Genomic DNA, 144,179 nt, shown 5'->3' with positions numbered 1-144,179 from the left:
TGGCCTGGGCTGAAAAGGACTACAGTGCTCATCTGATTCCAACCCCTGCTGTGTGCAGGTCACCAACCAGCAGCCCAGGCTGCCCAGAGCCACATCCAGCCTGGCCTCGAATGCCTGCAGGGATGGGGCATCCACAGCCTCCTTGGGCAACCTGTGCCAGTGCCTCACCACCCTCTGAGTTATGTCACTGCAAAGCGAGGTATTCCCATTACAAATCCCCTCTGCTCGAAGGTGGGACAACGATTACTCATTTCTAAACAAAGCCTCATCTCTTTGTTTGAAAATAACTCATTTCAGAATGGAAAAAAAAAAATCAGTGAATTTCTTCACAAAAAAAAAAAAAATCGAGTTTCGGTTTTACAGTGAGTGCGAAATACTCCGTTCTGACAGTTTTCACTTTTGTTATACATTGCATATATTTTCACAGTCCAAGACCCCATCAACCCGCATGGCTGCAGGGCCTCGAGGGGGATCTCTGCTGTCATTTCCTTTGGTGATCCCATTTGGTTTCAGCCAGCACTGCCCTGCAGGGCTGTGGGATGGGAGCTGGGGGTGGTGCAGTGGGTTTGGGTCACAGCCTGTGGATTCCTGGGCAGAGCTCTGCAAATTGCCCCCAATCTCACCATGGTTCTGAAAAGATCTCATTGCTAGAGGCAGCACATGAGCTGGCAGCGAACCTCCCAGAAAAGCAGCTTAAAAAACGTGATGGGAAAATATGGTAGCAATTTACAGATGGGTAAACTGAGATAGAATGGACGTTGCTGCAAGACTCAAGGGGATGGAGGGCTCTGTGCAGAGCTACCAGATCGCTGGCTAGACAAGAGGGCTCAGATGCACACACGGGTGGCACAGAGCAGGGGGTGGTCCTGTGCTGAGCCCTGCAGTGAGGCACTGAGCACACGATGGGCTGGGGTTGGGGATGGGATGGGTTGGGGTGCTGCAGCCCCAGCACTGCACTGCGGGGACTCACATGGTGCCGTCAGTGTGGGGCTCTGTGTGGAGGAACGTGGGGTGGAATTCCCCTTTCCCAGCTAATCAGCCCTATCACTCGTGTTGCAGCGGGCTCCAAAATTCCCTTTGTCACTGTGCAATAAATTTTGCCCCTGCATCGACTGAGTGCATCTCTATTTGGGAGAAAAGTGCTTTGCAGAATGGCCCACGTCTGCCTGCAGTAACGGGAGCGCTCCGTTATGGTAACCCTTGCTACTGAGATGACAATTATTTTTCCAGACATACAAAAACCAAAAATCATTTGAATGTTGCATCACATAAACAACCTGGTTCTCAGGCATGGACTCATTTATTCCATCCCGAAACAGATGTGCAGAGGATGATGACAAAGCAAAGGCAAGGGACCACCAAATAAATGCTTTCTGCAAGCAGAGGACCCATCCAAGCTCCATTACAATAATCTGCTTTATCCCAGCAGCGATTTCCACGCCTCCCCAACTTTCTGGCATGCACATGGAAAGATGTAGCTATAAAACATGAGCAAAAACGTCAGGCTAATTAAAGGGCTTTTATCTGGTTAAAACCATATCTCTTTTTAAAAACAGACATTTTCTTGCCCGTATGTCCTAAACAGCACCTGAGGTTACTGCAGCAGAAAGGAGTTGTACAAAGCAGATTTGCATGACACTGTTTATTGCTTCCTGTGCATTTTTTGCATGTCTCCCAGCACAGTCTGGCTGCTCCAACCTTTCTCCACCAGCACTTTCTAATCAATGGCGTTTGCAGACTTGCCTGGCAGCAGAGCTGGGCTGGTGGTTGGGGCACAGCCAGACGTCACTCCCTGCCACCCTGCAAAACACACAGTTGGGTGCACAGTTCCTGGAGCACATGCCCAATATCAGGGCACAGGGATGAGGTGCAGGCTTCCAGCTAGCAAATGTCACTGCCGCTCCTCAAGCAAAGCAACAAGACTGCGAGCTGTGTGCTGCAATACAGGCAGTGAGGAACCCACAGGTGGGGTGCATGGCTTTGAAGGAAGGAGATGTGAAAGGGTATAAGGGTGCTGCAGTCCCTGGGGTGCAATGTAAATTCCGGCTTTCCGGGCAAACTCCCAGCTCTGAAACTGGAGTTTTATTCAGGCATAAATGCTCTGCTTTAAATAGCTTGGCAGTGCTTATCTTTCCATCTCAGCTATTAAGGGGCTCTTTGTGCTTCAGCAGACTGCCACTGGCCTGAGCGCTGCTGCTGCTGTGGCACATGACTGCTGTGTTTGGTTTTAGCCAAAACAGAATTACTTGCAGCAGCTGGAGATACTCATTTTCCTCCAGCAAAACCCTTGCAGGTTGCAGCCATCTTGGCTGGGTCTGCGCAGAGATGTGTGGGAGCAAAAGAAGAAGGCAGGACTGGTTTTGCCCCATCCTGACATATCAGGTTATAGCCTTGAAGATAAGGCATGGAGAAGCTTTGCATCCTCCCAAAAGCACATCCCAATGTGCCTGGTCCAGCAGAGCTGTCGGTGATTTGCCACTTGTGCACCTCCCTTCCCCCCCAGCAAATCCCCTTTTGTTACCCCGAGTCTGAAAACCCAAGCCAAGGCTCTGCAGCTGCTTCTGAGCAGAGTCTGGAGAGCACCTGGTTCACACGAGCAGCCACTCTCTGCCTTCTGTGCTGTAAAACACTGCAGGTAGCCAAACGAGAGGATATTGGCATACTGAGAAGTTCTCCACTTCAAACAGATCCAATCCATCCCAGGCTAACAGAGCCAGGAAGATCGCCATCTGTCACCCAGGCTGGAGTCAGGCTGCACCCTAGCAATTTAAATCTGCAAGGATGCAAGAAAAAAATACGAAATATAGTATAGAAATGCGTGGTTTGGAATGGAACTCCTGAGCTTTGCACACACTGGTGGAGTTCAAAGCCTGGAGATGCACCCACTGGACATCCCAGGGGCCAGCAAGCACCCTGCTCCTAGGGGTGTGGTGTTACATTCTCCATCATTTTGCTCAAGCCATTAAAAACCCTCCATGAATCCAAAGGAATCTGTTAATCTCAACTGCTATGGATGCTGGAGCATACGCTCCTTGTGCACACATGCTCCATGTGCTCCTTGTGCACACGCTGATCTCCAGCAAGATGAACTCATTTATGTCCTATGCATTACGGCATGGCCAACTCTACTGTCTGTAACAGAATCCACGAAAAAGCAAAACAATAATTCTGTTGTCTCCCTGCTGTAGCAGTAATCTGCCATCCAATTGCTAGGAAGCTTTCACAGCCATGAAAACACATGCTACTGTGTGCAGGCTGAAAATAGCAATGCCTACAATTACCGGGTAAAGCTCAGTTTGCCCTAAAACACTGCTTGGCTGTAATTACTTATATTTACCTAATTGCAACTTATCACACCCCGAATAAGAGGGATTGGCGGCACTTTCATGAAGATGCCTCGGAACATTGCAGCATTGTGCCCACAGCCCTTTGGGAATCGAGCACCAGCAGTTAATCCCATGTAAGCACAGCTGGTTCCCAGGGCTGGGCTGCCTGCTGCCCTGCCGTCTCGTGTCACCCCATGTCATGTCACCCCATGTCATGTCACCCCATGTCATGTCACCCCATGTCATGTCACCCTGCAGCGAGGGACCCAGCCACAGCCACAGGGCTCACGTCACTGCACTGGGTCGGTCCCAGCCCCCCCAGATTGCAGTCCTTTGGTGCAGTTTCATGGGATAACATGAAGCATCCATGCATGTGAATGCTTTGTGCAGCAGGAGCAAATAGCTGAGAGCTTGGAATTGCTTTACTACTCATTTCTGCTACAAACTGCTGATTTGAGCTGCAGGTACTGAAGGACTTTGCAGCATATATTTGGTTTTAGCTGTGTACCCCAGGGGATGAGTCTGGATGCTTTTCTGAATCAGGCTTATAAATCACTACCTTCTATCTGTACTTAGTTTTTCCTTGAGGTTTCATAGACTATTGAGAGTTAGAAAGGAAATTAGAAAGGAAAGATTTCATACAATGAATGCAAATAATTCCTGCCTTCTTGCCACCTGTCTGCAGGCTGAGATGGGATGAAGGACTGAATCAGAGCACCATTACAGCTGGAAAGGACCACCAAGAACTTCTAGCCCTACCAGGAGTGGGAAAGATCTCAGATCTGTGGCTGAGCAGTGCAAGCACAGCGAGCAGCATCCCCAAGTTACTCCAACAGCACAACAGTACCCCATTCCAGGAGTCTTTGTAACATCGGGTTTTAATTGATGTGCTTGGCCCTGAAAGAGCTACTGGAAAAACTGCAGAGAATCAAATGTAATCACCTGGGCAGAAACCCTTCAGGAATAGAGGTATGGCAGTTGGGACACATGTCAGGGGGCACAGTGGGGGTGGGTTGGGGTTGCATTTGGGCATCTTTTCCAACTTTTATGTTTTGATGATTCTATGACAGAAAAAAAGAGCAGATGAAGCACAGTGCTGAGCTGGCCTGTGGGGTTCAGAGGGCAGCTCTGTCCCAGTGCTGCTCATTGCATGGGTCTGTAGCATCATTTCAGCAAGTACCACTCACAGCATTAGCACCAGTCGTAATATGATGCAGCTGTTTGTTGTTGTTATAGAAAAAATCAAGACAACAATAATATTTAACTTATGGACATTTTGCTGCAACAAGGCTTTGCCAGATGTTCTGCCCCTTGATTATGCATGCCGCAAAAGCATGTTTTATAATCACATAAAACAAAGCGAGATGAAAGCCATGGAAATGTCTGTGTGTTCTTTCCCCAATGCAGATGCTTTTGAGATGGTTTTTGCATCTGTCAGGCATAAATCAAATGGGAAAAATGATCTTCAGGACCAGTGCATCTCTTGATAGAGTCCGTGGTTGTGTCACTGGCATTAATTGATGTCAATGATTATTTTTGTTATATACTTCCTACACTTGTGGGGAGGTTAAGTTAAATGTTAGTAAAGCATTTCAGTGGAAATGAGGCGTGCTGAGAGTTTCAGATTGAACCATGTTTATTGATTAGCATTAAGAGATAAATTATGGGCTCTGCTGAGGAGGGACATACATTAATTATCATCCCTAATTTCCATTCCCAACAGGTCAAAATACACAAGTGTCTGTGGCCAAATTGAAGGTGTGAGGTGGCCAAATCGTGTGTGAGGTGCTGCTGGGGTCACGTCAGTCAATTAATAGCCGAGATGCTCAGATGAAACCCTCATTAGATAAGAATATTTTCATGTGACCTTGCTGCGACACAGGCACCAGGATATTCATACCAGTGACAAACACTGCAGCGATGAAAGGTGTTACTGCATAAGCACAAAACCCCGCAACGCCGAAAGAAAGAGCAGCCACTTTTTCTGACCTTTCCTAAGCAAGCTGCGGCTGTGTGCTACCTATATCCTGTATGAATGAATTCCTTTCTTGTGTGATTGCTCAAAGCCAGTGTGTCCGTTTCTATAGAAGCACCCACAGGATCACCGAAAACCACATATTCAGCTCTTGTTAATGTCACCAATGACGTACCAGGGCAAGTGCTTGTTTGTCCCGAAGAAATACAGGACTTCCACCGCTCAGCGCGAGCGCCGCTGCAGAGAAGAAGTTGTTGACATGAGAGGAAAAAACCAGGTTTCCTGTTTGAACTCTGACAGGTACTGGAAGATATGAGTAACATCAAATCTTGGTCTGCTCTAAAGGCAGTCTGTGGTCAGGGGGTTCTCACATTTGTTTGTGTGGAACAGCTTTGAATTGTTTGCAGATACTGCGCAGAAGAAACTCGGAGATGCTTATCGCCGCGCGGGGCCTGTTATGAGATATGTGCGTTTGAGAACGGCTTAGGGGAGATCAAAACGGCTCCAGATGATATGGCTCACATGCTGTAAATGTGGTAGATGCTCCCGAGATACCTCCGAAAATATCACACGTCGCAGCGTTGTCGAGTACAGGCGGCAGCCACCCCTGTTTCCATCTCACGGCGCGGGGCAGGCGAGAGGAGTTTGGGGGATTTTTTTCCAGATCATTCGTATTTGTGTGCGTGTGTCTGAACGCTCAGATGAAAACTTTCCCTCCTTGCGATTCTCACTAACAGAACGGCTGAAAGAGATCGATCTGAAAGCAGTGAGGTGAGGGAGGCGGCGGCTCTGAACGCCGGGCTTTGTCCTTGCTGCCCTGTGCTGGTGGCAGGAGCCCAGGAGCCACTTTCATCCCATTCTGCCTGTGGTGTCCCTGCTCACTGCAGGGGAGCTGGACTTCACTGGTCCCTTCATCCCTAAGGATACTATGATCCTATGATCCCACACCAGCAGGGCAGCACCAGTCCCTCCAGCCAAGGTCCCAGAAGGGAACAGAGAGCACTGCTCAAACGCCCCCTGCAAGCAGCAGATCCCAAACCTTTGCGTGCACAAAACTAACCCTCAGCTTTCTTTAATGCAAGCCATCTTTTCCAGAAATTCTGCTAAGACAAGACCTCCCGAAGCTCTGATAAATCAAAGTCATGTCTGGGGATATAGCTGGTTCGTAGAATCCCCGTACAACTTAGGGCTGTTGTGGCTCGTTAACAAAACTCTCCTCCAAAGCACAGACCCCTCAGCCATAGAGTCACAGAATGGTTTGGGTTGGAAGGGACCTTTAAGGTCATCCAGTTCCAACCCCACTGCAGGAGGCAGGGACACCTCTCTCTAGAGCAGGCTGCTCAGAGCCCCATGCAATCATCCCATGCCATCACAGCTCAAACTGAATCACCTGAAATGCTCTCCCTGAGACCAAAGGCAGCTCTGCTCAGGCATACGATGCCCAGATGTGGCTCTCCAGAAGGGCATCACCACTGTGCCCCTTCCCATGGAACCACCCCACCGAGGCACTGCCAGATCAGCTGGGCTGCGTCCTGCTCAGCACCCTACAAACTGGTTCCTGCTCATTTCTGCCTGCTCCCCAACATTTTCTCAAGATTTACTGCTCTTTTCTCCAATAGTGTGAGTGCTTACAGAAAGCAAATAGTCATTTTGAGCGCTGCCGTGGAAGCAATGGAAACAAAGCGAAAAGTAAAAGAATTCAATCAAGAAAAAGAGCAATTCCCACCAACAGGGCCAGCCACTGCCGCCCAGTAATTGGGCTTTCAGATCTGGGCTACTCACAAATGAACTCTGATCGCAAAAGACTATCTTGAGGCACTCCTCAGACACCTGATGCTCAGCCCTTCACAGAGCACCCAGCTGGAGGAAAAGAAAAACTGGACAAGGACCATCCCTTGCAGCACTGGGTGCTGGGTTTGTCCTCATTTCTGAAAGAGCTGGGACCCTTTTAGACAAATTCACCATTTTCTGCGTTCATTTCTATAAACTTAGAGAAGATTTTTGGTACCACACAAAGCTGATCAATTTGGCCAGCTGGATTGCAACAGTTCTGGCGCAGCTGGCACTGAAATGCAATATTAACTAAATGTTCCCAACACTCTGATCCTGAAACACCCCCAGAATCGCTGGGATTTGAGCAGGTGTTTACCTTCCTGCCTGTGCTTAACGGTGCACCTGAACGGGGCTGTGAGCACGAAAAGAAACAGGGCTGATCTTCCTTCCACTGAAGCCACTGCCCCATCATTTATTGGAGAACACCAGGATTCAGCCATTAATTCTTTTTGGTAGGAGTCCATACTAAAATCATCAGAAATTGATGTAAGTTAGAATTAACAAAATCAAGAGTAAGACAACCCTGCAGATTCATAACTAGGAATAGTACGGAATCTGTTCAGCACACGACACAGCAGAGAGAAAGGTGTTTGGAAGTAGGAACACTGCAGCACCATAAATCCACCGGTGTGGAGGGTTTTCCTTTGCCTGAATACTAATTTGTGGACAGTTTTGGAATAACTTTCAAAGTGAAACTGTTTAAAACAACACATTACGGGTCTTTGTTCCTTTTGAGATTTCAAGCACCGATGCAAACTATTCCATTCCAAGTGCTCCCCACTGATTCACTCTCATTTGAGCAAATAATAAGGCCAGGTGTGTTTACACTCCTTAGCCATTAATATTCAAATCCTACATTTGGGAAAAGAATCAAATTTAACCAAGAGATAAGAAAGCCAGATTAAGTCAATTATTAAATATGATTTGTGCTCATTATGTTCATTAGGTATGATTTCACCGAGGAATTTTCCCCTTTTATTTAACTCTTCATGTTTAAGTGCTGCTACCAAATGTTTTGATTCTGATTTGAATAAAAAATTACAAGGAATATCCCTCAGACTTATTCAAATTCTCCCTTTTCAACTTTCAGCTTGTTTTACACGTTGGATTTTGAGACAGTTAATAAGACGTAATGGGGCTCTGTGTGCTCTGAGCAAAGCCTTCATCTCGTACAGCCGGGCTGCAGGCAGCAAACACCCCACGCAGAGCCCAAAGTGCCACCAAACTGCTCCTGGATCCCCATGGGTGCCACACAGCACTCGTGACCCCAGCACTGCCCATTACCTGGCTTCATCTCATCAGAACAGGACAAGCAGAAGTCAACAATTGTGTTGGTTTATTAGGAAAAAATATAATTTTTTTTTTAAAAAAGCATTTTTTTTTTAAACCAAGCAACAGATTTTCAAAGTGTCTGAATTTTCTCTTTTCTCTATATTTTTTTTTATTCTATACTTTCAGAATACCTAACCACAAGCATTTGAGCAAACTAGAGAAAAGAAACTGTTGGTAATTTTCTGTAAGTTTCAAAAGCCAGCAGGATATACACGCCGTTTTATGTTTCTATGTATAGAGACCTACTGGCAAACGTACAGTGGAACAAAGATAGACATCTAGATAGATTCGTACCTGCCGTTCATGTGCCTGTATGGAGATAGATGCTTCATTAGATAAGTAAACAATGGAAACTTTTAAAATTTGTAGCATTGTACTGAAGTCCCAATGTGTCTCTTACTTCTTCAGCACACAGCTTTGAAAGCCCTCCGTGGTGCCAGCTGGCCGCACACCCGGCTCACATGGGATGCTTTGGCCACAACTGGAACACAACTAAATACCTAGATGTGAAATAAATATCTTTGATCACATATTTCAATCGGCACCTGAAACTTTTTAGCGGGAAAATGAGGTCTGAATTGTCAAGCAGAGTGGTTGTAACGTGGAAGAGCTGGAGCAGAGCTAAGGCAAGAAAGAAGGGAGATTCAGACTGGATGTACGACAGATGGTGCTTATGTTAAGGGCGGTGAGGCACTGACACGGGCTGCCTGGAGAGGTGCAGGCATCCAGCGTCAGGCTGGAGCAGCTGATGGAGCTGTGGGCATCTCTGCACATTGCGAGGGTGGGACCAGGTGGCCTGGAAGGCTCCTTCCAACCCAAACCATTCTACGATCCTGTGATTCCGTTTCGTTTTCATGCCATTCAAGGCCATGGCAACTCAAATTCAACTTCAGGCTGCAGGACCTGAGATCCCACAAGATCCCTGCCCAGTTTCCCAGCACTGCTGAAAGAGCCATTCAGCTGTCCATGGAAATTAATCACTCCCAGCAAACCGAAAAGCAATTTGCTTATTTTTATTAAGCTTTCTTTTCCCCTCTGCTGGCAAGGCTTAAAGGAAGCAAAGATATAAAACAGAAATATTTAAGAGAACATTCATTAATTAGTAATAACTACAACATTGTGTGTTTCAAATCCCCGTCTCTCTGGGAATCGTGTGTTAAATATTCATTCCAATAGTCACACAGTTCCGAAGAGGATCTATTTCTTTGCAACCAATCTTTAAAAATTAATGAAGGGAAATAAATCCAATAAAACCCAGATGATGACTCTGACTAACTCCGTTTTCGGATGGCTTAAAGAGCTTCCTCCTTCTCTCATAGTCTGTAGAGTTTGGTTTTAACTGTGATTGATGGCTTCTTGGTCTTTGTAACAGATGATGAAAAACACAACTTCGGGTCTTTGTAACAGATGATAAAAAGCACAACTTGGGTAAGTAGACAAGTAAACCTGTCTGTAAAATCAGAATGGGAAGCAGACATCAACAAACAGGCTGAAAGCTTTTCCCAGCCTCCTCAGAGCTTCTTGGGAACCAGACACACAAGTAACTGGATTAGGTCCTCAAACAGAATTGTTGTGCTTCACCTTCAGCTAAATGAACATTTAGCATTCGCCAGAAGTAAAAGTTGACACTCAGATGTGAGGCCAGCTTAAGGATCCCCTATTTATGCCTCTCTTCAAACTGCATGTGAGCTATGAAAGCTGCACAGACTTTGTGGCAATCCCTTGCTTTATTTTATTCCAGGCTGGTGGGATAATAGTAAGCAAAAAGGAGCAAAAGGGATTAATAAAATTCCTTGCTCTTTCTAAGCAAAAGGTTACTTCTCAGTTGTAGAAGGCACTTTTCAGTTGATTAATTTCTTATTCCTATCAAACTTCTTGGTGATTTTCACTTTCAAGATACCTACAGGCCTCTAAGTGTGCGTGCTCTAGGTGCTTTTTGTTGGGACGATCCCAGCTGTTTTAAAATCCACATCACCATCACACATCGGGTGGTACAACTCCACCTTCCCTCAGCTTTCTAGCTGTGATTCAGCTCCCAGCCACGCTTTTTCCATCTGCTCTCTGCACTTACCTTGACCTGCTGCTCCCAGTCCTGGCTCTCACCTGGCCTTGACCACTGGACCAAGAGTCCAAACCCAAATCATGCCTTACACAGAAGCTGCCATTTACAGTGCAGGATTTCCCAGACAATACTGTGCAAATGCATATATGTATTATTAAAAAAATAAATCAACAAACTGCACTGAATGCAATCTTTCCCAAACCCTTTGATGACGGCAATAGAAAGTGGGATTACAAGTGCTGATGTGATGCTGCTTACTTGCATTTCTCATTATTGTAACAAGCAGTCAGGCTACAGGCACTAGAAACAGAACAGCTGCTAGGGTCTGATTCTCCTCGGATTGCTATGCTGCTGCTGATAAAACGTTAAAGGGCAGATTCTGCCCCCAGACTTTCATATAAACACACACACATATGCAGCCCCTCAAAAGGGACTCAGCAGCATCGCTTCTAATAGCAATTAACAGGGTGAGACATGAGGCACAAGATTGTCTGCTTGGGGAAAACACAGGGAAGCCGCGTCAAACCACAGCACCTTTATTTCAACGGGTGCAAAATGCAGCTGTAAAGAGGAGAACAGGAAAGAATCTGCATGGCACTGAGTCCCAAAGGCACTCCCAGGCCAAGCCCAGCTCTCCCAGCACACAGACAGGAGAAGGTTAATCCTCAGCACACAACCATGAGCACGGCAAGGCTGGCATGCACCGCCTGGAGCATCAGAACGCCAGAAGTTCACTTGGTTTAATTTTTCTGCATTTGTTGTATTTTTGTTATTATTGCTGCTCTGTCCCACTTTCTCTCTCTCCCTTTTTTGGGTCCTATATTATCATTACTTAACTGGAAAGAGCTTTCTCTACACATTTCAAGTGGCCTTTGGAAGGATGTTTTCTCATAGCCCTTGAAGTTTCTACAGAGATACATTTCTCTCTCCTATCTCAACAGTCTGTTTGCTTCAACAAGTTTATCTTTTCTCTCCCCGCTCTGCATGGCCATGAGCTGCCACTCGCAGACTTTCCATCAGTCTGAATGAGCTTCAGCTCACGCTTCGGGTTCAAAAGTTTTCTGCCCCTTTCTCATCTTCAGATCCCTTTACCACAATGCTTCCTACCCACACAGGAGCTTGTTTTTATGAGCTGGAAATCTCATGAGACAGTGGCTCTCAGGTTGTTTCCAGTTCCCAAAGAAGGCAGTGCTCGTGCCCTCAGAGGATTTCAGTAACTCCCATTCTGAACTGGCAAGAACTATAATTTTTCAGGCACGAAAGCATCCCATTTCATCAGGTTCAGGTAGAACAGTTGGAGCTGTTTGGCCACTTTTAGCTCTGTACGTTCCATAAGGTTTGAGTAAATCTTCAGCACAGGAGCCAAAGCAGACACCCATTCCCAGTCACACCCAGAGGGTGAGCATCAGCAACTCACTGTCAAGTGCACACATCAAGTGAAGGTCTGCAGGAAACTATCTCAGTTTTGTTCAGTGCTTTCCCTAAACTCAGGGATGATCAGAAGAAAGGACATCTTTAGTTTTACAGATGATAGGACTGTGGAATTCCCTGCCAGTATGTTGAAGGGCAAGACCAAAGTTCAATATGATCATTACAACAGAAATAACAACAGAGGCGGTTCATCATGGGCAGGATAAGCATTACAAAAAAGAGTGAGCACCAATAGAGACCAGCAGATGCAGCTGGTGAAAAGATGGTAGTGAACACAACGCACAGTGGAGGAGGACAGACTTCAACCTTGGCAGGAAAGACTCAAGACAACAAACTTTAGGGAAACTCTCAAGGGATCCCTGCAACAGCCTGCATGGAGGAGATGTGAGTTCCCGTCATGAGAAGACTGCAAGAGCAGATTTCAAGGTTTCTCAATGGAACAACAGCGGACGTTTTTCCTGCAGTGGTTCAGGGGATGGGCCAGCAGACCTGAGAAATCCTTCCCTTGCTCATTAAATAGCTGGCCATGGTTAGGTTTTCTGGGAAGATCAAAGCTAACATTTAACCAAGTGCAGTGCAACTGCAGATCCACGGATGTTGTTATGATACAACTTTCTGGATATTTAAACCCGCAACAATAGTTAGTGGCCAACCTTGCCCGGAAGCTCCACTGAGATGATGCAATTCCACTCTGCTGACAGAAGCCTTTGGTGGGAATAGGGAAGAGTCCACTTTGATTGTTTTTCAGTCCCAGAGCTACAGATTCACCCAGGAATTGGCTTAGTGTGAGTGAGAAGGATGGAGCTCCAGTGACACTAAGGGATTTCCGTGGCACATTTGATCTCATGATTTCTTCATTTTCTTTTTTCTAAGAAAACAAACAAACCAAAAGGATCTAAGACATCTGCCAGTGCCACATCAGCCGACTTCCAATCCTGTCCCCGTCTGATCATCTTTTACCCCATTCTACCACCTCCAGAGCTGAGCTTTGTTGAGGAGAATGCTCAGGTTTTGTCAAAGAAGGGAGACAGAATCCCTCCCTCCCACATGACATCCATTCCATGGCATCAGAGGGAAGATCACAGCTGAGATAAGCTTTTATACAAACACTGAAGGAAATGAAGACATTAAGCAGCAAAACGATGAGTAACAAATGCCAAACAGGCACCGGACAGCACTTAGGTGAACCAAAGTCTCTGCCTTCCACATACATCCTTCCCTTATGCTGCTCAGAACAGGGCAAGGCAAAGGTACACAGTCAGCAGAAGTCCAGCCAGGAGTGAGCCATTGTAATCCCAAACCCTGGGCCACATCCTCACATGCTGGCATTCGTTCACTCAAAGCAGGGTCTGCCCACACACCTCAGTCCCCATCTGCCTCATTGTTCTCCAAGGGCCGCCGTGCGCACGAGGTTCATTCGAGTTTTGCTCCCTTAGCTCTCTTGATATTTACTTACACAATTATTTCATGCAGACTTATTGTTCAAGCCTTTCCTTTTGTTCTTGTAAAGATTAACTTCTTAGAAACAAGCTCTGTCGGCAAAGCGTTTCGAAACGTAATTCTCTGGTGGTGGTCTATTTTCAGCAGTGAATGCTTGGTGGTCATTGTGCTTTACTGCTAGCACTTAGTGGTTTTAAAAGTTGTTTTCTGTTCTATGTATTAACATATTTCGTTTACTATAAAAAGACTCCTAAACATACATTTCTCCAGCCTTCCTCGCCCATTACAGAAAGAAACCCAAATGTTATATCAGAGACTAAGCCAAAGTCAAGTCTCAAAAAGTTCTTACCCAAAAACTTCGCTTGCAGACTCTCTAACCATTTATTTTCCGGACGAGCTTAAAAGCCCTTAAAACAACAACTCAGGCACAGCCACCACACCCCATCAGACACGCACTGCATTTCCTTATTGTTAAGACAACAGCAAGAATCCCAGCACGTATGAGACATGCACAGTGAAAGCACTGACCGTGTTGTGCACCCAGCACACAATATCGATGGAAAATAAACAGTCATTTAAAAAGCAAGCTGCATGACTTTGAGCTGTGCCTCAGCAACTGCTCCCGCTGCAGAAGGGCTGTGCAAGCTTTCAGTCCTTCAGAAAAGGATTTTTAAGTGATTAGGAAAAAACTATCTGTCTTCAGCCATCAATGCTTTATTCTGGGCCAATATTTACCAGCAAGCAGTATTGACGTGCTGGGCTCCTGTTTGCAGGGCAGAGCTGAGACAATGGGCTCAGCAGGGTCTGTGCACAAAGCACAGCATTGTGAGCTGTGTCCATGGGCAGCAGGGCACTGCGTGCAGCTCAGACATCGTCAGAAAGTGGTATTGATAAACGGGAAAGGGTTCAGGGCAGAGCCAGCAAAGTGATGAAGAGCTGGGGGGGAAATGAATGGCAGAGGGGAGATTAGGGAATTGCATACACGTGTCCTTGACCAAGGGAAATCGTTTGGGATATCTGACAGGTATAAGCTCAGAGAAGAGGGAAGTGCTCAGGCTGGGACGGATAACTGGGAGAAATTAGAGGCAGCTGAATGAAACTTAGGCTCAATATAGGGAAAGAAAATTAGGAAAGAAAATTAGAATATGAAATAGTTCGGGGCAAAAGGATCACATGCAGAAATTCCTTCACCGGAGAACTCAAAGACAAGCAGGATAAAACCCTAACAAATATTTGGCAAAGGGCTCAACCTTTCTGGAGTGGGGATGCTGAGTGACCCACTAATGCTTTGCCAGCTCCAGGACCCAATGCTCTGTTTACACCCAAATACAGCGTGGGATGCAATGCAGTAAAGTTGAACACGCTCACTTTTAAGGCAGCCTTTCCTCGGGGTCTCTGCATGGCCAGCTTCAGGCAGCTCCATGAGCTCCAGGACATCTAACCAACACTGCCACAGCAGCAGCAGCCCAGCATGTGTAGCAGCATTACTCCACACTGCAGCCAGAGAGGCAGGGAGCTGCCATGTGCTCTCCTGTCCCCAGAAGAGCGAAGCTCTGGAGCAATGCATGCTGCTGGCTTGTTCTCCTTTTGCCAGAGTTTACATCTATGACACAAAAAAACACAGCACTCTCATAGTGACATTTACTTCAAGAAACACCAGGAGAGCTTCTAAAGCAACCACTGGGCAATGAGAAAATGTAAGCAGCTTCCACAACAGCAGTCTTCTTTCTGATCCCAGAGGCTTCCAGCTTGGAATCCTCTATTCAAGCAGAGAACTGCAAGACATCGTGGGGTTAAAACCAAGCCTTGCATCAAGATTAAATACATCTGTTATGAAAACTTGCTGTGTTTTGCATACATGATTCAATAAAGAGTCTCAGTGGGATAATTGCTTTGCCCAGGTTATTAACCAGAATTTTCTTTACTTTTTTTTTTTTTTTTTCCCTCATTACTCCTTAGAATAATGTTTAAGGTAAACAACTCATAATTGTGTAAGAAGTGCATTAAGTGGAATGCTCCACTCTAAACGGCCATTCCCGGATATTGTGTACTATTACCAGAAGTCAGCATAGGAAATGAATATTTCAAGAAGCTAAAGCACACAGTGCATGCAAAACATAAAAGACCCACTGAAAATCGGGTACTGAATATCAGGAAGGAATATCAAGGGACGAATGCGATTCGTACAGGGCCGGAAGGCGCTGAAGCCGTGGGCAGAGCGAAGCGGCTGGGATGAGCGGGGGTTGCGCCCGAAGCGCTGCGGCGCGGGGAGAAGCAGCCTCCACCTCCGGCCGCCAGAGGGCGCTGCAGCGCAGCCCCGCCGGAATCGTATTTGGATCCGTGAGCCAGCAATTGAATTTTGGAAAGGAAACGCAGGTTGCAAGAGAGGAGAGCAGAAAGAGTGGTGCAGGACACTGCTTCAGACGAACTTCAGAGCTCTCGTGCCCAGGTGAAACATAGGATTTTTAAAATATGTATTTGAGAAGCTAAGAAACTGTGATCAAAGAAGGAACATACCACAAAAAGATGGGCTGATGTAGACTTTAAGCCCATCACCCAAACTAATAAAGCTCTGCGTTGCCACCCATTTACAAGTGACTGCATTCAGTGCATACCAAAGCCCCTCTTTGGAGCTCTGGTTTGGACCAGAGCATAGCAGAATCCAGCTCTGTGCGGAGCCACGTGGCACCAGTAGTTATTGTTTTGCCTGGGCTTGGCTCAGCAGAATTGTTGGAGCACACTTGCCAGATCAAGTGCTGCCTGTGTCCCCCTCACCTCTAAGTTCTGCTATAAAAGGGGACCGGGGCAAACCATGCTGAACCAGGATCTGATGCCCTTTGCTGTGCTGGGAGAAAGGTGCCATTCTGCCAAAAGCTCAATCCATCACCACATGACTGCAGAGCCCTGCCAGTCTCAACCCTTCTGTGCATCCAGGCAGAGCTTTGCCTACTCAGCATGCCCTGCCAGGGCAGCTGTGTGAAATAACCACCTCAAGTCCCAGTGTTGCAACAGTCCGCATTCTTGAGCAACTGTCACCTGACCCTAGGGACTCCTGGAGCTGTGTGATGCCCTTCCCATCACATTAATGGCACAGGAGGTGTCCAGCAGTGCTTTCGAGAAGGCCACTTCCCAGCAGGGCTTTGTTAAGGGTAATGAGCTGAGCACCCACAAAGGATGAGGCAGATAACTGGGAATGCCACAGCTGAAGCTGAGAGTGACCACTACTCAGCATTGCAGGCTTCCGACAGAAAACACATTGTTTTCTGCTATGTGGACAAACAGGTTGGACTCATTACCACATATAATCATTATTATTTATGCTCTACAGACATCAGAGTTTTGTCTTTAAATGAATTTATGGATGGGGGGGGGGAGGGGAGGGGGGAAGGGAATAAATCACAAAGCTGAATAATCCCTTTAATTATATGCTTAAAAATTCTGAATGGAAGAAATTAGGAGACACAAAGGAATCAACGTAAACTAATTGTTCCTTGTTTCGCAGCTAACGTATTTCTATGGTAACCACTATGGTCTTCGAAGAAATTAAATGATCTTTTAAATCAGTTCATCAGGAAAGCCACCCAGCAAAGCCACAAAACAAAGATCTTTCAAACAAGTCTAGAGATGATGAAGGAGAAAAGCATGCGTTTTCCCAGCTGTTGATCATTAGAGCTACGAAACTGCATTTTCATTCAAACCACCGAGGAGATTCTCTCTTGTTGCTCTGCGGGAGGTTGGTGGCTGTGTGCATGGGTGCACACACAGAAGAAAGGAGAGATGACTTCTGTACAGTGTGCCAGCAAAGCAAGGTGAACAGAAGGCAAGCAGGTGCGGTTTTGTTGTGTTTTTGAAAAGAGTTGCACTTTCTGCTCACATATTTGTTGAGGTTGAAAATTTCCAACCTAGATCTTAACGCAACTTCAGTTTCCCTGTGCAATTTTAGCTGGAGCTTCAGAGTTCCAGCTCTGTCTCTCCTGTATGCGGAGCCGTGTGTCCAGCAGACAAGAGAGCTCTCTCTACCACTTCAGTAGATCAACTACACATGCAAAGCGCTGCCGTACTCAGTAAAGACCAAGTTTACACATTTTTCTCTTGAATTGTAGGAAATTAATCAAAACCATGCACTTAAAACCTAAACCAGGCTGTCATCGGCTTTGCATTATTAAAGTTTAGCTCAAGGGGTGCATTGCCAGAGGAATAATTCAACCAGAATGGACCACGAAGCAAGCAGATTTGGGCTCAGTGGGAGGTTTGCCTCTCCAGGCTGTGCAGAGCTTGTTAGCCAAGCAGACAGCTCATGCAAACACGCCTCACTCCTCTTTTGTCTGCACCACCAAAACCAATGTCTTCCCCTATCACATCTGTGGCCATGCTGGCAGTTAGAGATAAAGAGATGAACCAAATAGCCTCATATGGAGGGATCCCCAGTGTTCAGTTAGGAGGAAAGTCCCTGCAGCTGAAGGGTTCAGACCCTTTCATAGAATTTTTCTCCTCCCCTTGGGCTCTGCATGGCACTTTTGCTGCCATTCTCCTGTGCCCACCCTCCTCTGGTGCTGTGAGCAAAACAGGAACTTCACTGCAGAGCACTGAATTGAACGCTGCGCACGCTGCTTTGTCCCTGGGCAGGCATGAGTTGTCACAAGGAGCAGAAACACCCAACCAGCCAAGTGCCAGCAGGGACACAAAGGCACTGCTACCTGATACAGAGCTTCACTCCTTTACTTGGATGTGTTCTGCCACAGCTTTGTAAGGACAAAGACATGTCACAAATCCCAGGCGCAGTCCAACAACAGATTCATTCCTGCCTTCGGTTAACATACGATTATTAATATTCTTAATAATAGCAATAGCCACTCCTATTAAGACAATCTGTTGGCTTTGGAGAACAGGTTCCTATTTTCCTCAGGATCTGAATTTAGAAGTTTCTGGGGTCTTTGTAAACTCTTGAGCTAGAAACAAACATTAAACCAACTCAGATTGTTTAAAGCAGGGTATTTGTGTCTCATCACCCACCCCACGAAGTGAGTCCTGCAGACTGCAGAACAAAGTACAGCACAAGAGCCCCCTGGGCCTGGCTGGGCTGCTACTAAGAGGAAAAGCTTTCCCAGCAACTTGACAAGAAGACAGCAAACTTGTGGGAATGCCCAACATGGGGCATCAAACCCTGTCAAGAAATGGGAAAGGCAACGGGGGTAAGCATACAGCCACGTGGGGAGCTCAGCTGATGGGGAAGCTCACTCCCGTTTGACACAAGGCACAGCTCTAGTTGCTTTTCTAGTCTGTTTTCTACAAAAGATAAAGCAGCTTTTTGCACACTGAAACACATTCCTAACACCCAGTCCATTCACATCGTATTTTTCTCTCTCATTATACCAGAAAAAAAAATATCAAAAGCCACCCAGCATTTGCATCACACTTCTAACAGACAAAGGAGCAGAAACATCAAGATTTTTTAGCTCTTGATTCTACAGAGCACTCCAGCAGCTTAATTTACTGCACATGAGTAGTATGCTGCTCCAGCGGGACCGCATAGATGATTAAAAGAATAAATGCAATTGTCTCCATAGATCAATGCCATAATTTATTCCTCCCTGAGTATCAGATGGATCCTTATAGCCTCTTTGATAAATTCATGCAATGCGAAACATTGTGATCTAAGCTATAAAGTCACACACTCCACAGAATCCCTCAGATGCGTATATAAACATTGTGAATCAATTATTTTGTTCCTGCTGCACTTCTTGTTTCTCTTCGCTTGTTCCAGAAGTCTGTACATAACAGAGCTCCTAAAAGCAGCCCCTCACCTTTTCCAAGGATTTCCTGACTAATTCCATGTTAGAAAACACATTGATCAGGGTCAGATGCTTTCAGCTGGGATACATTTTCAAGACTCTGGAAATACAATTTAAGGTCCTTAAATTATACAAGAATTTTGCAGAGCGGCAACGTGGCACCAAGTCAGATACAGGAGCTGTTTTTGCTGAAAGATGGTGCCTGAAATACAGGTTTTTCTGAACTCTGTGGACCCTCAGAATCTAAAGATCAGCTTCCTTCAGAGGTAGCTTTAGTGGCCTCACAGCAGTGACCCTACAGGAAAAATAAATGAGTATGTGTTGTTCGCTGAAGGCGAAGGCATGTTTTGCACACATGATGTCACTCTTGCAACTCAGGAGGAACTAATTGCTTGGCTTGTTGTAGTCTCATACTCGTTGGGCTCACTTGCAAATTATAGTCGTCTGGAGAGCTACAGCATGTCATCAGCACACAGCTATGTTGTCTGAAGCGTAATTAATATCTGCCTTTCTTTTCAAGTTCCTTATTTACCCTCTTTCCCCCATGACAAATATGTTAATGACCTCTCCAAAACCCACAGGTTGTCATTTTCAAAGAGCCCCTGTCTTTCTGCCTTGAGCTGAACACTTGAGACTAAATCACAGTGAGCCTGTTCCTGCCCCCATTAAAGCTGCTGAGGGTTTTTCAGTGACTTCAGTGTAAGCAAACTCTCACAGGCTCAAATGGGAGCAGGACCACAGACCTATTTTACTTTGCACCTTCAGCCAGAGGTTAAAAAAAAAAAAAAATCCAACCGAAAACCAGCACACCAAACATACAATAAGGATTGTCCTACAAGTCTGCAGGATTTGGGGTTGAACCAAGTGCCCAGGGCAATGCCAGGATCTCAGATCATTCAGTCCCATGGGTCGTCAAGCTTTGTTGGGTTTGGTCTGAAGTGCTATCCCTTTTGCCTTTGACCAGTTTTGAGGATGGGTTTTAAAACATCCTTTCAATTTTTCAGCACAAATTGCCTACTTAGTACTTTCCTGCACAGGGTAAAACATTTCCCAGATTTGAGTATAGCTGCATGTGAAAATAAGCATAGACAGCACGTCTACAGCAATAACTGTACTGGTAGCCCAATTCATTACCGTGGAACATCTTGATACCAGTTTATAAAGGACTGCTTGCACTCATACAAGAACTTGAATAATCCTCACTGCATGACTCTTACATAGATGTATATATAGATCAGTATCTTTACAAATGAGTCAGATTTTAAAATAATAAATGTATTTACACTAAAAACAGAAATAGGATCTCCTATATTTAACTACCCGCATCTGCATTCTACTTTTCCTTTTTTATTAAAATAAAAATCCCCTGCTTAACTCATCTGCCAAACATCAGAGATCTCCATACAATTGAGAAATACTATTTCCACTATTACAGAACTGTTAGTTTCATATCTGAATAAGGCATTTCCCTTCCCAAGATTTAAACACATGGCAAGTCCCCGTGCCGTATTTATTAAGTTGTCACACGTCTCTACCCCACTGGTTAGCAAGGCGGATCTTCAGGAATTCTTACCACACTTCTGATGCGAATGTACTTGCAGGTAAGAATGTATGAGGTGTTATACCTTTCTTCTTTCGTACATGGTGCTGTAAAATAGAAGTTCAGACATTTTTCTAAATTGCTCTCTTCTTCCACCTCCATGCAATCTCCTTCTCCCTTAGCTTCTAAGCTTGCTTCCTACCTGGCTATATCCTGATCCCAGAGGTAGCTGATATATGGCACACCTCTTGTCGATCTAGAATGACTTGTGATGATAGTCCCACGAGGGTCTGCTCATACAAGCCACTGCTCGTATCTGTTACTGTTGGTCTCAGAAGCATTGCAGACACACCAAGTGCAATGCATTTGAGGGTGAGAATTATATTTGAGGGACAGTGTTAGGATCTGTGTACCGCTGCAGTCTCAGCTAAGCAAAGATAAACCTTGCCTTGACTGAGCACCTTTCTTCAATCAGAAGCATCAGACTGTCCTGTAAGTTTTCCAAAGTGCAGGCAGGGCCAAGAGAGTCAGAGCAGGGGAAGGACCATAAAACATAATGACTCTGCTACCTCAGCCAGGGTCAGACTTCAGTAATTTAGGAAGCTTGCAGCCTGACAGAGGTGCAGAGAATTATCCATCCCAGCTCAATGTCTGTTTTTAATGACATGATTCCTGCTTCATGATGGTTTAGATACATTTCTTCAGCGTTATTTTAAAAGGATCCTGCATTCGTCATTTATTAAAGAAACTCTCTGCATTTAAAAGCATTTATAATTTTATGAAGTTTGCCAGACTCTGTAGTAAGACCAATGGATTTTAGTGCTCCTTTCTCTACCAGCAACAGCAAAGCAAGGGTTATGATTTGATTCCTGGGTTCTTGTCTTCTTTTTTTTGGTATCATCACTGACAAGCTACATTTGACACCTCTGTGCCTCAGCTTGCCTGGTTCATAAATGGGCCCAGCAACACCTCTGTCACGTGGTGTTAAAAGGCTGAGTTAATTGTTGCTCATAAATCACACTGCAAAGAGAAATATATATATATGCAAAGTAGTTTTGATGACGTAATAGAATTGCATTGCTTTTAGATGCAATTAAATTGTTGGGAGAATCATATTTCTTGTACCACTTTGCAACCCATTAGCATCAAATATTACTTCCAGAATATCCAAAACCTAGGTACAATATCTGCCATTTGAGAAGATGCTAACCAAGTCACTCACCAGGGAAGATATTGGAACAGGAACATTTTTCTCTCTCCTTCTCCCATTGAAGTGGAGCAATTTTTGCATTCATTTTAAATGTTGTAGGACCTGAATATATTCCCCATTCCTAGTCTGCTTTGAAAAGCAACACTGCCACTTTGTAAGACAAATCCTACACTTAATAGCTCAGTTATAAACAAATGCTTCTCCTCCCTCCGCTTAACTAGCACACTGGGCTGCTGAAGGGTTTGAAATGAGGCACCTTCACTTTGTGAAGTGTTTTGAGATCTGCCAAGTACAAAGTAACACTAAGATTACCATTTTCACTTTGATTTTTTTCTCTATGAACCACTTGCTATCATCTACAGCTGCTTTGTGTACTAGGTGCAGATAAGGGGTTTAGGCATGAATGCCATACATTTCAGGATATCAGACACACAAACGTAGCTTGCAGTGCAGAAATAGGATCAAGCTATGAAGTTTGGATTAAACAAGAAACTTCCTATTAGAGACTGCAGTGATTTTCAAAGCCTTACTTTTTTTTTTCTGCCCACTGGAAAGTGGAAGGAACACTACGAAGTTTTGGTACAAGTCCAGAATTCAACAGTACACAGTGAAACTCTTGTTTTTTATCTAAATTTCAGCTCTCAGTTGTAACTGAAGTGGGCATTTTCTGCGCTTCTATGGTGCACCAAGGTGGCACGAGAGAGGGGAGAAAGTAAAAAGGACTCACCAATGGAGGTACCTATGGTGGTGCATCTTTGTTTCCTACACGTTTCTCCTGCTGCTCCGCTGAGCTGAACACCCCCTTTGCTCCAAGCAGACAGCATGCACAGCCACCAGCAGACATCAGAATCCCTGCCGAGCAGTTCAGTCTGGATGTAACTTCCAACCACACAACAGTGACAAAATCCCTGAGAATTACTTGTTTGTGGAATCATCCCACTCCTCTCCATTCCCAGGACAGCTTACCCGTCCTACCACTAAAACAGGCAGGTGAAGATGTTAGCACTGGTTCTTTCAAGGGCTGGGTGTGCTTGGCAAGGGAAACCTGAGGTTTGCTATGAGGAGGCCTTTTTCTTAAATCTTACATGTGGGAAAATAATAATTTTTGAAGTGACTAATGAGGTAGAAATACTTCACCTCCTTCACAAAACGAACCTGCTGCCTCGGGGATTGCGCTTTGGTGCTAAACTTCATCTCAGCAGAAAAAGCCAAGTGAGGGTTTCTTCACATTTTAGCTGCCTCCCAGCACCCTACAAACAAATAAAATGACAAAATTAGATCATGTTCATCTCAAACTTGGAATCAAGACAAGATGCGGGTACCGCAGATGGCCCAAATTCTGATCTGGATTTGAAGTCTCAGTTTTTCCAAGGGACTGGACTCTGGGTATAGCCACCTCTGTGCTAAAGAATGCCAACAGGGAGGCAGGTAACATAAATCATACATGACTACAGGATCTGGCCCTCATTTGGGGGGCAGAGCACTGAAACTGTAATTGCTCTTGCAATGAATAGCTGATGAATGAAAACAATTAGTCACTTCATTTAACCTGTTGTTAGCTCTGTCAGTGCGAGTTTACAGAAGTCACTGGACCGCAGGCAGACAATAAAATCAAGGTATTTGATTAGAAAAGAAAAAAAAAAAAAAATCACAAAACTTAAGAAAAAAAAAAAGCTCTGAAACAAACAAGTGAAGACATCCCCTGCTCCTCAAGCAGGACGGAGGCCATGGCCACCCCACAGGCACAGATGGCACCCAGCAGGCAGCATGGTGCAGGTGGCAGCCCCACGCCCGGCCAGGCAGCAGCCGGTCCGCAGCACGCAGCATCACACACCGCCAGGAACACCTCATCTGTCTGCATTTCGGGAAGCCTGGAGAAAACTGGGCCGCCATCAGCACAGGGCTGGTTTTGTCTTAGCTTCCTCCCGCCTGCCCAACTGGCTGTCAGCCATCTTGTCTCTGGGTCCAGCGCCATGGGCACCGTGCTGGAGGGGAAGGGCGGCCATTTTGCTGCCGTCAGCCCCACACGCAGCACTGCAAGGCAGTGGCCGCACAGCTCTGGGAGATGGGAGAGGACTGTGGCTGTAGAATCATTCACACTGGAAAGACCGATAAGATCCCCTTGTCCAACCATCAGCCCATGCCTGTGACCGCTCTAGACCATGTACAGTTCAGCCCCGAGCGGCATGACAGGAGGAAAAGTGTTTCACAATGGATATCCCCATTTTAATAAACAAGATGATCCTAACGCCGTTTCAAGATGGTCAGATCTGTGTAATCATCACCTACATTGCCCTGGGTTCTCCGATGTTCTTTCCTTTCATCTCTATGTTTAGACTGAAAGCCACTGTGGTCACATTTCCCTGGACTGACTGAGTAGTCTAGCAGATTACAAATGAGACTGATTAAAAACAGATTAATGCCAATAATCTGAAAACAAAACAGCCAGCCGAGGAGGTGAATTGAGTCTAAATTTAGCCTTGCTTCAGTTCACAAGTCAGAATTTCATTGCGCTTCAGATGCTATCCCATGTGAACAGATCTATTGCACAGAACCCCTATACATTTACACTGAGCACAGAAGATTATTATTAAAAAAAATCCAGTTTTGCTATGCTTTTTTTTTTTTTTTTTTTTTTTTTCCCAGTATCAATAGTATAACAAAAGCTTAGAAACAGACTTGCACCAGGCTGTGAGCAACGCTTTGCAAGTAACCTCTGTCTAAGCTTTTCTTCCCCAGCCCATGAAGTGGAGGTTCTCATGTACTTTCACAGCAAAGTATCTGAAGAGCAGCAGATATAAAGCGCTGGGCTAGACTTTCACATCTTGGTGGTTGGGGCTTTTTTTCTTTGTTTGTTCATTTAAGAGATTGTTGTTTGTTTGTTTTTTAAAAGAGTGGCAAGTTCAAGATGTTCAGTGGTCATACAGAGAAGTCTTTGTTAGGTCCTAAACAAGATTAGTTAGCAGCTAAATGCAACCAGTGACTCTTTGCTTCGATTGGACCATCTCAGATACCACCAATATTTTCTTTAAGGATGGTTCAGGTTATTTCATCCTCTTTCTAAACAAGATGCAGTGCTCAAGGAAGTCACAGCCAAGAGTATAAACTGCAGAGTCCTTGCACATGCAATATGCTCAGTAGCAGAAAGGAGCCTTTCTAAGTTGCTTCAGTTTGCGAGAATCCCTCTGAACCTCCGGTCTACTTGGTTCCCCAGGAAGTTATGCTGAATCTCCTCAGCAGTGTTTTAATTGGCACTGTGAGAACATACTGTCATCACTCCCCTTCATTTTTCAGCTTATCTCTCCAAAATCACAACACTTAGTTCTCTAATTATTTTATTTGGCAACCTAGAAATAAAGGCAATTGCAGTGCTTGCCATTAACTTGTGAAGGACAGAGGACCAGATCATTTGGAAGGCAGAGAAATCAGACTACTATGTCCTAGTAACACTCAATTGTAATCTCCAGAGGAAACATGTGGCTGTCCATGAAATATTACTGGAATCTTTGAAAGCCATTTTCTTTCAGACCCATCCTCCAGTACTACGAAAGGGGCATGGTAATGCTGGATCTGCTATGTTCCCTAACGAGATGTTAAACAAATGTCTTTGCCACATGTGGTCATTAAAGATTTGATGTCAAGATGAAAGGTGTTAACCTTGGAAACCTGGCCAGGCTCCAACAGGAACGATTACATTCTGCCTCCCTTAGCAGTTCTCTGTAGAGTTTCAGCTGGACATTTCAGATCTGAAACCGTTAGGCAGCCTTGCTGTGAGTGACCTAAGTATTTTGTGTAGTTACAGCAACAACTCTGATAGTCTCCATCAAGTACCCATACTATAGAGCTGCAAACTTCAGGGCATCAACAAATCACATCATGGAAAAACTATTTCAGTCCTTGTACATTGCTGCAGCCCTTTTACATGCAAGTAACCCTAGGAATGCAGAGAAACCTACTATGCAGATAACTGTTACGGGATGATCCTCTTCAAAAGGGGGAAAATTAAAAAGAAAAAAAGGTGGTATTTTCACTCACACTGACAGCCTTGGAAGAAGCTCACTGACACAGGCTGGAGTTGGTGTTTTAGTGTGGTTAAATGTTAAGTTTGCATTCTCTGACCATTCCTCATAGAAGCAGTCCTGCCTTTATCTGTTATGGGAAAATTTTGCAATTTTTAACACCATTACCAAGCATAAGCATTATATTCATAGCCTGGCCATTGGATGCTACCTGCACATTGAGTGCTGTCACACTGAGACCTGCTCTGCAAGAAGAGCACTCACAGCACCAGACACTCTGCTACAGAAGGGTTCCCTGGAGGCAGTATCTGCACTGCTGGGCAGATGCTCCCTGCAGTACACCCAGCAATCTTCATCCTTAGGTATACACCCTTGCCCCACATTGCCTCTGTTAGATGAGATCTGCATGCAAACCCTTCCCCCATGTGCTCTGGTTTCCTTTGTATGGAAGCCAGGGCACGCATGGGGATAGTAGCCAAACAGCATGCCAAGATGTGGCACAGCACTGTGGGCAGCAATGACCCACAGCTGCAGTACTGCCACCTGCATCCACAGGTCAAGCAGAAAGCAGCACTGAGAGCATTACACACATTCCCCAACTACTGACAAGACCATTGTTATTACCATCGTCACCTTCACCAACTTCTTTTCCTTCCAAGAGGAAATCATATTTTAGCTAATGCAGAAATGAATCCTGCAAGTCCCAGACTGGACAACATTGGTTCCATGCAAAATCCTGATGCAGAGATTCATTGAAGTCTGTCACAAGATTGGTGACGTTCCACTGGCTTCAAGAACTGCAAACTCAGACAGCATAGGAAGACACTGTAAAGTCCATTCACCTTCATCTGAATATGAGATGAGAAGTCCTTATTTATGTTTAAAAACAAAAAGTCATGAGCCCACCAGATCTCATATTGTTTGCTATGATATCCTGAATGCATGCATTTCAGGAGGCTTTAAAATACTACACAGTAACCAGAACCAGAGTCAAGCTCTTTTTAATACTAAGCTTCTGAAACTGCAAAGAACACCACAGATCCTTTTCAAAATTTTCCCAGTGTTCAACATGCAATTTATCAAATTCCCTTCAAGCATTCATCACACCCATGCAAATGATTTATGCTTCCCTACAGAAAAACTCGTGTTTGATCACAATGACAACTTACTGCTGCTACTCCATATCAAGCACATTATGGAGTTTCAGACCTCAGAGCAACGCTTAAATCACATTGAGGAAACCTACTGAGATGAATATCCACTCCTGCAGTCCCTATGCCTCATGAACTCAGCAAGATTTACTAGTCAGCAAGGTCTGCAGGACCAAGAACCATGCTTTTGAGAAATGAGTTGTTAATCCCAGAAAGGATTATCACATTAGAATATAGGCAAATGCTTATCTTAAGATTATTGTTACAAGAAAGGCACTTTGATTATAAACTGCAGTCTTAACATTTAGAAGTCACCTGTCCTGCAAATACACATGCACTAATTTGTCTACAAAATCCCTGGGAAACCACAAACAGGTTTTAGGATCTGCTGATCAGTGTAAGTAGTCTGACAGAATGGTTTCAGCAAATAAAAGAAATGCAAAATACTGAAACATACCTAGAGGACACAGTCTTCTGTCTGAGTGAGATTGCAGGCTGAGACCCAGGGAGCTGCTTATTTGGGGTAGAACTGCTTGTCCCAGTCAATCCATGAAGAAAACTAACATCACACAAGTCATGCATTTAGTCAGGCAGCACTTGACAGAAAAGAACAAGCTGCAGCACAAAGATCTCTATGCATTTTAAGTCTTCACCCCAAACTTACTTTTCATACAACTCATCTGCAAGCTGTGATTTACTAAATCCATCTGTTGTTTCTACAGCTTGCTTTCTGGAAACACTGCATTTCAAGGGTCTGCTTGTTAGAGAAGGTCAAAGAGGAAAACAGGCCCTCTCATTTTAAGGGACTTGAAAGAAAAGGAAAGGAAATTTATATTTAGAAAAAGGAGTGATTAACTAGGGGAAATATATTACAGTATTAAAAAAGTGACATAGAATAGTTCCTACTTCCAACGAGGCTGACTTCACTTCAAGAAAAATATTTATATACAAATATAATAAGCTGAGGAATGCTAACCTATACTGAGATGAAAGTATCTCATAACATAACTCCCATTTAGACTATAAAACGGATAATCATATTTTTACGTGTTTTTTTTTTTTTTTCCTTGTCCTTCTAAAATCTCTGCTTCTTCTCCAGTCCCCAAAACTTCCATCCACTTCTGTTTGGTACCACAGGACCTCATGCAGCTGCACTCCTCCCACCGCTGCAAAGTCTTCACAAACGAATCATCTGCCGCCCCTGCGTTGTCCCAGGGTCCACACACAGCACAAGCAGACAATGAACAAGTTCACAAGTCATCCCAGAAACCCAGGATGCGTTGCAGCCCCACTCAACTTGTTCTAGCCAGGGGAGCTCACATGCCACAAGCGACGCAGTCACCACAGGCAGGAACAGTAAGCACTGAGCCTCCTGCCTAAATACTCTGCAGCTGATGCCATCATTGCACAGGTGTTAGCATCCATATTACAGAAGAGTCACAACCTGCTGCAGTCATTCTTCAGGACTGTGGGGTGGACCACAGCCGTAGCCTTACATTTACTCCATCCAAAAAAGTTACAGTGGGATGACACAATCAGTACAACTGCATTTTGACCAAGATGTGGGGATCTGCATGAGCACAAAATTTTCCCAGGACCTCTACTGTCAGTCTAAAAACCTGTAGAGCTTGGGTATGCTAACGCTGCACCAGAACCCCAGCTCAGTCCTGACTAAGTAGATCCCATGTCCTCCTGAGTCACCCTTGCATCATGGGTTTCCTTGGAATCCCCTTTGTAAGCCCTGCTGAAGCCTGGCCCTGTTTTGCCTGTCAGATTTACCATCACGAGAGTCAGAAGTGGCATGATGTAATCAGCTGCATGGGGAGTTTGTTTTCTTAGGGGCTCTCCCTCCAATTGCAGCCCTACCAAAAGGCCTTTGTCTGAAAGCAGAGCAAGGAGCACAAAAGTGTTTGCATTTACTTATGGAAGAGCTACTCCAGCAACTCCTCTCAACTCCCTGAAGTCAGCCTCGGTACAGTTATTTGGCCTGAGTTCATCTGAACTAAATGGGCTGACTTGGTTCAAATACATTGCACAACCAAATGATAAAACGGGGGGTTGGGGGGAATGACTAGTGATGACACATGTACTTAACACTGCATGTCTCCTCTTTCCAGATCAGGAGGAGCTGGCAAGCTTCAGTCTGTACACATGCCAGCAGCGGATGTCGGCACATATACAACACTTTTCAGAACAACATACTGTTGAAACATGTAGTTCAACTCAAAGGCACCCCTTCTGTTCTGCGAGCCCAAAACAACTCTGAGGATTGTCTTGCTTAATATGGTAGGATTTGTAGCATGGCTTTTAATGCTGCTTTAATCTGGTTGCTTTACAGCCCCTTCAGAAGCGCAGAGATGGAGGCAGCAGCAGCCATGCTGTCCTTCCACAAAACCCACATGTACATTTGAACAAGGAGAAGCGATGGAGCAGTTGGCAAGAGAGAAATGGCAAAGATAAGGGGATGGCTTACATGGTGCGGGAATACAAGTCTGCCCTTAGCATCTACCTTCACTCTTCTTTCACTTTTCAGTTTGAAGTACAGAGAAGTACGGAGTTGGCAGGCTTGCCCTGGCTTGCTGAATGTGTCTAAAATGTCATTAGTGATGATTTGAAATAAATGACATTCATAAAATAAATGTCCTCCAACTTGTAAATGAAATGATCAGCTTTCATTAGTAGCACAATTCAGAGCTGTAAATGTGCTCAGTTCTTTCCTCCTCTCAATGATTTAGGTGGGAACATTCATAAATTCAGAATATCCTATTTAGTTCCACATTCTTTTCCCTGCTTCATTTTTGCCGTGGGCCTGGAATGGTGCTGGAGAACTGCATCATAAGTTGTCTGTGTGTCTCAAACGATACGGGTGGCTCTTAGACCACTGGAATCATTTTCCATTGGCTTTTGATCTGGCCAGCCTATCTCATCACCCTCATCCTGACAATTTCCTTTTAGTCTCACATCCCACCAGCTGTTTCCATTTCTTTCACCCTTTCTGCATAACTCAGGCTTTGGAAAGGAGGTGATCAATCTGCACAGAACATTGGGCAGGTTTCCTGCCATGTGACTCAAATGGACGTTTGCGTGAGGCAGGAGACTGCCAAGGCCTCCAGCTCTGTTCTGCAGGAGTTTGATGTGCTAATGTGGGGATCACAGAAAGAGCTGCAGCCAAGATTGTCTTAATCATCCCAAACCCTTTCCCCTTTTCCCAGCAGCATCAGTCCCTGCTGGTGCCTCTTTCTCAGTGAAGCAGACCAGACTTTGGGTCTTGCTCCTCTCACTGCTCTCTTGAGCATCCAGAGACAGCGCTTCTCTATTCAGATAGAGAACAACTCAAGCCAAACTAGCAGGTCACTCTCTGCCACTCAGTTCAGCAGTTCATTGCTGCAGCCCAGCCTGTTGTCAGTGACGATCCATGGTTAGCTCCATCTAGTCCATTCTTTGGAAATGATTCTGGTTAGTGCCCTCGGAATGACAGGGCTATCTTCTATAAATGGGCCCACTGAGATAGAAGTGGGCTGAGGAATGTCTATGCATGAAATTACTCTGCCTTGTCTTCAGTGGAAGATGTACAAGAAGGGAAGAAGTAGGTGATTGGAGGCTGCCTGTGGATGAGAGCCTCCTAACGAAGATCAGCTGCAGCTGGGATGGCATCCCCAACCAGGGCCGAAGCCCAAAGGACAATATTTGGATTTCTCCTGTACTTTGTTCCATGTACAAACAGGAATCCCGGGACAAAGTGTACCTTGTGCGGATTGTCACAAGCCAGCAATGTACAGCAAGGGCGACTTCCATGGGTTTGGAATATAAAAGACATTGTTGAAGGGAAGAAAAGGAAAGTGGCACTTTCTACTGGTGAAAATAAAGCTTTATAGTCCCAAAAATCAACATGCTTTTCCCTAAGGTTTACAGAAAAGCGGTTATGGAAGCAGTGAGCATGATTCTGCAAATCCATCTTCATAGATCCTTTTAATTTAGAGAGATGACTCAGTGGAGCTGGGGCTGCTTGGATGGTTGCATGACCACAGGATGCAGCCCTGGAAAAGTGTTTTTGTAAACAAATAAACACGCTCCTTCCTGTGTGAAACTCAAATCTTTCAGCATTGGGCAAGTGCCTGAGAACCGAGCAGTGAAAGTAATAAGGAATATTAAGCACGAGGCCAGCTGGTTGATCCAGGTCTAAAAGCACCAGAGGAAGAGAACAGAGCGAAAAACGGGTGAGCCTTCAAAGTCCTTTAAGAATCTGAACTGTCGCTTGCATCAGGAGCAAAGAAAAGACTTTTTAAGTGAAAACTGCCCAAAGACACCATTTCACATCCTGACAATATTGAAACAGGATTTTCTAACGTGGAAAACCAGAAACTATGCTAGTGAGATTTGACAGTGTCCTGTGCCACATTGTGCAGTGCATGCAGGGAGGTATCCGAAGATCACAGCCTCCAAGCTGGATTTCAGAGGTTGGCATTTTACATCCAATAAAGCCTTTCTAGAAAGCTTACCCGCTCTCACTCGGATTTCCTGGAGATGCAGGATGCTGCAGGGCCTCCATTGTTTGCCTCCCAAGGGTGAAAAGGGGATCTGCAGTCCCAACAGCCGGAAATGCTTCCAGAAAAGCAAGTACACATTGGAAAAATACCTAAATATCATGACTTCAAGGAGTCAATGTTTTGTTGGTATTTTTAAAACAATCTTTCGGCAGCTGCCAGTGAGGGGTGCTCAGATCAAGGCATGAAGTCAAACAATTACTTAGGATCGTGCAGGATTAAGATGGACAGAGCGAAACAAGCAGGAAAATGTATGAGTGATTGCCTTTCCCCTTTTTTCTATCACAGACCTACAAGCGGAGGGGCTCCAGATCGGAGCCCTGCTGCACCCAGCACCAGGGGGTGGCAAAGTGGAAGGAAGGCAGCGCGGCTTTGTGCTGTCTTCGCTGGGTTGAATTGTTTCAGTTGCAAACGATAAATCTATTTTACCCATTAGAGCTTGTCTAGACTAAGGAAATATTCCTGCTATGACTATGCCAAAGTAATTATACCAGTGTAAACCCCTTTGGGCAAAACAGAGCTTTTAGTGGCCTGATTTACGCTGGTCACTTGCCAGGATTAGTTCAGCTGGTAGCAGCCCGTCCTCCAGGAGCTCCCTGCCGGAACACAAGCGGGAGCTTTTCCGTCTCATCAGAAAAATCCACGCTGCCAATCTATCAATCAGGCCGTCCTTACGGGGCACCGGTGCATGTGTTTCTCAGAGAGAATGGTAAATATTTAGGAGGTTCCTCTGTTAGTGAAGAACTGATTAATTGGCTATGGAAAACACGCTGAGAAAGCTGTTCTTGAATCAAAGCATTGTTTGAAGCATGTAGACGTGTATCGGGGAAATGTATCGGCTCCGGATGCAATGAGATAGGAAGGCAGATGGGGATGATCAGCCTGCCAGTGGTAGATGTGGTCCTTGCATTAAATAGGCATATAGGAGAGGATGGAGTGTGTCCAGAGAGAGTAATCCAAACTGCTCCTATTAAATGAACAGAACACTGAGAAAGCAGATAAACTAAATTAAATAAATCTGCGTGCTTGCATCTGAAGTCCCTTTTGAGGAGCAGAGGGTGAAACCCCACTCTAAGAGGAGCCAGCAGCACCATCTACATTTCCTTTGGAGGAGGCTTCATTCAATGGAATGCACACGGTGAAGCCACACAATGTCCTTCTGTGTGCTGATAAGTGCAAGACAGGGAACAGACAGACTGACAGACAGACGGACTGGGCTATAGGTGAGCGCAGACCACAGTTATCCATAGGTGTCACAATTACTATATTTCTAAAAGGTTGTTACACACCTTTACTTCTGCACGCTTACAGGAAAGACAGAAGCTCTACTAGTGAGAACAAATATACTCCCTTGTTTTAAATGTCTCCTTATTAAATAGCAAGGAGTGTGTGTCTGAGGCACAGAGATGACATCAGAAAAGTTCCTCAGTTCACAGATGGCTGCACCTTTCAGAAAAAAAAAATTAAAATAGGAACCCTAGATTGATTTAATCACCCATACAAGCGAAAAAACGTAATGAAGATACTTAGTGCCAAATTGGTTTCTTGGGACCTTTTCCATGTAAATAATACAACTCAAACCTTGAAGTTCACTGCAGATAGGATCTGACAAGCGAGCCAGGCTTTCTGTTTTCCTTTGATCCAGCTCCAGAAATATTTTATCCAAGGTAAAGTTGTTTTTAAGTGTTTTCCATTTCAATTTTGGATATTCACTGTATAGGAAACTTGCTTAGAACGCTTGAAACACCTTCTGGCTGAACTGACTCACCCAACCTGGAGGTTCCCTCGTGTTTGCTTGCAGCACAGAAGGAGCTCCCGATGTGATGTGGGACCACCCGTAGCTCACACTGCTGTGATAGTGGGACAGTGGTGTGGACACCAAAGCTGGGGATTCCCAATGCCACATCAGCCTGACTCAGGTGTATTTCGCCCCACTCCACTGCTGAACAATGCTGTTGAAAGCACTGTGGTGGGCAGGCCCTTGTTTCCAGAGCGATGCCCCCAGTTCCCCACTCTCCCCGCTCTCTAATGCCTGTGACTTCTCATAAAAAAAAGCCCCATGCATTGGGCATGTGCTGCTTTTTATTTTCATGTTAGTTACAACCCCAGGATGACGATTCCATGGTTCAGAAAAAAAAAAATAAAACTCATAAAAAGTTGTTCTAAAATTTCCATGGCCGTGTGTCTGAACAGGGATTTGGGCACCTTGCTGCAGGCGTCCCGCTTGTCAGAATGCAGCTCCTGTGAATAATGTCAAATCCTCCGCGTTCCCCTCCTTCCCCAAACTGGCATGCAGCACATTTAGGATGAACCGGGCCCCTTTTCTCTTTTCCCTCGAATTGTGGTGTAAGGTTAATGAAAATAAGACAAATCTTTTATTTTGGGTCTTAAATATAACATTATTAAACGTGCCCACCAGAAATGTAGGATAAAATATTTGCTCTGCTTGAAGATTGTGTGATATTTGTATTCTGAGCCTCACCACAGTGGGTTTCTTTAAATAGAAGCTATACTTTACTCCTAAATTGCTTAAGGCAAAGGAAGCAGAGATGATGTTTTTATGAATGTTTAAATGCAAATGGAACCGAGAGTGAATGCTATGCTAGCTAACATCAAAGGCTCACCAAAGTCTCTGCATTAATGAGGCTCTTTGTTTCCTGGATCACAGATTACAACAGGTTTCCAACTCATTGCCAAGGCTTTATCTCCGTTTGGGAGGGCTGTAAATCTCAGACGATTTTTTTCACATGCAAAACAAGAGGATCATCTGAAAAGGAAAAAAAAAAAAAAATTAAAAAATCTGAAAGCAGCAAATATTTCATTCAAATCATTCTCGCTCCGAGAGGCTGCGGCGTATTTTATTTTTTTTTTAGTGATGTTTAAAAGGATGGAAATCCACAGATGGAGTTTGCTATGGGGTGGGGAAGCAGAGATGCACGCTGTGCCTCCCCCCCCCCATCCCATCTCCTTCAGCCCCCGAAATAAGAGCACTGTGCAAGAGCAGCAATTAGCAGAAAGACGGATTTTGCTTCATTTAAATACATTCAGCACTTCTCAAAGTGGCTCTGACTAGTTCTTCTCCTCCCCCAAAAGTAATGAGATTATATCCATAGTAATAATACCCTAATTAACAAGAAAAATAGGGACCGAGATTTTTAGCTTCCTATTCAAGGGCTGAATGCGACAATATGTAGTATATTGGGTCATAAAAAACAATTTACATGGCGTCATTACAGTCTGTAGAAAAGTCTCCAGGTCCCAGGGCTATCTTATGCAATCTTAATTAAGGAAAATAAATATCGGTGTGTTTTTTCAAGCTACCGGAGACATGCACAGGACCTGTCGTACGCGATCAGAGGAGATGGGGAGTTTCCTTTTCCATGGGAACTGCCTCACAAAAAATCTGACGCCGACACAGAAGTGTCTGCTGCCTTCACATTGGCTACAAAGATGTTCATTTCGGGTTTCCCGACCTTCGGGGCCACTCAGGGCTGAGCATTTTCTGCAACATCGCAGCCGGGGCTGGGGGCTGCACAGCAGTGTGTGGCAGGGTGTGCGTGTGTGCACCCACACGTGCAGTGCCTGCGTGGAAGGGCCATTGCTGCGCGAGCACACGTGTGCGCCTTCAGATGTGTGCAAAGACTTCTGCCCTCTGATCCGTGCTGGAACATTTGTGAGCAGCTGTGAGTGTGCAGCGCTCGTGCAGCTGCGTGTGCTCGTGTGGGGCTGTGCATGCTGCTGCGGGCAGCTGTGTCTTGGTTGGTGCTGCTGTGTGCAGTGGTGCGTGTGGGTGTGCAAGTGCTGGTGTGTGTCAGGAGTGTGCAGTGAGTGCTGACGGTGAGCCAGGAGTTGGATGCAATGATCACTGTGGGTCTCTTCCATCTCAGGAAATTCCATGAGTCCTTGTGTGTGTATTGGTGCGTGTGGGCATACACACACCGATAGTGTGAGCAGCACAGCAGCAGTGTGCACCAGCAGTACAGGCCGTGTGCACAAAGAAGAGTGCACACAGAGCTATGTGTGCACACAGGTGTATTTGCAGCTGCATGTACAGAACCATGCATGCAGATGTGTGTGCAGCAGTGTGTGCACACTAGCACCTACATACACATACAGTTTGCAGTGCTGTACCACGCCATGCCGTGCCATACCACACTGTGCCTTATCATGCCGTGCCGTGCCGTGCCAGAGCTGGGTCTGAAAATGTGTGTGCACATGCATGTGTGTGTACTTGTGTGCACTGATGTGTAAGCAGAGCTAAACATAAGTGCACAGATGTGCACACGGGTGTGCATGCAAACAAACTTACATGGCTTCACTGTGCCCCTAGCCGTGCCAAGTAGTGCCATGCAATGCTGTGCTGTGCCGTGTCATGGCCACACTACCCCACACAATGCTGTGCTGTACAATGCCATGCCATGCCATGCTGTGTCATGCTATACAAGGCAATGCAATCTGTGTTGTGCTGTACCATGCAATGCCATGCTGTGCTGTACTATGTCACGCAATGCAACGCTGTTCTGTACCACACCATGCTATGCAATGCAATGCCATGCTGTATCATGCAATGCTTTGCCGTGCTTTGCCATGTACTGCCATGCCGTGCTGTACCGTGACACACAATGCAACACCATGCCGTACCATGCAATACCATGCTATGCTGTACCATGCTATACAATGCCATGCCATGCTGTGCCATGCAATGCCACGCTGTGCCATACCATGCAATGGAACACCATGCCGTACCATGCAATGCCACGCTGTGCCATACCATGCAATGCAACACCATGCCGTACCATGCAATGCCATGCTGTGCTGCACCATGCACTGCCACGCCATGCTGTACCATTCAGTACCACACCGTGCTGCACCATGCAATGCCATGCCGTGCCGTGCCATGCCATGCTATGCAGCGCCACATCACAGCCCCGCAGCCCAGCAGCACCGCACACCCCTCCCTCCCCCCGCTGCCCCTTTAAGGCAGACACCCCTCTCCGACCGCGCGCGCGGGCTGCACGCTCGGCTGTGCGCGCGCGGGTTCGTGTGCGCGCGGGTGTGTGCGTGTGCGCGCCCGCCCCCGGCCCCTCCCCGGCGCTGCCAATCACCCGGCGGCCGCTTTGATGTCGGCAGCCCTTGGCCGCCGCGCCGCCGCGTTCGCACACAGGCACCGGGCGCTCCGTGCCTCTGGCTGCCGCCGGCGCCCGCTGCTCCCGGAGAAACTTTGCGGGGCTCGGGCCGCGGGGCGGCACCGGGGGGGGGGGGGCAGCGTCGAGCGCGGCATCCCGCGACGCCTGCCCGGCTGCAGGCTGCAGAGCCCCCCGCCAGTTGCCGGGAGGGAAGGAGGGAGGGGGGGGGGGAGAAAAAGATTTAAGAAAGGAAATTTTTGTATTATTATTTTTTAGGGAGATTCGAAAGGGAGTTTAGGAGAAGGGGGTAACATTTATAAGGGGGGGGGGGGGAAAAAAAGTTTGTTAGAATTTAGAGAGGGGAGGGGAAAAAAAAGTTTAGAAAGAAAAATATAGAGGGAGCGAAGTCTTTTTTCCGAAAGCAAAATAATCGAGGGAGAGGAGGAGGAAAAAAAAAAAAAACAACCGACCTACGCGCAGACGGACGCGAGGAGGAATCGCGGTGAGAACAAAACTGCGGGGAAGTTTTGCGCGGCGGGAGCGACATGCCGCAACTGGGCAGCGGCGGAGGGGACGACCTGGGGGCCACCGACGAGATGCTGGCCTTCAAGGACGAGGGCGAGCAGGAGGAGAAGATCCCCGAGAACGCCTTCACCGAGCGCGATCTGGCCGATCTCAAGTCCTCGCTGGTGAACGAGTCCGAGGGTAGCGGCAGTCCCGCCGCCGCCGCGGACCCTGAGGTGAGCCGGCCGCCCCGCACGGCCCCCCGGCACGCGCTCCCCCCTCTCCTCCCGCCAACCCCGCTCTGCCCTTCTCTCTCTCTCTCCTCCCATCCAGGCCATCCGCCGCGTGCAGGATCCGCAGAGGGTTTATCAGGAGAAGCTCCCGGACCACATGGAGGATGGTTAGTGGCGGCGATCCTCGTGGCTCTTCCTCTCTCCTTCCCGGCCCCCTCCAGCCCCGCTCCCAGCCCGGCTCCCCCGGGACCCTCACACCCTTACAGTGCGCTCCTTTGGGATTACGGAGCCAAAAGGCTCCCAAATACACCATCACCTCTTCCGTCCCCCCCGACAGGCAGAGCAGCCACCTGTCGTAAGGCAGATCGTGATGGGGAACTCTGATTTTAGCAGGTATGAAGCACCAGGACCCAGGGATGTATAAAGGATCTGCGTACTCTGGCTACCCTTTCCTCATGCTCTCAGACCCCTATCTGCCAAACGGATCTATGTCACCTCTGGTGAGTGCATCCTCTCCTTACGGAGACCTTTGGTGGCCTCTCACTGCCCAGCTGTGCTGCAGGTACCATGCAGGCACCTACGTGTGCTTTTTTCTGACAAATTGTGTCTAAAATGCCCAGTGCTGTTCCATGGAAAGGGGAGTGATGCGAGCGCTGCTTCTCCCCGAATTACTGGGGGAGCTTCTTCACAGACCCTGTTTTCTAGGCTTGCCTTTGTGCTGCCGACAGTCAGATCCTAAGCTCTAATGTGGAAATGCTTCCTTTATCTGGGTCTGGAGGTGAGCAGCTGCTGGTGTTGGTGTCCAGAGCTGTGTCCCGTGGCTCAGCTTCAGTTTGACATATTTGCTCGTGAGATGGCCAGCCTGGGGCCTGCTGCCAGTTGGGGCTCTGCTGTGGGTGATGACCCGGAAGGAGGATCTTCAACTTAAATCTTAAACTCTGAAATGGCAATGGAGGTTTTTCAGTCTCGTGCAGCTGGACGGCTGTTCCAGTCTTCCCATAAAGTTTTTCCTTCTCGTATCAAATCACCTTTAGCATCTCTCTGTCATTTAATGCTTACAAAAAGTTTTGCTATATGAATAATTGAATTAAACACTTCTGTACGAGAGCTGTCTTTGCCCATTGCCATTTTCCACCAGGACTTTAGAATTTCCCGATGCTGCAGCACACAGAGGCTGTGCTCGTGTCATTTCAGGGGAGCCAGCATTGCCGCATTCATTTCAGGTGTTATTCCATATTTACAGTAGGCTGATGAGATCAGAACATCGTTCAGTGTATTTTAGTTTTTAAGCTGCGAAGAATCTAGAATGTCCTCCTCAGTGTAAGCACTTGGTTTGCTAGGAGGGGTAGGGATTTCAAATTGGTGTTATGAGAAATAGATGGATCGTGGCATGGGGAATGAAGTGTGATAAAATGCTGCTCGTGGCAATCAGTGCTGTGTCCTCCCACCCCAGCCTGCTCACCGGTCAGGCAGGAGGAGACTGGTCCTCTGGTAGCTGTACCCCTGCATTGCCCCGCTGACACAGGAGGTGCAGCTCCTGCTGAGATCAGGGGCAGCTTGGGGGGATTTCTACATCTTGGAGTTGCCTTCATCTTCCAGCATGAAAAGGTGTTGGCAAGACACAGCCTCGCTGCTCTCAGAACAAGCAGCTCTTCTGTTGTTTCCCATCTTGTGTCCGTTCTTCGGGGATCCAGGTGTTCCCTCCACCCCTCGGAAATACAAAGCTGCTCCACTGATGAATTGTAATTGATGATATGAAATTTGTCTCATTGAAACGCGTTTAATTTGCTCTCTGGTGTAGAATCTGTTCAAGTTCAAAGTTGCATTAATCTATTCATTGTAGCGGGATATTTCTTTTAATCTTACCCTTACTAGATGGGCAACAAAGTCCAATAGCCTATTTATTAGCAATTAAGCTGAAAAGTAGATTGTGGTTTGTGAATTGCCTTTCCCCTTGAGAGTGTAAAAAATCCAGGAGGTTATTGTTGGAGCAACAGATAGATGTGAATAGGCTGCGCGGAACTTATGGAGGAGAAAACTGAGCAGCAGAGAGGGAATGATTCCCTGAGAGCCACCAAAATCACCTACAGCCTTAGTGAGCGTTGGTTGGGTCTGCTGGGATCCTGCGGTGTTTCTTAACAATGTTGCTTAAAAAGCCAATTCAGTGTTTTGTGCTAAAAAATGTGTTACTGGAGACTGGGGGGAGAAATCTTCCCCTTTCTCAAGGCTGGCCATTCCTTTGGTTTTTGATGTTGGTACAATAATTCTTCCAGTCTATATTTCCGAGCCGTTTTTTCTTGTGTTTATGTTGACGGTGTACATCTTACCATCACCATGCAGTGTACTGCCCTCATCTGTATTGCTGCTGTGTGCATTGCGAGCTGGGATCTGGCGACCGCTTCAGTAATTGAGGAGGTCAGATCTGTGACCAGAGATCCCAGATATTAACCCTCCACAGAAGTGCATTTAATTAATGTTCCAGCGTGAGTTGGAGGGAAGGTTGTGTGAGTGGATGGGATTATGGATTGCAGTCATGCGTGCGTTTGATGGTTGGTATTTTTGGTTAATGGGGCTTCCTGGAAACAGTTGTTTGCTGTTAGGATTAATTTCAGAGTCCTGAAAAACAAAAAATGAAAAACGTGAACCCAGGTGTGTGCTTTTGCACGATACCGAGGTTTTGCACTTAGCTACTTGACGAACACCGTGCAGAAGGGCAGAGGGCACTCAGCCCTGAGGCTGCAGGCTGAGCCCCTGCCCAGCCCTGCACCAGCAAGCCCCATTATTGCTGCAGTGCTCGGGGTGCTGTGAGGGTGCTGGAGCCGTCCCAGAGCGCTGCTGCCATCGCCGTAGTGCTGCTGGCTGTTCTGCAGTTTTAGTTGCTTGGTAGCATCGGTTTGGTTTTGTTTTACTCAGGTTGGCCCTGCCCTGGTGATGCTCACCCGGCATCCTGCTGGGCTCCCTCCATCTCTGTAACCCAAACTGCATTTTCTGTCAAAACAAACCCACTGGTGTTATTTACACGTGCTGCTGTTGCTCCTGTGTGATGCGCTGAGCATGTCTGGGTACCTGACATCAGCAGCAGCGCGGAGCCAGCTGATGTGCTGGGCCCTCACCTAGTGCAGGATGTGGCCAGAGCCAGCCTGCAGCAGCATCCAGCTCAGCCGGCAGCAGGCTGCCAACACAGGCTGCTTTTTAGGGCAGCTCGGCCAGATGGGCACCATTCTGAGCATGCACAGGTATCCATCAGTGGCTGCAGAGATGGCGAAGCGAGAAGGGAGGGCAGCAGGGCGGCTGGGAACGCTGGAATTGGGGATAGAACAGCCGGAGCTCAGGTTTCCAGTGTTCTGGGAGCACAAATAGCCATTGGCTGCTCTGGGCACAACGGGTCAGGAGCATCTCAGCATAGACTGCGAACACACCTGAAATGTTGATGTTTTTCAAGGCACCAGGAGAACCGTTTCTCACTCGGCTCTCAGCAGCCACATACGTGTGACACGAGTCTGCTTTTGCTCTCCTGATGCTTGGAAAAAGTTCAGCGTTTCCCAGGGCAGAATATAAGGGATTTTCGGGTTAGAAATCTGCAAGAAACTTCCAAAGAACATTAATGCACTGAGGAACTGTTTTTCTAAATGAAATACAAAATCATAAAACTATATCCTTTTTTAAATAGTACAAATGACTTTAAATCAAATTAAGGTACATCCTTAGTAAGAACATCAGCCTTTTAGGTGGTTACAAACATTAGAGGTCAGACATGGTCAAACATGTTAACACTTTGATCAGATTAAAATATTTTTCTTGCTACAGTTGTATAATTGAGTTGAGACCCGAGGGGGTTTTCTGAGCATTGTTACATCTTGTACCATGTGGTAGTTAAATCTTAGAAGGAGCATTTATAAGTTCCTTCTGTGCATAGGTTTGTGAAGCAGGGGCTGCACGGCCCCGTCCCATGCCCAGCGGTTGGGCTCTGCTCCGTGCACTGCCTGGGTTGTGGGGGGTTCTGTCCTCCCACCTTCACTGCACCCCTCTTGTGTTCAGGCACCAGTGGGTTTTGGGCTGGCGGGATGTAAATGTTCTGTGTAGGAAGCTGAGGCACTGGGCTATGTCCTGTTCTTCTGGGGGAAACACAGGGCCTCCATTTCTTTGGAAAATCATTTTCTTAGCTATTAAGCTCTCTAACTGGAGCTCATGTAGGAGCAAAAGGGTGGCGGTACCTTCTAAATCTGCACACTGACAGCCCCCACGTGAGACAGCTGGCCTAGGAAATAATGCAGATGTTCCCGAGATCTGCCCAGCTCCTCAAGTTTGCTTTCCATTCAGTGGGCTTGAAATGTCCCCTTGGGCAGGGCAAGATCAAAGTGCAGCCACTGCACTTTGCCACAGGTCCCAAATGTGTATCATGAGGTCAAAAAGCACAGAGCTGGAAGTCTCCTTCAGTGGTTAGAAGGAGAGGATTGGTCCCAGGGGCAAAGCTTTAATGCTGCCCTATGCTGGACAGGCGCTGAAGGAGCATGAACTGGGACTGGCTGCTGCTGCTGCTACGGCCCCTTCCCCAGGTCTGCTCCATCCTTTGGAGGGAGGCTGTTGTCCTCTCAGCATTTCATGAAAGAAATCTGCAGCTCAGCTGCTTCTTTATACAGGTCTTTTTATGCTGGCTTTCTCTGTCGGAGCAGTGGTTTTAATGTTCTTTTTTCCTGTCTGATGTTCTGATTCTGTTGAAATGAGTGGGAAAAGTCCCCCATTTCCACTCAGCTGGGGTTTGTCCCTGTGAGGGGCTGATGCATCCCTCTCCAGGTGTGGTGCCCCATTTGGCAGAGGCTGGCAGCTGCAGCCCTGTGCGGATCCAGCAGTACAAGAGCAATACCAGCACCAGGCAGGCTTCCTGGTAGCAGGATCTGTGCTATGGGGCCTGCCCATGGCAGTGCCCTGTCCCCATGAGTGGTTATGTTCCTGGCAGAGGACGTTAGGAGTGCAGCGACTGATGATGGATAAGTCTTTTAGCAGACAGACACATGAATAAATAAAACAGCAAATCCACTTTTTCCAGCTCTTCTACCTAGCTTGAGACGGGATAATGGTGAAAATAATATTTTATGTTAAAGCGTGCTGTTGGATAGGTGGATGCACTGAGGTGCAGGGCTTCCGAGGTCGTTTATTGCATGTCTGATTCAGTCTTGGTTCCCCCCAAGGAAAATTCTTGCGTTAATTTCTGAGTTCATATCACACCCTCAATTTTGAAGCAGAACTTCCCTTTGAAATAAATTAGAGAGCTCTGCTTAAGAAGCAGCGACATGATACAGCGCTGCGTGTGTGTGGTCTAATATAACCTTATTTTTAAAGTTGTTTGGAACGAAAAAAAGAGAGAGAAAAATGTCACAGGGAAACAAAAGCGAGTTTTATGTAAATCCTTGCCTGTGAATAACTCCGCACGTGATTTAGATGGCCCAACAGTATCTGCTCTCCTCCTGGCATTCCTTCACAGGAGCTGAGCTGGCTGCTGATGAGGAGCTGCTCCGGCGCTGTGCAATGTGAGGGCACTGCTCCTGCGAGCTCCCAGCTGTTGCAGTTCACGAGATGTTCTTAGCTCAACTGGTTGAGAACTAGGAGAGAAAAGCAAAACACAGCATAAACTCGAGCTCCCAAAGCTCATCCATGTTAATGATTAATATTTTTGAAACTTTAACTGGGAAGAACAAAGTGGTTTGGGGGTTAGTGGCACACGGCGTGTCCGAGATGAAAGCAGAGCCGCTCAGCCTGCTATCCCGAGCCGTAATGGAGTGAACGGGGAGGGAAGCAGCAGCTCTGGGAAGCAGAGCATGTCACAGCATCTCACGGCCAGCTTTCTGCGATAAGTCTGTAGGCCCCGCTCCATTCCCACGTTTGGCTGAAAAATCTGACAAATTTGGGTTTGTTTGCATTTGCTGTTCCAGGGTTCCTGTCTGAGTAACCACACGGGCACTTCCGTGGCTGGGCGAGACGTGGCGAGGGCTGTAGGGATGACTCGGGCTGCTCTTGCAGATCATCTGTGAAGGGTCAGATCCCAATCTCGGATTGTATCCCTCTCTATCCGCAGTGTGATCTGCAGGATCAGCAGGTTTCGGGATAGAGGTGGTGTGAGCTGCAGACCTAAGATTGCAGTCTGCTCCGGACGGTGTCTGTGTGCCATGGCAGTCAGTGGCAGATCACAGTCGAACAGTGAGAAACATCAACAGTTTTGAGGGAACATCTATGCTTTGACATTAATTTCACACCCGCGCCGCCTTGTCTGCCCTTTGGCTCTGAGTGATACAGAGAGAACGAATTTAGTGTTCATTTTGGATGGTTTGGCCTTTGACCCCCCCCTTGCTAATTCACCACAAGGAAGGTAAAGGGAGGACCTGGCTTAGTGCAGCCTCTGTTGTGGGAAGGCTGTGCTGCACAGGGCAGGCCTGGAGGAACAGCAGCCCAGCACGTGCTGCTGTGCAGCTGCTAAAAGCCCTGCTCCGTGTGTGTGTCGGGAATTCCTGATGCAAACCCTCAAGGATCATCTCCTGCCTGTCTGAGGAGGAGCCACCTCGCTTCCCAGCACAGACCTCTCCCATCCCAGCCCTCCGATGCTTTGCACAATCCTGTAACGCGCATCACGCATCTCCTTCCAGTTGCTGCTGCTTTTCCTCGTTTTCCCATGCCTTTCCCACTCCAGCTCACTGCTGCCTGTGCTGGGAGATAGCTGGCATCAGCATCTCTCCCAGCCTGATGCATCTGTGCTCTTACCTCATTCACCCACAGTGGGTGGAGGGCACAGAAATAGGAGAGCAGGTTCACACCGCTTCCTGGACTCTCTGCAGAGCTGCTGCAGCAGGGAGAGCTCCTCAGCCTGACAAAATCCCATCGTGCTGCCAAGCCAGGAGGTGTCAATACCCCCCCACAGGCTCTTTCATGTGCTGTTCTTCCAAAGATCTCTTTAAAAATACACACAACATGATACTCGCTCGTTAATCTCTATGTCTGGAGGCAGGAGCGAAGGTTTGGTAGGACTAGGTGACTCAGAGGGTTGGTAACAGGAGACAGAGCTGCTCGTTTCCCAGTTTTAATCCCGCTGATTCAGGGACAGCCTCACACCCATCCCTGGCGGTCCAGCAGCCTGGGCAAGGCTCCGGCCGGCTCCTGGGCACCTCGCAGTGTGGATGAGGATTCAGCCTTGGCCCAGCCCAGCCACACCGAGCCATCTGCTCACGTAAGCCGTGGGCCTCGTCCTTGCCCTGGGGTTGCCACTTCAGCACATGCTGCTGGCTCAAACCCACCTGCTTGGCTTCTCAGAGGAAGTGATTGCAACACCATGTGCCTCTACGTCGTGATTACAGCAGTATCTTTTTCTTGGTCACCTCCAAATGATCTTGGAAAACAGCTCTCTCCTTCATGAGCGCCTACCTGCATGATGACATTTTTGCTAATATCTGCCCTTGAATGTTGATAAACCAAGACCCTCCCCAAGGTTATGAAGGCCTGTTCTGCCTTTGCCAAGTGAGGTCAGGGCTGAGATAAGAAAGGTGAGGAAAACCCATCCAATAGAGCAGTACCTGGTTGAGCATCCCATGGCTGGGCAGAATGTGTTGCCCTGGCCAGCTACTCTGCTGCCATCCTGTCCTCTGTGCTGCTCACCACAGCTCAGCTGCAGCTAGAGGAATCTGCTTCATTGTGTTTCGTGGGGTCCCAGAGTTAGTATTTTGTTAAACGAAACAATAAGCACCACAATGCTGTGGGAAGTTTTCAAAACCAAAGTAAAGCTGGATGCTAGAATCTAGGGCACTTTTTCCCTGTGGTTATAAGAGCTTTACACTTGATGAAATGATAGGAAAAAAAAAATAAAATCTCAACAGTATCTCCTTTGTTCCATTGAGCTATAACATACAAAGTACACGTCTGTCTTGTAGAGCTATGTAGTAATCTGGACTGACCAAAAAAGACCTTTATTTTAAAAGTAATTCCACTTCTGTGCTGTATGTTGGGTTTGTTTTCTGCTGTGGTTTGCTCTGAGGAGTGTAAACTGGGGTTCTCTGCTGGGACTAAGTGAAGGGAAGACACAAAGGCTTGAGGTCATCAGGTGGGTCTGGGGTCGTGAGGTGAGCCTGTCTCAGCACAAGGGGGAATTATAAACACGCTTATAGAATAATTGTTCAGGTGACAGTCTTCCCAGTAAAGAGCTTAAAGGGATCGGGAATGCGGAATGTCTGAAGAGATGACTCCATGGGGAGACGTTGACCCTCTTTGCTAATAGACCCTTGTAAATCTTCCATGTGAAAGGTGCAGGTCCCAGCATGGCCAGGCTGGTGGTCTGCTGTCATGGCAGTGGGAGCTGGGACAGACAGCGAGGAGGAGTATTCTTCATCTACAAATTACGCTTTGTGTGACTTTGCCCTTCAAGAAGAAAGGCCCATTCCAGCGTGGGAGACGGCACGCAGCCCCTGACACCAGCATAACCCAGGCTGAGGGCTGCCCTTTGAGCTCCGACTTCCTGCTGTATCTCATGCAGCGTGGCAGTGTGAGCTTTGAAATCTGACCGTGGGGGGTGATGGGGGCTGTGGGCATCCAGGTGACTCTCGTGGGAGCGCATCGTGCCGTGCTCGTGTTTCCATGTGGCGTTGGACAGCCCATGTAGTCGTGGAGGAGAAATGGAAATAGGCATATTCGCCTTAAATCCAAGACAGAAGCAGTCATACAAAGTGAGAAGTGAAAAGAGAAAAACGACCCCAAACCTTTCTGTTTAACTTTCTCTGATACAAAGCAATTTCTCTAGGGCTGTGCACCATATGAAACACATTATAAATGCTCTTGTAAAATCCACATCGTTATACCACATGAAAGGCTGGCTCCTAAAAATAGCCATTTGGAGAGGATGCAGGCTAGTAGCAATTTTGGTGATCGTGAAATAGTTGTGTTGACATCTCAGTGCATGCACACCCACAGAAAGCTTTGACTTTTGAATATTCTTAGCAACATTTGTGCTTTGTGGAATTTTCCACGTTCTGGTCCCATAAGTAAGAATAGTTTCTTACCCAGCGGTGTTCCTTTTTGATCGTATCCATTGATTTATAAACCTTATTATATTGAGAAAATTGGTCGATGGCTTTTTCTTTGGTGTGACAGTGTTCCTAGCCGTCAGCGTGGCAGTGGTTGATGGTATCAGCTGGATTTTCCCAATCTTACCCATAGGATATTTTCTTTTTCCTCTGATAGACACACTGATGTTCGGTAGGCTGTCGAACCTAGAGCATCAGTGATTACACGAGGAGCAGCGCATCTGCCCGGCCTTTGTATCTGCTGTAGTATTCAGAAGAAAGTAAATGAGATCTGCAGTAATTATGCAGTAATATATCCACAACAAAAATTTCTTCCTCATCCCAGCCATCAGAATTTGGCTTTGGTTTTGAAGAATGGAAGGGTATAGCCTGCTGCCTTTGGTGTGTGTGCAGCAAAGCCCCGGCTGGTGCACACCGCTGTAGCTCTGGGATAGACAACAGGGCCGTGCCAGCTGATATCACTCAGGATCTTTTTGAAGAGCTGGCCAGATTTTATTTTATTGCTGCTGTGTTTTGTTTTTGGCCTGTTGTTTGTTTGAAATCATCACTATAGGGATAGCTTTCCGAAAACTGGTGGAGTCTTCAGTGCTGATCTCTGTTTGCGTTTGTCTTTTGTAAGCAGGGATGGGGATGCCGGAGCCACGCGCCTGCAGACATCCAAGTGTTTGAAGGTTGGGGTTTGGGTTTGTCCAAGGTTTTAAGTGCATAGCTCCTCTAAGGCTGACTGGAAACAGTTTGCTTCAAAATCAGTTTGCTCTTGTAATTGGAGTCAACTCTTTGGTGATCTTGAATGAAATAACAAGGTGTTAAAGAAAATTACATTGCTCCAAAAATAGCTGGTGTGAAAATCATTTAGGCTGAAGTCTCGTGTAAGTCAGATATAGCTGTGATGCTAATGGGGCAGAGCAAAAACTCTTCAAGAAATGCAGCTCAAAGTGGTTCATTGTGAGGGCTGCAGTCATACTACAGTTTGGTTTAACATAGAGGGCAGCTCTTGTTCCTTGTTCAGCCCTGGAGTCCTTTTCCAATGGCAGCCTTCTCTTGAGGACTTTAATCCATCTGTTGAGTTCTTGCAGGCTGCTAGTAGCTCTGAAGGTTTAAATGCTGTACAAGATGTGTTTCCTGTTGCTTAGCTCCCTGAAACAGATGGATGTGGGAACACCTCCACAAGACAATGATTTTAGTTCTTCCAGACATCGCAGAATAAATGCATTCAATTCTAAATACAACCAGCGTCTTTCCAGCTAAATGCTAAGAAATGTTGACTCGCACGTTGGCATACACACTCTGCATAATGCAACAGGTACATTTGGAAAGAGCCCCCAGAAGTTTTGAACACTTCTACCTTAAAGTTGACGTCATGCCTGGGTCCTAAGTCTGTTTTCTGTAACTGATTGGATGGCTGAAACCAGGGTTACATCTGACAGGTTTCCTGCTATTCTGATGGAGTCTGGGCTTTTCCTGCTGGGAGCAGAATGCAGTTCAAACAATAGCTAGGATGGAGCTCTGCGATTCTTAGCAGCACTTGAACAAAAGCATTGTAAAGATTCCATTTCTTCACTCCAGTGGGCAGCAAGTTACCTGCTATCATCAGTGCTGGACATTTGGTTATTGGCACTGACTGAAAATGGTAAATAACTACATACAGATATTTAGGCTTTGCATAAGTAACGTTTTCTCAAACAGCAATCTGCTACTCCTACCCATGCAGTATATGGATCTGTATGGAAATGCATGCGGAGGGATGAGGCAGGCTGCAGTGCTGGAAGTGTGAGTCTGTGAAAGATGAGCATCCACTTCGAAAAGCATCACTGTTGGCCTGCTGTTATTTCTTTGTAAATCTGTGTCTCTCCTGGCGGGTGCACTGCTGGTGCCATGGCTGGGAGCTGCTCCTCTGCCTGTGCCCTGCAGTTTGTTTGATTCGGAGCCCAGCGATCCTGTTACCAGAGAGCACCAGGTGCCACGTAAACAGCCAGCTACACAGACATTAGTAATGCCAGTTGTTTGTGTGTTAACACAGGATGTTCTCAAAATCAGGTAAGAAGTGAGGCATGCTACCAAGTTTTACAGCAGAGGAACCGGATAGTCTGGTACCTGCGTGCAGGGATGCCATGGAGGAAGCACGGTTTTATCCCAGCTTCTGCTCCGGGTCCCCCAGCAGCTCTTCTGTCTGGGGCTCAGTTTCCCGCAGGGGTGTTTTGAAGCGTTATCATTTTATGTGCAAGTGAGCTTTGCAGAGCACTGCAGGCAAAGCCACGTCCATGCAGAGTAATTGTCCCCAAATCGAAGCAGGCTGCTGCAATGGGAGATGTTTCAAAAGAGATCAGAGGAAGACTGACTGAAAGAAAGTGAGCTGTGCTGCTTGTGAGACCATTAGCTTTCAGATATTAAACAAATTGTGATTTCATAATCTATTATTAAGTCGCAGGTGACCCTGAAACCACAGCTCCTTCAAGGTGATTGGCATGTTCTCATGCTTTAAAACCTTTTCCAGCCTAAATGGTAATTTCATGGATGACATTTGTTAGGTGGAAGCATTGGTTGGGCGGTCCAGTGTGTTGCCCCAAACACACAGAGTGCACAGATCCCTGCTGTGAAACCCAGGACAAAATATCATTCCTATTTACCCACTTGTAATGCGCTGATGAGTACAACCTCTGGGATTGCACTGCATACTTTTTGGACACATGTACCAAACCCCTGGATGCATAATTCACGTTCCTTGTCATGAGGAATGAGTCTATTTATCTTGGAACTCTTTTGGCTTCAACCGTAATCTCTAGGAAATCATTTGTTAGCAGTCGTTAGCTGCCAGTTTGTCAGTGAATGGCTGGAGGCGAAGTCAGAAGCGAATGAAGTCTTTTGCAGGCAGATGTCACATGTGGCACAGAGAGGTTTGTAACCAAAAGATGACTTGATGACTTCAGCCCAGCTGTTAGGAACACGGGGAACATGGGCACGAGCGGGTGCAGCCGACGGCTGGGTGCCCAGTGAGCAGGAGAGCCTGCAGCCCCTGCACTGGGCTGCTCCTTCCCGGGGCCATGGGTGCTGAGCTGTGGGGTGATGGGGGGTGGGAAGCCGAGCTCCAGCCTGGCTCTCCAACGTTATCGCTTCTAAATAAAAGTCTAGCAGCAAGTTTCAGTCAGGTAATGAGGGTTATCTGATTTCTCTTTAATCCGAGAAGCATCACGGGGTGTTGCAGACGGAATGATAACCTCAGATTGCTGTATATCTCGAGCTCGGTGCTGCATGGAGGGAAGTGGCAAAAATGGGTGAAAATTCACAGGAAAAGGAGCTGAGAACGGTCTCCTTAGCCTGCACCAGATCCCTCCTTCTTGCAGGAGGAGTGAGCGAGAAATAACTGCCCCGAGTAGAAACTCTCCCATGAAGCCGCAAAATCCAGCTGAAATAAATACCACTTCCCTGCAGCATTATCTCCCACTCTGTGCTGTCTGCCCACAGAGGATGGTAGGGTGTATGAACTGGCAGGGGATTAATGGCTGCGTGGTTCATAAAAAACGTTGCTGCCAGAAGGACGTGGGACCCAGACAGAAGCAAAGAGGGGCTGGTTCTCTCTGCAGATGCCCCCAAGTGCTATTTGTCTGAGAGCAGATTTTCCCACAGATCTCTGGCCTTCATATTATTTGAAGAACCCCCTCTGCAGCTGCAATCCTTCCCTCCCCCGAGGGAAAAACAGGGTGGTAACTTTGTGAACTGAATGGTGTGGAGGTTTAGGAGTGCTGCCATGGGAGGGGAAGATTTGGCTCATTAGCGTGGAACATTGTGTTGCCAGGAACAGAGTTTTGGGGCAGAACTAATAACATGGAAGCAGATGCAGTCAGCTTTTATTAAACTGGTTTGTAGAAGACTTTAAATAGGCAGCAGTTCTACATGGGTCTCTCCTTGAGCAAAGCGGAGCAGCAGACCCCAGCAGCAGCTCCTGGAATCTAGATTCTGGTTTGCAGGTGCAGAGCAGCCAGCCAACCTTTGCACATCAGGAAAGAAATCTTCTCAAATGCGTTTAGAAACATCATCAACAACAGAAGTTTGTGGTTCTGTTGCATTTTTTAAGTTCTTATAGTTCACATATCTCACTTGGAACAAGGAAAAGCTGTAGAGCCACCGAGATTATGGTCTGAAGGAACCAATGTTATATCATCTTCTCTTTTATCATCGTTTATCATTTCTGTGTCACAGACTACTGGAGTTCACCCGGCCACCCCAATGGCTGCATTTACCATCAGCTGGCTGCATTTACCATCAGCTGTTTGGCAGTGCGTTGCAGGTAGGGATGGATAAATCCCTCTCCAAGCCCAGTTTTGGAGCGCTTCTCCCTTGAATCACCCTTTCTGTAGCACCAATTATGTCCGGAACGCTTATCTGCATTGGTGATGATCAGATGCCGTTTCCTGACACATGGCATTCCGTGGCCACCAGTAATGATGGGCTAAGCTCACTCTGTAATTGCTTTACACAAGCACACAGGCTGCAGCCATCATCAGCCAAACACAAATTGCCCTTTTCCACTGGCTCCCAGCACCGAGCCATTGATACCTCCACGATGTCACCATGAAGATGGTCCATCCTCTGCCAGCTATGAATATTACTGTGCATCCTTGCGATGTATTTCTGTTCCACAGTCTGGACTTCCATGAGCATATCAGTCAGGAGCAGCCAGCCCCTTCAGTGCAGCAAGCCTGCAAATCTCTTCACTGAGTTCCTGATATCCCCTCAGATCGTTCGGTGCCACTGGCTCCAGCCACCATTTCATAGAGCAGAGAGCACCTCCAGAAATCATGGAGTCAATCACAGAGTCATTAAGGTTGGAAAAGCCCGCTGAGATCAGCTATTCCAACCATCCTTTCTTTGTGCATGCGAAAGCATCCATCCGTGTGCTCCTTGCATCTCGTCATCCTGGTCTGGCTGAATAAGGCTCGAAGAATCCCATTTGAATGCTGCACTCCATCCTACCTTTGTTGTGCAATGCTTTTTTCTCAGGCAGTTTCTAATCTACAGATTTTCTGGGCTCTGTGCATAGCATGAAGGGAAGTCTCCTCATCACCTCGGGTTCTGTCTTTCAGTATCAAGTGTTTAAGACATAATTCTAGGCGTCCAGGGCTTGCTTTCTCTTTGTGTCTCCTTTGCTGTTGCTTTCATTTACTAACATGTTGAACTTCAAAGTCTATTCTTTCTCCTTCCTAATTTTTATGGAAAAAATGGTCTGAACCCCATTTGCATTTCCTCCCTGAGGATACTGGCAATCCTTAATCCTATATATTAAAGAATCTCAGTTTTCCCAGCAGCCTTTTATTCCGGGACTACGCTGCCACACTTTTCTCCTTGAAATTCTCTCCTGTGGTTCCAAATTGCTCGTCATGGTGCCCCTGACCACTGTCACATTCTGTTCTTAGCTAATTGCATGGATGTTTGATCATTTTTGCGTCCTTTTCCTCCCCTTCCCCGCCTGTCCTTTTGCAGCTGGTTGGTGCGGGTTCTGCTCTCGCAGCATCACACACACATTTGCACTCAGTGTTGCAGTATGCATTGCTGGGCTGGGGGCACCGAGACCTGCTGCTGCCCAAGGACTGATGGGGATAGCTATTTGTGGAGCCGAGAGACAGCAGGTTGACATCAAGGGTGCTGAATAACCAGGTGTAAATGTATTACACGTGGTGCTCACTTCGCACTTACAGGCTCCATACTCCAGTTGTGGACCAGGCGAAGGCTCTTGGCAGTACCAGGAGCCAGATGGCAGCGAGGGCTCCAGGCCTCCCCATCCCTTGTCCTTCTTGCTGCTCCCATGAGCGTGCGCCAGGACAGCTCTGATGGCAGTGGGAGCTGTGGGAAGCAGGCGCGATGTCGGCCAGGCCATCCGGATCCAGGGGCTGAGATCACACAAAGCCAGGCTTCTCTCCTATAAGTCATTCTCAGCTATGTGCGCGGGTAATTAGCATGTGCATAAACACTTTGTAATCTTGTGATCATGGCTTGCAGATTAGCTCTTTTGCCAGCTTTGCGATTTCTTTGCCAGTTTTAGTTTTAATTGCAAATCCATTACTGCCAGCTCCCTTGCATATTGTAGCAATAGGCAAATTAAAACACTTGGACACAGTTGGGCGGGTTTCAGTTAAGAAATTAATTGTTACTGCCAACCAGAGCTTTTTAATGTGAGGGTGGCATTCGAGCTTGTTTTTGAGGGCATAATCTCCGAGACTTTCTTTTTTCCCTTCTCCTCCCCCCCACCCAGACTGCGTGGCCCTGTCGAGCAGCTCTGCAGATGGCACGAAGCAAATGCTTGCCTCTTTGATCTCCTAGTCAAGAAAGTTGGAAGTCGTTCTGAATTTATGAGAATCCTGTCTGAAATAAATCTGTCTGCGCGCAGGGCCGCGCCGAGCTGCAGGCAGGGCTCACCTGCACCACGCAGGATGCGTCCCACAGGAGCGGGCCGATGGCGTAACGATAAAGGGAAAACATTATGTGTGTTGTTGAACACGAAGAAGTCTAGACAATCTACAATTTACCAGTCAGGGTAATTGGCTAAAGGCTTAATCCGCCCTGATAATCCAGTAATGGCACTGCTGGCAGGACACTGATGGAAACGTCGCTCAGCAGCGCTGGCTGCCGCTGCCTCCTGCGATTGCAGCTGTTCCTGTTCCCGTTGGGGCTGATCGGGTGTTTGTGGAATTCTTCAAACTTTTCCTTTGGCTTTCTCCAAAACTTGCTCCCTTGATGCCGTTTTGTGCTTGGTTTGTCGTTGAGCAAGCACCTCTTGCTCCCAGCTCTTTTGCTCCTGACGGACAGCTCTTCACATGTCCCTTTCCAGCCTGCTGCTGCCATCACCCCGAGTGCAAACAGCCCCAGGTTTGGGGGTGTGCTGTGTGTCACCTCCAGACCTGGGGCACTCACTGGGGCTCAGCAGTGATTGCAGGGAAGGATGGATGGGCGAGATCCCCTCCCAGGTGGTTCTCCATCCATTGGAGCTCCCATCCCCATGTGTTGCCTTTGTGGCCCATTGCTGTATTAGAGCATAGCTCAGCTTTGAAAAGACTATCACCTGTCCCTGTTAGATTTTTCCCTTTCACCCATTCCCTCCATTTGCCTTGAAAAATGTGATGTGCTCAGCTCTCTGTGTATCCTTCCCAGAGATGAAGGTGTGCAGTGCTGTGTCTGCACAGCACTAAGCCTGCATGAACACAGCCAGGTGCTGGCGGCTCTCATCTGTGAGAATACCCATCATTTATAATGCAGTCATATTTGCTCACTGGACAGCCACTTCCGTGCACCTAATTGCTGCCCTTTCTCTCTGTTCTCCGTGCCCACACAGCGCCCTGAGTGCTGGCTGTAAATCCCACTGCCTTCAGTGCCTTTGCAGACGTGTAATGGGTTGGAACTCAGCAAACAGCTCCTGTGAAGGCAGTGGAGGGGCAGCTCAGGGCTGGCACTGCTGCTCGGGGCGGGCTCCAGCTGTCAGCAGGGGCTTTAAAAGCCATAGATAATAGCATATAGAAACTCACTTTGGTCACTGGCTGCCTGAAATCAAACCGACACCGTTTTTAGAGCAGCTTTTTTTTGAACGTTGTTTCTTCTATTTCTTTTCTTTTTTTTTCTGCTCAGAAAACAATGGAAGAAGTACAGTTCCGCTGCAAACAAAACCTGAACATGCTCTTAACTCACATGCAGAATATCAAAGGGTGCTTATTCAGTACACATTACCACCCTTCCGCTTTACAGCAAACACCTCGTCACAGCCGAGAGGCTTCGGGAGAGCTGAGCATCGTGCATTCTGCAGAACGTCCCCCTGCAGTTGCCCCGCAGCTCGGGCTGACAAATCCCACTTTAATTGTTGGTGATCTGTATCAGAACAGACATCGGGGTTGAGTTCAGGGGGAACAAACACAAACCTACAGTAAGATCAAAGCGGCGGCGAGGTGCGCATGTGCTAATAATAATAGCTTATGAAAGCTCATATTTTCCTTCAACAACATCCTGTCATTTGTGTATTGGCTTTGAAAAGGGGTAAAAAAAAAATAAAAAAATTCAGTGTAATTTACTTCAGCAAAAAAAAAGAGATGAGGCTGATAGTCGGTGTGCGGTTTGCTGCGAGGGTTGCGCGTGAACCACGTCCCCGTGTGCATGTGTGAGCCGGGTGTGCAGGGCTGTGCGCCGTTATCTGATGCCTGCATACAGTCTGTGACAGTGTGATGCCGAACGGAGGGTGAGGTAAACAGTCACCAGGCTGGTAACCGCATCCACACCTGGCCCACCTCGATAAATGTCTGTAAACAGTTTGCATAGAGGGAGGTTACTGCGAGGCCGGGGATGTCTAACGGCTGCTGTGAGCTGGGTGGGCTCGGCAGGGGGTTGAGGGGTTGGGGGGATTTGGGGTGGCATCTCGCTGGGGTGGAGGAGCCAGTGGGGCTGGGGCCAGGAGCCAGGCGTAGGATGTGGGGATGCGGGGATCAGGGTTGCACGCAGTGTGGTCAGTGTGACTGGGGCATTTTGGGGCTGCTCAGCCACACGCTGGGTCCAGCGGCTGTGATTTCTCCTCTGCAGGACGTGACCTACTTGGGGAGCACTGCTCAGCCCGCAGAGCCAGGCACTGCACTGACCATTTCCTCTGCCCTCTTCACATGTTCTCTGTCAACTTTTAAGCCTAGGGCGCGGGGTTGAAGCCTCTGTTCCCCATCCCAGAGCGGAGTAACCGTGACACTGTGAACCTGCAGAGGAGGGCTGTGCACAGGGGATGCTCTGTGCTGGGAAGGGCACGGAGAGTGTTTTCAGCTGCATGCTGTGGTTGTTGACATTCAGCTGTGCCTGTAGTTCTGTGTGCAAGCAGGAAAGGGTTTGGGGTTTTTGTGATGCAGAGGAAGGCTGACTGTAAAAGGTGACAGAGTGGCCCAATAAGTGCTGAAGATGGGCTGGCTGAGGAAGGAGAGGGCTGTTTAGAAAAGCAAGGGGAAGAGGACAAACGGAGCAGATGCATGGTCCCAAACTTTCTGGTCTCTCTGCAGAGGTGCTCCCCACTCGCTGGGCACGGTGTGACTGCAGCCACACACCAATGCCAACACAAGCAGCTGCAGTGCCGGGGAGATGCTTTGCAGAGCTGTGCAACTGAGCTCGAGTCTATCCAAACTGCAGCACTGAATAGCAGCAAACAGGGACTCGTTAAGAAAGTGGAGCAAATAATAATGATCTGTCTGTTTAATGCAGCTGAAAGGCGTACTTCAAAGATAGTGTTATCCTAAAAAAGCCCGAGCATGGAGGGGAGAATACTTGATCGCTACTTCCAAGTTTTGATGGTAGTTGTAAGTAGGTCAGCAAACGGTAATATTTAAATTAACTCCTCTTTCTGGCAACTAGATGGGAATGTAGGTCTGGAAATGTGGAGATGTAGATTTCTTCCCAGCACTGCCACTCTGACAAGTCACTTCATCTCCTTGTGCCTAAGGGAAGAATACACCTTTGGGCTCTGCCCAGTAATCATCATCCAAATGCTTCCCCACCTATCTGAAGGGGTTTAGAATATGTGATTGAAAAGTGCAAAGTATTATTAACGTTGAATTAATGTCTGCCATTACAATATGTAATGGAGTATTTCTGCACACACCCCATTTCCTCCTGCTTGAATGTTTTGTCAGACGAGTCCAAGTGTTTACCAGCTTTATAGCCGCCCTAAAAGGGAGCGTGAGCTGTGGCCATGGTAGTGAGTGGGGCTGTGGGGCCGGAAGGGACAACTGGGAGCCAGCACAGGGGAGCGTTTCGGGAGCCGGCAGCGGAGCAGCGTCGGGGCGGGGGGCTGCCCCATGGCCAGCTGCCCTGTCTCATGCAGAGCCCACTGTGATGTGCTCACTGCACTGTGCTGAAGGTGCATGAGGGGCGGGCAAGCTGTGAGTTCCCGTCCTTCTCCCACTGCCCCATCCCCACGCATCCCCCAAGTGCGTTGGCCTGTCCATGCACGCTGCAGCTCTCCTGGCACACTGCTGCGTTGGAGGACCCAAGCCCAGACCTCTCCAAGCAGCACATCTTCATCCCAGCCATTTGCTCTCCTACTCAGACCAGGCTGTCCCCAGCCCTCACCCCCTGCAGCTTGGCCCAGCAAAGCTGGGCAGCCCCACGCTGTGCTGCCTTCTCGTTGCTGCGTCCTGCTTTCTGAGCTACCTGACCACACCATGTGGGTTACTGTCTAGACTGCCTCGCTTTAACAAAGTGTATTCACTAATGTACTATTAGAGCTCGCTAAAAGTAACAAACAAAGTACATTTCTTTCTTTGCTCCTTAATTGTTTGTTCATTAGCTTGCTCGCTGATTCATAAAATATGAAAACCTCCAATAGGGTATCTAGTCACTAGTGCAAATTAGCTAGTTTCTAATGTACATAAATAAATTATAACCCCGCACTTACAGTTTGTCTTTAATACAAGCACTGCACAGAAGTGCTTTATCTTATCAGGAAAGAATTTGGTCTGCTGCTATGCACACGAAATTACAAGTAAAGGCAGAGGCTGGGAGTGCTGTATCCTACACCCTCAAAACATGTTAGTGGCAAAAACGGTCTCTTTTCTGCTGGGTAATCTGTTTTCTTCAGTTTTGAAACAGGAATATGGCATCCTTGTGCATTCATAGGTAGGGTGGGATGTGAACACTGGGCATGGTCTGCAGGCTGACAGCAGCAGGGGAAGCCATGAGGCTTTCATTCTCTTGGGACTCCTTCTTTTCCCTAGTTTTTCTTATCCAGTTTTGCTCTTCCACTCTACATCTTGGTTATTCCTGTTGCTTGAGAAATTATTCATAAAAAGAGCCATGTCCTCAAATTCCCATGAACCTTGTTTCCAGGTAGGATGTGCTCATGTGCAAACTCCTGGGAAGCTCATCTCTAGCTGTTCTCCAGCCTACAGTTTTGTGCTGGGAAGGGTAATTCTATAACACAATTCATATATACAAATCTTTACTCTTCTCCATTCCACTGCTAGCATGCTCAGCACAAAGGGTCTCATTCTGTAAAAACACTGTGGGATTTTAGATACAATTCTAAGGATAGCTGTTTCATGTCTGCGTATTTTATTGGCTTAATCCTTATTCAGTTCTGTAATTCTCTCAAATAATGAGCACGGGCTGCCTGGTGTAAGCTTTTGATACAAGCTGTGGCTTTCACCACACAGTCTGCCTACAGGAGAGGTTTGCACTGACAGTGGCCAAAGTCCCATGGCAAGAGGCTGGTGTTCCACGTAGAACAACCCCAGATGAGGTACTAAAAACTCAGATCTTGTCATATTTGTATGGAAATAAAGATTTCTGGTGGAGATTGAGTACTCAGATGTCTTTTGTTCCCCAATTGATATTACAGCCTTTTCTGTGGGCATCGTTCCCAAAGCCTTTGCTGTGTGTAAGGCTCAGACCTGAGAGCGCTCACGTAGGGAAATGATTTCCCACGTGTGGATGGCTTTGTTGAAATCAGCCTGACAATTTGTGCATAACATTATTTGGATGCATTTGTGAGTGTTGGGCTTATGCATACAGGATCAAGGACTTAGTAAATGTTTTTTTGTCTTGATACATAAAAGCTTTGTTGGTTGGATACTGAGGTCTCTGCTGCCTAAGCCCTGTTCAGTTTCAATGGCAACCATTCACACGCCTGTCCTGAGCACACCTATGTGTCCATACTGTGAAAAAATGTAGGACAAACTGAAGGACATTCCCACAGGTCAGCTCACTATGGGCTGCGACATTTAACATGGTGTTTGGACTCAGAGCATGTGTTTTGTACAGAATGAAGTGTACACTTCTTTATCAGCCTCTTTCAGTGCAATTGATTCAAGAGAGATTAGGATAACGTGGGGTGCGTATCTTCGGTTATTTTAGCTCATTACTATACCATGACTTTAACTGACTTTACCTCAAAGCCAGCCAAACTTCCTTTTCTTTGCTAAATTTGCTCATGAAGGCTGCTCCCGCTCACACGGCCAGCGCCTCTTCGTCGGATGGATGCAGCAACACCTGAGCCATGAGGGAGAAGTGCCACGGCGCGTCTGAGCTGGCACCAGGCATGGCCCACGGGGGGCATTTCACCAGCAGGCAGGGAAGCAAAGCCATATCCACATCCTGAAGCCATTTTAGGACCTCCGTGGTATCCAAGGGGGTAATTTTTCTTGGATGTTTTGAATTTGAAAATCTGAGCGCGTGATTCATGTGGTCTGGGAGCTGGCAGCGCTCGAGTCGTGTTCTCCAGCTTCCCCAGGAGCCTGCAATCTGCTCGGGCTCTAAATGCAGACCAGTTATGCCACCGAGCTGAGGGAAAGCTGCTCCAGAAAGTCGGGGGCCTTGGCCTCCCAGTGTGACTCTGCTCACATTTCCAATAGTTGGGTTTTCTCTTCTTTGACCAGTTGCTGGTTTCTGTCTTTTTGCTTCAGTGAAAAGGAGAGTTACCTCTGATAATTAATCCACAATCTTTTGTCAACGAAGGCAAAGCCCAGAACTGGAAACATCTCATGTCCTGCCATCAGAGCTGACCAACCAGTACATGGCGCTCTTCAGGGCTGAACAAAGGCTCCAGAAGGCGTCATTCAGAAATTCTCTTTCATCTTCATCTATTTCTGCCTGGATTTCTTCATTTAATTGTTCAAATCATCAGCTGTGCTCGAGTTCTTAGATTTTGGGTTTCCGTGTGGGTAATGCCATCCATCTCTTTGCATATGACCAAATTAGGTGAAAGAAAATGAATTATGCTTATTTCTGTGCTTTAGGTGCTTGTTTAAGTGTACTGTCCTATGCAAAACAAGGAGTGTGGTTCTTTAATGTTTTCTTTAGATCCCAACTCTAATCCAGCCTCCCCAGCTCCACCTGAGCTATGTGTGGACATAATTTTCCTCTCTGTACAGATCTTCTGCACTGGTAAATGCAGAGGTTATTACAGAAGCTATGGGAAGCTGTAGACGAACAGCTTTTGTCAGGTTGCAGAACGGTTACTTTTCCCACCCATTCAGTTCTCTGTCTCCCTCTTGGTACATTGCTGAGGTTTTCTGTTGGTGGTTTTTGTGACCCATGGCAATTGATTTCAGGGGCCACTGCACAGCTCCTTGATAAACACAACTTCTGTTCGTGGCTGGTCCTGTCTGCTCCAGGATCACAATTGGGAGGCAACATATTTTACTGCAGATACCAAGAGTTTTAAAGTCCTCAAGCAGGTTTGCATTTAAAAGAAAGAGTTGCCAAATTCAACGTACGTAATTGACACATAATTTGAAATAATAGCTTCACAGGAGTGACTGTGTAGAATTTGACCTATATATTCCTTAGAATTGTGAGTGTGTGGAGGAAGGAGAGAGCTTGACCCAGCATGACATTCAGATCTGAGAGGAAGGTTGCATGACTAACCAATAAAAAAAGCAGTCATTTAATTTCAATCTGAGAATTGCATCATGAAATCGTGAGCTGAGAACCATGGAATCCAGCATTGGTTTGTGTGTGCCATTTTTTTGTGTGCCATTTACTTATGCTCATCTGCCTGAATGAAGAAAAAGAAGTTAATTACTTTATTTTGGAAAGCAGAAGTAAATGCATCTCTTCTGACCTCTCCTGAAGCCAAAGAGGGCTTCAGCTACACCTTCAGTTCACGTTGTTGCCAGGTGGTGGTGATCCTGCTCATTCGAAATCCCTCTACAGAAAATTATCCCAATCCCACAAACCACTCCTTATTATCCCATTGATATTCTGCAGGCAGGGAGACCTCTAAGGTTTTAGAGACTGGAATGGAGGCAAGTGCCTTTCTTGTCCTCCAGCCTTCCCCTGGAGGGGGATGATGCAGCATTTCCCCAGCCCTCAGTGGTAGATACAGGTGAGGGGGCAGTTTGGGTCTCTGCTTCTGTCTCTTCCTGGAGCAGAGAGCTGTTCCCCCATACCATCCTTCTCCCACACTATCTGGGGCTGAGCTCCATCCTCCCCAGCTCCTCCACTTTCCCATTCCTGCTGCCATGGCAGCAGGTTGATGACTCGTGGAGGGAGGATGCTGCACGTGGGGGTGCTTTCAAAACAGGGAATGAAGGTGGTGTCAGCAGCAGCCCCAGACCAAGGTCAGCACGTGAGGTCAGTGCTGAAGGGCAGCTCTGCACTTTGGTCCCACTGTTTTCTACAAGTGCACAGGTGCCCTCCATCAGCTTTATGGGCAGGATGGTTTTATGTCAGCTGTTTCAGTCTCTCTGTCTCCTGCTTCACGACTTCCACATGCAGTTGTAGGGTTTGCCGGTGTGGTTGTATGACACAACGAGCTGTTTGGGGTGACTCACCTGGCACCGTGCTCTGCTCCGTGCTGTGTTTGGTTAAGGCATGACACGTTCCACGAGCACTGGATCAGGAGGGAGGAGAACAGGAGCAAATTGTTGCTACTGTGATGTGTTTTGTCAAACTGTGATTGCAGTGCATACTGAGCTGCTAGAGATCAGTCCTTGCTCTCCTGCTCCCTTCAGCAAGCAGTGCCCACAGCTCTGGGTTTTCCCTGGCAAAGCGGATGGGTGCAAGCAGCTGGAAGCACAGCAAGGCAAGCTCCGGTGGGACCAGCAGCAGTTCTGGAGCTCCCAGCAACTGTTGGGTCACCCAACCTATGGCCAGAGCGCAGAGCGCTTTGCTTTGCAGCCTAGTAAACTGTCTCAACACCAACATGCACAGATACATGTGAGACCTCTTGCCATGTTCCTGTTCCAAGCCTGCACTCCTGGCTGTGCGTGTGAGTAACGCCTGACTCGCGGGGATGGTGCTCATTACTCACGGGGAGGTGCTTGCATCCCATCCCTGAGCACCAGGTGCTGCCGATGCCGGGAGATGGAAATCTGATTATTTGGCCCTGTTTTTCATGCTGTTTGTCATGATAAACCAAAACTCTGCTGTATCTCATAGAGCAAATCAGCCATAAAGTCAAGTTCTCCAAATTCTGCCTTCGCTGCTCTTTGTGGAAGGAAGGTAACAAGCGACGTGTGATAGCCACAGACTCTCTTTTACATGAGAATTACATTACCTACAAAGAATGTAGGCAAGCCAGCTTCAGTGGTGCAACTTGCTGAAGAAAAAATGGGCAGCCAGCACTAATAGGAGGATCTGGGCATTCACAAATGGATTAATTTTCTTTTCTCTCAGTCAAATGTTTCTCTTTAAAGCACCTGCTAAGAAGGGAGTGAGATAATGAGGTGTCTGGATGGTAGGAGGCGTTTTTAGAGCTCTGCTTTTGCTTTCTGTTCTTTTAGTTCTTGTGTAGAGCAAAGGAAAGGCTCCCATGGCACGGGGACACAGCAGTGGTATGGAATGAGGATCCGGGCCCTGAAATACCGACCCTGAGAGGCCTCGTGCTGCAGGCTTGTTGGAAAATAAGAGGGATAAATGAAGCGGAGAGTCTGCACTTAGGGACAGAGCAGAACAAATGAACATGTGGGCCCAGAGGGCAGCCATTCCCAGTTCTGTACATGGGTTGGTGCCACATCATGGGAATGCACAGGGAGGGAGGGAAGGATGGGCCACCACTGCTGCTCCAAGTGCAGCCCAGACAGACCAGAAAGACAACGTGGCATGGAAATCAAAACACGGCTCCTGTTTGGCTAATGGTGCACAGGATGCAGTGGGGCCAGCGTGAGGTTTTGTGCTTGTGGTCAAGAATTTAACTTTTCCTTTTTCTGAACGCGCTCTAACGTAAGACACTTTGGGGGTGAGGGTTTCAAATGAAACAGGATTCTGTGTATGCAGAAGTTGCTTGTTTGCAAATACAGTGATGTGAATTTAAACCCCTTGTGGTTTACCATGGAAAATACAGAGTTGGTGTTTTTCACCCGAACTATGCTACACACACACTGCAGGCAGAGGGGACCGCACAGCCCGCGCAGGGGAGAATGTGAAACTAAAATTAACTTCCCCTGTACGCGCATGGACAGATGCAGATAAACACACACCCAAGAGCTCCGTCAGGGTGATTTCCTCGTGCCATTTCTGTCTGTGGAGAGGATATGTTGGTGGGGAGAAGGCTGTGGCCCCCCAAGTGGTGCCTGGTCTGCGCCCCAAGGGCACGTGGCACTGAGCCCCAGCTGAGGAGTGGGTTTGTAGGGCAAGAGTCGATGGGAGGGGAGCAGTGCCTTGGGGAGGATGCCTTGGCCATGCTCTTTGCAGACTTAAATGGATAGTTAGCCTCCATGAAGCTTTGTAGGCAAGTTTGAGTCTTTATACATCTTGAATTTGTTTTCCCAGAAGTCAACCATAAAGGTCTTCTTGCTTTTCAGCATGTGGATGGCAGTGTATTCCCAGCAAGAAGCAAAGGTGGTTCTTTGTGGGAGCTACGAGAGCCAGGAGGAAGCTTGTTCCCTCCTGGTGACATCTCACCTGGTCTGCTGCTCCTCTGCTCCAAATGGGCGGAGGGTCAGCATCCAGGGAGCAAGCCCCAGACTGCCGGCACGTGGAGGAATCCTTTCACATCACATCCCTCAGTTGCATGGCACAGCTGCTGCCTGCTTCCCAGTGACTCCTGTCTGTGAAGAAAGGCAGGATGCGAATCTCAGTGGTGTCATTATTTGTGAAATCACTGATTCTCATAAAGGCAGGGAAAGGGTACGGTTTGGTATAATGAACAGAAATCATTTGAAATGGAAACTTACCACTCTGGTACTGGAACAAAAAGATATCCCAGTATGTACCCTATGCAAAGGGTGCTTGGATGCACTTACTACTATGCATTAATGGGGTGGTGCAAGAATTGCCCTAAACATGCAGAACTGCTTTTACTTTTGATTCCTCCCTCAGTGTTGAGGTTTACAGTCTGTAACATAACGTGTGTGGGTTTCATAGGTCAGTCAGTCTGCCTTGGAGGAAATGGATTTCACATGTAGTTTCTCACTCTCATTTACTCTGCGTTCTTCATTGGTGCAGAGATCCACAGTGATCCGAATGAAGAGCATCAGCTGCTCTTGGAGAACCAGAACATGATTGTTTTCACCAGGCAACAATTTTGGGAGGATTTTCCTTGGATGTACAATGTAGTAAAAGTGGGAAATTGGTTTTTGAGTTAAGATAAGGTGCATGTTTGGCTTAAGGTTTGTCTGGTAGAGACCTACAGACAGAATGAACACAGCTATGTCTGAGGGTGATCTGGGGACCAGGGCAGAGTGCTGGGGCTGGGGCTGCTTGGAGACTCTGAATAGGAGGGAAGTATTTTAGGATGAAGTTTTGACTGGGAAAAGAACAGCTGCTCTCTGCTGCTCCTGCATTCCTGAGATATGTTGTTTAGTTGGCTCTTTCCCTCTGAGCTTCATGTGCTACCTTGAGCCTTGGTTGCCTTGTTGGCCATGGGTGGAAACATCATCCAGGGGCATGCAGCAGCTGGCAGGTCGCTTCAGTGAGCTCCCCTGTAGTGCAGTCCCATGGGCTCAAAGCACTGCTTCTACAGGCAGTGCCAGCCCAGCTCCAGGAACGTCTCCCTGTTCCCAGATAATCATTGATCTGAAATGAATGATGGCTCCCAATGCAGCAGCATGTTCTGCCATACAACCTGCTGAAATCAAACCCCAGCCTCAGCCCTTTCACTGCTCCTGGGACGCCCAGTGACCCCAATTTTCAAAGGAGTCACAGATTCACTCAACACAGGCTTTCAGTTTTGGTGCAGTCTCCCCTCCAGGACAGCACCCTTTACCATCACATCTCAGGAAAAAATGAGCTCGGAGAGCTCTGTGTCCTCTCCCCTTTTTTTGCTCATGAGCCTTTGCTGAGCCTTCCCGTGACACGATTTCATCCTGAGTTCACCTGGATTACAGCCCCAACACCTACTCCAGTCCCAAAACCATCGTTCTCTTCTTGTCGGATACTAACCTTAACCAAAACTCTCACCCAAGCCATGAAGACAAGAGCTGTGTTCCAGCTGCCTCCAACAAGACCTGGAATCCCCGGGGGGCTGGGTTTGGTGTGAGCTGTGGCCAAGGTTCCTGGAGGGGTTTACAGCCAGAGTAAGGGCTGGAGCAAGTTGTGAGATGGCATATGGAGGTGGCCGAGAGCAAGGAGTGCATGCAGGGCCTGAAGGATATGTGCTGTTATATTTGATCGTGGAAAAATATTGGTTGGGTGTGGGGTTCTCCAGATTCAGGGTTCAATTCAAGCTGGTGTTTCACCATGAGGCAGGACAGAAGGCAAAGTGCTGTGGTCACGGGGAGAAGCTTTCCCAAGCAGTGGGTGCTGCCCACATTGCCTGGGCTGCCGTCACGGGGATAAAGCAATGATGGTACTGTAGCTGCGTGGTCTGACAAAAGTCTTCCTTGGAAAAAACAGGCTTCAGGGAAGCGTATCTGATGTCGTCACCGTGAGGAGACTGAGCTAGAACAGTTTCCTTAATTAACCTTCTCTAAATGAGGTGCTTTGATGGGTTGCAGCTCAGCAGTGGAGCAGAGATCTATTTCTGAGGAAATTCTTCTGGATTCCAGCAGAGGTAAAAATGTCTTGAGTGAGGAGGTACAGTATCCAATAATAGCTCTAAAGCTGGCAGATAACTCTTTGATCTCTTCTGTATCATGACTCCACGTTGCTTTTGAAAGATAGCTGAGTCTTTCGGAGCAGAAAGCGGCTTTTTCCTCGCCCTGCATTCAGTGCAGGCAGCCAGCAGGTGCTGGGAGCACAGGAGGTGACCTCTCCTTATTTGCAGCTTGGTGACAAACACTGGAGAAATCTGGGTATGACAGCTACTCCTGTTTTACATATAAAAAGGAGCTTTGGGATTTATGTAATCAGCAGTTCAAAACCTATCAGTGGAACAGGAGCAGCTCCAGGCTGTTTGCATGCAGCTGAACACAAAGCCATGCAAGGCATGGCCCACCCAGACCTGAATGTCCCCATGCTACAGCTCTTGAGCAAAACTCCACGAGGAAATGCTGCTCTGCCTTTCCAGAGCCATGCATGCAGGGGAGCAGCCATCCCTGCACATCTGGATGGAGGCACAGCTGGCAGAGCATCCTCCCAACCCGACATCACAGAGCATCCTCCTGCCCCTGCTGTGCCCACAGCTGCTGGGCTGCAGAGCCCTGTCCCATTGCTCCAACGCAGAGCAGCACTCACAGCTTCTCCATCCATCCCCATTCAGGCTCCCAAAGGTGCTCTTTCTTTTCGCTGTGTTTTATGAAGCGCCGTGTACACCTACTTTCAGCTATAAATAAAAAATAATCATGTGCATTTAACACTGATTAAAATTCTTTTTAAATTTATATGCAAACGAGGAGCAGCCACAGGCTGCTGGCAGGGTGCCCATAGGGCCCTTTGTTCTGGAGAGATTGTACACCACTGATGAGCAGATAAATTCGTCTTCAGTGCCATCGTCTTGTCTTCGTTCTGCATCTTTTTTATAACTACTGGAAGGTGTAGGTTGAGAAACGCTGGTTTGATTAGCTGGGCTTGTGGTTGGTCCCTTTTCATGCCAAAATCATTTAAGTGTTCCAGACATGGCATACACCCATGGAATCTACAAATATATCTCTCCCCAGTGCGTCATAATTCCTAGGGTAGTAAGTGATGAATCATCAGGATCTAATGTGAAGATAAGCTAATTAGCATTAATCAGAGCTCCTGCCTGAGGTGGGAAAATGCTAGGTGAGCAGTCTGTTGGCTGCCGTTTGTGTTGTTTAATTATTTATTTCTATTTCTTTCCATTTTACAATGGCAAATGGGCCCCTTCAGATCTCCCAAGCTTGCAGGCGGTTTCCTTTAGTGCCCTGCGAAATATGGAACCCTACTGGTGACCCCGAGCACCCCACCTGATCTCACCCAGCATCCCACTCCTTGCTATGGGCTGGAAGTCCACTGGCTGCTCTTGGTCACCTTGGGACTCAGGCTGCCTCCGTGTTGAATTTATAAATCGTTACTGCATTATTTTCCTTCTTGTGCCATCCCTCCTGGCGCAGCTCCCACGCAGCAGGGTGCGCGCACCCCTGGGTGCTGCCTGCCTCGTGCTGGGTGCCATAACCCGGTCGTGCTGCAGGATCACGTGGAATTCAGCCTCAGCAAACAGCATGAGCAAGCACCACCCTGCATGGCTGGGCTGAAGGATTGTTTGTGACAAATTCCTTTACGACTGCATCGTGCATCTGCAGCATGCATCCAGAATCTGAAAGGAATGGGCTTTGCTTGCACAGCTCCAGCTCTGTGTGCCCTGCACACATTGGGTTTGGGAGCAGGAATTCTGTGCTGAGCTCAGGCTTGGCCATAAGCGTACAGCTAATTAGCTGCCAGTGAGACCTGAGCCCTACAAGGAAATGCTGTGAAGATGTTTTGGGAGCCTCCTGTGGGCTTGGTGTGTTTTGGGAGGTGAAGCCCAATGCGGGGACAGCGGCGTGGCTGCAGGGCTCCCTGTGCCATGGGATGCCCACGATGAGAAGAAGGCAGAATGTGTTCTGCTCCATGGGATGGGGTCCAGCACAACCCCGGCTGGTCACTGTATGCATGCAGCTGTTGGCCATCACCCTTTGCCACCCATGCACAGAGCGGAGGTTGCTATTCCCTGCTGCTGGAACTGCCTTTCCCTACCCTGAATCTGCTGCCATCCCATAATTACACAGCCTCTTCCATTGCGGCGAAACCCGCCCCTTCCTTTTGGAACTGTGGCACACAGGCTGTCTGCAGGCACCAGCACTGCTCAGCTCCTCCTGAGCACATGGCTCCTCTTCACATCAGCTGTGCTCCATAGCTCAGCACCGGGCTGAAAGCAAACCCGAACCACAGCTCATGGTGCTTACAGCAGGGAGCAAGCACCAGAGAATGTTTGCAGCCACTGACAAAGTCATTGCAGTCAGCCCTGGGACACTGTGAGAGCACTGCAGGGATCCAGAGGGCACCCATGGGAAAGGAGAGCAACACATCAGTCCTGTGGGTCTGATGGCTGGGAGGCTCTGCCATCACCGGGAGCTGGTTACAGTAGATAGAGTAGATAGGAAGGATTAAATCCCAGACTACAATTTGTTTTTGGCTGAATAATTATGATTCATTAGTCCCAAGCACAAATTATAGTAATTTAAAATATTAATACTTCTTTTTATATATATATAAAAAAAGGAGGAGGCAGGTGGATTGTGTCCGATAGGTCTGACCCCCATGGCCAGGCTGCCCTCCTTGGTTTTGTTCCACATCCCCAGCCTGGCAATGGCAGTGATAGCTCCGTGCTCATTGGATCTCATGGCACAACTCCCCTCCACCTGCATCCCCAGACCTGCCACACAGCACGACCCTTCTTCCCCAAAACTGCACAGGCACAAATGAAACCATAGGACATGGAGGTCTTTCTTGAGGCCACTCCTGGAATGGGGCATAGTGGGATGGGCTGGGGATGGGTTTGGTGATCATAGAGGTCTTTTCCAACCTGAATGATTCTATGGTTCTATGAAAACATAAATGTTTTATGCATAATTTGGTATACATTTTCCATAAATATATACAATTTGTGTATATGGTGGCTATATATTTAGGAATAGTTGTGGTGTTTTTTTTTAATACGAAACGTGTAAAACAGGTCTTTATTTTATACAAAATGCCCTGCTTTAAGCTGTGTTTACAGTGTGCATTGTGAGCATCACAGCAGCAGCGAGCCTGCTCAGATGCAGGAGATAACAGGGCTCCACCCTTGCAGGCACCTTTCAGTTACTGTCACTGTTAAATCCTAGGGCTGAACACAGCCTGGTGCGAATGCAGGGAGGCAGTGAGATGGATGCAGAGATAAGAGAGCACCAAGCACTGCTTTCATGGACACCCCAGGTGATGCACGGCAGTGGGATGTGTCCTGCACCCCAACAGCTGTGCCAACATCTGCATGGGCCCGGCAGCAAGTGGGCTCCTGACATGAGTAAGTGAGAGCCTGAAACACTGCAGCGCGTGGCAGATGTGGTCGTCATGCTGGTGTTATCTGCTGGCTCAGGAGCTGTGCTCTGCTCCATCTAGAGGCTGTGCTTCTGCCCCGCACCTCACTGTGCATCCGGAGCACCAAAAGTGCTGTGAGTTTATGTGCTTTTATGCACGGGATGCTGCAGATCAAATACCTACAGGCTGCCAGGCTGCCAGCATAGGGTGTTCTCCCTATTTTTCCTAGAAACCTGAATGAACATGTGCTGGAGAAAATCAGAGCAGAATGACTTGGGTTGGAAGGGTCCTTAAAGATCACAGAATTGGAGACTCACAGTGTGGTTAGGCTGGAAGGGACCTGACAGCCCCCACCCCCACTCTGCATGTGCCCAGAGCCCACCCATGGCTGCGGGCACCTCCAGGGCTGGGGCAGCACAACTCTGCCTGCAGTACCAGCCCCTCACCACGTCTTCCTGATATCCGATCCAAATCCCCTCTGCACTCAGAAGTGCATGTCCCTCAGAGAGACAGAGCAGTGGAAAATGTCTCATTGACCCTGATGAGAATTGCTGTAGAGAAGTGTCCTGTATGCTTCGATATCTTGTTGCTGTTCTGCTGAAGCCCTGCATTCAGTGTCCCCAGCTGCTGGCTTGCCTTGGGCTTCATGTCACCCAGCACTGCAGCTGAGGTCTGCTGTGTGCTGGGGACACTCACAGGGACAGTGTTATGGGAGTGGTGTGCTTTACAAACTGCTTTCTCTGCGTAGCAGCTCAGTGAGAACCAAAAAAAAAGGTGTGAAAACTTGTAATCCTCTGTAATCTGTATGGTTTTAACTTGGTGTGTTCTCAGCAGCTTAGATGACGAGTGTGCGATAGACGGGTTTATTTCTGAATTGCAGACTTTACAGGGAAGAATATAAATCCTGAAGCAATTGGAACAGCGCTTTAATTGGACACAGCATTGGTTGCAAAGGGAGGTTCTATTGCAGGTTGGGTTGGATAGTGCGAGGTCCTTTGACAGAACACTTCTGTGCAGGTTCCTGTCCCGGTAGCAGCAGCAGTTCTTCATTCCCAGCTGCCAGAAAGCAGATGTGGGACACGAGACATCCTGCAGGACCTGGGTCGTTCCTGCACTATGATATTGCAGTGCAGGTGTGCGGAGGCTGCGTGCACAGAGGTGTGGCGGCTGTGTTTTGTAGTGTAATTGATGCTCTGCGTAACCTGGGTTTCATCATTCAGCAAATGCTGCTGTCAATTATCACAATGAGGCAGAGGACGTTGCGAGGGAGTGAAACATGGGGGCTGTGCTGCAGAACGGCTGCGGTTGGGCAGCTGCGTGGGTCAGGGGCTGGTTGGGAAGGGTCTCTGCCAGGAGCTCGTGCCTTTTGGCAGCTGCAGGCATGGAGCAGGACCCAAACCGTCGTGCTTGGGCAAAACTGCATCCCACCAAGAGCTGTGGTCTCCACAAGTTGCATTTTTTGATAAAAATGAATAATTTTGCATAAATTTCCTGGCAAATCCCGTGGTGAGATCCAGCATTACATCTGTGTCCTCGTCTCACAGATCTTCTCTTTTCGGAAGCAGACGAAGCCCAAACTCAAAGCAAAACCGAGTTGAAAGAGCAAAGTTTCATCCATTATTTTTCTCATCAAAACCATATGAAATTGTGAGTTTCTCATTCTTTCAGCACAAAGCCTTTGATCACTGCTGCCTCGTGAGCATTTGATCACTGGCTTGAAGCTCGACCCAGCGCTGGGCACGCTCTGCCTGCTCTCTGGTTTCCAAGTGGACGTTTTTGGTATCTGTCTCGACCGTGTTATCCCAAGCTGCCATTCACATCAAGCTGTGGCCAAATGCTTCCTTGGAGGTGTTGGAAGAAGCAGGCTGAGATGCTCACCTAGCTGCAGCAGCATTCCTTTGTGTTTTATTACGTAGCACAGCACGAGGAGGAGCTGCAGTTTGCTGCATTTCATTGCTGGTTTGAGTGGCCTTTGATGGCATCACCTCGTGCTGTATGTAGCCACAGCACCAGAAATAGAGCATGAGAGCTCCAGCCAGGGTCTGAAGTCCAAAGTCTGGTTTCCACACTGGAGACCCAAAGATGAAAATAATCACGTGAGCATCCAGTCACGTAGTAAAATCTGATGCAATGGGCTGCGCATCTCAAAAAAGCCTGAAAAACAGGCTGTGACAAGAGCTGAGAGCCAAGCTGGGCTGTGCACGGCTCCGTTCCACCCATGGCAATCTGTGCCATCGCACAGCACAGCACAGCGTTGAGGCGTGGGGCTGAGGTGTCCTCGTGTGTCCCTGCCCTGTATTGCAGTGCTGTGCTGAAAAGCCCTTGGGCCACGTGTCCCTTCGTCCCACCACCCTTGGCCAGGCAACCTGGGGGAGAGAGCTGCTCCCCAGGCTCCGTTTTGTTGGAGGTAACAGTTAAGGAACTTCCAGAAGTCAAGTGGCAAGATGAGATTAATTAGGATTCCTGTCTAATCCTAATTACAGTGATATTTTCTTCCCACGATAGGAGGCATTCATTACCGTATGGATCAGTTTGTTTCTTCTCTCTGTCTGCTTCCCTCCCCCCAACAAAAAAAGGTTAAATAATATTTAATGTATCTTTGCAGTAATTAAAAAAAAAAATCACTTCTTTTTAATCTCATATAAACATGAGATGGGCAGAGGAGGAGAAACCCATTCAATTCCCTATTAATTTTCCCTGTTGCCTAATCATATGCAAATCCACCAAGCCCAGGTTTTAACGCAGCCATGCACACGAAGAGATCAGAGAAAGACCCAAACGGGGCAGCGGGCTGTGGTGTGGGTCAGGGGCTCTCCAGAACCCTGCTGGAAGATAAATGCCACACTAGAATTAAAATGTTTATTTCGCCCTGTGCCATGACACTTGCTGGCTGTCAGAGGGAGAAGGGGCATTAAGCATTATGGAACTAATTCCTCCTATTGAGAACAGTGGGATTTTTCCCAGCCAGGCACGCAGCATCATCCCGGATTAGTGGCTCTGGCATTCTTTGTCAACACGTCACCCTCGAGAGCGAGCAGTGAGCAGCACCACTATCACTGTATGGCTGCGGGTGTCCTTGGGAGCTCCTTTCGGCTCTGGGGAGGATTATTTCCCTCTGCATCCTCCCAAGAAGATGCTTCGTAGAGAAGAAGGGAAATAAATGTTAGTCCAGATCTGCAGACCTGGCACGGGGCAGCTGCCCAGCGTGGGGTCCTTCATCTCATCCAAGGAGTTTTTGTCCCCCTCCAAAAAACCCATTTGGCTTCAGCAGCAGCAATGTGAGAACGAGGACGGCAGCCAGCCCTGGGCCTGTCCATCTTGGAGATGCATTTGCCATCCCTATATATATCGAAGGATTTCACCGTAGCGGTGATATGTGTAGCAAAGAGAGATGGTAACTTTTACAATTGATCGTCCCTGCTTACACCGTGTTATCTGCTAATTAGCCATTGTACACACGTGGGCACAGCCATGTCAGTCCCACAGCATCTGTCCCACGAGCGCTGCGGCAGCCACATGCAGTGGGAGCAGTCAGTGTGTGTAAGCAGTGCCGCAGTGCTGCGATGGCTGTCGTTCTCTGCAGTGCAGTTGCTGAGTTGGGGACTCACTTTCAGACAGCGTGAGGGACTTCTGAGTTGTTGTCTCTTTGTGATCAGTGACCACCCCACCGCCAGGCTTTGAGAATGGAGGGGGACTGAAAGAAAATGTAGTTCAGCACAGCATAGCATGGTGTGGTACAGCTCAGCATAGTGTGATGTCATGCATTACATACTGCATCACACAGCATATGAATTGTAGAATCACAGAATGGCCTGGGTTGAAAAGAACCACAATGGTCATGCAGTTTCAACGTATGCAGGGTCACCAACCAGCAGCCCAGGCTGCCCAGAGCCACATCCAGCCTGGCCTTGAATACCTGCAGGGATGGGGCATCCACAGCCTCCTTGGGCAACCTGTGCCAGTGCCTCACCACCCTCTGTGTGAAAAACTTCCTCCTAACATCCAACCTAAACCTCCCCTGTCTCAGTTTGAAACCATTCCCCCTTGTCCTATCACTGCAGAACAGTGTAGCAGCACACCACCACCCAACAGCACGGCACCCAGCACAAGGACCCAGACAGGCGGTGTGGGCGCAGGGTGATGCGGTGACAGCAGCACGGCCACTCAGTGCGGAGGGGCAGGTTTCAACCCTCTGATCTTGGAGGAATTGAAACGCCTTCAGTCACATCCGAGGTTTTTTTTCTGTGTGTGTTTTGTTTTCTCTTCTTAATTCCCCTCTTTCAAGTAAATGTTTTTTGTTTTCACCTTTAAGTGGAAAGGAAGCAAAAAGCCGTGCAGCTGCAGTCCTGTGGGAGAGCCCAGGGGGTGGCAGTGGGCAGCTGCTGCATGGCTGGCACTTTGGGGCCGTGCATTCCCCCACTGGGGCCATGCTCCCCCGGTCTGGCCCCACCTCGGGCACTGCTGCAGCACACGGATGTATTTGGGTCCGGGTTTTGCCAATGCTTTGTCACAAACACTTGTGCTGCACTCCCCTCCCTCACCCCCCTTGGACATTTTCCTGATTAATTCTGGGTATCGGCGCTGCTGCTTGCCTTCGAGAAGCTAAAGGAGGTCAGATGGTATCAGCATGGGGCTCAGGGCCGTGCCTTCACTTCTGTAGCCATGGTGGGTTACTGGTAACACCGGCCCTGCAGCACCCGGCCCCATTCGCAGAACTGCGTTGCAGAAAGCAGCAGAATGGGGCCCTGTGTGGATGTGTCCCAGGGCTGGGGGGGGAGTCAATGGCAGGGACATTGTGATGTGTTTGGTGCTGGCTGGTGTCCCATGCAGCCGAATGCTGGGGGCTCTCAGGCATCGCTGCAGCAGTGCCCAGGAGCAGGGCAGCCCGCAGGGGTGGGGACCAGCTCTGGGCAGAGGTGTCTCTCTGACGTGGGATGGCATCCTCAGGCAGTGATGCCACACGTTCATTTTTCGGGGGATTTCTCTGCTTTGGGGCATTATTGCCTCCACGCTTGTCCTCTGTCACCCCAAGAGCACTTTTAATTTTATTTTTCCATGCCTTCATTTTTTTCATGAAGAACCACCTACATTTTTCTCTTAGAAGATAAATACTTGAGAAGCGAAACGGCTCTTCCTGTGCCCGTAAATGGTGCAAAGCTCAGCCATTTCCCCACAGAGCTGAACTTAAAAACAATAAGCCTTGCTGCTGAAAGCCGGCAGCAGCAGCAGTGGGACCCGGTGCTGAGCATCTGCAGCTCTTCTAGGGATCATGAGGCTCTCATACCAACAGAGCACCAGGCCACATCCCAGATCTGCAACCATCAGTTCGTCGAGGCTTCTAAAATTATTGAAGTTATTTCCCTGTATTTGTCCTCCCTTGTTGCTATTTGCATGCAGCTTTCTCTGGGAGTATGGATACTCCCCTCCACAGGCAATGCAGGATGAAGAATAACTGCATCAATGTGGACTGGGGGCTGCTGGAGAAGGACCTGGGTGTCCTGGTAGCCAATGATTGACCAGCAGTTCACCAATGGTTGACCAACGATTGACCATGAGTGAACAGTGTGCCCTTGTGGCCAAGAAGGCCAATGGTGCCCTGGGATGTACGGCATAGAGCATGGCCAACAAGGGAGGGGGGGGTCTGCACAGGTTGGCACATCTGGAGCACTGGGCTCCCCAGCTGCAGGCAGGTGGGGAACTGCTGGAGAGGGTCCAGAGACTCTGAGGTGAGGGTTGGATTGGGGGGATGTGCAGATGTCCCTTCCTGCCCCTGTGGTTCTGTGACTCTCTGATGCTGTGTGTGCCATGAGATGGGGACGGGATTGGGGCAGTCCCCATGGGCGCCAACCCTCATGGGGCGACGTGGCCCTGCTGACACCAGAGCTGCTGGAGTGAGGGCAGTGCTGACGTGGGTGTCTTTAACTTTCCCTTCTTCCTTTCTGTTGTGGCAGTGGTGACTGCAGCAAAAGTGAGAAAAGAGAAAAAAAAGCAGCGCTGTGAGGAGAAATGAGCAGATGCTGCTGGCCCCAGCGCTTGCAGAACAGGGTCTTGTTGCAAAGTCTGCCCCCCGATGGAGGCTGGGTTAGGTTTATTCACATTGCCCCAAACTGGGAGGTTTGCTCAGGATGCAGAGGTGCCCTGAAGCTGTACAGAGCTCTCCAGGTCCCATACCTGAAAGCCCCGAAACACAGCCCTGAGCCCCACATCGATGATCCCACCCTGCAGGATGCTCCCAGCCCCGTTTGCTGATTTGAGCAGATGTTTGGATACGGGGCAGAAGGCAGAGCACCGCTGGCTCGCTGCATCCTGACCTGCTGCCTCTGGCTCTGCGGCACAGTGACTAATTCTGCAGAGAAAAGGAATTAATTCCTCATTGAATCAGCAGCAGCGAACTCCGTAGGTTTTGTTTTGCATAGCCAAGGCGTAGACTCATCTCTCTCTCTGAGAAGTGACGTCGAAGCCAACACACAGGGCTGCTCCCGGCTGCAGCCTGCAGCACTGCTCCCCCCGTCGCTTTGCTGGGAGCGGTTTCTTGGTGCTGATGCACATAGCTGGGGATGCCCAGACCCCGGTGCACCCCAAGCACCAGGCCCTGGCCAGGCCCCACACTGCACAGCTTTGTCATTTCGCTCTTTTTGGGGCCAGCAGTGTGGGACTGTTTGAAAGTGCTGTGAGTGATCTGGCCCCTCTGTGGCTCCGCTCCCCACCGGTGCTGCAAACCACAGCGCTCCGGGTGCTGCGCTGCAGGGTCGGGTCCTGTGCACCCCTGGGTGCTGCCAGCTGGGTGAGCAGGGGCACTGTGGGGGGTCAGCCCCCTCCTGCAGCTCCCAAAGTGTATGTGGTCCCCAATATGAATAGGGTCCACTGTGTACCTGTGTGCATAGAGCACCTTGTGCTTTTGCGGCCCCTGCATCAGTGTTGTCCCCCAGTGTTCACAGCGTCCTCTCCATGCACTGGGTCTATTAAGAGCACATCTTCCCCACTGCGCATGGAGTCCACAGTGTCTCCCTTGTGTTCCAGGTCCCCTTTGTGTAAGGGTCCCCCATGCCTGTGAGGTTCCCTATATTCCCAATGGGAGGGGTGGTTCCTAGGAAGGATGCTTTGTGCCTTTGTGCAGCAGCGCCGATCAAGATCGGCCTTGTGAGATGAGCTCCTGTGTTTGGTCTGTGTGATCTGCTCCTCTTTATCACGCTCACTCCGAGTGCTGTCTGCTCTTTTCTCTCTTTCTATTTTAACAAACGATGGGAAGGGAGCAGTGGGGACACCTCTGTGCAGTGCAGTGCCAGACTGAGACCTGGCTGCTCAGTGGGCGACCACCAAAGTCCATCCAGAGCTCTTCATTCCTTTGGCACCACATTGTGGGTGATCACCGGGTTGTGCTGCTTTGGTTTAGTTCTGATTTGTCTTCTATCCAAAAATCAACCCAAAATCTTGCCCAGTGCCAGCCCTGAGGCAGCAGATGCTGGGATGCTTACAGCTGTAGCAAGGTGTGTTTTACCCAGCTTCACCAAAAATTCACTTCTTCTTTTCTTCTCCTAAACTAACCCAAGCAGAAAACCATCTGTGTATTTTTTCTAATATTTTCACAGCTAAAACCAATGTTCTTTGTATTATAGTCCATGTAAATTCTCAGTATTGGCCATTTCCCACTAATTCTGGGTTTTAATCATAGAATCATGGCTTGGTTTGGGTTGGAAGAGCCCTCCAAAGGCCACCTGCTCTCTCTGCCCACTATGAGCAATGAGCACCCACAGCAATGAGCCCCCCAGTTTGACCTGGACTGTCAGCAGGGATGGGGACCACTGCCTCTCCGGGCAGCCTGTGCCTCACTGCCCTTATGTAGCAAACATATTCCTTATATCCTATACAAATCTTCCCTTTCCTAGTCTGAAACCATTTCCTATTTGATCTCTGCTGCATTTGTCTGGCATTAGCTCGAAACTTTAAATTCTTGCAAGGCAGCAAAGTGTTCATTCCTGTGTGCTGTGGTGAAACATCTCCATCTTAAACAATGAGTCAAAACACATGCTGCCATGAGGTGCTTTCCAGAAAACTTCTGGTTACAACAAATCACCATTTGTCTAATGAAAAAGCTTCATTTTATTAAAAAAAAAGATGAATTCTGAATAGTTCTGCTCAGCCAGAAGCGAGTTCTTCCAGTCACCTCGAGCCTCCATCACAATCAGATATCTGCATGTAAGCAGTGAGGTCTCCTCATTTTGCCTTGCCAGCAATTAGTCCCTCTTAACAATTAGCACGGCTGCGTTGTCTGCTTGCTCATCAGATACTGAAGCCACTTTTCTGCTGCAAAGTGGGAGCTGCCTCCTCACGGCCCTTCCTTTTTGCATTCAGTGAGTCCCACCAGGGCGATGGGCAGCAGCTCCATGCCTGCACAGTGCTGGGTAATGTGAGGAGCCTGGGCACCTCAGGGACTTGCTGGTACCTTGGGTATCGTGGTACCACAGTGACCTGGTGGCACTGCAGGACCAGGTGGTTTGTGCTGGGAGGGGCACAGTCACTGCTGTATCCCAGCACATGCAGGCAACATGCACATGGTTCACATCAGGAGTTGGGGTTCTCACGCACTCTTAAATGCCTCCAAACCTGCAGCTCTTGATTTTTATTTGCACGAGCAAAGCCAGGTGGAGGATGGCATCCCCAGCCCGCCCCGTCCTTCCCATTGCAGGGTTCCTCCTGGTGCCAGCAGGGCTGCACACTGCTCTGTGTGAGCAAAATCATGACCCAAGTGAAAGGCAGCGGTGAATCAACCCAGAGGTCTGAGATGAGCTGTCAGAAAGCAGGAGTGGTGCTCTGGAGGTGCCCCAATGGGACAAGAGCTGAGCTGAACGGCTGCCAGCCTCCTCTCATCTCCCCCCAGTGCAGTGCTGCCATTCCTGGTTCTCCTTCTGGAGTTATCTGGGACAAATGGCATAGTTGTGCTACCAGGGTGAAGACAGTCTGGGTTTAAAGGCACTCTTGGGCAAAATGGGGCATGCAGGGAGCAGTGTGGGGTGCTGCAGGTGAGACAGCTGTGTGCACACGTGTGTGCATGGATAGGTGTGTGCATGGATTTGTGCCTGGATGTGTGTGTGGATAGGTGTGCCCATGGGTGTGTGCATAGATAGGTTAGTGTGTGAGTGTGTGCACAGGATTTGTGCAGGATTTGCATATAGTTGTGTGCATAGGTGTGGGCATGGATTTGTGCATGGGTACGTGCGTGGATGTGTGCACTGATAAGTGCATGTGTGTGCACAGGTGTGTGTGCATGTGTGTGCACACTGCTCACAGCTATGCAGCCCTTCGGGCCGGGTCACTGCTGTGTCACACAGTGGTACCACATCGTGCAGCATGCAGGGGCTGCTGGCCCCCCAGGCCCTGTCCTGCTAGCAGGAGCAGCTGCAAAGGCCTGAGCACAGTTTTCAGAGTGAATGTGCAGGATGTGAAAGTCCAGCTTCAGACCAAAGCAACACATGGGACTGTGTGGGGGGGGGGGGGGGGAGAGGGCAGAAAACTGGAGCAGTGCATTAGGTGACATGCTGTTAGCATTCATCCAGGGATAAATGATACTGGAGAAGGATTAGAAAAAAGTGACAATTCTAGATCTTGACGGCTTCGTGTTATTTGGGCTGATCTGCAGTCACCATCAGCTGTTGCTGCCGCTTAATTCGGGGCTTCTCTTGCAGGATGTGTCTGTTTAAGCAAAGAAGGGCAGTGGCTGCCCTGGGGTTGCTGCAGCCCTCTTTCCAGCAGCACAGCCCTGAGCCTCACCCCCTCCTTCTCTTTGCAGTCCAACAAAGTTCCTGTCGTGCAGCCGTCCCATGGAGTGCACCCGCTCACGCCGCTCATCCCCTACAGCAACGACCACTTCAGCCACGGTTCCCACTCACCCCATCTGCCCGCTGACATCAGCCAGAAGCAAGGTAACCCAAATTGCTCATCAGTGGGTTCAGAGCACCGGGCACTGCTCAGGGTAGGGCTCATGGAGCTCCATCTGGGGCTGACGCTGCAGCAGGACGGCCACAGCGGCCGCACGAGCCGAAAGCCGGAGCGGAGCCCACAGGGCGATGTGTGAGAGTCAACCAGAAAATGGAAAGTTGTCTTTCCTTTGACTCATACCCAAACTGCTGTCAGGTTGTCATTTTGAGAAAATAAATGCTTGAAACAGGAAATATTTTGACTAAATATGATCGGTGTCTGAGCGCTGGGTGGACCTGAGTGTGCATGTCCGGCACGCGCCAACCCCCAGCGGGGCTGCAGAGGAAAGTACAGCACGGATAGGGCAGACCTGAGCTGTGCACTGGGGAGCTCGCCCCTCACCACCTCTTCTTCTGGGCTACAGGCCGAGAGTGAAATCAAACCTTCCTCAGCCTCCTGCCAGAACAGAATCCCTGCAGGTCTGTTTGAATCATTCAGATATTTGCAGAGAGCTGGTCTGGGGTTCAGGTGGCAGTGAGTGCATTCACAGTGCTGGATCTGTGTATTCTAGGAGGGATGGGGGGCTCATCAGAGCCCACAGTGCTGCTGAGTCCAACACCTGAGTGTCATAAATATGGCAGGAAAGCACAAGGAGTTAACAGATCTATTGGCAATTTGCTCAGCAAATGGCAGATTTCAGCACCTGGAAAGGAAGCCTGCAGATTTCCGGGTTAGCAGAGGCAGAGATCCCACAGGTGGGAGAGGACTGGAGGTTTGGGCTTCGTTCCTCTCTGGGCTGTGTCCTAACCAAGTGCAGCTATGGGTAAATTCTCACACTAAGTCACATTTTTCCTTTGGCTCAGTTATATATCAAGTTCAGTTAGCACCTACTGAGATATTTGGAACCCAGTGATGTAATTCCTAAATACTTATTTATCATTAACTCTGTGAATATCCCAGATCTCTGGATCTGTGCTTTGCTGCAGCTCTTCACCCATGCAGTGAATGCAGGGTGGTGCCCAAGCAGCTGCTGGGCAGCCCCAGCACGGGGTTGGTTTCAGCTGCTCCAGGCTGGAAAGATGAGACATTGGATTGGCCCCAGAGCAGGGCAGAGAGCAGCAAGACTGCAGAAAAATTAAACTGTGAAGTATCCCTGCTAGATATCAGAGCTAGCACTGATGCTGCTGGAGCATCCCCCAGTGGAAGGGCCTCAATGGAGCATCCCCGTTGGTTGCTTTCGGGCTCCTGGGGCTGACTGATTGGCCGGGGCCTGTAGGAACAGCATTGCATTTCCATGTGCATTCCCCACTGCCCAGCACTGCTCACAGAGGAGCAGATGGGGCTGGGAGGGCTCATTTCAGTGCTGTCTCCATCTCGCCTCCTTCTCCCTTCTCCCAGCAGTGCATCGGCCTTCCCAGACCTCCGACATCCCTGGCTTCTACCCGCTCCCCCCGGCTGGGGTCGGCCAGATCACGCCCTCCATGGGATGGTGAGTGCAGGGATGCGCGGGGTCAGCTCTGAGAGCCCCCCTGTATCCCCTTCACGTGCTGAGCAATGGGGAGGGGGCTTCACTCCATGTGGGATGGGGGGCTGCGGTGTTGCAGGACGGCTGTGAGGTTGTGCTGTGGCTCTTTGTGCAACTGGGATGGTGCTGCCTTTGCCTGCATGAGGAGGTGGGCAGAGAGCGGGCGGCCTCCGTGCAGCTGGTGATGGAGGGTGTCGTGGAGACGTCAGGTTGGATGTTAGGAACAGTTTCTTCTTCAAAAGAGTGGTCAGACACTGGCACAGGCTGCCCGGGGAGTGGAGGTGAACTGTGGCACTTGGGGACAGCCAGTGGTGGTCAGTGGTATGGTGGGGTGGGGTTGGACTTGGGGATCTGAGAGATCTTTTCCAACCTGAATGATCCTATGGTTCTGGAGACGTCCAGAACCACGTTTTAAGGTGTGAAAGCATGCTGCCAAACGTGAAAACACAAAGTGAAATCTTTTTTTTTTTTTCTTTTTGGTTAGTTTATGAATTTCATATTCCAGTTATTTAACCACAAGGAAACAGAGGCTGAGGCTTCTGATACAGAGTTCGGCTTCAAAGAGATGGCATTTTGCTTTCTGTGCTAAATGTGCTCCTCTTGGGTGATGACTTAACGCCTCGTACGATGTGATTCATCCTCAGGAGGAACAGGCACTGCTGTGAGTGTGCTGTACAAAGCATGCATGTGGCTGGAGTGAGGCAGGAGCAAAGTCTCTGTGCAGAGCTGGGTGCTGAGGACATGGCAGCTGCAGCAGGAGCTGCTTGCTGGCAGCACACGCTGTGCCTGGCGCCTGCAGCAGGTGTGCTGGTGGCAGCTGATAGGGACAGGGAGCAGCAAAAGGCAGACAGCCTGGTGAAGCAGCAGTGCATCCCAAAGTGTGCTGTCTAGAAGAGCTTTTCCCCTTACTCTTGCCTGCCCAAAATTCATGGAGGAGCCCCAGAGCACTCAGAGCTAGGGCTGAGATGTGGACAGGAGGGAAGCACACACAGCCAGGGGCTTCTGTCCTACCCTTCACCCCCAGTGGGGACAAGAGCCTGGTGACAGTCTCCTGAGGACAGTGGGATGCGGGCAAGCTACTACATCCCATACGTCCCACTCCATTTCCCAAGCACTGCTCCCACCACCAGGGCATCCTGTGCTATGGCTGCAGCTCTGCAGGGCAGAAACCCTGCAAAGCCCCTCTACAGTGCATCAGGGCCATGATTACAGCACACCCCATGACACCAGGAAGCTCTGGGTTCTTTGGGCTGGAAGGAGCTGGTGCCATTTGTAGGGCAGTGCTGCATGCCACAGCAGAGCAACACCGGTGTGGCTGCACTTCGGGGTTCAGCGCTTTGGGGTTCAGCCATCCCGTCTCGCCCTCCCCAGGTGTCTGGGTTTCCACGTGTGGTTTTGGGCTGGGAGCATCTCCTGGCAGCCCGACAGAGCACACCGAGGTGTGTTGGAGCTATCTCCATATGAAAACATGGGGGCTTTCCCCTGCTGAGAGCAACCAGGAACTTCCTGCAGGTTTATTTGACTATCTTCAAAACAATTCCCAGCTCCAGGTCTGGTGCGTGCCCGATTCCCACTACGAAACAACTTTAAAAAGAAGCACAGGACCCGGCTTTGGGCTTGTTTGCAAACAGAGGCAAACTTCTGGGGGCAGTGCAGGGTGGAGGAGCTGCATCCCTTTGGGGCCAAGGCAGAGAGGTGCTGAGCAGCCTTTGGCTTTTTGGCCAAACGGTGCTTTCTTATTTTTTAAGCAGTTTATTCTGTGCAATAGCAGTATTTGTTCTGCCCACCTCCGTGTTCAGCACTGCAACAGGATACAAGATAGTTTCTGAAAGAGGGGGTGGAGGGGAGTCAGGTGTGGATCCAACCTCAACAGGGAGCTCCCTAAGCAAACCCCAAACCCCGCAGTGCCCGGAGCAGCGCAGAGCGAGGGCACCGAGCCCCCACCGGGACCCCACTGCTCCGAGCCCCACTAGCAAAGGGGATCTTTAGGAAACAGCCACGCAGCTGTGGATACTTGATAGACTCTTTCTTCCCGATCCCAGGCAGAGCCAGTCTGTCTATCCGCTCCCGTCATGTGGATTTAGACAGCCGTATTCGTCAGCGCTTTCTGCTGGGGCTTCTTTCTCCAGGTGAGTATGTGGGGCCGGGAGCGGCTCGACGCCCGCAGCTTGCAGTGTGTGCGGGAGCAGCTTGCAGCCCAGCGAGTCAGGGCAGTGCCCGGATGCCCCCGGGAGCAGCGAGCGGCCAGGGAGGATGCTCAGCAACTGGGTTGTCATCAGCACAGGTCAAAAAAGCAAAGCCAGAGAGCCCTGCCTTCAGTGCAGCACTGGAAAAAGGGGTGAAACCCATCGCTCCTCTTCTCTGACCATGGTGTTGTGCGCACCGCCGAGTTTCGCTTTGCAGAGAGCAGTGCATTTTCCTTGATTTCAGCCTCAGAAGCAGGACAGGCAGCAGGCAGCTGCTGGCATCGCATCTAAACAAGTCTGAAGTCTGCAGCTGATACGCAGCCCATGCCTGCCCCGTGCTGCCCTGTTCCCACTCCAGTCCCATGCAGGGTTGGGGCTGCTTTGTGCTCCTGCAGCATCGCCAGCTCCGAGGAGCAAGCGCAATCCTGCACCATCTGCATCTCTGCTGCTCTGTTCTCCATAGTTTGTTTGCTTTGTGGTTACATGTACCCCAGCCCCACTGATGTCCCAGGGAGCAAAATGCATCTCATAACTGGGGATCTCAGAGCCTGGTACCTTGGGGTTTGCTGATGGGCAGGGCGATGGCGTGCCCCTGCTCCAGCTGCTCCCGCACCAGCTTTGCTTCTGCTTCATGTTGTCCTGAAGTCAGCAAAGGATTCCCACAGAAAAACTATGCAAGCCCTCTATCCACGCAAACCTCTATCTGTGCAGCAGGGGCAGGAGGGTGCTGCCAGCCCACCTTGCTCTTGGGGCACTGGTTTTTGCAGCCCCAAAGGCTCAGGATAGGGATGTGCTGACGGTTCCCTTTGGGGCCCTGCAGCCCCCAGGTGTGGCACAGGGGTTCCCACTCACACGGGGCTGGGTTTTGCAGCGCTGCTGCAGACAGGCAGTACACCTGGCCAGATAAGGATCAGACTGTGCTAGTGGATTAAATTAAACAGCTTTTCTTTCTGTGCCAGCATATCTAACGAGCAGTTCACCTCCCATGGGCGATTCTGCCCTCTTGAGCTGCAGTCAGAGCGTGGCAGGCCTGGCAGAGCCGGCGGCTCTGGCTTTACCATCAGCAGCTCGAGGGAGCTAATGAGGCCTGAAAGGCAACGAGACCTCTGATGATCTCATCCTGTGTTGGTGGAGAGCATTGCTCGGGCAAGGTGCACCTCCTAGAGTTGCAGTTAGTTCATGTTCAGACTTATGCTTTTTCTGTGGGGTGGTCCTAATCTCTCAAATCCAAACGTTGGGTTGAGTTTGTTGTTTCTTCCTACAGCACTAATAAGATATTGCAGCAACAGAGATCTGAGTGTCTGAAACACAGGTTGAAAGCACCCTTGATCTGGGCCCTGCTGGCAGGGCACCGGGGAGCGGCACGGCAGCATTGCTGGGAACAGCAAACTGATGCCAAAGCCCCACTCCCATCCTGCGCAGCCCCCCTGGGTCCGTTCTGCCCTTGTTCTGCTTTCTGTGCCCTCTGCTTGCCGTCTGCTTCCGCCGCTCCAGAGAGCCACAAGGGACGGCCCCCCCAGCGCCCCGCTGCCCCGTGAGCGCAGCTCACCCCCTCTCCATTGCAGGTTCACTCACCCGCTGATGCTGGGCTCCAGCATGCACACCACTGGCATCCCACACCCCGCCATCGTGCCCCACTCTGGCAAGCAGGAGATGGAGCACTACGACCGCAACATGTGAGTTCTGCTCAGGGCTCCTGATCTGTGCTATCACTGCGGAGTCTCACTGGGTGATGCCCATGAATCACTCAGTGACACCGAGTGGTTCTGACACTGACTGCTCCTTTTGTCCCTGCCAAGGAAACCTCAGCCAGAACCAAAGAGAGAGAAGGAAGCCAAGAAGCCCACTATCAAGAAGCCCCTGAATGCTTTCATGTTGTATATGAAAGAGATGCGGGCGAAGGTCATTGCTGAATGCACGCTGAAGGAGAGCGCGGCCATCAACCAGATCCTGGGAAGGAGGGTAAGGGCAGGTGGAGTCCCCAGGGGTTTTGGGGATTGGGGGGACACGCAGACATCTGCGGACGTGAGGGGAGCTGGGAAGAGTTTCTCTCATCGCCCTGATGGAGACCGGGATTTTGGGGGTGTTGGAGGCATTGCACGTCCTCGGGCTGTGAGCAGCTGGTAGGGAGCCCCAAAAGTGGGAGAAAAGGGAAATCTTGTACCACAGCAGCAACACAGTGGCTGCAAGGTGCCCTACAAGACCTGTAGCAGCTCCAGTACAGCATCCCCATCCCCGCACCTGCCCTGGGATGCTCTCCCCTCACAGCCTGCAGGGCAGTGTCCCCGTGGCAGGGCAGGCTCAGTGCTGTGCTTGTCCCCGCAGTGGCACGCGCTGTCCCGGGAGGAGCAGGCCAAGTACTACGAGCTGGCACGCAAGGAACGGCAGCTTCACATGCAGCTCTACCCTGGCTGGTCCGCGCGGGACAACTACGTGAGTGATGCTGCGCCTCGAGTCCCATAGATGTGACCCAAAAATAGCCCAGAAATGACCCACGGGGGGAAGAAGTGGGTGCCGGTTGTCCCTGGTAATGCTGTTTTGGAGGGGATGGTTTGTATAGAAATACGTGTTTTGGCATTGGTTTGAACATCCCTTTGGCTGCTCCTCGTGGCTCTTCTGTGGCACTGCAGCTGTCACTGTTGCTTAGTGCCCAAGGAAACAGAAGCAGAAAAAAAAGAGAACTTCTAGGTGATGTGAGTGATGTTTGGAAAACTCCATCTGTTGACAGGAGCATAATAATCGTGGAAAATAAGATGTAAAAATGCTAAATAGGAGAAAAGAAGCTGCTTTGCATGAAACGAGTGCTGAGCTCAGCCTGGCGGGGACTCGGTCCAACTCTGGGACCTCTCATAGGGCTGCATCCCTGGCACTGGGGTCCCTGTGCTGTCCTGCAGGGTGACAGTCACCGAGCCACCGCCTGCCCTGCTGGGACATTGGACCCATGGGGCCACCACGGCTGAGCAAACCAAGCACGCCACGTTCAAAGTATTCAAATGCAGCTGTAGCAAATGCAGACAGCAGCACTGCTTGCTCCGCCGGTTTGCGAACTGGCCCCAGCTCCTCGGAGAGGCTGATTCCCAAGTAAGAGTGCTGTTAAGGAAATGAGAAATCCACGTTCAAAAGGGGAGAAAAAGGAAAGCTCCTGCATAGACAGAGAGGGACAGCAGACCGAGGTGCGTGCTCTGCCCTTTCTCTGTGCCATGTCCCACCTAGAGAAGCAGGGCTGGGCTCCCCAGTGCAGTGCTGAGAAGTCTGCTTCAAGAGAATTCATTTCCTCTTTGCTATGTTAATGGTAGAATAGCAAGGCAATAAGCGAGCTTCCAGTGCTGCAGAAGCATGGGATGCAGCCTTTTCTAGTGGCTTTCTAACTGTTTTGATCTCACATGCAACAAGCCCTGCCTAACAAGCTCGTTGGAGACCTGAGGCAGGGTGCAGAGGGCTGTCAGATATCCACCTGCCGCTGGGCTCTGCTGCTCCATGCAGGGTTCCAGTGGTTCCCTCGCAGCCACATTGTTTGTCTTGGAGCTGTGCTTGGAGCTCTCCATCAAGCACTGTTCAGAAAGCCCAAAATCCCACAAAACATCCTCAAATAGCCAGAAATCATAATCAATAATGTCCTTGCGTAATAACTAGCAATAAGTAAATTGCTGGGAGCTCGGCTTCCGCGTGCAGCTTTGCAGGGTCAGTATTGGCTGAGACCTGGGTTGGCCGTGGAGAATCTGGGGCAGCACCCAAGAATGCTCCTCTGTGGGTATCCCTGGGGGGCAGCAGCAGAGCTGAGAGCCAGGCATCATTGTCCTTCAAGCCAAGTACGTCCTCCATGGAAATCCCATCCCTCCTGCTTCTCTCCTCTTGGAAAGCACCAGGAGGTCTCCTCTCCCGGCCAGCACACACCAGGCTCAGAGCACAGCAGCTCTCCCTCCAGCATTCATGAGCAGCTGCTCCGGGTCGTGGTCGCTGCAGGAGCTGCTGTTCTCTCTGGAGCCCCGGCGAGGAGGAGGAGGAGGAATGTAGGTCACCTCCGCCGCACGTGACTCGGTTATTAGGCAGGAAATGCAGTTGCTCCCACGCCGAAGAAAGAGCTCACCGCAGTGCAGAGCTTTCCACCTTCACTCAAACCACAAGAAGTCATACAAAAAGACAGAGGGCAGAGGAGCCCTGTGAGCCACGCTCCCCACGCTGGCCAGATTTGCTCCAGACCCTTTGTGCCCCGACAATCTCAGGGAGGAAATCCGGGGCTAGCACTGTTTTGCTGTTAGGGAGTGAAGAAAATGTGAGAACAAGAAATGAATCCACAGCTGCAGAAGGGCTGAAGTGGGGAGATGGGTATTTTTTAAAAGTGCCCAGGGATTTATGAAGCTTCCCCACGTGAGGTCGGGGTGCTCTCCTGATGAGGACCTCTGATGACAGCAGGGATCACAGTTCTGCTGCGTTGTGCAGATGTGACCTCCTGCAGTGCTTCGAATGGAGCAGGAGAGCTGGGTGATGTTCAAACCAACGTCCTGCAAGGAGGAGCTGTGGTGTAACTGCATTCAGTAGGCAGGCTGCAGTGTAAATGGGGGGCTCAGCTGGGGGAGGAAAGCTGAGAAGGCAGTGATGCGGCTCCATCTCTGAGTTCCTGCAGATGTATGCATGTGAGCCCTACTGCCTGCAGTGCTGGATGTGGGGACACTCACCCTGATGGTGGCTTCGGGACTCCCCTGGGTGCATTTCCCAGAGCTCAGACCAGCTCTGCTCAAGGCCCCCTCCGTCCCCCAGCACTGGGAGCACAAACTGATGGGCTTTTCCATGGCCTTCCTAGGGGAAAAAGAAGAGGCGGACACGGGAGAAGCAGCAGGACTCCAACTCAGGTAAATCCTGCGGTGCTGAGCCATGCAGCCCTCGGTGCTGGACACTTTTTGTGCAGAGTGGATGATCCCACACAGTTGTTGTTTTACCACTCTTTGCCATATTTCCTTTTATTCTTAACCAATGATCTGTGCATTTCATGAGACAGAAAATTAGCATTTCTGTGAGTTTTTCATAGATCAGCTTGCATTAGAACACTAGTAGTTCATGGAAACTGAAAATATGGGATATTGTCAAGTGCTTATCTGCATGTATTTATTACTGCTAATTATGCAGAGCATTCAGGTGGGTGCCCCCTGCAGCCTGCCCCGGGCTGTCCCTTTGCTGGCTGTGAGCTGGGACCAGCCCTGCCTGTGCTGCTGGGATTGCTGGGATGACACAGCTCAGCTCACACAGCTCCAGTAGTGGCTGTATGATGCCCTCTTTGAGCTGCCCATAAAAAGCAGTTCCAAAAATGTGTCCCAGTAATGGCTTCATTTTAGTTAGTGCTGTTGATCGCATTCAGTGCCTAGGATGATGAGAATGCAAGCATTTCAGTGTACGTGCAGTGTGTATCTATCATGTAAACATACGGCCCGTGTGTGATAGAAAAATACTGATTTCACCCTCTGTGGATGGGAATGCTGCTGCTGATGCCCCACAGCACGCACTGCTGCTGGTGCAGGCGGGAAGGTGCCCTTCTGCAGTGCTGCAATAGGGCTGGAAAAGCAGCGTGTGCCTGAAGGCAGGGCTGCAGGGCAGAGCTGTGCAGCCGGGGCTCATCTCTGCAGTGCCACCTCCGCTTTCCTGCGCTTCTGCAATGTTTCCTCTCCTCTCTGCTGCCCACAGCCCCATTCGCTGGCACCCGGATAGGCATTGCTGGGAGCAGGTAAGGAGCAGGCAACAGCTCTGTCGCCTGGCAGCTTTCCCAGCCTTTAGGAATGTGGAGGTGTCACAAAAAGATGTGAATTTCCTGGTAGCGTCCTGCAGCCGAGCCGGGTGCTGCTTCTCAACCCCCTTTCCCTGCTGCGATCACTGATTTCATTCATTTATTTATTTATTTCCCTAACAATCACTTTTTTTACAGGAGAAATGGTGCCACCACCATTCTGTTGCAGAAACAAAACTTGGGATTGTAGTCTGTTAGTGGTGTGTTAAGCGGCTGAAATGATGTTGCCTCTTTTCTTCCTCCTGCTCCTCCTCCTCTTTGTGCCTCTGCCTTGCCCATTCTCCGCCACGCATGCTTCTGTGTTCAGATCCTGCCTCTCCTAAGAAATGCAGAGCTCGCTTTGGCCTCAACCAACAAACGGACTGGTGCGGCCCGTGCAGGTGTGTATCACATCTCCACCTCGCGGGGTTCTCCTGGGCTGTGGGTCTGGCCCTGCTTTCTGCTCCTCCGCACACCAGGGATGCTCCTGCAGGGCCCTGTCTGAGCACCCTGGTGGCTGTTGTCCCTGAGCTGCCGTGGGCAATGTCCGTGTGATGCCGATGAGCATCTCTGGTGTCAGAAGCTTCTTTGCAGGTCTGCCTCTGTGACCGTGGTGTGGGGCTTTCCACCCATTTACAAACACCCCTTGAGGGCTAGTTGTGAGTAGTGAAGGTCTTTGCTAATTTTCCTGAGGTTTTTCCTATTTATCCTAGAGGTAACCATGTGTGTTGAGATGCAACTTGTTGGTTTGCAGCACCCAGCATGGAGTGGGAAAACCCCAAGCAAGGAGCTGGTTTGTAAACGTCCCACACCTTGGGTTTCTAGGGCATGACCCCAGAATCAGTGTGCTTATTGCAGCTTGAAGCGGGGGAAATCATTCAGTCCACCCAAATCGAAATCCTGGAGCAAATCCCCAGCAGTGTGGGGTCACTGGGTCCCTCATGGCTGATGTGGGCTGAGTGAGGACTGTGCCTCCCAGACCCAGCAGATCACAAAGCCCCACGTATGAGCAAGGAGGTTTAGCTTAGGAATCCTTAGGTTTAGGTTTCCTGTCCCTGCAAACAAGCCCAGGTCAGGCTGAGGTTCTCTGAGCACTGACAGAGCTGTGGGTTTCCCTGCTTATTGTGGGGAGGGGGACCGGATAGCCTTAAAAGTCCCTTCCAACCCAGACAATTCCAATTCTGTGACTTCATTTGAACTCTCCTCATTCAGCTTTGGCGCTAACCCTCTGCATTGCTTCCAGTTAACACAGCCTGCTGAGTTTGTAGACCTTAGCATGCTTTTTTATTTAACTTTTGCCTTTCAAATGCTACTCAGTCACATCTTTTCTGCAATTGCTTGTACTAACGGGCTGCTGCCAGTTCAAGGGCTTCTGTCCTCCCTGCAGTGGTCGCAAACACCTGTAGAGAGCAGCTCCCACCTGAGGTTCCCACTCCACAGGACAACAGTAACTGGTGAAAAATGGGTGTTGCACGTTGGAGGTTTCACCCTTTCACCAGGACAACTACAGCAGGGTGCTGTAGTTCCTAAAGGACAGGGATACATCCTTTTAGCTGTATAGGAGCCATGCAGGCTGTAGTATCAAATCTGCTGCTTCTCCATCATTTTAAATCAAATTGAATCAACGAATCGATGAATCAACTGATAGGTTTCTGTCATCCTACAAGGAGGTCATGGAGACCCTCCGTCCTGCAGCTGCTCCTGAATTGCCTGTGGGAAGCCCGGCTCATCCTGGGGCTTGGCTGCTCTGGGAGCTGCAGCCCATGAAGCATTCTGTGTGCCTTTCAGCAGCGCTGTCGTGTTTCATACCATGTTAATTGGGTCACCCCAGCTAACGATGCCACTGACAGCAGTAATGCCATTTCTCTTGTTCGCAGCCAGTGCAAAGTCGTGTTTAATACTGGGCTACTTAATGCATATTCCATCAGTGTGTAGTTTTTCATTAGTGAGATCAAAGAGAGGTGTGTGCCTGATCAGCCAGCTCTCCATTTGATCCGTTTTCCTCAGCTGAGGCAGCCGAGGCAGGGAGCTGAGCAGAAGGAAGGGGTTTTTTGCCTGTTGTAGCTGTGCTGTTGTTACCAGTGCCTCGAGCAGGGGATTGCTCCCACACCACTGCTAGGTGACATCCTCAGAGCTCTGTGCTTTGGAACTTCCCTGAGCCGCTGCAGAGGATGCAGAGCAGGTGATGTGAGGGGCGCTGGGAGTCACTGCCCCCGGCTGGGCGCTTCTGCAGGAAACCCCGGGCAGCAGAACCCTGCCTGCAGGGCTGTGCCAGAGCTTCCTATCCCACGTGTGCGGGTGGCATTTTGTGCTTGTGTCTCAGCTTCTGAAGGGGCAGATCACAGCAAGCACGTCAGCCCACAGAAGCCATGGATGGCCTTCTGGATGGGTGGAGGTCAGAGGCTTTTGCTGCAAAGAAAAGCAGCCGAGCTTTTCAGACAACGTACTGCACACAAGGCTAGGGCTGCGGTAGGAAATGTGCTGCAGGTAGAAACGCTCAGAAGAGTTCGGGTCCTTCGGGTCGACGTGCTTCTCCTTAGGAAGACAGCTGACAGACGATGCGGAGCGCAGCGTGGCGGCACGGCCTGACCGGGCACCGCTCCACGGCCGCGTCCCGCAACGCGGCAGCCGGCGCAGCCAACGGCGGGATGGCGGCACGGCCGGAGCGCTGCTGCCGCCACCGTTATGGCGCCCCCTCGCGGGCGCCGCCGGTTCACACCCACAGGCGGCCGATCTCCGCGCCGCGGCTCCGCGCCGTTCCGCTCCCCGCCCCCCCCGCGCTCTGCTCGGCGTTTTGTGTGTGACCGTAAACTCACCCTTCATTTACAGATAACTCTCTTCACTGTTCATAGGAGGAAAAAGAAGTGCATTCGGTACTTACAAGGAGAAGGACGCTGTGCCAGCCCAGTTTCTTCCGATGGAAGTGCTATAGACTCCCCTCCCTCCCCCCTGGATGCACTCCAATGCATATCCTCTGCTTTCCCTTCAGACAAGCTTGCAGCCCCCGCAGACTCCACACACAGAGAACGCACCGACCCCCTCCCGGTCTCTGCTCCCATCACAGCTGCTGCCTGCTCCTCCAGACCCAGCACCGGGTGCTCTCCTGTGCCCGCAGAGCCCTCAGCCTGCAGCGTGGCTTCCACGGGGACGTAGTCCCACCCCCACCCGTGTTTGCTGAGACACTGTGGGCACTTTGCTCTCCCACTGAAAAGGACCAGAGGCCCGGCCCAATTCCCCCACAGTTAGGCAACAGAACGATTGGAGGATGCTGGAAAACATTTGACCCTTTGGGGGGAGGGTGGCGGTTAAAGATAGCAAAGTGATTTTTAAAAAGGTTAAGGAAAAAAAGAAAAACATAACAAAACTTGCCAGAATTTGAAGTCTGATGAGTAAATAAGCCTTTTGTCCCTGCCCTGTGCTGCTTTCTTGTTTGTTGGGGGCTTTTCTTTTTTTTACTGCGTTATCTGTGAGTGTGGCAGAAAGCAAAGAGAGATCCCCAGCTTGCTGCAGTAGGTGGTAGGTGCTCTAAATCTGACACTGGCTTCCGTGTCCTGCCTTCTGAGCTGCTTTAGACTGTAGTCCTCCTGTAGCTGTTATACCACAGAGCTGGAAAAGCTGGAATAGGAGCCTTTTGTAAAAGCCCTTGTGTCTGAAAATGAAATGTAGCGATGCTAGCTTTCTGATCCGACTGGATGATAGAGAAATATTTAAACTAATGAAATGTATTTTTTAAACTTCTTGTTTGAGAACAGGAAGGCACTGTTTACAGGTAATAGTCTCTGTGCAGACACGTTGAATCCCATCAGTGTGTGGCAGGGCAGAGCATTGCTCCCCACGTCAGCCCGGCGCAGGGTCTCCCTGCTGTTTTGCTTTGGGTGCTGCAGATTCAGACAGCAGGAATTGCCCTGCAGTGGGCTGGCAGAGCCTCAAAAAGCCTCCCCTTAACTCAGCACACACAGGGAGCGCGTAGGGCGAGCACACAGCCTGACTGAGGCACTCAGGAGCGCGGCGCTCCATCTCACGAGCCAGGCTGAGGCCGGGCTGCAGGAAGGAGCTGAGCCCCGCGCTCTGCTGTGCAGCCCGGAGCAGCAGCGCCCTGCCCTGCCCCCTGCTCACAGGCTCTGCTTACCTCTGCAACATCAAAAACGTTTCTTGCTGATTTGGTGTCTAACTTTTTAAAGAACTCACCTGAGCTTTTTCTAACAGATCTCCCTCACCCCTCGCAACGAGGCCAAACGTGCAGGCAGTCCCTCCAGCCTGAGAATGTTTACCAGGTTCTGGTATCTTGTGATTTGTGGACAGATTCTGATCCCCATAAGCTGACGTAAATCCCAACTGAACCAAATGCATTGATTTTCTCTCTGTTTACACACTTGGCACACAGACCAGAGCCCGGTCCGGTGCGTATTTTTTCTTGCTTGCAAGAAATGTATTTTAGACTGCTGAAGAGAAAAAGAACACCAGGCTGAGGGGGAGAGGGGACTATTTTTTTCTACTTTACAGAATAGGTTTTAGAGTACTGACTACAAATTATGTAGTAATATTATTGTAGAACTGCAAGAAATTTAAGATGACCTTTATAATGTAAAAAAATATTTTTATATTTTTTTTTTCTTAAAACGAAAACCCGGATTTTTTTACATTGGACTCAACTTTTTAAAACAAGTTTATGCATCAAAGATTGAAAATTTAAAAAAAAAAAAAAAAAAAAAAGACCACTGATTAGTCTATAGAGCATCTCTGGGTTTATTCTCCTAATTTAGGTACTTTTGCTTATAGTAGTGTAGGCCTTTGACTAGTTTTAGTTTAGAAGACCCAAACTTACTGCTTTATTCCTCTTCTGTGTAAATGTAACTTGAGAAGCACTGACTGGAAGCGACGTGCACAGAGCTGTGCTAACCCTTAGAGAAGCAGCATCACCTGCAGTGCCCGCCAGCTGCACACGCTGCACTCAGGGTTCACGATGCAGCCCTTGCTCACACACCATCCGCTCGTCTTTAAGTTATTTCAGCAAGCACAGCAACTCAGCCAGCCATTCCCAGACCTGGCACAGACTCTTCTGACTAGCCATTATAAATATAAACCTTAAAAAAAGCTTTGTCTCAGCTCGCCGTCCTTCACCGATCTGATCACCCTCTGCTGTAAGGCCAAGTGACAACTGCTGTAACAGCCTCAGCTGACAAAAGGGCCACGCTGCGCCCAGCAGTGGGCAGAACTGGGTGTAAAGCTGGCACAACGTAATACCTGGTTGGTATTCGTGGTTGGATGAAATGTGGCTTAGCAGCAAAGATGGGTATAAAGAAAAACCAGGCGCCTCTAAGTAACACCAGAGGAAATCTGAGGGAAAGTCCTGACCAGCATTAAACTGCGTGTTGTGACCAAGGACCGAGTAGCACTAAGCAGCCCTCATTCATTTCAGGCTCATTAGGACTTCCTTCCTCTATTTCAAGGCTGCTCACAGCCCCCCGTGGTGCCCGCGCCTCGCTCAGGGCACGCTGACAGGAAAAGGCCCACCTGTGCCACAGCCTCCTCTCAGTACGGCCGTTCCATGCGGTCCTGCAGTCTTGGTGAAACCAGCCTTCCTCCTGCAGAGCCTTCCCTCGTGCACCCGTGCAGCGGCGGGCGCTCCTGCAGCACACAGCACAGCACACAGCACACAGCACAGCACACAGCACAGCACACAGCACACAGCACACAGCACACAGCACAGCACACAGCACAGCACAGCACACAGCACAGCACAGCACACAGCACAGCACACAGCACAGCACACAGCACAGCACACAGCACACAGCACAGCACACAGCACAGCACACAGCACAGCACACAGCACACAGCACACAGCACAGCACACAGCACACAGCACAGCACACAGCACAGCACACAGCACACAGCACACAGCACACAGCACACAGCACAGCACACAGCACACAACACAGCACAGCACACAGCACAGCACACAGCACAGCACACAGCACAGCACACAGCACACAGCACACAGCACACAGCACAGCACACAGCACAGCACACAGCACACAGCACAGCACACAGCACACAGCACACAGCACAGCACACAGCACAGCACAGCACACAGCACAGCACACAGCACACAGCACACAGCACACAGCACACAGCACACAGCACACAGCACACAGCACAGCACACAGCACAGCACACAGCACACAGCACACAGCACAGCACACAGCACACAGCACACAGCACAGCACACAGCACACAGCACAGCACACAGCACACAGCACAGCACACAGCACACAGCACACAGCACAGCACACAGCACAGCACAGCACACAGCACACAGCACACAGCACACAGCACAGCACACAGCACACAGCACACAGCACACAGCACACAGCACACAGCACACAGCACACAGCACAGCACACAGCACAGCACACAGCACAGCACACAGCACAGCACAGCACAGCACACAGCACACAGCACACAGCACAGCACACAGCACAGCACACAGCACACAGCACACAGCACACAGCACACAGCACAGCACACAGCACAGCACACAGCACACAGCACACAGCACACAGCACACAGCACAGCACACAGCACACAGCACACAGCACAGCACACAGCACACAGCACAGCACACAGCACACAGCACACAGCACACAGCACACAGCACAGCACACAGCACACAGCACAGCACACAGCACACAGCACAGCACACAGCACACAGCACACAGCACACAGCACACAGCACAGCACACAGCACACAGCACAGCACACAGCACACAGCACAGCACACAGCACACAGCACACAGCACACAGCACACAGCACACAGCACACAGCACACAGCACACAGCACACAGCACAGCACACAGCACACAGCACACAGCACAGCACACAGCACAGCACACAGCACACAGCACACAGCACACAGCACAGCACACAGCACACAGCACAGCACACAGCACAGCACACAGCACAGCACACAGCACAGCACACAGCACACAGCACACAGCACACAGCACAGCACACAGCACACACCTTCTGACCGCAGCTCCTCAACAGCTCTCACACCAACACGGCATGGTTTTGCCTTTGCTGTTACCTGAATGCTTATATGGCACAACTGAGGAAACGCCCTTCTTTCCCCAAAACACGCAGGAGAGCTCGGAGCTGCCCACTGCTGAGACAGAGCAGCGAGCTGAACTGATAGCTGCCCTATGGTTACCAATGCCAAAACAGAGTTACTTTTATTAACGCCAAAAGAAATCTTCAAAATGCCATATGAAGTGTTGTTATTTCGTGTCAATGTGCTTTTTTAACAGAAGGAAAACATCGCCCTGAAGTTTTTAATCCCAAAAAGATTTTTTTTTTCAGTTTTTACAGCAATTTCAACTTCTCTTGAAATACGCATTTGAATTCCTGAAACCAGTTTGAATGTAGAAGTCATGGAAACACCACTTCATTAAACCAAGTACAACCACTGTACGTATGTAGCAGGGATAAATGTTTTGCAGCTGTACTTTCATTTGTCCAATGATTATCCATCATTTGTTGTAATTTTTTTTACTTCACCAAGTTTGTATTTTTTGGCTTTTATGTTCAAAATATGTTTATAGCTTTATAAATAAAGTAATTGCCAGTCTGGCTGTTCAAAATAGGCCACTGGAAATTATAATCCTATCAAAGTGTCAATTAATTATTCCTTAGAACTGAAGTTTTCTCGTACTTTGATGCTCAAGCATTTCAGCATAATTTCCAGTAGCCTTCGATAGTAAGGCTGCAACTGTGAGCCAGAAAGAGCACTTCCTGCCACATGAGCCCATCACTGCTGCTGGTTCCTCCTCCCCCACCGTGCCCCCATTTCATCACTTCAGCTGAGAGCCGCTCTCCCTGATCAGGCCATGACCTGGGAAAGAAGTGATTATGCAGCAGCAGGCCAGTTCACGATTAACATCAAGTTGAGCAATGGAAACAGCGCAGTGCCTGCATCCCAGGTGTTGGTGTTACACGGCTGCCTGCTGACACAGGAGACACAGCAGGCTCAGCTGAAGAGGAAAAGCCACGCAGCAGCTGCTCTGTACCCACAGCACCCTTGTGCAGAAGGTCCCTCTCGACAGCTTGTGCCAGCAGATGCACACAGGTGTTTTCTTGCACTGCCATACACATCAGGTACTGGGACAAAGCCTGAGCCAGCACTACAGGGAATTTCAGCCAGAGGAGGCAAGTTGTATGGATTCCTAATGAACAAGGCCACTAACATCAAAATCTGCCACAACGCCATCATGCTCTGAGCACACAGCCAGCCCTTTTGCACAGAGCCATACTGCCACAGCAGCATCAGCTTTGGGCAAACTACTCACGCCAGCAGCCAACTGGCACGATTCCGGAGCAGAAGCCAGAGGCATTTAGTTCACCAGTGAAGCATTTGACCACAAAGGGTTGTTTCTTAGGCAAGCTGTTTTAAGAATTAGCAATTCTTGCCACAGGTGCTTTATGCAAACAGTAGAAGCAAGGCTACAAGGAAGACAAGCTAAACTGCCTCTGTCTGTTCCTCACCTACAGCCCAGGGAGGCACCACGTGAGGCAGCAGCTGACCAGCACCTCAAGGAAGCAGCTGGAGGCTTCTGCCATTGAGCACAACTACAGCTTCTGTATTGGAATGGTCACCTCGAGATGAAACCAGTGTTAACCTGAACGCTTACCTGGTGCACAGAGATGGATTTATTTCTTGTAGGAATGCAGGGTGAGCTGAACACTGAACTACAGGAACTGTTATCAGCAGCTTTTCACTAGGGGCACTTTAACAGAGTTGTACTGTTTACAATACAGGATGCTTGGCAGGCTTGGAACGTCCCAATCTGTAACACTGGAGCATTTTGTGCCCGCTGACAATGCTATCAGCAGCACAAGGGCAGCCCAGCAGCCTTATGAATAAGCATCTGTGACCAGCAGCTGCCTCCAAAGCACAGATCTGAGTGCTGCTTTAGAACGAGTTATGAATGCTCTCATTAATGGTTACATCAAAGCAACATTACCTCAAAGCTGGTAAGCCATCAAAAAAAACCATCTGGATTTAGCTTCAGACTTCACCTGAGGAGCTGCTGACTGACTGGCCAGCAGCCTGCACTCTAATCGTTTACAACAGACAAAGATTTCACTCCAGTTAAGCATCCCTGGTGCTGTGGCTCACACACTCAGTAAGGAGGGCAGGCTGTCCAGTTTCAGGCCATTAGAACCGTTTGTAAATACAAGTTTGAAAGCCCTTTATTAACTCAGAAGTGAAACACTGATGTTTAAAGTGAGATAAGTATGTTTATTAAGGTTCATTCTACTCTAAGATTTATACAGAGAATGGAATGCAATACAAGCTAAGAGCACACCTCAGATCTACCACAAAACCACCCCCTACTCCCTATAAGGGAACTGTAAAAAAAAAATTAAAATAAAAATCAGGAAACCAGTTACTGTTTAACTAGTTGCAAGTGGCTTTGTCCAAAGAAGTCAAGCTCAATATTGCATTAGCTTTGTATGCAATAAGAAGTCTCTACAAGCAGAAGTTTCACATACATAGGCAAAAAGATCTCCCGTGGATACATGAAATCCATGTTTTAAAGAGCTACATCACAAGGGTAGTTTAAAATTGCCTAAAAAACAGCCACTAATGGCATGCACAGGTCAATAGTATTAACTTTGGTAATGTCAGTCGTTTTTGGTCAAACCTGGGTTCCACTTTTGCCAAAAAAGAAGTATAAAAACACACCTGTCCTGTGCAGAAAGCAGCACACGTCCCACCTGCTGGCAGCCAGAGGCACGGCTTCAGGACATGGTAGAAGTCTGCCAAGTTTGCTGTCAGAAGCTTGCTAAGCCCTCGCTCACATCTCTCACTCCTCACTGGCCTATCAGGCAAGGCCAACAGGACAAGGAAGCGGACAGATCTTTTTTTTTTAATGCAGAACAAGAACCTTCCTTGGAGTCATATAGCTGTAAGAACACCAATTTTTCCAAATGTCTCTGTAAGAAATCCAACAATTTTTTTTTTTTTTTTTTTTTAAACTTCATGTAGCTCCCCAAGACACATTTAATTTTCCTTTCTGAAGCCATCAATACCCTGTAAATAAGTGTTTTGTTCTTCCTGAGGAAGAAAGCAAAGGTGGTTTTATTTACAATGGTGGAGTCAACACTTAAGATTGTAACTGGACTGGGAACAGATAAAAAAGTATAACGAAAATGACAACCTTAAGTGCTACTTTCCATACAGGATCCACACTTGGTTCAGCTTTATTCGTTGCAGAGTAAAGTAAAAAGACACCCCATTACACTAGTAAAAACGCAGATTTAAATTTATACTCAAAAAAAACCAACACTACACATGCAAAGGGAACAATATCTTGCTAACACAACTTCATTTGCTGCTGCATTTGTCTAATATTAACAATTATGAACAGAGCAGTGCAACTAGTATTCGGAACAATCCTTACAGTGTTCGAGTGTCAGGCACAGCGCTTCACTTCTCTTCACACCACTGGTTCTCCTTACGTACCTGGAAGAACAACGTAACTGGTAACAATGCAGTAAGCTTCCAAAGCTCAAGGGGAAGCAAACTCCTACAAGCACTGGAGTTTACTTACTGTAGAAAGGCACAGCATCATGAAATTATGAAGCATCACATGTTAATGCAGCAGAAAAGCAGCTACATTATAATTAAACCCAGATCGAGTACCTGTGCTTCTTCCTCTTCAGTGAAGTCATTCTTAATATTGAATGTCTTGCGAATTTCTTCTGGAGTTTTCCCCTTGATCATGTTGGCAACTGTCTTGCATGTGACATCAAGCAAACCTTTGATGTCCAAGTAATTTGCAGCCTGTAAAACGGTTTCCAAATTTAAAGCTTCCAGATCAATGTTCTGCCTCTGCAGATGTACCACTACAGTTCTGCTCCCAGCACTGCAGAATGCTGTAACCACTAAGAGCCAAATCGCTCTGAGAAGCTTCCAGCTAGAACCCTGAATTAACAACTGAAGTTCACCTGCCAAACTGGAGTCATTTCTACCACAAAAGCCCCATCTCCATTCACACAAGGCTTTCAGAACCTCACACACACCTCTGAGATGTTGAATATTTGAGTGCTGTTAGCTAAGACAGGAGCCACGAGGTAGATTTCATGTAAGACAGTAATTAGCTTTTTAAAAAATGTGTATTTATGCAGGTCTCTAAAACACCACTTAAAGTAATAAGCCAGCAGCCAAGACTCAAAAGTGAAAAGTCAGCTGTAGGGCCACAACTACAGACAAGTCCAGGAACTGACAGATGAGCAAGCATTAATTAGTGCCTAGCATGATATTAACAAGCATCTACCATTCACCAGATTCAGCCAACTAGTTGCCCTCCCCGTGTTTCCTACATTAAGAAGTTCTTCAAGCAGCATCAAGACTTACTGGTAAAACAAACAGAGGTCACTGTGCAGGCACAGCCTTTATGCTTCCACAACATAAACTTACCAGGATGAGCTCAAAAAGTGTTCCTTGGTCTACTTTCAGAAATTCTTGATCCCACACAGGGATGTCATCCGTTCTTTTCTCCTTGTTCTCATCATCCTCAGGAGGAGGTGGATCATCTTTGTGATGGGTGCACCACTGAATCACCTAATTACAGTTTTGATAATACACTTTTACCCAAGTGACTTTCCCATTAGGCCCCAACTCTAACATTACTTTGTTTTAGGAGCACTGTACTTTTCCTTCTGGACTGATACTAGAATCACCTGTTCATGTTTCATCATCTTATATTTTCCTCTTAGAAGAACTAATCCCCAATCCTGGAACCCAACAGTCTTCACGAAGCTCAACTGAGACAGCAGCCAGTCAATTAAATACTTTGGATTCTGAAGAGCAGCTCCTAGCAGTCAAAGTAAACAATAAATCCTGTGCTAACACACAGGACCATACAGAAGTAACACAGGCCTCATTTTGAGGAGCTGGAACACTCGCTGGCTGTGACTCTCATTGCTGCCTGCCCTTTAACCTTTCTCCTTACATTCTGAACTCATTAAGAGCCACCTCAGCTCACACAACCCAGTTACAATCAGTGCTTTAAAACCACGAGATGCTAGTGAGCACAGATGTCCAGCACCAGCCCTATGCCTTAGGAGCCCTGCCCAGCCTCCACCTGCCATTCCAGGTCATTCGTGTAGCTCTTTAACCATGAGCTGTGAGCCTCAGCCCGGTTCTGAGATAAACTGTGCTCACACACCTCATGACGGTGCTACTCTTGTAGCCAACACTTGGGAAATATTTTCAATAGTAATACTTAACTGCAGCATTAATTTCCCATCTCATTACTGATACACAACGCCATCACTTCTCAGGGCCTTACCTTTTTTAAAATAGCTGCGTTGACGTTTGGAAGAGGGACTGGGTCATCATCGCCTTCATCATCCATTCCCAAGTCTACAAATGGAAAGATGACCTGCAGCCAGCAGCCTAAAGCTTTGTTCTCCAGCCTGGGCTGCTTCATCAGTTCTCCACTATTCTAACAATACTGAGCTGAACAGACAAACAGCAAATGATGTCAAAGCAAAGGCAGAAACTTGAGGGTGGTTTTGCAGAGCACGGCTGCGTTACACGTGCTGGGTTCCACTAATGAGCTGAGCAGCTTAACAGTGCTGCCTCCACAGAGATGCTGACATGTTTGAGCACGAACAACCCGCTAAGGCAGTTACTTGTCCCAGCAGAAGGGGACAGTTCCGTGTTCTGGGAACAGAATGCTTAAGATTTATGAATGTTCACCACTTCCAATCTACAAGTTAAACCTCATTGTTTCAACCAAGGTCTCCCGTTCTTTTATCAAATAAGAACTCAGACCTAACGTGGTGAGTACAGACGTTTTGTCTTGCACAGGAGCAGTAAATGCTGAAGCTGTTGTATTTAGACAGGTCAACTGCTGTCGGTGGGATATCAATCAGTGCTACCTTTTGTCCAGAACATCTGATTTCGTAGATTCTGAAACCAAAATACTGACATTGAAATCCGTAAAAAAGTCTTTTTGCATATGTTACCAATTACTGGAAACCCCAAATGCATCCTTTGAAGATACTAACAGATATTGGTGTAATACCAATATCACCAGACAGTCTATACTAAGTTGCTGGCACAGGGAAGTAACTCAAGAAGTACCCCATCGTCAGCCAGCTCTGCTCAGCTCATCCCCACCCCTCCTAAACTGGAGTTTCATCTCTCATCAGAAAATCAGTGCTGCATTGATGAGGCCTGATGCAACTTCACTTTTTACCTCCTCCCCTTCACTGACATCAAACAAAGCAGCAGGTATTAACTGATGGTGCTTAAACATCTGTACAGCAGAATGGCTTTTCTCTGTGCTGCTTAGCAGACTGGATCTTGGTCAGCTCACTAAGAGGCCAGCTGGTGGTGCCCAGCTTACAATACCTTCAGCACAGGCATTCTCATCAATACCTGTTTGTCACCAAACGCTGCCAGTGACACAGCCTGCGTGTGAGAAAATGGAGAGGAATTACATTCCCATTGATTGCCAGTTTCCTGCTCACGTTGCTCATCGTGTTTGAAAGCATCTCATTACCAGAACTGGAGTGGTCCAATGGTTGGTGTGTTTCAACCTTATTTCTGTTACTGTTCTTATGTCTGAAGAGTCACAACCAAAGATACACAGCCAAGGACTTCATTTTAACTAGATCTACAAGAAGATACTTTCTAATATGCCCAAACTTGTGAATATGCTCAAAAACTGGAAAGAAAACAGTAAACAATGAGGATTTGCACCAGACAGATTAGACACAGTTTGCTCTGTATCTCAGCCATCTGGCAACTCCCCTCCCCCACCACGAGCTCTTTTGTTTCAAATTCATGTCAGCAAGAGATCAGAACCAACTATTTATCAAATAATTTCACTGCATAAACGCAGATCTCCCTCCAACTCTTCATTCATTGCACTAATTCATGTTTCCCTTCTCCATTTAAGACAGAGAGCAACAACGACTTGCACAATTAAAAGAAAAGCTCAGCTTAACATAAACTAGAAGCGTTTATTAAACTTCACTTTGCCTAACTTTTACAGAGCTGAAGGAAGCCATAGGCAAAGCAGCGGGGGATTTATATTTTGCCAGCCTGCTGGGAACTGCATTTAAGAAGAGGGCTGCAGTTCAAGGTTTGAGAGAAAATGTTTATCCCAAACAACGCTCAAGCCGTGCTGGCAATTGTTCCAGCTGCTCCATCAGGAGACAGCAAGTCAGGCCCAGGCCTCTGCTCAGCACCAGCTCGCCCCCTTGGTCACAGATCCTGCCCACACGCCGCTACCTCAGCTCCCATTCTTACCTTCCAGCATCGTCTTTATGGTCACAGACTGTTTTGCGATTTCAACATCGACTTCAAAAATCTCTCCATCTGAACTCTGCAGCTTAATTGAAGGCATCTATAGGAGAAGGACAGTTATTTTCACACAATATTCATCAGATTTCACAAGTTCAGCTGATTCAAATACGTAGTTCCCTTCACTATTTATAGTGCCTCTGAACAGCCCGTGTCACCTGCGGCACACTTCAATTATTTGCTGCTTGAATCAACAGTCCTAAGGTCACTAATCCTGATGCTTAAGAAGGATTGATACAAATACACCAACCAATCATTTAAAATAGAAGGAACCTGGACTTTTTTCCTTATGTTGAAAGTGAAATAGAATAGACAAAGGCACTATTTACTGATCGATTGATCTGTCTTTATGTACAGCACTGCACTACAGCTATCTCTCTCTTGAAACAGCCCCTCAACAATTCCAAAACGCTGCTTGTCTTCAAACTCAACCACTGCTCATTTTAACCATTCACTGAGGGCAAATCCCAAAAGCAGTCTCTAAATGATGGCGCCTGGACCAGAACAACAAAACAGAAGTCAGAAGGAACCTCCAGATGTGCTCCAGTCCGACTCCCCCGACCCCAAACGGAGCCAAACAAACCAGACTATCCAGGATCAAACGCTTCCTTCAGAAAATGCTCTGCATTCTGAAGAGCCTGAGAAAGCAATCCAGCCCTAAGAGGAACACTATCAGCACTTACCACTGCTGTTACAGAGTAGGAAGTTACATCAGCACTTCGTTATATTAGGAAAAGGTACGATGACTCAGTATTTTCACCAAGTTTCTCAGATGCTGATAAGGCCTGCAGTGCAAGCGGCAGACTTGGAAAATTTCACTGATAAATAACATTTACAAAACAACACCTTCTCACACACATAACTCAGAGCCAGGAGTCGTGAAATGATACAGCAGCTACCAGGTTAGAGCTTCTGTTTGAAGCTGTGCTTGAGCTCTGCAGAGATACTAAAATGAAGGGACCTGAAAGACACAACAAACCTGACTGCAAAAACCTGTTAATCAGTGCTTAAACTCGTGGGATGCACTCCTTTACCATTCAAACATTCGTTTGCAGCAGACCAGCGCAACACTATTTTTCCTCAATACAACAGTTTGAAAATACCTACAGCACATAACTCTAAGTGCAGCCTGCAAGTTGTTTTAGAGGAAAACCCCAGAGACGATGAATTTCAAATTCATTTAATTTCAAATTCACTTCAATCCCTTTCCAGACATTCTTCCCCAGCCAAGTTTACCACCTAAGCATGCTGACTCCCTGCACTCGTACCTGAAATACCCAAACTGGATCACCTGCACCACCTGAAGCAGAAATACGTTATCCTTTATCAAACGCCTCCTATAGCTCATCAGTATGGCTGAGCCTGACAGCACTGCAACAAACCGAGGCCAATGAAAGCCAGCCAGAGTACACTATTAAGCAGCTCACAGCAGCCCCAAGTCCTCACTGCTTTAATTTCCATTTGGCAGAGCGAGCAGCTAGTTAATGTTCACACAGCAGTGTAACCCTATATGACAGTGCTGCTCCTAATTAGGATTGGAGTTCTGGAAGGACACAGCCGTGGCCACTCTCAAGATACACACATATATGTGAGCACCCACAAAAATCAAGTGAGGGTTAAAGCACAACCCCACACCGTAGCTTGGACACGCTCTGAAAGAGGGGGAGGGGAAAGAACATCAAGGCACGCGTGTTGCGTACCGGGCTGGAAGCACTCAGCACAAGCCCAGCTCCACGCAGCAGCTCCCAGCCCCCTGCCCGTGCCTGGCGTTACGTAACGCTGCTCAGCGCAGCCGGGATGCAGAACACCACCTGCCTCGGGGCTGCTGCACCGCCCGCACTGCTTCCACCACGGCCTGCCCTGCTCGGGACGAGCCTTCATCAGCCGAAGCCAAAGCAGCTCAGCTGTTATCAGCGATAAAGCGGCGCATCGCGTACACAAATGTCGCCGTTTGTGACGTTTTAGCCCCTTCTGGTGTAATAGAGCTCCGCACGCCCACAGGCCAAGGGAGCGGCACCGCCGTGACCGAACGGACCCGAAACCCCCCGGATCACCGGCCGGGGTGGAGGAGGGGCCGCTCGGCGCCCAGTCCCGCCCACAGCAGCGCCGCGCGGAGCCGCCGTGCCCGCAGCGCCGCCAGGTGAGCGGGAAGGAGCGCCGGGAGGAGCCCCGCCTTGTTTACAGCGCGGCGCTTCCCTCGCCGCCCTTCTCACTCCCCCCGCAGCACCGCGAACTCCCGGCCCGGCCCTCTCCCCCTTCAGCCGCCCCGCGGTCTCGCCGCCGCCCTCCGCCCGCCCCCAGCCGGCCCCGCAGCCCCGCGGCCCTGTCCCACGGCTCAGCCCGCCCGGGGCCGCCTCAGACGCCGCTTCCCGCTCGGCCTCGACGCCTCCCGTCCGCGGAGGCCTCACCGTGAGGCGCGGGCGACGCCCAGCAGCTGCTGACGGCTCCCGATAGCAGCGGCGCTCGGAGCTCGACTGCGGCGGCGGCTTTGTAGGGGGGAGGGGCGCGGGGGGAGGGGCGGAGGACCCCGCCTCTCGCTGCCTGGCAGCCGGGCTGCCCGCCGAGAGCGCCTGATCGAAGCACTCCGCTTCTCGTTCCCGAGCCGCGCCGAGAGCGAGCGTAGTATGAAAAGCCCCGTATAGCACACACCGGGAAAGGGAAGGAGGGAAACGGAGCGGCGGCGCGGCGGGGAGATCCGCGGAAGCCGTCGGTTTTAGTCAGGCAGTGACGGGGTCATACGGCACGCCTCACAGTGGGCGGGGGAGCGGCGCGCGGGAACAACGGCTGCGGCGCCCCCACGCGGCGGGGCGGCGCTGAGCGCCTGCGTCTGCCGGGCCGCGTTGGGCTGCGGTGACCAGAGCGTGGTGAGGACGCCGTGTGCGTGACTTGTAAGCGGTTATTTGTCCGCCGGCAGCCGGTTGCTTCGCTCGGAATCCTGCTCGTGTTTTTAGCAAAGCAGCGCGGCTCCACGCGCCGATAAGCGACCTGCCGAGCACAGCTGGGGCTTCCCCTCTCCTCAGGTATTTCTTAGTTCTGCGCCCAGCGACAGCCGCTGAGACAGCGGGCCTCGAGGCGTTCAGCAGGCAGCAGGCTGGGCGGGGAGAGGGAAGGCTGAGGGATTGCTGGCTGCAGGCAGCGTGCCGCCAGCCACACAGCCCAGGTGAGCGTGAAGCCATCTGTGTTGGTCACGTCCTGAAATGAGGCTCTCTAAAAACTCCAGAGCGCCGGTGGAGGTGGACGCCTGTCTTAAGAACCGCACTGCTCGGCGTCGGGGCGCTCAGCAGCTCATTAGGGACTCAGAAACTGATGTAGAGGGGACTTAACCCTGCTCACATTATCGTCAGTTGAGCCTTCCAGTCTCTGTGCGTGGGACACCCAGCTGCGCAGCCCTTCACAGCAGGTGAGTGCTCAGCTGGAGGTGGCAGGTGCTGCTTACACACAGCACATCACCACTGATGTGGGCCTCAGGCGTCCTGCTGGTAGAAACCAGATAAGCTGTTGTCTGAAATTCGTTAGGACCTAATTATCCTGTGTATATAATACGGATTTATATATACAGGGGCTTTACACACACATACGTACACCAAATATGCCTCAGCACATTTACCTCCTTCCTCTAAAATCCCTTCATCTCGTGGCTTCACTGTGGAAAAAAAAAAAAGACTTTTGCTGCATTAAAATAAACAACAGTACCTTTATTTTCTTTAAATGTGCTTTTTAAATTATTTAATGCTCCTTGATTAGAGGATCAGATGGTGACAGAAAGCAGCCTACAGAAAATGTCTGCAAGTCCTAAGCACTTTTTCCTGACGCTGCCCAAGATCAACGTTTCTAGTCAGTAAGCACAAATTCTCTCAGCCTGCAAATCAAAGTCAGTGGAAGGGTTTGCTCTCCACACAAGGCAAATTAATAAAATCTAGAAACAGGCAGGCAGCAAAATTCCATGTCTAAACAGGATCTGTGCTTGGTTTATAGTTCAAAGGGATTAAGCATTACACTTGATAGAAGTCACTGAAGGTGCCAAAGAGAAAACTGAGTTTGCAGTGGACTTTGAATTTATCTGTTGAATTAGAAGTCTGAGAAAGCTAAAGCAACAAAAACACCCAACTAAGAAGTGGCAGACAACTGTCACAGATAGGCTGTAATCACATGAAGGCCACCTCCCTGTGCCCTATCGTGTAGGGAATCTCTCAAAGCTAGTCTGAATGCTTTTTGCTGTCTTTGTCATGGTGATAGTCAAAGTCCTGCAAGTCAATATTAGCACCACAGGAGACTCATCCTTCACTAAAGCTGCGAAGCAAAGAACAAGATTTAAAAAAATAAATAAATACCAATCTCAATTGTTACATGCACAGGTAATCATTCCAATGCAAATAATCCTAAGCCTCAGCATCACCATCCTGAGTTGCAAAGGCAATTGTACTAGGTATCAGTCACAGATAAATTACAATTAAGGACCTTTTACTACTGAGAATTCTGAAGAAGGGGGAAGATTAACACTATAGCAAATATGTGAAATGATTGGAGCAACCAAGATCAGCATAAGCTTCATTTAATACTTATCAGATCCAGAAGAGATCTGACCTACATTCTTGCAGCATCACTGGGCTGTGGGCAGAAGCCAGCTGAGCAGCTGCGCAGCCGTAGGGGGAAGGGAGATCTGACACTGAACATGGCGTTAGCAACAGAGCAGCCTCCTGGACACAGCACTGGATTAGTCCAGAACCTTGGACTGTTTGCAGCTATTCCTCTTGGCTGTTTAGCTAAAAACAAACGTATTCTCTTATCTATGTCCCCTTCCCCCCCCAAAAAAAACCTAACTACTTCACACTGCACTTTTATAGACAGAGAAATGCTCTTTGTTAGCAGTGATTGCGATTTAGAGATTATGGAGATAACTTGATGTAAAAAGATGAGTACTTTCTTAATACAAGTGTTACATGGGATTATCAAAGCCTAGAGAGAACCAGGCTTGAAAGACCTCAGCTCTGCTCCACCAATCACAGGACTCAGTCTGCATTTACAGACCAAAGGGAAGGTGAGGACTGAACTTCAGGAGACCACAGCTGCTGTGGCAGAGCCTGGTGTCACTGCTGGGAAGCAAGGTGTGACTGCTGAGCCTGGACAAGAAGCTGGTGTGTATGCACAGGCTGTCAGACTCACAGGAATCTGTTGTATTCTTCAAGGAATGCAGAAGGTAGGGAACATTTTTGAGAGCAAGCAAGCACTTTTTTTTTTTTGTCTGATACAGATACTGGAAAAATACTGCTGAGCTGCTTCTGCTTGTGCCAGTGTTATTTAAAGCAACGTTGCAACAACGCAGCAGAAAAGAAAGAAAATCCTTGTCTCCACTAAATTCCAGAAAAATTGTGTCTCCACTTCATCAAAACCTGTGAAACAGAAACATCCTTAGACGTTGCTGTCTGTGCAAGTTGTGCCCCAGGAAAGCAGGGCAGTGAGTAGGCACTGAGGGAAGCAGAGCCTGCAGTTGAGATGATGTAACAGCAGTAGGCTTATGAAACTCAACCAAATTGTCTCAGGCAATATTAACTGATTTTTTAATTTATCAGCTCCTGTTTCTCCCTCAAATGACATTTATGTGCTCTCCCTGCCTAACTGTGAGGATTTGAGACAGCATAAAAGATTAAAGATGAGGGGAAAGTTATTCAAAAGAAAGGCAAACATACCTCAAGCATATTTGCTGCTTTTCCTAACCTCATCTGCAATCTAACTCCATGCACATACTGGGTTTTGTGCCATTTTTGCCCTAGCGTCCACAGAAATGACTTGGACCACTCAAATCCTGCAGTCCCTGTTTCTACATAGGGAGGGAGATGCTGCTGGGTGGCAGCTCCCCCACTTCCAGCACAGTTAGCAGAAGGCTTCCTAATGCCACATGGCACACAGGTGGGGCCATGCTGCACTTGCTGGTTTGTAAGGAATGCGTGGCTGCCAGAGCAAGAACAGAACAGGAGTGACTTACTGTAACTGGCCTTCAGAACAGCTTCCAGCAGCTATTTCGAATTTGTGAAGACCTCTGAGCAGTGACAGTGATATTTCAGTAAACTGATTTGGCTTCACAGGGCTTTTCTTTACTGTGTGGGTGATGAAGCATGGACATGGGTACCCAGACAGATGCTGGGGTCTCCATGGAGACCTCCAAACACACCAGGACACAGTGCCAGGCTCTGGTGGAGCAGCAGGTGCCAGAGGTATCCAGAGGTGCCCTCAGCCCTAGTTCTGTGGCTGCGCGGTGCTGTTACACAGCCTTGCAGCTGTTCAAAGTCCAAAAGGCAGATTCTGGGCTGGTACTGATGCCCTGGATGATACAAAGCAGAGACTTTAAGGTTTCAAAGTCCATGGGAATAAATGTAGTACATTTCACAAGTCAGGCTAATTGAAAACATTTTAAAAAGAGAACGTGGTGGAAAAGTGACCGTGCAGCGAAGTGCTGAGGTGGCTGAGCTAACACTGGACAAACCTCAAGAACACAGAATTGTCTATTTGGAAAGGAGAAGCTGGAGCAGCCACTCAGAGCCAGCACAGCTCACCCAGGGCAGGGCAGTGCCAGGCAGCATCCCGCTTCCCTGAGGACAAAGGCGGTGGCAGAGCGTGAGCAAAGCCGACTGAAAAGTGGGTCAGGCACAGAATGAGCAGCAGAGGCTCCTTCCCAGCAGCCCTCCTCCAAGGCCTCCCTATTTCCACAGAACGTACACTGACAGCTACAATAAAGATGGGTTTTGACAGTCTTACATTTGACCAGCATGGTGGTGGTGGTCTCAAACCACCTGAGAAGGACAGGCAGCAGGAAAACAGGCTGAAGTCTTTCCATCAAACATGATGGAAACTGGTTTAAAAAGTAGAGTCCTATTTGACAATTCAGCACGTCGTATTTAAATGTATAATCCCATTTTAGACTGCTCCTGTTTTGTTTTGTTTCTTTTTTAAGAGAACAGTTGCACTGAGGGGTGATGTGATGAGAAATACAGATACAGAAGTCAATAAGAGGGCCAAGTTACAAATGCTTAGTTCCATTTATACCATCTTACAGAATGCTGCATTTATTTGCAGCGTTGATGGTTCTCATCAACAGCACCCAGCCCACAGCTTCCACCAGAGATGCTCAGCTCAGGTTGTGCTCCTCCTCTTCCACCACCCAGACAGCGAAGGTGGCACAATGCAGGCATTGGAAAATCAGCAGCAATGAGCTGATGCCAATTTGAGACACTGCATGCACCTGCATCTGTCTTTAGTTCGTGTTGCAAACCAAAACCAAGGCCCTGACATCTTCACAGCAGTTTGACGATGAGGTAATGGGATAAACTACTGTGGGTCTCATGTGCTGCAGCTAAGCGAGATGCTCTTTGAACACAAGAAGGTTGGAATGCATCTCAGTCTGAAGCAGCACCAGCACCAACAGCAGCTCAAGTGTGTTTTTCTGGTCCAGTCCTGTAACCTTCCAAGAAGAGACGTTCTGGAGCCTCTCTAGTTCATCTTTTCCAGTACCACAGTACCCTCCTTCTCTAAAAGGGATGCTTTTATGTTTTCTGTATGTCAGCAATATATATGTAAGCATTTAAATACTATTAGTAATCTGTGTTTTATATACTAGAAGCTATCAGTTTCATTTTCATCTATAAGCAGTTGCTTACTGTACAGTAATTGAGGTCAGGCTCAACTCACCTTAAGGACTAATGCTTTTAAGCTACAGCACGAGTTTTAAAAGGCTAAAACATGTTGCACTGCTTAATTTAAAACCTGAAGTGTTGTCTCAGCCTTTCTTTTCCTGGATTTATGCCCAAGAACTTGAGTCCCTTGCTCAAGAGAACACTTTGTCTTCATTCTCATCCAGAAGGAGCACAGCCAAATGAATTAGAGCACCAAAACTTTAAAAAACCACAGTGAGCTGACTCAGCTGCTTACTCTGCAGGGCTTTCTCAGTGTGCTCACGTGCCCTGGAAGATGTATGCCCTCTATGAAGTCCAATGTAATTTTTACTTAATGCTTAACCTGTTTCCAAGCTACCCTGCCTGGAACATGCAGAGAACCGATACAGAGCAGGCATCCCTGTACAACCACAGCTAAGCAGACTGTATGTCTGGGCAAGACACTGCAACAACCTAGAGAGAACAGCAATGCAGAAGTTGTACAGACCAGAAATAAATGAAACAAATCCTACGTTACCACAAATTCCCAGCATACAGGTAAAGCAAGAAGCAATTAAAAAGTGTATGGCTGGTGTACAAGGAGGTAAGTGGGGCCACACCTTCAGTTAACCCAAGGTAGGTCGCTTCATTTGAAATGCAGAGTGGTCACTTGATAACACTTGCCTCTTCCAGACCAGACTATTTTTCCAGAACAAACAGGTGCACTTTGCCTTCAGTCCTGTCCTGTTCATCGTCACAGCTTCTCCTACTGCAGGAACTTGTGGTGTAAGTAGTAAGGAAATGAAGGGGTAAGAAGGGAGGAGCACAGGGATGTATTTATTAAACTATGAAGATAAAATAAACTGAGCGCTTCCATACCTTATTTTTGTGTTGTCCATGAAAAAACAGACAGTTGGCCTTTAGAAATTCAGACTGAATTTTCAAATCGCCAGAGGAAAGACTTTGCCCCAGGCCCTCACCATACAGCCCTTATCAATGTGACTTTCAGCAAGTGTGAAAAAAAATTCCAGGCTGACCTTTGATCCTAACCCAGGGTGGTGCAGGCAGATGAAACGTCAAAGCTTTCATCAGCAGTGTGTACACCTCCTCTTCTCCAAGGCAGAAGTACCGTCCAAGCAGACAGAAAAGATACCCAGTTCTGTCCGTCTTCACACTATGCATCAAGAAACTTTACAGGTGTTGTCAGATCTAAAGCAGCAGAGCAGTGATATTGAGCTTGTGTGCAAAAACGTGGGCAACTGGAAACTATCCAGCTTCAGCCTGAGCCTAGCAGCACAAGCATCCATTCACCTTGGAGAAAACAGCACCTACACACAGGAGCCCACATCAGCCACGGCAGCAGGGCTGTGGGATGCACTGCAGGGCAGCTGAGGCCTGGGGATGCCAAGGGACAGGCAGCAGGCAGGGGCAGGCAAAGAAAGGCTACGAGAACGATGGAAAGAAAACCTGCAAATCTGTTCGTTCCAAACGCTTCCATCTTCTCCTTCCAGAAAGGAAATTACCAGAGGCTTTCCTGTGTTCTGCTGTATGTACCAATAGGCCTCTAATACTAATAAGGCCTCTACAAATTTACTTCAATCCGATACACAAATTCAAGTAAAAGCATGACTGAATGATGAAGATACAGGACTTTGAGCTACTCCTACATCACCTTTCCAAGGAATCTACCAGTCTCTGCAGAGCAGAAAGAAAGGTCCATACTGGTGTGTGAAACAAACCGAAATCCTAATTACGTGGCAGCAGCATCACAGTTTGAAGTGAAGCTTGGGTGAACTTCTAGTCAGCCAGCTGCTGAAAAATTGGACAGTCATTATTTCTACTTGAAGTTTTCTCTTGAATCTCACCTTCTAGGTGGCTGGCAAACAGCAATACTAATCCCAGAGCAATAATTCTTGTTCACAATGGGCTATTCTTAAAAAGAAAAGCCTACAAATGGCCAGTCACAGCATAATTATGGAGAGAAGTGCAAAACCTGGAGCGACTGTCAACATACCGACTTTACTAACAACTGCCTGTATGTGCATGCAGAAACAGAACAAATGAACTGCTTCCCACTGCAGCAGTGCCAAAGGCGTGGAATGGTGTCAGTGAAGGCAGGAGTTCTATCTGCCAAAGCCCAAATACAGAGAATGGCAAGCAAGAGGAAAGGAGACTTAATGAACTCTCTCTAAAGCAAAGGAACTTTTTTTTGTTAGTGGTCAAAGCAAAAGCTCCCAACATGCTATAAAGAAAACAATAACAGAAGGAACTCCTCCATGTGAGCATTATTTTTAGAATGCACTTCTCCCTGTAAGGGGTCACGATTCAGGACTGAGCTTCCCAGCAAGTTTGAAGGCAGGATTTTTGCTAAAGAAAGAAGTAACCCCTCCAGCCTTTCAGAAAAGGTGTGAATTAATGAATTTGAAAGGAAGCACCTCGCAAGCTTCATAGTTAAGCAGCCCTTCAAGAGAAAACCTCAGAAAAGCAAGGGAGTCCAAAAAAGTGTGTGAAAGCAGGCCTGCACATCTGCAACACTTCTGTTTCCTCTCACAAGCCAGCAGTATTAAAAAAAACCCTCTATTTTGTCACACATTCTTTATACTGAGCCCAAAATCCAGAGTCTCTTAAACAGTATGAAAGCAAAGGCCTTCCATCAGAACAGCCAGCAGCCAGCTAAGTTCTTTTAAGATATGTCCAATAAGAAGCTGCAAGTGTGAGCCTTCATAATGCAAAACATTTGAATGTGCTTTGAACAAAATCATCATCGGATTCAGATGAGTAGAAAGGAAAGTTTTTAAACAGAAGTTAACACAGATCACACTTATTTTTGTAATGGAAGCTTGGGCAATACACATAGTACTGAATTTCAAGTTATTCCTTTAATATTTAGAAAACTGGTTTTATTCTCAGTCTTTCAGATTTCTTTCTGAAGTATTAGCACCTACAATGGAAATAACTCAAACTTGGATTTACACTTGAAAAAAAGCCATGCTTGATCAGTTAATTTATCCTGTATTCTTCTACTTTTGAATATTTCACAAAGCACCAAGAGGGAAAAAAAGAGAGCAACATTTCAGTAATAAGTGAGCTCTGTTCTCAGCTACATGAGATCACAGGACCAGACATCTCCCTGCGACAGAATTCAGGTCACAGTTTTCCAGCACACTTCAATCACCTCATTTTTATCATTATTTACGGTAGAAACTTCTATCCAGGTTTATAAAACCTATCCAGCCGTGCATTAGTTTATTAAACCAGAGCTGACCTGAGATGCAATTAGAATTTGACATTTTTCCATACTTAGTTCACAAGTTTATTATGAAAAACACTGCAGCTCTGTCCTGCAGTAACATTGTTTTACAGAAAAAAACAGTTCTGTTCAAAGTAATTCACTATGCTCAGACATTACAAGGGACAATATGGTTGGGCAAAGAGTGGAAAAGGGAACTGAGTGCAGACAAAAAAAAAAAAAAAATCAATACAATTAAATTAAACAGTATTCCCTGAAAATAAAACAAACAAACAGTTTCAGAACAAATATGAAGCCTTGGTACTTATTTTAAAAATGTTCTTTAAGCTTCAATGATTGTTTGCTGCTATCCTTATCTACAGTCATGCTGAATAAAGCTATAGCTAAATGGAAAGTTAAATGTATTCACGAGGTGTTAATGTCTACATCTTATTATTTGCAGTCTCTCAGAGAAAGCAAAAGTAACTACAAATAGCGCTATGCCAGAAACTGGTTTCTCGACCAACAATGTTGCTTCAGCATGCAATGGACTGGTTCATTCTAAAGTGGTCACAGTTGTTGACGACAAGAGGCTTTGTATTTGAATATGGCACGTCTTTTGGTCCATGTGAAAACAAGTTTGAACGTTAAATATTTTCTGACACTTTGGAGTTACTGTTGCTCTTCCCGTTTTCTTTAGGTCAACATATGGTTCATGGCAATACTGTACAGCTCTGTACTCTTTACAGGAAGTAGTCCGGGGTGCGGCGAGTAACGTGCGGCTCACCTCTGCGCGGCGCTGGGTCGAACTGCAAACTGAAAAGCATCTGCATTAATGACAGCATTCCAGTCACGCGCAGGTATTTCTTCCAATTGCTTTAAACTCATCTTTGGATTACTTCCATGCACTTGAAAGAAACAGATCTTGGCTTTAGGGCTCAAACTGGTCAGATACCAGTCAGTACACATCTGGACATTAAAAGTCTCCTGTAATTATCGAAATTTACACAGCGCTTTGTGAATTCCTCATTTATTGCTAAAACTGCTGTAACAGCTTTGTAAAGTCAGTGTCCTAACCAGATTCAAAGTCTCTTCCCCTAGACTTACAGGTGGGCATAACTACCTCACACCTGACAGTATTCTGACTTTCCAATTACTTACCTCTGGAGTATTTCATTACACTCTCACTTTATTGTATCTAATGAGCTTAATGACATGTCTAGATGTCAACAGCCATTCCCAATATGTAACTGCAACGCTTTTAGATATCAGCAGCCCAACAATTCCACCCTCACCTCACCTCCTGAATGTGCACAGGGTAAAACCATACCTCAAAACCATAAGTAGTTAATGTAGCAAAATACCACTGATCAAATCTCAAACTCATGTGCAACACGGATCTCATGTTTAAGCATACTTACAAGGAGTATTTTAAAGTATCATCAAGTTCCATAATTGCAGCCTGGTTGCCACAACGGTAGCAATAGTTTGGAGCACTGAAAATTGTTACTACATTCCGATCATGGCACCAGTTGTACCCCTGGAGAGGAAAATAAACTGTTCAGGAAAACCATGTTCATTTGTTGCACCCCATAACTGACTATGAAACTGAATTTCAACGTGCAAAACCCTACATAGGCTTTGCAGTTTTAAACAACATTAAGGCTGTTTATTTCTCTTAACTGAAAAGGGAAAAAAGGAATTGCACCATAGCATATAACACCTTCCTAGTAAGCAGTAGATGAGCACACTGAAAAACAGCAGGAATTCTCCACTACGTTGTTAAAAATTGAAATACCAACTCTGAATTAGACCATCTTTTAAAGCTAGGTGTGGGTTCTGGTTTTGATGACTACAGGTTAACTTCTGGGGACAACCAGAGACTAAGAAGAAACCACACACATCCCTTTACCTTGTGAAGAGGCCAAGTCTGCATCTCAGGCACCACAACTCCACTACCAACAGCTTAAACACAGCCTTGGCTGCTTACCTCCATTACCAACTGATGAGCTCTTGAAACCAATGTAAGGCCATTAGCATGGTTAAAGGTTTCTGAAATATCCTGTCCAAATGTATAACCTGCACCTCGAGGAGAAATTCCCCAGCCACCACGATCATCTGGATCTGACCATAGCAAGTCACACATTGGACCCTGTAAGAGATTTGGAAAGTATTTCATGAACTGAACCAAAAAAAGAAAAAAAAAAAGCAAGAACAAAAGCCACAACGTCCATTCTCATGACCCTGCACAGCTTACTGCAGCATCTCTTTAAGGCTTGGAAAGAAAATGTAAGCAAAACCCCACCTATCAGCTACAATAGTTAGTGCAGTTAAAGCTTAAAATACTCACAAGGAAGTTAATTTTAATGGAAAAAAATTTCACAGAAGCAGTTCTCACCTCTGAGATATTAAAATCTGCTTTGTAACATCAGGCAAGAATGTGTCCCTTAATTTTCCTGCAGAAGACTAGTAGGCAAGACAGGTATTTTCAAATTGCTACATCGTTTTGAACCTGATTTTCTGCCTTTGTATATATTAAAATGCCCAACATATGCTGAATCATGAATTGCACTGTGAGTTAAGATAATTAATCTTCAATATACCTCATGGGGAACTTCCTGCAAGCGATCCAGTGCTCTGATGTGATCCAGCGTATCTATTGATGGAGAGAGGCCACCATGTAGACAGAAAATCTGAAACAGACATTATGAAATCTCAATTGTTTATTATAACTGTTTAGTATAAACAATTAAGAAAAATTTCCAAGAGGTTATTTCCAAGCTGCGAGCTCACTGAATGCAGTGTTAATAGCTCCCTTCACAACCAGCAACTTTTAACTTTGTCCAAGTTCAACCTACCTGGCCATCCACCAAGGCAGTTAGAGGAAGGTAATCAAAAAGGTCTGTAAAGTACTTCCAAACATTTGCATTCCCATATTTTCTTAAACATTCGTCATAGAAACCATATACTTGTGTGATCTGCCTGCTTTCATGGTTCCCTCGAAGAATTGTGATACGTTCACGGTAACGGACCTGAACACAACAGTGGAAGACATGTTAGGGGCACGACAACATGCACTGCCCAAAACCACCATTTGCTTCTCTTCCCCTCCCCATAATGTGCTAATTAAGCAATAAGAACAAATTAAATTACAACCTTAAAGGAAAAAAAAAAAAAAAACCCAGCTAAATGATGCCAGTCTTCAGTTGCCTTGAGATGAAGTACAGGTTTTATCCACTGTTAGCAGTGGAATTCACTACCCTTGTGCACTAAGCTGTTATCTCACATCTTTAAAGACTGCGGCATCCACATTTAAACATAGAAATAAATGCACAGCTCCCTTTAGACAAAGTTATCCAGGCTTTTGAGAAATACTACATCTTTACAGGTTTGTAAAAAATATTTTTGACAACACAGCCAACATTTCAGTTTTTGTACCTATAAACCCTTGCAGTAAATTCGTACTGATATCAAATGCAGTCAGGACAGTTACTATACATTTTATACTGGATGGTACAGAGGAAAAATTACCTTAAGAGCTACAAGCAACGTGACTGTTTCAACTGAGTAATAGCCTCTGTCAACATAGTCCCCCATAAACAAATAATTTGTGTCTGGTGATTTGCCTCCAATTCTGAAGAGTTCCATGAGGTCGTGAAACTGCCCGTGCACATCTCCACACACTGTGACAGGACATCGCACTTCTTGTACGTTGGATTCTTTTGTCAGGATTTCTTTAGCCTAAAAGCAAAAACAAAGAAGTCGTAAGGTTGCCTGTGAGCAGTTTTTACTCACCGTATGCTCCACTATCTGCAACGTTACCACATTACCTGCCCTTCTTATGAACTCTCGTCCTTCTCTGAAGCACATGGAATAGGAGCTCATCTACTTGCAAAACTTGGCTTCATGCAAAGACTTTTTAAAACTTTCGGGTGTTTTTCTTTTGTTGTTTTTTAAGAATTGGGCCTTTTCCCCCCCCCCCCCCCCCCCCCACACTTCAGATGTCTTGCTTCAGAAGCTGGATGACAGTTTGCCACGTGTGCATCTCTTTGTATACAGCAGAAGATCCTACCTGAAGCAAATGCAAGAACTCAACCAACATTCACAGTTCTTACCAACCACACAGTAACTTTGTGTGTGTTGTAAGTACGCACAGATGTGCCCTTTATAAGCTGAAGAAAGAAGCGGACTTTTGCTCTCTTCATTTTCTTCCCCAAAGTTTTGCACAAACAAGTTGCTGACAAGGGTAATTCCTACAAACAGCACAACTAATTATAGCATCAAAAAGGTAATGCTGCCAGAATTCCTCAATCTGATCATCACGATGCCAGTTGCTGGTGACTGCTCTGACAACAATCTATAAATACACACAATTATTTTCTAAATCAAGGGAGTATTGGAGGCATTAGAAATATAAATAGCAGCAAGTTTACAAGTTGCCATCTATTAAGATTTACGCCTTTCAAGCACCAGTGTTCCTATTCAAAAAGGATACATTTAACCTCATTATATTACCAAGAAGAGAACATGAGAACTGCATTCTGCTCCACAGAACTGCATGATGCCCACAGAACTCACTGTAACAGCACTAAATACCACCTACACACGGCCACACTGAATCCCAGATACCCTGAAACACACAGCAGCATAAGAGACGGGCGGAAGAGCAACACCACATTCATTTTAGGGTCATTTCTCTCACTGCTTTCTCAAACCTAACCCGGCAACTCAAACCTAAGCTGATATCTAAAGCTGCATACTTGTTTTGCAGACTTTCTGCTAAGCAGAGAAGTATTTTGAGACATTGTAGAAAGAAAAAAAGTCACCACCATTTGAAAAGCAGATTTGGAAAGTTAGGAATGAAATATCTGAAATTAAAATCTAAAGAAGAGGTTAAATACCTGGTCCAACAAGAACCAGGCTCGTTAAGGAGCATGCTGCTCCGTCCACGTTCCCACTTAGCTGTGAAGCTATCAGCTGGCAGTGATGGACACCCCCAGCCGTGGTCCCTCTGCTCCTGGGCGTTATCCAAGCTGCCCAGCCCAGCAACCATTTCAAACACCAATGGCCAGCAACACACACTTTAATGACGGAGATGCAAAGATTCCATTCAACACTAGGAAGAAATGCAAAATGCAGTCATGGTTCAGCACCCTGCCCAACACTGCTTGAGATACTGAAAACCATGAGTAACAAAGTTAAATTACTCTGCAGACCTACTGACAACAGAAGTCAAGTCACACGAGTTTCCACTCACTGTGCCTAGTGCCAAAGATGGTCACTGGTGGCTTGTGGTAGATGCTAAAAACATCAATTTATTTTAAGATAGTCTGACTTAAGTTCATTTTAATGCAGTGACACTCACCAGGTGTTCTGGAGGTGTTCTAACAGCCCGAGCCTCCTCTAATACACCACTACAGTCAGAAGCATTACCCATCCCAGTTCTCCTTTGACAGAGAAAGTTACAGAGACTTATAGCACTTCAATACAAAAAAGCATTCTTTAATTAGAACACTTTCTACTGCCATAATGCCATTTCGTAATGCACTGGAAGCATCACACAAGGAATGCTGCATTCATTTTTCATCAAAGGGATGCAACTTTTATGCTGACTGAGATGAAAATGGCATCATTCTCTGAAGAGCTGTCGCTTCCTCAATTTTTGAAATATGAAATCACTCAGATATGCAGACAACCGAGCACACAGGTAAGTCAGACAGCCACGCTGATAGAAAAAGACGGTTCCAGGTCAACTTGCAAAACAGCCATCTCCATTTAAATCCTGCAGCAAAAGGATGCTGGTGTAGTCATCTACATATTTTCATGTTCTTGAAGCAAGTTTAATGAAATACCAACTTATGACCTGCTCAGCCCATTTACAGTCTCATGTCCCAGCATTAGCAATGGCATACACTGAACTGCTTAAGCAGTATACGAGTCTCTAAAAAAGAGCTTCAGGAGAGTTGGAAGTGGAAAATAACACTGGAAAAACCATCAGCTGTACCCTGTTTCTGCATTTTCAGTCACAACTGTTGGAACACACTGTGACATTACAGAAACACAGGCTGGCAAGACAAGAATAGATGTAATACAATTTCACAACAAGGTTCACGAAGTCAAGCTGTTACTAATATCACTGAAGCACGGGTGACTCCAGCTTGGTACAGGACACACACCAGCCCGTGCAATCTTACTTGGTTTCATTCCCCATTGACTGATCCCTTCCTTCAGAGCCATGACGATGCTATTAGCTCAGTCACATTCTTCAGCAGAATGGAAGTGCCACCAGCAGCCACCACGCTTACAGCCAGCAGCATCCAGCACAGCAGAGCCCCGCACCAGGCCGCCTGATGAGGGAGGAGCAGGGCAGTGAAGGCAGCCCTGATTCCCACTTCAAGAACCCTGTGACCTATTGCCAGGGATGGCAGTGCAACACTTCACAGTATTTTGACAGTAACATTTTGAAACATTCAGGTTTCACTGCCTATCTCTACATAAACAGGCAATGCCAAAATTCAAGATTTTCCTCGAGCACTTACCAGTGCTTTTGTTTCTTAGACATTTTTCATTTCTTAACAACTCTTAACATTAAGAGACCCCTGAGCTTCTGCGGGACTTCAGTTCTCATGACTCCACAGGAGGTTTAAGCTGTATTCTACATTCTAAAGGGTCAATACACTGAAGCAAAAGCCCAATATCAGCAGCATGCAACTGCAATGGCAAGTCCCTACATGCAGCTGTAAGACACGAGGAAAAAAGTACCAGAACTCAGCCAAATCTGTCCCACACAACCGCTGTCAATGTGGAAAGTCATGTGCTACCTTAGGGCAACCTCAAAGTCCCAACCATCAGCACGTACCAAACACACGTCGCTTCAGTCACACTGCTGGAGTTCACTTCTCAGTATCTGCAGTATCTGCTTACTCAACTGTTTTTCTGGGGAAAAGGCAGCTTGTGCAAACTCAAGAGAGGCAGAAGACAGGACTGAAACTAAGGCTGGTTTAAAGGCACAAGAAAACAATTTTCACTGTACAGTAACGGATTGTTAGTGGATGAAAATAAAACCTCCAACTTAAGGATCCAAACCTTCCAGGACTGCTGCACATCTTTGAAAGTGACGAATGAAGAGTAAAGCACTGTATTTTTCTTGTTTACAAAGCACCTCCTTATATGCCAAAAACAAACAACAGCAAAAACTCATTCTTAAAATACAAACATTAGTTCCATTGTTTTAAAGCAAAGATTCAAGCAAGCACCACATTTTATAACAGGCTGGGGTGCAAAAAATTCAAAAAAGATGTGACTATTGAAGTCATTGGGGTTGGATTTTCAGATCTGCGGGATTTTATTTAACGATAGGCAGGAGCTGCCTGCACTCTGGCTATCTCCCATCTCCCTTGTTCTCTGCCTGCATTTCTGCCCAACAAGACACAGATTACAGCTCACAGCTCGAGGGCTGCAACCCAGCCACTCTCACACTGCTGAGGGCAAGTCTGCTTCAGAAGCAGAATACGTCATACCTGAGATAAAACACATCTGAACCGGTCCATTTCTAACAAATCTCTTCCATTCACCAGTATACAATTTCCCTTTTGTTTCTAGAACATGCAGTATTTGTTTTTCATGCCTACCCCTCCTCAGATCATTGCCTTCTAGCAGAAGCTCTGATAGCTCAAACCAAGTACCTACTCTGTGAGGCACATAATACAGAAAAAATAAGAGCAGGAAACATTACTGTGGCTTCACTGAGCCATAAAAGCAGTATTTGAAACTGCTGTGCAATGCTGAATCAGCGAAATGAAGCACTTATCAAAAGATTAACACTAACTCAGTAAAGGAAATATAAGCACCACTTTAATGAGACAACAGCTCTGCAGTCGCTGTGGAAATCCGTAATGCATTCTTGGAAGACCAAAACTCACACCTGTAAGCCCCACGCTGTCTAATAAAGCTTGTATGGAAAGGCATCCACTGTAACCGAGACAAAGTCACGCACCTGTAGTTACCACACAGATATTTTGTAGAGATCGAAGACTTCAGCCACACCCACAGCTTCCTGCCGTCAACATGCACAGGATGTGACTAAAGCCACAATGATCAGCTAATTGGGATGAAGGCTGGTTTTAGCCAGCCAGCATCACCGCCTGGAAGAGGTCCCAGTTCCGTGCAAAGTCAGCAGCTCTTCTACAAAATAAAGGCATTTCTGTTTCCTCCCAGTGTTCCCAGTCCCTACCTGCAGAGGAAAGATGCCCAAATCAAACGTGGGCTGCTTTTAGAGCAAAAGGGGTTTTCTTTTACAGTCTGACCTTTTAAACAAAAGTAGAGACATCAGGCCTCTGATATCATTCACCTGTGAAGATGCTACGACAGCAGTCAGACTACACAGCACAAAAGGGAACCTGCTTAATTCTGAACTTCAGAATCCACTAAGGAGTTCAATGTGAATGCATATGCAAAAATAAAATTAAAATTCAAAGCTCTCAATTAACATTTAACTACTTAGTATTCCACAGCAAGTAAAAACAGAATTTCCATCCAACACAAAAGTACTGACAGCAGCAAAATACTCTTCCATGACCGAAACAAAGAGCATCCTGTCTACTCTGACTCGGTGAGCACCACCAATACCCCCACTGCTAATGTCACCCACTGCAGACATTCTGGAGGTTTGGAACTAGGTGAAGGAAGCAGCATGCCTGCTCCATCGCAGGGCAGCTCCTGGCAATGCGTGTCACAAGCAACCCACTGCAAATCTATGGCCCTTAATTTTCTCAGGGCTGGGCAAACAGAACTAACAAATGAACTCAGAAGTTGTATTTAGTGTACAAAAGAATAGCGGCCGCCATCTCAATGACTACGTAAGCAAACTACAGACACCTAACTCAAAAAGCGTAGTAGAAACCAGCTTAATATTTCACCACAAAGCTAGGTACCTTTCTTTGCCACTACAGCAGAGCAACTACTGCTGCCTCACTCTTAGCAATTGCTATTTGCTTAGAAGAGTAACTGAACAAACACAAGATGCTGGCCAACCAAGATATGAATCCTAATGCCAGCACTGCATGTGAGATTAGGTGAGACAATCACTTTATTTCTCCTAAGAATTCTAGAAGGTCTGTAAGAATGAGTACAGGCAGTAAACTTTTACCAAGTAATTCTCTATTCCTTCATACTGCACAACAATGACTGACACTTTCTACAGTCTTGATATTCCCTTCAACCTCAATTTGCAAAAATCATTAGCAGCTGTACATATCTCATAGTAACTGAAAAGAATGCTGCTTCCCTTGGAGAGAGATTTAGGAGAAGAGGAAGTGCTATTTAAGTAACAATAGTGGACCAGGAGAAAATGAGGACAGGAAGGGGCATCCCCAAAAGAATTCAATATCATAATCATTTCACAATATTCAAGCTTTCTTTGTGCCCTTAACTTTGAATTTTAAATAATCTAGGAAAAAAAAAAAAAAAACAAGAAGCCAAATCAATTAGGAAAACCAGATGGGTCCCTCTCTGTATTGGAGATCCAAGTAAAAGAGTAACAGTAATAATGCATGAAGCTGATCAATGATACAGACTGCCTTCAGCCCTGCCCATAGTAGCAAGCTGAATTCATTTTTTATGAAAAAAAGAAATAGGTTGAAGCCATTCCCAAACCAGTGGGTCTGATAAGTGAAGCTAAACTGATGGCGGTAGAGTCGTAGGATTTTCAAACTTCTTGTTCAAATGCAGTCAGGTATCAGCTGGCTGGCTGGGCAGACACGTGTCCTACTGAAAATATGTACTTCAAAACCAGTGAGCAAGGATTCAACACCTACATTGGAAGGTACTTCCTACATACCCTGCAGAAACGTCGGAGAGTTGCTCAACTGGGTATTTATTCTTTAGCCAGGAATAAACTACCTGCCTTTTCCAGCTTAACATACTGCCTAAAGAAAGAAGTCTACAGCAACAACGGTGTTACTGAATGCTGCTGTAGTCTTTAAGGGTCCCTAAGTGAGAAGGGAAATTGTATCATTGCTCCTTGGAGCCTCTCAGCAGAGCCATCTGCACAAGCCCTCCATAACTCATGCCAAAGCCAGACAGGTAAGGTCATTACACTGCTTAAGGCATCCATGATGACTAACTGAGCATAGCCTGGGAGCAATCACAGAGCAGCACCGTCATCAGATCCTGGGAGGCAACAGCTTTACCAGAGGTAGATCTGCAAAGGGACATCAATGTACAGTCTTGTCCGTGTCGTTATCCTTACACCGTAGAAACTCAAGTACAAACTTGCTCTGACTTACTAACACTCACTTCTGTTATTTTAAGCTATGCCCAAAATGACAACACTGGAATATCTTTCACTCCATCTGATTACAATGAATGTGGTGAGTAAAAACTAATTAAAAGAAAGAAGTACTAACAGCAGCACAACTCAATTTCACAGAATACCAAAGAGAAAGCTGTTAGCACTACAAGAAGCGATGCACAGAAGACAGATTTCTCATACACATAACCAAAGTGTTGTAATCAGCACTAGGTGAGAAGGCTGGCAAGGCTGACACTTCAAATATCTTCTGTGCACGGGAACACTTTCCATTTTATATTAACGCTATCGTAAGAACACTGGGAGTGAAAGCATCTTTCTTTGTGAAAGCATTCCACAATAACCTAAAGCAGTCATTAAAATGTCACAAAAACCTTCTCACTCTGTAATTCTCCCAGAGATCGAAGCATTAACAGCTCAATCCTCAAGTAAATTCAATAGGCAGTAACAAAGGAGTCTCCAGCCTTCTCCTGTCCTCCCGTCCTCATTGAAACAACTGAAGAGGGCCCTCCTGCCTGCAGCAGTTTCTTTTTTACTGACTCCATAAGCCAATGTGGTAGCAAATAAGACATGAAACACTGTGCCTTCCACTGTCTTCTCCCTTCTTCTGTCAGAAGTGCAGGGACGCACAACATGTCCTGCACAAAGCTAATACAGCGGAGACAAAGAAACAGAGCCTCTGAAGAAGTGGGGCAGAGATGCCAGGGCAGCTTGGAACAGCATGCTTCACAAAACTTGCTCGTCCTGTGCTACGCAAGAAGTGAACTTTGACCACAAGTTTTTCTTTTGACCCAAAAATGAGCTGCATCAGTAACACACTGCCCTCCTAGAACCACAGCGCTTAAAGAAAGCTGAAGGAGTTCGAGCATTTGGTACAGCTGCAGTTGGTATGCATGTTTGGCTTGTTCTCATTGGCAATTAGTCTCAGAAAATCTAATGGAAGACCTGGTGTTAAAGGTGGCAGACGACAGAAGGAAAAAAAAGCCACTTCTGACAAGCCAGTGTACCAGAAATCAGCACAGCCCAGAAATACTTATACTAGGAAAGTTAGCAGTGGTGACAGACCAAATAGCAAGTGTGATCACAAACTTTGTTACAGATCAAAAGCTACAGAGACAAGGTGTCAATCAAGGCTCCTAGAAAAGGGCTTAGTGATATCAGAACTCCATTCAATTAACAAATTTTTAGATAGCACCACCATCCATGCACTTACCAGTAAAACACATCTGAAGTACACAGTGAGAGCCCTGACAATGCTACACAGCGTACAACCAGCTTGCCTGCTTCAAGAAACTGGGGGCTATGTTCAAAGCCACTCACAGCCCAGCTCTTCCCAGCGAGAGGCTCCCAGACATCTCCTCCACTCAGAGATAGATTCTGAAATAACCAATGGGGATGGCATCCACAAATTCAGCTCACTCCTGCATTCCATTCTGGACTGCCATCCCACCTTTCCTGAGCTGTGCATCAGAACAGTCCCACCGAGACCACTTCCCACAAAGGATGGAAAAGAACAGCAGCCTTCTTGTAAGTGGGCAGCAGAAAAAAACCTCACCTGGCCACAGAGGACTTCCTTTCTCTTCTGTACACAGACAGCAGCCAGTGTACAATTCAGCCTCAGCAGGACAAATGTGGCCAATGTCATAAATGCCATACTTGAGTAAGGCACATATTTGTAACAGTCCTTCAAAGCTAACACTTAAGGAATACTTAAAGCACATAAAAATCTGTCACTGCTGTAGCAAAATTAATAGAAAATATTAACATTAGAATAATTTAATTGTCACTTAGACTTTTTTCAAGTCTATGAAAGCAGATATTGTTTGTGGCTACAAATTATTCCTAGCTCTAGAAGACATTTCTACCAGTTACCACCACCGAGGGAATGAGGCACAACACAGGATGCACCTAGAGAGTAACTGCAATGCATGAATGGCATTTAGATACTGTGCTGACATGGTGTTTGCAAATAGCTGTTATGTTCTTTTTGGTATCAATACTGAAACATAACAGAGCCCTCAGGCTTCATCTTACTCAAAACAGGCAGCAGTCTTCACACAAAGCCTCAAAAGATCCAGAAATACCAGTCAGGAAGATCACCTAATAAACTGTGTGTTACAGGGAAAAGCTCTCACAAGAATGATTACTTTTCCCTATCCTAGCTACAGCTCAGTGCACTGAGGAATGACAGCTTCTGTCTGATAGGGTCTTCACCCGCCATTCGGAACAGTAACTAGACTTGACACCATCCTTAACATGTAAGTTCTTTATGGAAAAACATAACCTTTGGGTGTGATTGCATTCATGCAACTACTGACAATAATGAAAACATGATGCATAATTCAGTACTGCTGAGAGCTGGTGCTGGAAGCCTGGAAACAGGATAAATGAGGACCCTTAGCAGACCTACAGAATTCAGCTAATGCCCTGCGTCTGGGAACACAGCAACCCACCAGAGGGGACGGAAGGACAATGGAAAGCTTGGGCCTCTGAGGACAGCTTCCAATTGCTTGCACAGGCAATCACAGCACCTCACCTACCACTAGCAGGAAGCCCTGGTAAATCCACCAATAGTTATCATTCTTCTGTAACACGAACAGCCTGGATGTACCTCACAAAGTACTGACCGCAGCCCAGTAAGAGAGAGAGAGCTTTATCTCAAGCACAGTGTCACGCTACCCAAAGAGATGCCACCTTTGGTCTGGAGCTGGCTCCAAGACCCAACTTGTGGCAAAGCGTGGCTGCTGCTCAGTGGTATTTTCACATCACTCTCCCATTTTGGAGTCTTTCATCTCAGAATACAGCAGTTGGACAGACAGCTTTCTGTAACCTAATTCCAACGCCTTAATCAAAACAAACAATTCCCACAACTCATCACTTATCATTCCTTCAGCCTCACCAGAAGAGTTCGCTACTCCCACCTGCCTCGTGATTCCTTGCCTTGAAAACCTGTCAGAAGCATGAAGACAATTTCAGGTGAAGACAATTTTTTCCTTCCTAGAGTCAAGAATCTATTTTGGTGATGAACACTACACACTCACCCAGAAATAAAGTCTATTTCAATTCTTCATTAGAAAAAAATGAAAACACCTCCATTCTCACACAAATTATGAACATGACTATAGTGCCTTTTGTACAGTTTCTATTGGTATGCCTACTCCTCACCTATCCAGAACATGCAGTAAATGAAAAGCATTTAATTTATTCCTTGGGTTCTTACAGATTACCATACAGCCTCACTAGAAATACCTACCCAGGATTCAGACCTTGAATCAGCATATCAATAATGGCAAACAGGACACAAGGAAGAAGCCGGACTGCTGTCACTGGAGACACACATGGAAAACAATCCCTAAACTGCTACTTGCTTGCAGCGCAGTTTTAAATACACAAACCATACCTAATGGTTATGATTTCAAGTTGCTGGAATGTCAGTCAACTGAAATTTGGACACAACAAGAACACATCTGGCCAAAAGCCCTGCAAGTTAATTCTAAGTCCTCTGGAAACAGTTTGCTTCTAAACTAACATGCTGTAGTATTTGAAGGCATAGTGCCAAACTTAAAATACCCTCATTTCTTCCTGCAGTAGGCATGCAGCCTTCTTTAGAACCATGTACGTTGGTAACTTCCATACGCATTGATTTCCAGGTCCCCCAAAAAAGGCAATTCCTTCAATCGAAGGATGGATGAAAATAAAACTTCCAGGAAAAAAATAATAAACCTCGAAAAGTGAAGATTTCATTCAATTCATTGGAGCGTGACCAGACAATACAACCAAGGTATCCCTACAGCTCTTATTCCCTTTCATTTCAGAGCACGGTCTGTCTGGGGCTGATTTTAAGATCTTCCTGTATAACAAACACAGCACAGCACTCTGGTCTGCAGATCCCAGCATTCCCCATCAGTCACCACAGAAATCAACAGCGACACGAGCTTCATTTCACAGAGCGCCATTTTATTCTGAACAAACGACTCTCAAAGTCAACCTAAATTTCCATCTCAATCGTAACTAAGCGTGCTCTTATATTTAAAAGGAGAAGAAAAAAAAAAAATAGCTGCCGGGCTCACGGCAGCTCGGAGCCCCGCTCTGATCTCACGTCGCGCTCCCCCCGCCCCGTCCCCCCGTGTCACACGGCCCGCCCTCAGCCATCCCCGCAGGGCAGCGCCGGGCCCGGCGGCGCACGGGGGTCTCGAGCCGCGGATCCCGGCAGCGGCGCCATTTTAGGACGCGATGAAAAGGTGGGAGGCGGGGCCAGGCCGCGGCGCTGCCCGCCGAGGGGCCGCGGCTGAGGCAGCACCGGGCCGCGCGGGCGGCGCCGAGCGGAGCTGAGCAGAGCCCGGCGAAGCCGCCCCGCGGCTCCGGCACCGCTCCGCCGTTCTCTTCGCAGCCCTCTCCGCGCCCGCCCGGCCAGGAGGAGCCGCCGCCGCCCCGCACCGCCGTCCCCGCGGCCGCACGCCGCCCTCCCCCCCGCTCCACCGCTCACCTTCTCGCAGAGGCTCTTCACCTGCCCCTCGGACAGCTGCTTGCATTCGTTAAGCTGCTCCACCCACTGGTCGAGCTCCTTGGTGAACACCTTCTCCTCCATCCCGCACGCACCCGCTCGCTCGCCGCCGCCGCCCCCTCCTCCTCCTCCGCCTCCTCCTCCTCCTCACCAGCTGCCGCCGCTCCTCCCGGAGGCCCCAACAACGCGCTGCCGGCAGACGCAGCACAGCAGAAGTTACGGGAGCGGCGGGCGAAACGGCGCCCTACTCACGGCAGCTCTGCCGCTCTCTCGCTCGCACTGCCCGTGTAATGGCCGCCACCGCTGACGTCACGGCCCCAACTACACTACGGGGAGGGGAGGGAGCCGCCATGGGAGGTGACGACGCGTGCGCAGTAGCGGGGAGCTACCGCGCTTGCGCGTTATGGGCAGGACCGGCCCGACTGGCCCGACGGCACTCGAGGCTGCGCATGCGCAACTCCGCGCGGCGCATAATAGCTGGGGGGCTCGGGGCTTGCGCACTGTGAGGGGATTATCGCGCGTGCGCGGGAGGAGCCGGGGGTCAGGAGGTTTTCCCGCCCGTCCAGGGTGCGGCTGTGGGCAGCTCTGCAGGGCGGCGTTTCGGCTCCGCCCGCGGCCCTGAGGAGGTGGGAGAGCTGTGAGGGAGCGGGGTGTAGAGCTGCCCTCCTCGGGGAGCGTAGCCCGGGCGGGGTGCCTGGCTTCCTGAGGTCTTGTAGAGGGAGAGGAATGCTCGTAATTGTGCGCGGCCTGCTGCTGTCCGTGCACTCGTAGCTCAGAGCGTGGTTATTGCAAACCTCTGGGGGTGAGGGGCTGAGAGCAGTGTGCGCTGCCAGCAGTGTGCGGGGAGCTGGTGGGCCTCGGTGCGGGCGAGCACCTGCTTTGTAAAGGTACCAGTAAGAAATAAAAATAACGTGGTGAAAAAGAAGCAAAAGGAAGGTGAATGTGTGGTCTGTAGCAGAATATGTATTTTAGTGATCTTCATCTTAAATGACAGAGGTGCTAGTCATGTGCATTTCCCTACAGTAACTTCCAAAGCGTGTGAAGTGATCAGTTAAAAAAAATAAAATCAGTAAAGTGGATCAGAATTTGGACATTTGCTCTTTCGGAGTTACCCACTCACCAAAGGCTTTCTGGTTAGTAGGGATCAGTTGTCTCCTGGCAGGGAGTGGAAAGGGTTAAATCCTTTGCCTGCAGTTGAAGCAAAGAAACAAAATAGTGAGCAAAGGGGAAAGAATGTTTGTTCTCACTCATCAGTCTCAGTTCCTTCACGTCACACTCTCCCTATAAGATGTGCTTTTTTTTTTTTTTTTTTGCATGCCTTTCTTTAGGTGTTCAGTTTTTTTCCTTAGTGTCCTTTCCATGGGTTTGCTCATCCTCAAATGCCTGTAGTTCTGTGCCTTAAAACTAGAAGGAAAAGTGTTGTTCATTAAAAAATTGCAAGAATTTGCTTTGTGGCACTGCTTCTTCAGTACCTCCCAAATAATCTTGAACACATAAATGGAAAGAACATAAGGCAATAACATTGTCTCTTATTTAACTAGCTAAGTTAAAGTTTATTTTCTCTAGTAATTGTTCTGGCATAGTAAGATGTTTAAAAGACCATATTTAGCTTTTGTTTTCATAAGGATAGTGGTATTCCTGGTGAAACCCAGAGTCTGAATTCCTTCTGATATCAGTGTTAGTTATGCCCTGACTACAAAAAAAAACATTAATTACTGCTGCTCTTTTAATTTACTTTCCACAATATTCAGAAAAAAATCCAAACCAACAATTTTAGTACTCTGTGCCTTAGTCTCAAGAGAAATAAGTGCTTCAGCACCTTGCAGAGGTGATTCAGAGCAAGGAATTCCCAGCTGGTGGGCAGCCACCTGGGGCTGTTGCTGGTCACAGTTCTGCTTCTGCAGTGTGCCGCTTCTGTTGCCAGCAAAAGTGAGTGATCAGAAAAGCTGAGGAGGAGAAATAAAGCCTTCTCAGCAGCAGGAAAATCTTAACTTACTTGCTTATGAAACTGCAGCTGAAGTCCTGTGATGTTTTATCTGATATGTGCAGAGAAAACACACGTAATGTGTGCTGGGCAGTGCTCCTTACAGGTTGCAACAGTGATTGCTGCTGTCTCTGAAGCAGAAGTGGTGGCTCCCAAATCTGCCATAGGTTCACAGGAGCCTAGTGTTAGAGTGCTCTGCTACAAAAAGGTTCCTTTCTTGTTTGAAAAGGCAGTCATAGCTCTTTGCTCAACTAAGCACTGCTTGAGGATGTGGGGAATTCATCGTTCCCTGCTTGCAGCTGAAGCTGTGCCATTGACTAGAAGAGAATTCAGGACTTGGCACAGCAATATTTAGGATTCAGTTATCTGGGTGCTCACATAGAAGGGAAAAAATTGGAGTTCCATCTAAAAAAAAAATCTAAAAAAAAAACTAGCTCTATTCTTTATCCTTGCGTTGTCTCAGATAGCCTATAAGCTGCGTTCGGATCAGAAGTCAGATCTATTCCGCCTTCTTGAGAGTCATAATCAATAGCTCAATGAATTGTGGTTGCTTCTCTCTTCTCTCCCAGATAGTTATCAGAACCTTCAAAGGAAAAGGGAATAATGAAAGAATGCCTGCTGCATTGCATAAGCTGGGGGTTTGGCAGTCCTTCAGGTACGCGGCAAGATTAAACTGTAAACTGGTCGGAATAATCCTCGTATTTAGTATTTGTGCCAGGCTGCTGTGTGTGTGTGGTTTGTAGCTAAGGAGATCTGCTGGGTGTGGCTGCTGTGATGACTCAAGGATTGTCCTCACTGCCATGTGCAGTCCTGGCTCCTGAGTCACTGACGAGTTGTCATATGGCATTTTTTAGGAAGGCTTACTACTGAAGCTGGCTGTGCCTGTGCTTACACACATCGGACTGATAGTGTCCAACTTTGTTTTTTAACAAAACCGTCTATATTAGTGCAAGCTAATGCTGTAACAGCCTGAAATGAATCTCAAATTCACTCACGTGTACGTTACCAATTGCAATTGTTCTGTCAATTACTGCGGTGACTCCCGCATTTCCTTCACAGTATAAGACATCAGTCAGTGTTTAAACTATGCAGAATTATATTGCAAGGCGTCACACAGCTAAATGAACATCATTTTGATTGGCCATTACAGAGTAAGCAACGTGTAAGTTAGATCTCTTCATATTTATCCCTATGTGAATATTTTACTAGATCTAAATTATATGCCAATGCATATCTGAAGTGTCTGTTGCTATGGTGTTTCAGTGCTAAATGCAGAGTTAGAATATTATGCTACATTATCTAAAGGTGGTATCTCTGGATTATAATCTAGAGTTAACTTCCTGGGTTCATGTGTGTAGGTTTTGTTGGCTTTTGTTTGTGTTTTTTTTCAGCAAAGAGTGTAGAAGTTGATGCTTCACTGTAGAAGTCATCTGCCTCTGGGGGCAAATGGACTTCCCTGATCAAATTAGGCCAGAAATACACATCTTGTGTTCAGACATCAGCCTCTTCCCAAGACAAAATACAGTGTGTTCTTTGTCTCCTTGGTCCCCTTCAGTTAGATAAGCTTTGCGATCCTTAGCAGAATGATTGCAAAAGATGAGAACTAGACAAAAAGCTATTTGTCAGATATTTGTTACGTCAGCATGAGCAAATATAACTTCTTTATGTTTGACTCACTCCAGAGTCCATATAGTGCATGACAAATCCCTGACATACTAATACTGCCCTTACATTTAAGACTTCCATTAAATGGTTTCTGTGAAGGGCAGTAATCAGTAAACACAGATACTTTGTAGTCAAAAGACCGAGGGCAGGGTTGCTCATTCACAAATATTACATCTGTAATAGTTAGCAGAGCTGAAGTAGTTCTGGAGAGTTGGACACTTTGCAGTGTTCCACTTCTAACGCTGCATCCACTGCTGATGAGTGCACCTCGCAGTGCCCTTGGGCACGCAGCCGGGCTCTTCCTCAGCTCTGAAGATGCTGCACATCCTCGTAAGGTGTGAAAATCTTTAGGGCACTTTGCAAATGCTGCTGCCAGGACAGACACTTTGCCACTGTTGCCAGGTAGACAAAGACATTATTTCAGCCCCATTGAGGGGACAGCAGTTGAGTAACCTGCCAAACATGATGAAAGCATTTAGAGTCAAGTTCAGTAGATACTTGGGGACGTGCTTAAATTCCTTCCTCTTAAACCAATACTGTAAACATCTGTGAAGTGCCGTGCTAAGTTTCTGCCAGAGGACTTGAGGCTTTCTGGTGCTCCTGTCAGCGCTCAGATCAGCACAACTCGCATCACAAGTATTCTGTTTGGGAAAGCTCTCCTTGTCTTGAGTCTTTTATTTCTATAAACGATGTTTAAGCGCTCAGGAACACAACACATTATTAATGCACACAATCAGTAGTCATGGAGATGCGAATCAAGCTTTTTATTGCTATATCTTTGCTTCTTGTGCCAGGATACTATGGAGTAATCACTGTCTCTGGCTTCTAAATGATTGGCTTTAAGAATCCAAAAAATGCAGGACTTGTAAGAGGTGCTTGTGTTGTTTTTTTCCCAAGTTTCAACATCACAGCAGAGGATTGCTCTGCTTGTTTCTGAGATCTCTCACACAATGTGACAACTGAATTAGGACTAGAGCCAATGCAGGATGCTTTTTCTCTCCTCATCTTGGTGCACAGACTTAAGGAAAAATGTGGAAACTAATCCAGAAGAAGGCACCTAGCTAATGTAGGTCAGGAGCCTTCAGCTCTGTAATGAGGTTTGTTTTATTTGGAATGAGGCTACAATTCTATTAAATGCCTATAAATCCAGGAGAACTGAGTACCCTTCCTGCAGATCTAAGAATGTTAAGCTTGAACTCGGAGATATTTTACCTGTGCCTGACTGTGGCCTTGTGAAGTGCTGTGATAATGGGGAAGAAGTACACAGTGCAGGTCAGCCAACAGAAAGGACTCTTACCTTTATCCTGTCATTCTTTTTCTTGTCCTGAAGTTCCAATTACACTTAAGACAGGCAACACCTACCCGCTGTAGTCATTCTGTAGCCTATTTATTTGAGTGAATGAGGGAGATTTTCTGCATTGTAGCCAATGCTTTTTTTTCTTTTTTCCTCTCTCAGATGTTTACTCTTCAGTTAATGCTACCTTACAGTGACCATCCTATTGACCTTCATCTGGCTCAAGCAGCTGGAGAATTAAACTATACCAACTGCAGAAAGGATTGGAGCAAGAAAATGTGAGCTATTCCTCCCCCACTTTCCTGCCAGGTAAATATATGTTTTCTTCGTAGCACTTCCAGAGTGTTGTAGTGTAGGAAGCCTGAACCCAGCTGAGGAGGACTGTACCCATGGCTTCTAGAAGCATGTTAATACTATACCAATGTTGTTTTGAAGATACCACAGATGTCTTGCATGACAAAACAGGAATGCACAATCTGCTAAAGGTGCCTTGCTAAACTACTGCCTTGGCACTCAGCTCAGTGCCAGTTCTCAGCAGTGCAGTGTCCTGGCTGCTGCTTTAAATACTTGCTTTGAATAGAGAGGCAGAGGAGGGAAAATTTCTTTTGAAATCTATTTGTGTATGTGCTAAAGGACAAGGGAGAACTGTGTTATATTCACTGCATAGGAACATTTATTCTTAGACCCTGATATTGTTTCACTGGGGTTAACAAGTGTATTATTAGTGATCGCTAGTTACAAATAATAACCTGACCTTATTTTTAACCTAATACTGAGCAGATTTCATTGTGTGGATTCACTGCTGTGCTTCACTCTTCGAATATTATCATTAAGAATTTCCGTGCCTTCCATTTTAGACGTTAAAAATAGGTGACAAGTTGGATAATAATTATCATTTTGAATCTTGTTGCAGCCTTACGTAACTGCGTTCTCACCAAAAGTCTTATTTTAAGGGTTGGGTTGAAGAACATACTACAGTAACCTGGAATTATTTGCACTACTGTAGCTGGGTTATGCAAAGCCTGGATAGAATATATCTTCTTTTTTTGAAGAAAGTTTGAGAACCAGTTTAATATTCATGAAAACAAAGGTGCACAGACTGACTCAGGTCTGGCACTGTAAAATCATGTGTTGTCAGCACCTCTCAGTCCTTAGCATAAGCATTCTTCATAATCCTGTATTGCCCAAACAGAAACTCCTAGTCATGCCATCTCACTGCCAGTCAAAATATTTGCGTGTGCAATAATGGTAAATATATAAACATGCAAAATGAAATAACAATGGTAAATTACCTGGAGAGAGAATATCCCCAGGTGCATGGAGCTGCACTTGATAAACCTGAGTTTCTTCATTACTGACTCTGTGTTCTTACATGAAGCACTGTTTCCAGTTTTCCTAGCTAAAACTATTTACCCTGGCAGCCTTGAGCTGGGCCACTTTCCTCATAATTTCTGTCAAATTCCCATGACTTGGGAAAGGTAAAAAAATGACTGGAAAGGGCAGTGGTCAATCCTGAGAACAAAAGGTATCTCCTTCATATGCACCTGACTTCCCAGTTCTCCCGGTGATAACTGTAACAGCAAACCCTGATCTCTCCTCTTTGAGTAACACATTTTACTTATTTAATCTGTGGGATTTAGTGATCCCTGCTGCACCTCGTAAGGCTCAGAAACACCATTCTAACTTGAGAAGCTTTTCCTCTAGGGAGGTGTATGATGGCAGTGAAAAATGCACTCTTACAAGTTTGGTTAATAGAATTATTTCATCTAACCTAAGAACAAGAATTGACTGTGAATTGAATCGTTAATCCCTGGTAAAACTGGTAGATGGTAATGACAAAGCTCTCCTCATTTCACCTGGAACTGGAATCTTCCTAAGCAAAGATATGATTTTCCTTTTTATAGATACACTTACTATTGGTGGTAACTGTTGAGTACATTCAGTAACAAACAGCACCCTCCTTTTGTTAACCCTGGAGTACACGTGTCCAGAACGTTTTGTTGCATGTCTGTTGTGCAGGTGCTGCAGACACACACCTAGTGAAGTCCAGACCAACGAATCCTGAAAGCTTACAGGCCCAGACTGCCCAACTTCATGCTGCTCTTGAGCTGTGTTAGATGAATAACGAGCTGAATTTTCTTTGTAGGCAGTAAGTACATCCAAAAGCTGTCAGTTTCAAGTTCAAAAGCAGAAGCTAGTAATAGCCTTACTTGCTGCTGTGAGATACATAGAGATCCAGGTCATCAAAATGATAAGATAAATTATTCTCAGCTGCATAACTGTGTGGAATCTACCTGCTGTGCTGCAGCTGTTTCTAGATGTTGCCCCTCAGTGTACCTTTTCAAGAAGGGCTCTCTCTTTCCTGAGTATGGTTACACTTCTCTTAAAAAATAGTTTCTGTTACAAAGGAAGATCATTCATATTTGTACTTCTAGTATTCCAAGCAACTTAATTGCTTAAGCTGCTTAATTGGTTCAGCTACTACTGTTCTGATTTTTTAAAATGTCCAACTGGAGGCAGCAGGCAAACTTACCAAAATGGAGCAGGAATTATTCATGTGTAGGTAATAACCAAGTGAAAGAATTTCCACAATTAAGTTGTGTACGTTGCAGTAGCCTTGAGATAGGGCTGACTTCTTTCACAACAAGTTCTTCTGCTTTCATGGGACAATTTAATATGCTTCTGTTTTCCAGAAAGTAACTCTTGCTCTTACTCTGTGCTGTGGAACCAGTACAGCAGGAGGTTCTGAGGGCTGGGGGTCAGGAGAAGGAAGATGTCTCTTGATCAGTTCTCACTTCCCCTGCTGTGAGGTGTTACAGGAACTATCATAGATTTTGCTGGTTGAATAGTTTTGTTTATTGGTTGATTTTTGTTTTCCTTAAACTGAAATGCACTTTCTTCAAAGTGTAAGTTATCCTTAAGAGGAAATTTGTGACTTCTAGGTGAACCAACTTATTATTTTCTTATGATACAAATGGACAAGCTTTTGGGCAGCACCACTGAATGCAAATGCTTGCCTTTTGTTCCTGTGTTTTAAATGTAAATGCTTTCTAGGTGCTCGTTGGAGGAAGTTCTTGTAGATATTCCTTTTACAGAGGAGAGCCTATGATGTTACACACACAAAAAAAAACAGCAAACCATACATCTGCTGGAAGAGAATAGCTGTAACATGGCTTTTTGTTCACTGTTTTTCTGTACCACCTTTTGCCCCCAGAAGACTGTAGGTGTTCAATGGCTTGCAAGCACAAAGATAAATTCACATATCCTGAAAAGCAGTTATTTCTACAATGGAAGCCACAGTGCTGGACATAAGATTTTCAGGTAAAGGAATGAATAACCACTTGTCCATTTGAGACTACCAGTGCATGCATTTAAAACCAGGACGATACCAGCAAAGCATGGCTTTACTACCAGTGAAACAGGCATGTATGCATGTAACAGGTGTGAGCATTGTCTGATACCTGTGTATCCAAATCACTTCTTTCTGTGATGAGATTGTGAATGTTCTTTTTTGTTTTTGTAATTAAAGGGTGGAACAGATGGCAAAGACTTAGAGCTCTATTCATTAAATTAAAACAGAGAATGTTTCCACATTATAATTTAATATAATAGGATTTTGCTTCAGTGAAATAAAACTATAGAGTCCAGTGCTTGGGAATGTTTACTATATGAGAAGCTTCACTGTTAAAAGATGTCACTGAGTCACGCTGTGAGTCTCTGCCAAATACCAATCATATGACCAACTCAGCTAAAGAGGCTGTTTCTTTATGCCAACATGTTTCCATTGCCACCCTACAGTGAACCTTTTTTTGACAGCACACCTGTGGGTTTTATGTAACACCACAGGGGCACACTGTGGCCCGACTGCATGTGTTTAAAAAGGAGCAGATACAAGCAAAAACTAGCTGGCCTGGTATTAAGAACTGTGCAACAAATGGAGTTGGGTTTGGTGTGATTTGAAAAGTAGAATTATGGCAGATAATCCAAATCAAACATTGATGTTCTTAGAAATCAGTGAATGTTTTGCCAGTTTCAGGAATCAAGATGCTACTCTCTGGATGGCAGCCAGTTTCAAAAGTTCAGTCAAGAAAGGTTTTCATTTCTTTTTTTTTTAATTACTGTGGTTAAGATAGGTGAAGTCTGAGCAGCAGTGGGCAGTGCTAGGCTTTTCTACATCTGAAAAAGTATTTACACTCAGTTATAAATATCTGAGTGAAACTTATCTAAGCTCCATTTTTGGGATCTTATCTATTATCATTATTGAGACATTTTTAAATCCATGGGAAGTTACAGCAAGTGTTTTGCACCAGCCTTTGTTCTAGCAAGCTCCAGCTTTAGATACAAAGTATATCCTACGCCACTCTGCCAGGGTTAGCAACCAATACATGCAATGTCTTCTGCATGCAATGACTGTTCCTCTGGTTATTAGGCACTGTGGCAGAGATAAAACAATCAGGATGGAAAATAGCAGAACAAAGAACACACAGACTCACAGTGGGCAAAGGTATTTCTGCTTCAACTCCTACTGCCACTAAAATGCACTGCAAATTAATCTATCTCAGTGATTACAGAATAAGAAAGTTAAAGGGACGAGCACACGTGCCACAGGAAGTTTGAGCTGCACTTCACTATGAGCTGTGAAATTGCTGTTGTGCTGCGTGTGAATAATTGAGAGGTCACAGAGGATAAGGCGGACATTTATGTTTCATTCTGGTTTCCCTGTGTTCAATGATATCAACAACATTGTTTCCATCTTCAGTAATGCTGCATTTGCTTCTAAGTCTTATTGCAACAATAATACATTTGTTAAATGCCCACTTTGATCTTTTACTGAGATCACAGTTCTTCAAATTTTCGAGGTTGAAATACTGAAACATTATCTGGAGCATGATGAAGCTTTTGGTACAGTGTATGGAAATGAAGAACAGGGTGGGTCATATTTGAGCATTTAAGGCATTCTATCTCAGAACAAAAGCAGAACAATACTTCAAGATCAGTGGGTTTTGCCAGGGAGCCTGATACTTGGTGCACCTCCTGCTGCATGAAACAAGGAGAATTGCTCTCTTTCCTTCCGACCAGTTTCGTTTTGTCAGGAAAGGTGAACTTCAGGTATATTTCATCTATAGACTCTTAATGGAGGAATGTCCCTTACAATGGTTGTTTCTTGCTTCTGCACTGAAATTGTTAGCTTAAGGTTTCCCCCCTTACAAAGGCAGGGCTTCTGTTTTTGAGAGGCACTCGCACAGTTAAAGACTAGATGGTGTTACTGAATGCTTTCTCCTTTGTCATCAAGTGTTCTTCAAACCACAGTGAAATGTGGCCTATGAGATAATTAGCAGCTGTGTTCAAGTATCTCAAGGGAAGATTTGAGCTCTGAATTTTGAGAGGATGTTTGTATATCACACGTAATTCTGTCTTGTCACAGTCTATATAAGCTTTCTGTGACAAGAACAGAAAAAAAATTAACCAGTGAGTTCAAAATACTTATGCTAGGAACATAACTGTTTTGTTTCAACATCTGTTACATCTTCTCCATTAAATTCACAGACTGCTGTTGAGCAGAGCTTTACAAAGTACAGCTTTCACTGTCAGAATTGCACTACTCCCCAAACAGTATGGAAGGAAACCTGCAGCACTTCACAATAATGCTTGATGTAAGGCACCTCCCTCCCTTTCCAGTTTTCTTCTTGTAAGGAGGTTCCTGCTTGCATGATGATTCCCCATTTCAGTGATGCTACGTTTGCTGACTGGGCAGAGCAGCGGAGGCGTACAGCATGCAGACAAATAGTTTCCCAGTATCACAGCACTTAACAGCAGAACTCATTTGATTATCATCTCTTCTCTGTTTACCCTTTTAAAGCTTTTTCAGTGCGGTCCTAAAAGAATTCAAATGTCATTCTTTTGTGGGGGAGAACATCACATTTTAATACCAATCCTAGCTAGCATTTCCCATCAGTAGCTCTTTCTGAAGGCCTTTCAGAAGTCAATACTGGTGAGGAATCTGACAGTTCAGCAGTAAGATTAGTTCATTCACCCGAATCACTTCAGCCAGCAGAACAGCAGGATGGAGCATGAGCCAGATGTCTTCTAGGCTACTGTCAGATCCAGTTTGCCACCTCATACAAAATCTATTTTATTTTTTGTTCTTGGAGAATTTGCTAGCTCTGCCTACCATTCACATCTTATCTTGGAGCCTCAGAGGTACTGCTTTTCTTTCTGAGATCTTCCAAGAGTTCTCTCCCATCTTCCGACTGAGATGCAGTGAATGAAATCTGCTTTTTTCAGCTCCAACTCAAACCTGTGGCTCATCTAGGCTTTTTCTAGATTTGGTTACATTAAGCCCCCATTTCCCTACTTACTCTGAGCCTTCAAAATAAATTTTTAGATAGGATTATATGGGAATACGCATTAGTAGAGTAAGAGATTTTAAAAATAGCCTAGCTTCTAAATCTCAATTTAACCTCATAATTGTCCCAGTATTTGAGCTCAAGGCATGGCGATGTATCAGCTTAGTGCTGATGAAGAACAGCCATGTGTAGCATGTGCTTCATAAATACAAATCTGTGAAGCGTTCTAAACTGTTTGTTACACGTGGAAGTTCTCATTAAAGGAGGGCCTGTATGGTTTTTCTCACCCGTGTGTGTGAGCTGCATGCAGTGAATCTTAGTTGAGTTGTCTAACTCACAGAAAGAGTTGCTACTGTTTGTTTCTGTCAGTCAACACTTCGTTAATCCTGCCACAGAGTTGGCATCACTCCTGCACAGATGGGCTGGCAGCAAGTCACAGGCCAGAGAGCAAAACCAAAAGGGCCGCACAGTTCTTATATTTAAGTGTAACACAGAATGCAAGATTAAATAAGAAGAAATTAAGATGTGCCCTAACTTTAATGGTATGAATTTTTTGTTCCATTTCAATGTTACATAAAATTTTGCTCATATTTAAAGATTTTGTGTTGCAATTACCGAATTTAAGTAGCTGTTATGCTATAAGGCCATAAAATAAAAGAAACATTTATTTAAAACTCAAATACAAAAGCAGATGTTTTTACTATGTTATTTTTCTAACATTCCAAGTGATTCCTAGCCTTCTGTCTCTTGCAGCTGTCTAGCTCAGAGTGTTTGTACTTCTTGCTAGCAATGTCAGAGACCACCTACAAAATGCAATGGAAGAAAACTGGTAAAAAATCTAAAATATTTACAATAAAGAGGAAATAATTGTAATTTAATTTTAATTTGATAGTGTATATAATGTAATGACTCAGCAGAGCCTCCCAAAAAATGCAGTATAAACCAGACAGCCCCAGTAACATTTTCCACATAATTCGAACTCCGTTTCAGTGAAGCATGTGGAGCAGCAGCTTAGCTTGCCTTCCAGGTGCTTCTGCAGAAGTTTCAACTGCTTGTGCCACCTCTGTAGGGAACATCCTCCTGTTCACACCCACTGACAACCAGCAGTCGCAGACACTGGCTGGCCTCTTGGCCTACACTATGGCTATGCTGCCTGTTAACAAGTACCTGTTTGTCCCTCTGCACACCTGTACTCACTCAAGGCTGGTGATAGAAAAACACAAGGTAACTATAAGATACCCATTCATTTTCGGTTAGTATCTTGTTTTGTAAGTTTTCTGTAAGGAGGTGTTTCCTCCCACAAGTGCCCACTTGTATGTTTTTTCTGATCTTTCACTACTATTCTCATTTGTTATGTATGAATACTGATTCCTCTGGTATGTCATTAGTTCACAGTGCATTCAATTAATTTAGACATAAATATTGGAGAAACTTAATTAGAACACGAGTGAAGTATTCTTGCTATGAAATTACTTGTTTTTTTCCCCCTAGATATTGAACAAGCCAAAGTCATTGTTTGGTGTTTCAGTGTGTAAAGCCACAGCTGCAGTTTTACGAGCACCCTGTACTGCCTTCAGCAGCCATCTTTTCCCTGTGCCCCTTTTCCCATTGCAGGCTACTGCTGGACCCATACCACGACTTTGTCAGGCTGTTGTGCAGGAAAGGGATCCAAGTTCAAAACACCCATCTTTGGTCAGGTTCTTTTAGTCAAGATCAAGTCCTTGACTGGGTTCACTGCGCAACCCCACACGCTATTCCACCAGCACAGCTTAGGGAAGGACTGGACTGGAGACAGACAATGTGACTTTGAGCTGCATGCATCAGAACTGCAAAGAAAACAAAAACAAAGCCCCCAAACCCAAGACATTAATCAAGCTGTAAGGAACATTTGTTTTACGTTTGTTTTGAAGCAGTTTTGAAATAAGGTTGCAGATCACTCGTGGATGAAACGTGTTTAGTTAGGATAAAAGGCTACAGACAAAGCTAAAAGTGGCTTCTAATCATACAGAATCAACATATGCAGAAGTAGTCGATGTGAGTTCTAAATAGGTAATACCCAGTGAATATTTAAATGCTAGATATTTTATACTAAATAATACTAAATAAATATTTTTAAATCTTTCATGTTTGTCATCCTGCTCACCAGGGTACAGCCTACAATCATTTTTTCAGGAGAAAAAGGGTTTCATGGGCAGTGGTGGATTACTAGCTAGTATTCTCTCACAGCACTGTAAAAGTATGCTGAAAATAGCTTTTAGCTAAGATATTCCTCCTAACTTTTTTTGTTCATTAGCTTTACTTGTGTTAATGATGCTGTGGCTGGAAAACCTAAAAAGCAGAAATAGCTGTGGAGCTGTTATCTGTAAAAATAGGTTTGAAGTCTTGCACAGAAGAAAACTACATTTGTTCAAGCTGTATGGAAGATTTTTTCACCTGGCAACTGGTTTCCCTTAAGATGATAAGGCATTAAAGCCTGAACTAAAAAAAATCACTTTGGCTCTTCCAGTTCAGGAAACTTCTATGAGACTAGTTTTTTTAACTGAGTGTTTTTACAGGCATGAAGGACTCCCACATATGGAGCAGTCGTGTTCCCCACAATGGCTTCAGTAGTATTATTACATCCTTAGAAATGGTCGCAGTGATTTCAGCCTCATCTGTTCACTGGCAGCCAAAAGACATCCGGTTGTTTCAGAGGCAGGAGCAGGCTCTATAGCCACACCTGCTGGCTGGCTAGCCGAGCACAGGGCAGGGAGTTCCTAGTAAGCCAGTGAAATGTCAGGAAGGTGTACAGACAGCATCCCTAATGGGAGCAGTGCTGTGTGTTACCGCATGCAGAAACAAGCCCACGTTGGTTTGCAGTCTATGGGAGTCACTCATTTACGAATGTGTGCATAGTTATGAACTTATATCTGTTATTATGTTCATCATATTTCAAAAGTGCACATTGCTACGGTATAATTTCCATCTAGTGCTGTCCAGTTTCTGTTCTCTGCTTAAATTCTCCTCTTCTCTTCTCTTCTCTTCTCTTCTCTTCTCTTCTCTTCTCTTCTCTTCTCTTCTCTTCTCTTCTCTTCTCTTCTCTTCTCTTCTCTTCTCTTCTCTTCTCTTCTCTTCTCTTCTCTTCTCTTCTCTTCTCTTCTCTTCTCTTCTCTTCCTTTCTTTTCCGCCATTCCACCTACTTCAATATCATCTGGGATGTCTGGATCTTATTCTATTGCAATGTAACCTAGTTCATGCTTTTTTGGCTCGTCTTACTGAATTGGTGCAGGGTCTTGATGGAAGGTGAGTTATTATTTTAGCTTCCAGTTCTAGGGTAGGTAAGGGCCCTAGAGCTTTAACTAATTATGCTGGAGAAAATATTCCCTTTAGGAGCAGTCTGCTGGCTGCAGACTGTCCCAAAATACTTCTCTACTTTGTTAGATGGGGTAATGAATGGACTCTCAGAGTAGCTGTGGCAACGATACACTGACTCAAGATTTTTTTGGCTGCCCCTTTCTTTCTGGAGCCAATATCTTTACTTCCAGATTGCATTTGTGAATTCTGTGCTGCTTTTTAAGCTTTACATGCATAAGACTCTATGTGGTTCCTATAGTTGTGCTTATTAAATGAAAATGTGCAGGTGAGAAGGATAGGGACCCTGTAGCAACAGAGGCATCCGTCCTTTAGTGCTTGAGAACATCTGATTTAAGTGTTCAGTTCTTGCTTAAGTAGAATTACCTGAAGCTTTTTCTAAGAGTCTCTGCTCCTCTCCCTTCACCATTCAGATGAAGAACACTCTTCTAACCTAACCAAATAAATTAGATGGCTGAAATAGATGGGTTAAAAGCCCTGGTATACCAAAAAAATCTTGTCATAATTCTGATAGACTGTCCTCTGTCCATCGATTTCCATTTTTGTTTTCAGCTGCCACAGCTTTATAATGGCAGCCAGTTCTGAACTGAGTCACTTGGTAATGTCCCTTCGTGCTGTCTGAGTGTGATTTCTCCTAAAAGAAACCCAAATAAACACAACTGAGACAAAATCAATCTTGCAGGAAGTTCTCTAAATGTTTGTGACAGGATTTTGAAGGGTTAAAAAGACTTCTGAGGAATCCAAATGGCATAATGGATTGGCTGTTTTCCTCTCTCTCATATAGTTCAATTCAAAGCTACAAAAAACGTAATTGTTCCAACTTGACACTTTCTGAAAATGTATCCGTGATTCAGTCAACACATCATCAACAAGAGAAGTGACCTCACAGGCTTAGACAGATTTCTCACTAGGATACCAGAGATTTTAAAAGGCAAAAGAGAACCAGACACAATCAGACTGTAGTGCCCTCCCCTCTGAGCAGCACAGCAGCCTTTCTGCTAATGCTGTGATTCGGTCACTGAAGGAGATCTTGGCTGCCAGTCTTTAATTTCCCCTGTTCCCCATGAATGAATGAGGTCCTTCATTTCTCTGAAGCAACAGCCCTTGCTATGGCCAGTGAAAGTGCATCAGAAAAGCCTGCTAGTGGAGGCTTCACTGGTCTGTGCTAAACAAGTACTTTGTGTCTTGTTCAAGTTTCAGTGGCGTTAATAGGGATGCCTGGTATCACCACTAGCACTGTGGATTTGTAGATGAGATCTTTATCATTTATTTTAAGATCTAATGAATAAGCTTTCTATGTAGAAGAGTACATTTTAGGTATGCTCTTACAAATGAAACAAAACAAGCTAGTAAAAAAAGAAAGTGCATCACAATTGCATTAATCTTCCTCCATCTGCTCTCTCTCAAATGTTTTTATGACAGGGGATTGACCATTGGATTTTTTATTGTTCTTAATGGATATGGCAGAACCAAAACCCATTTCCGTTCCCACTGACATCAGGGGAAACAAGATTCAGCTCTGAGCAGAACGATTTTTTTAGAACCATTAGCATCTCTAACTGCATTTCAGTGAACGTGGTAATTATAACATCAGTGAGTTTCAATCAACTGACTGAAATGCTTGTGGCACAGTGGACTGGCACTTCTGCTCCTCTTTGGCAC

General features: G+C 47.2%; 3 protein-coding genes across 4 annotated transcripts; 1 reads left to right on the top strand and 2 right to left on the bottom strand.

Moving 5' to 3' along the window:
- Window positions 1–37,326: 37,326 nt before the first annotated feature.
- Window positions 37,327–90,957, top strand: TCF7 (transcription factor 7; the record flags this gene model as incomplete). Of its 2 annotated transcripts, XM_079542214.1 has the most annotated exons (11): window positions 37,327–37,521; window positions 37,619–37,685; window positions 37,912–38,018; window positions 78,211–78,343; window positions 79,737–79,827; window positions 83,615–83,725; window positions 83,849–84,011; window positions 84,375–84,482; window positions 86,851–86,899; window positions 88,133–88,205; window positions 90,657–90,957. In XM_079542214.1, the coding sequence occupies 11 exons, from the start codon at window positions 37,327–37,329 to the stop codon at window positions 90,955–90,957; spliced, it is 1,398 nt and encodes a 465-aa protein (XP_079398340.1). The 2 variants fall into 2 exon arrangements, with proteins under 2 accessions (XP_079398340.1, XP_079398341.1); XM_079542215.1 differs by lacking the exon at window positions 88,133–88,205 and having other exon boundaries at window positions 37,909–38,018; window positions 90,657–90,736.
- Window positions 90,958–98,198: 7,241 nt separating this feature from the next.
- On the bottom strand, window positions 98,199–102,231 carry SKP1 (S-phase kinase associated protein 1; the record flags this gene model as incomplete). Its single annotated transcript, XM_079542455.1, has 5 exons — window positions 98,199–98,330; window positions 98,511–98,651; window positions 99,288–99,431; window positions 100,162–100,235; window positions 102,135–102,231. The coding sequence occupies 5 exons, from the start codon at window positions 102,229–102,231 to the stop codon at window positions 98,295–98,297; spliced, it is 492 nt and encodes a 163-aa protein (XP_079398581.1). The 3' UTR covers window positions 98,199–98,294.
- An 11,575-nt stretch (window positions 102,232–113,806) lies between these two features.
- Window positions 113,807–127,960, bottom strand: PPP2CA (protein phosphatase 2 catalytic subunit alpha; the record flags this gene model as incomplete). The annotated part of the gene is made up of 7 exons (XM_079542387.1): window positions 113,807–113,879; window positions 114,485–114,603; window positions 115,054–115,215; window positions 115,667–115,756; window positions 115,922–116,095; window positions 116,595–116,804; window positions 127,859–127,960. 7 exons carry the CDS (start codon window positions 127,958–127,960, stop codon window positions 113,807–113,809), a joined length of 930 nt encoding a protein of 309 aa, XP_079398513.1.
- Between the last annotated feature and the right edge of the window lie 16,219 nt (window positions 127,961–144,179).

Source organism: Tetrao urogallus, assembly GCF_951394365.1.
Source record: "Tetrao urogallus genome assembly, chromosome: 14".
NCBI classification, from domain to species: domain Eukaryota; kingdom Metazoa; phylum Chordata; class Aves; order Galliformes; family Phasianidae; genus Tetrao; species Tetrao urogallus.
This window is presented reverse-complemented; position numbering and strand designations above follow the sequence as displayed.